At 43.3% G+C, this 144,179-nt stretch overlaps 2 protein-coding genes across 4 annotated transcripts; one reads left to right on the top strand and one right to left on the bottom strand.

The window, feature by feature from the left end:
* Window positions 1-16,194: 16,194 nt before the first annotated feature.
* On the bottom strand, window positions 16,195-44,563 carry tnfrsf21 (tumor necrosis factor receptor superfamily, member 21). Its single transcript, XM_041864789.2, has 6 exons — window positions 44,165-44,563; window positions 37,872-38,535; window positions 35,135-35,716; window positions 26,181-26,446; window positions 18,357-18,570; window positions 16,195-17,909 (listed from the first exon to the last, which is right to left on the bottom strand). The coding sequence occupies exons 1-6, from the start codon at window positions 44,225-44,227 to the stop codon at window positions 17,680-17,682; spliced, it is 2,019 nt and encodes a 672-aa protein (XP_041720723.1). The 5' UTR covers window positions 44,228-44,563; the 3' UTR covers window positions 16,195-17,679.
* An 11,178-nt stretch (window positions 44,564-55,741) lies between these two features.
* Window positions 55,742-130,452, top strand: LOC121552202 (CD2-associated protein). Of its 3 annotated transcripts, none has more exons than XM_041864934.2 (19): window positions 55,742-56,078; window positions 69,727-69,884; window positions 76,972-77,161; window positions 84,328-84,428; window positions 84,856-84,976; window positions 88,212-88,390; window positions 92,722-92,809; window positions 95,236-95,330; window positions 96,372-96,470; window positions 96,610-96,666; window positions 99,335-99,371; window positions 101,603-101,665; window positions 116,298-116,442; window positions 119,020-119,114; window positions 121,564-121,679; window positions 122,719-122,802; window positions 124,309-124,568; window positions 124,946-125,009; window positions 128,143-130,452. In XM_041864934.2, exons 1-19 carry the CDS (start codon window positions 56,075-56,077, stop codon window positions 128,182-128,184), a joined length of 1,998 nt encoding a protein of 665 aa, XP_041720868.1. In that variant the 5' UTR covers window positions 55,742-56,074; the 3' UTR covers window positions 128,185-130,452. The 3 variants fall into 3 exon arrangements, with proteins under 3 accessions (XP_041720868.1, XP_041720867.1, XP_041720869.1); XM_041864933.2 differs by having other exon boundaries at window positions 69,724-69,884; XM_041864935.2 differs by having other exon boundaries at window positions 55,745-56,078; window positions 69,724-69,884; window positions 76,972-77,152.
* The last annotated feature ends 13,727 nt before the right edge of the window (window positions 130,453-144,179 follow it).

Here is a 144,179-nt window from a genome sequence, read left to right as displayed (position 1 = left end):
CACTTCCAATGCTGCATGGGTGTTGTCATAGTGAAACCATTTTAGTGCTACAGTTCTTTCTGTGGTTTTAAATAGTGCTTCCTCATAGATTGAATCTGGACCTGGGTGTTGGTTATACCAGAGAGTACAGTGTAGGTCATCGGGGGACATTTTAGTGGGGCCTGGTACCACATCATCAGCAAGTTCCATTAAGGTTCAGGGAATATCAGTTATTCCCCCCCATAACAAGTCTTGACTATACCAATAACATGGTCCCCCTTTCCCACAGACCACCATATTGTCTCTGACTATGTGTGCTTTCATTCCCCTCTCAGTGGAAATTACGGCCACATTCAATTTAGTCATTACATCACGTCCTAGTAAATTTACCGGACACAGCTTAGATATCAGGACGGGTATAGTTGCCTCTCCTCCTGATTGGTCATGTTTTAGGGTTATTGGGGCTGATAACCTTTCAATAAATTGATGACCAGATCAATCCTCACTCCCTCTGATTTGTCTGCTAAACAGATTGCTGTCCTGCAAGCCCCTGTATCGCATAGGAATTTAATTTTCTTACCCATTACTGTCAATGTCAAATTAGGTTTCTGTTCCTGTTGAAGGTCAATATTAGCCAATTCAAACACCTCACAACTTGGATCAATAGGCTCCTCAGTCTCCTCCTCACTAGAATCTACTTCTACCTGCCATCTCTCCCAGAGCAATTATTATTTTATGAAGTCTCTAGCCTCTTATTCAACACAAATCCCCTTCATCAAATATACTCCCAGCAGAACTGACCAAAAAAAATAATAAACACAGACTGTGATTTCCAGGACACTGTCCCTTTGTTCTGGCCTACTATCTCCCCGAGACTTGGCACTCCCTTAAGGTCTCTCTTACTCCTCTTTTCTCTCCCAATCTGCTCTTGGTAAACTGCATACATTTTAACCTCAATCAGTGTTGCTGAGTTGTTCTCCACCCTATCAAAGTCTTTTTAATGGTCCTGTTTATCTCTGGTCTCATTCCACTGAGGAACGCTATATTTTTTATTGCTGATGGTAGGGCGTATCATTCCCCTGTCTCTGGTCTGGCTCGGGTATGCCACTGTTTGCGTTAAACACATTTTTAACCCTCTCTAAGTACTGTCTGATAGTCTCACTATCCTCTTGTTTACACTCATGTGCTTTAGAGAAGTCTGCGTGACGATGGTAATGTTCTCTGAGGCTATTACACAATTCAGTTATTTTCCCAACATAGTCTCTGTGATCGGCCCATGGCAAAAGTGCCCTCTGGGCATCTCCTGAAACCCACTGCCCTCTAACGGCAGCCCAAACCTTACTATTCCTGTTTTGGGGTGGGTCATTCATTCTACCGCTCGGGCCACGTCCCTCTGTGTTCATGGCCTGTATACATCTAAGGTTGCTGGGGCCCCTTCATTCCCTGCCAATAGATTAGGTAAGGCTATCATTGGGTACTGCCCCCCTCCTACTCTCTCATCTCCTGACTCATACTGACTCCCTCCTAAGCTTAGCTCTGAATCCTCCTGTTCCTCTCTCCTAACTGGACTTTTGTTGTGGGGTTCAAGTCTCCTCAGGGACCTGGGTCTTCCACCCTTCGGTCCCTTGACCCCCCTATTGTACCCTAGTACTCTAGTTACTTTCTTAGCCTTCTCTTTCTGGCTTTCTGCTCTTTAACTTCCTCTTCTCCCTTTCTCTTGGCCTCAGCCATGTACATCTCTAGCTCTCTCCTTGTCTCGTCTTTCTCTCTTTTCAACTCCTGTCTGACTTTCTCTGCCCTTGTCCTGTACTCCTCTACCTTTTGCTCTTCCTCACCTTTGTCTTCCCTTCCTCCTCCAGCCCCTCCTTCCTCATAGGGAGGTGGGGCCGGTGGGGGGGGGCGACGTTGTTCCCCTGCACTCTCCTTTTCCTCACTACGTACTGCATTACCCAAAGTAATACGATCCTTCCATGTAGTATGCGCCTCGCACTTACATATTGCAAGCTTTTTTGGTAATAGTACTGCATCTAGGAGGTCAAGAATCAACTCTGCATGTGTAATTGGTTTACCCGAAGTCGTAACCATTCCTCTATTCTTCCACTGGGCAGCAAAGACATGTACAGTATTAAAGGCGTATGCACTATGGTATAGATAGTTATAACATTCCCTTTACCCAGTTGGCATGCTTTTGTTAATGCCACTATCTCTGCCTGCTGGGCAGAGTAGTTTCTTGGCAAGGGTTCAGCAGCTAGAACCTCGTTCTCTGTCACCACAGCATAACCAGTTGCATTGGTGCCATCAGCATTCTTCCTAGAAGATCCATCAACAAACATTGTTACTTCACAACATGGTATAGCTAAGTCTGTTAAGTCAGGCCTGGGTAGTACTATTTTTTCAGTTTCTTCAATACAGTTATGGGGACTACCATCATTTACAACAGGAACTAATGTTGCAGGATACAACGTTGTACATCGTTCAATAGTTAGATGTGGCATGTTCAGCAATACTATCATACAAGATAGGTGTCGTGCTGGTGACATGTCTTGTGTTCCAATAGCAGAATTGATACTGCATGTGAAACTTTTAAGGTTAGACCATGGTATAGTACAATTGAAGCTGAATCCTGCACTGCATTAGCAGCTGCCACAACTGATTGCAAACAGACAGGCATTGCCTGAGCCACCTCATCAAGTCTTGAAGAAAAATATGCAACCGGTTTATTTTTGTCCCCATGTTTTTGTGTCAGTACTGATGTCATATATCCCTCTCTACAATCCACAGTTTGAGTGAATTGTCTATCATATCTAGGAAACGCCAGCACCGTTGAAGAGGTCAATAATTGCTTAATTTCCTCAAATTGCAAATCAGCCTCGTTATTCAAAATTATTTTATCATGTGCTGCCATAGCTTTTCCACAGATAAGATCACTCAATTTTCCAGTGTGTAATGCATAATGGGGAATCCATGCTCGACAGTAATCATTCCCAAAAAGCTCATCATTTGTTTCTTATTCAGAGGTTTAGGAGCTTCTAATATTGCTGTTTTTCTTGAGGAGTTTAGGCTTCTCCCATCCTGCGTTATCGTGTGACCTAGATATATTACCTCTTTCTGCCAGAGTTGTAGTTTATTTTTACTGACCTTGTGTCCTTGTCCTGCCATAAAGGTTAACAACTGGAGAGTATCCTTTTTACACCCCTCCTCTGAGGGGTTTGCTACCAGTATATCATCGACGTATATCAAAATTTGGCTCCCCTCTTGGGGTTCGAACATTCCCATATTCATACGACTTTCATATCACATTCACACAACACCTGGAATCACCCCTTTCTGTTTATGTAGTCTTGACTAGTCCCCCAGAATTATCTCATACCGTTACAGAGGAATTTATCCCCTCAAATGTAATCTTGACAATTCCTGACAGTCTCATACAACAGAAATGGGTTCTCCCTCTTCTCTACACAACCACCTGGAATCACCCCTTCCTGTATAGGTAGTCTTGACTAGTCCCCCAGAATTATCTCATACCGTTACCGAGGAATTTATCCCCTCAAATGTAATCTTGACAATTCCTGACAGTCTCATACAACTGAAATGGGTTCTCCCTCCTCTAGCCACCTTTTCTATATAACAAGTAATTCAAAACAGTTTCACACAACACCTGGAATTACCCCTTCCTGTATAGGTAGTCTTGACTAGTTCCTCAGAATTATCTCATACTGTTAGAGGAATTTATCCCCTCAAATGTAATCTTGACAATTCCTGACAGTCTCATACAACAGAAATGGGTTCTCCTTCTTCATAGTGATCTTAACCGTCCAAATTTACTCAATTGTATCCTCTCTTTTACTTTTTGTATTTGTTTAACCCAGATTATTTGTTGAACATTACTGTTCTATAATCTACTACAGGTTCATCCCCTTAGGTATGCTTTCAATAGTTCCTTCTATTTCCATACCGTGGTAGTTTCTTTTGGTAATGGCCTATTACCGTGAATCCCACCCCGCTTTAGGCGAGCTGTATATTTCCACTGTACCTGGGTTTAGCTCATGTTTTCCTCTGCTCTCCTAACCATCAGGTCACACCCACATGTTGTTATCATAGGCTGCATTCCTTGTTATCGCCGTCCTCACAATATTTCATACTCTTTAACAAGCCTAACGGTTTCTCTCCTCCCTAAATTGGGAGGCCTCTTTATCTTGTTTTCTCAGTTTTCTGTAGACAGTTCTCCTTGTCCTTTGTTGTCTGGCCTAACTCTTACTCACATTGCTAAATAGTAACACAATGTCATAATCTTTACTGGTCCTACACTTACACATTCTAACACATTTCACACAGTTTCAGGGTGTAATAATTAGTCATTAATAATTATTATATCACATTCATATTCTGACAATCTCTGAAACTCACTTAGATAATACTTTTGATGATACAGTGGTAGCAATACAAGGTTATAGCATTTACAGAAAAGACAGAAATACAAATGGGGTGGTGTTGCGGTCTATATTCAGAACCACATTACTGTAAAGCTTAGAGAGGATCTCATGTTAAATACTGTTGAAGTAATATGGCTACAGGTTCACCTGCCTCACTTAAAGCCCATTCTGGTGGGAAGCTGCTATAGACCACCTTGTGCTGACAGTCAGTATCTGGATAACGTGTATTTCACACGCTTGATAATATATGTGATATCAATAGAGAGGTATACTTTCTGGGTGATTTAAATATTGACTGGCTTTCATCAGGCTGCCCACTCAAGAGAAAGCTTCAAACTGTAACTAGGGCCTGCAACCTGGTTCAGGTTATCAGTCAACCTACCAGGGTAGTTACAAACAGTACAGGAATGAAATCATCAACATGTATTGATCATATTTACTAATGCTGCAGAAATGTGTTTGAAAGCAGGATCCAAATCCATTGGATGTAGTGATCACAATATAGTAGCCATATCTAGGAAAACCAAAGTTCCAAAGGCTGGGCCTAATATTGTGTATAAGAGGTCATACAATAAGTTTTGTAGTGATTCCTATGTTATTGATGTGAATAATATTTGTTGGTCTGTGTTGTGCAATGATGAGCAACCAGACGCTGCACTTGACACATTTATGAAATTGCTTATCCCAGTAACTAATAAGCATGCACCCATTAAGAAGATGACTGTAAATCCCCGTGGATTGATGAGGAATTGAAAAATGGTATGGTTGAGGGATGAGGCAAAAGAGATGGCAAATAGGTCTGGCTGTACAACCATTTTTCAAACGTACTGCAAATTGAGAAATCATGTGACTAAACTGAAGAAAAATAAGAAAAAACTACACTATGAAACAAAGATAAATGACATAAAGATTGATAGTAAAAAGCTTTGGAGCAACTTAAGTGAAATTTTGTGCAAAAAGGTAAACACCGCTCCATCATTCATTGAAACAGATGGCTCATTAATCATAAAACCCACTTATACTGCCAACTACTTTAATGATTTTTTAATCGCAAGAGTAGCAAACTTAGGCATGACATGCCAACAACAAATGCTGACACTACACATCCAAGTATATCTGACCAAATTATGAAAGACAATTTTGAATTCCGTAAAGTAAGTGTGGAAGAGGTGAAAAAATGATTATTGTCGATCAACAATGACAAGCCACCGGGGTCTGACAACTTGGATGGAAAATTACTGAGGATAATAGCAGACGATAGTGCCACTCCTATTTGCCAAATCTTCAATTTAAGCCTACCTAAAAGTTATTCCCCTACCTAAGAATAGTAAAGCCCCCTTAACTGTCTCAAATACCCGACCATTCAGCCTGTTACCAACCCTTAGTAAACTTTTGGAAAAAAATTGTGTTTGACCAGATAAAATGCTTTTTCACAGTAAACAAATTGACAATAGACTTTGAGCACGCTTATAGGGAAGGACATTCAACAAGCACAGCACTTACACAAATGACTGATGATTGGCTGAGAGAAATTGATGATAAAAATATTGTGGGGGCTGTTTTGTTAGACTTCAGTGTGGCTTTTGACATTATCGATCATAGTCTGTTGCTGGAAAAACATATGTGTTATGGCTTTACACCCTCTGCTATATTGTGGATAAATAGTTACCTGTCTAACAGAACACAGAGGGTGTTTTTTAATGGAAACCTCTCCAACAAAATCCAGGTAGAATCAGCAATTCCGCAGGGCAGCTGTCTAGGCCCCTTACTTTTTCATTCTTTACTATCGACATGCCACTGGCTTTGAGTAAAGCCAGTGTGTCTATGTATGCGGATGACTCAACAATATACACGTCAGCTACCACAGCGACTGAAATGACAGCAAAACTTAACCAAGAGCTGCAGTTAGTTTCAGAATGGGTGGCAAGGAATAAGTTAGTCCTAAATATTTCAAAAACTAAAAGCATTGTATTTGGGACCAATCATTTACTAAACCCTAAACCTCAACTAAATCTTGTAATGAATAATGTGGAAATTGAGCAAGTTGAGGAGACTAAATTGCTTGGAGTAAGCCTGGATTGTAAACTGTCATGGTCAAAACATGTTGATACAACAGTAGCTAGGATGGGGAGAAGTCTGTCTATAATAAAGTGCTGCTCTGCATTCTTAACAGCACTATCAACAAGGCAGGTCCTACAGGCCTTAGTTTTGTCGCACCTGGACTACTGTTCAGTCGTGTGGTCAGGTGCCACAAAGAGGGACTTAGGAAAATTGCAATTGGCTCAGAACAGGGCAGCACGGCTGGACCTTGGATGTACACAGAGAGCTAACATTAATAATATGCATGTCAATCTCTCCTGGCTCAAAGTGGACGAGAGATTGACTTCATCACTACTTGTACAGTGGGGAAAAAAGTATTTAGTCAGCCACCAATTGTGCAAGTTCTCCCACTTAAAAAGATGAGAGAGGCCTGTAATTTTTATCATAGGTACACATCAACTATGACAGACAAATTGAGAAAAAGAAATCCAGAAAATCACATTGTAGGATTTTTAATGAATTTATTTGCAAATTATGGTGGAAAATAAGTATTTGGTCACCTACAAACAAGCAAGATTTCTGGCTCTCACAGACCTGTAACTTCTTCTTTAAGAGGCTCCTCTGTCCTCCACTCGTTAGCTGTATTAATGGCACCTGTTTGAACTTGTTATCAGTATAAAAGACACCTGTCCACAACCTCAAACAGTCACACTCCAAACTCCACTATGGCCAAGACCAAAGAGCTGTCAAAGGACACCAGAAACAAAATTGTAGACCTGCACCAGGCTGGGAAGACTGAATCTGCAATAGGTAAGCAGCTTGGTTTGAAGAAGTCAACTGTGGGAGCAATTATTAGGAAATGGAAGACATACAAGACCACTGATAATCTCCCTCGATCTGGGGCTCCACGCAAGATCTCACCCCGTGGGGTCAAAATAATCACAAGAACGGTGAGCAAAAATCCAAGAACTACATGGGGGGACCTAGTGAATGACCTGCAGAGAGCTGGGACCAAAGTAACAAAGCCTACCATCAGTAACACACTACGCCGCCAGGGACTCAAATCCTGCAGTGCCAGACGTGTCCCCCTGCTTAAGCCAGTACATGTTCAGGCCCGTCTGAAGTTTGCTAGAGTGCATTTGGATGAACAAGAAGAGGATTGGGAGAATGTCATATGGTCAGATGAAACCAAAATATAACTTTTTGGTAAAAACTCAACTTGTCGTGTTTGGAGGACAAAGAATGCTGAGTTGCACCCAAAGAACACCATACCTACTGTGAAGCATGGAGGTGGAAACATCATGCTTTGGGGCTGTTTTTCTGCAAAGGGACCAGGACAACTGATCCGTGTAAAGGAAATAATGAATGGGGCCATGTATCGTGAGATTTTGAGTGAAAACCTCCTTCCATCAGCAAGGGCTTTGAAGATGAAACGTGGCTGGGTCTTTCAGCATGACAATGATCCCAAACACACTGCCCGGGCAACGAAGGAGTGGCTTCGTAAGAAGGATTTCAAGGTCCTGGAGTGGCCTAGCCAGTCTCCAGATCTCAACCCCATAGAAAATCTTTGGAGGGAGTTGAAAGTCCGTGGTGCCCAGCGACAGCCCCAAAACATCACTGCTCTAGATGAGATCTGCATGGAGGAATGGGCCAAAATACCAGCAACAGTGTGTGAAAACCTTGTGAAGACTTACAGAAAACGTTTGACCTGTGTCATTGCCAACAAAGGTTATATAACAAAGTATTGAGAAACTTTTGTTATTGACCAAATACTTATTTTCCACCATAATATGCAAATAAATTCATTAAAAATCCTACAATGTGATTTTCTGGATTTTTTTTTCTCATTTTGTCTGTCATAGTTGACGTGTACCTATGATGAAAATTACAGGCCTCTCTCATCTTTTTAAGTGGGAGAACATGCACAATTGGTGGCTGACTAAATACTTTTTTCCCCCACTGTATTTGTGAGAGGTATTGACATATTGAATGAACAGAGCTATCTGTTTGAACTACTGGCACACAGCTTGGACACCCATGCATACCCTGCAGGACATGCCACCAGAGGTCTCTTCACAGTCACCAAGTCAAGAACAGACTATGGGAGGTGCACAGTACTACATAGAGCCATACCTACATTGAACTCTATTCCACATCAAGCAACTTATGCCAGCAGTAAAATTTGATTTAAAAAACAGATAAAAAACACCTTATGGAACAGCGGGGACTATGAAGCAACACAAACATAGACAAATGCATGCAAACACAAGATAACATACGCACTATATACAGTATACATGTACACATGGATTTTGTGTTATAGATATGTGGTAGTAGAGTAGAGTAGAGGCCTGAGGGCACACACTTAATATGTTGTGAAATCTGTTATGAATGTATTGTAATGTTTTTAAAATGCTGGACCCCAGGAAGAGTTGGCTGCCTTGGCACCAACTAATGGGGATCCATAATAAATACAAATACAAATACATCTAGTGAGTGACCTTTTGGGGTACAGTACGTCAGAGTATCACAGGTGTCTGTAATTATCTCTGGCCCTTTGTGTGGCCTTATCACTTTACATTTTACATTTACGTCATTTAGCAGACGCTCTTATCCAGAGCGACTTACAAATAGGTGCATTCACCTTATAGCCAGTGGGATCACCACTTTACAATGTTTTTTTAAGTTTTTTAGTTTTTGGGTTGGGGTTTGGGTTGGGGTAAGGGGGGGTAGAAGGATTACTTTATCCTATCCCAGGTATTCCTTAAAGAGGTGGGGTTTCAAATGTCTCCGGAAGGTGGTGAGTGACTCCGCTGTCCTGGCGTCGTGAGGGAGCTTGTTCCACAATTGGGGTGCCAGAGCAGCGAACAGTTTTGACTGGGCTGAGCAGGAACTATGCTTCCGCAGAGGTAGGGGAGCCAGCAGGCCAGAGGTGGATGAACGCAATGCCCTCGTTTGGGTGTAGGGACTGATCAGAGCCTGAAGGTACGGAGGTGCCGTTCCCCTCACAGCTCCGTAGGCAAGCACCATGGTCTTGTAGCAGATGCAAGCTTCAACTGGAAGCCAGTGGAGTGTGCGGAGGAGCGGGGTGACGTGAGAGAACTTGGGAAGGTTGAACACCAGACGGGCTGCGGCATTCTGGATGAGTTGTAGGGGTTTAATGGTACAGGCAGGGAGCCCAGCCAACAGCGAGTTGCAGTAATCCAGACGGGAGATGACAAGTGCCTGGATTAGGACCTGTGCCGCTTCCTGTGTAAGGCAGGGTCGTACTCTCCGAATGTTGTAGAGCATGAACCTACAGGATCGGGTCACCGCCTTGATGTTAGCGGAGAACGACAGGGTGTTGTCCAGGGTCACGCCAAGGCTCTTCGCACTCTGGGAGGAGGACACAATGGAGTTGTCAACCGTGATGGCGAGATCATGGAACAGGCAGTCCTTCCCGGGAGGAAGAGCAGCTCCGTCTTGCCAAGGTTCAGCTTGAGGTGGTGATCCGTCATCCATACTGATATGTCTGCCAGACATGCAGAGATGTGATTCGCCACCTGGTTATCAGAAGGGGGAAAGGAGAAGATTAGTTGTGTGTCGTCAGCGTAGCAATGATAGGAGAGGCCATGTGAGGATATGACAGAGCCAAGTGACTTGGTGTATAGGGAGAATAGGAGAGGGCCTAGAACTGAGCCCTGGGGGACACCAGTGGTGAGAGCACGTGGTGCGGAGACTCGCCAAGCCACTTGGTAGGAGTGACCGGTCAGGTAGGACGCAATCCAAGAGTGAGCCGCGCCGGAGATGCCCAGCTCGGAGAGGGTGGAGAGGAGGATCTGATGGTTCACAGTATCAAAGGCAGCAGACAGGTCTAGAAGGACAAGAGCAGAGGAGAGAGAGTTAGCTTTAGCAGTGCGGAGAGCCTCCGTGACACAGAGAAGAGCAGTCTCAGTTGAATGACCAGTCTTGAAACCTGACTGGTTTGGATCAAGAAGGTCATTCTGAGAGAGATAGCAAGAGAGTTGGCTAAAGACGGCACGCTCAATAGTTTTGGAGAGAAAAGAAAGAAGGGATACTGGTCTGTAGTTGTTGACATCAGAGGGATCGAGTGTTGGTTTTTTGAGAAGGGGTGCAACTCTCGCTCTCTTGAAGACGGAAGGGACATAGCCAGCGGTCAAGGATGAGTTGATCAGCGAGGTGAGGTAAGGGAGAATGTCACCGGAGATGGTATGGAGAAGAGAGGAGGGGATAGGGTCAAGCGGGCAGGTTGTTGGGCGGCCTGCCATCACAAGTCGCAAGATTTTATCTGGAGAGAGAGGGGAGAAAGAAGTCAAAGCATAGGGTAGGGCAGTGTGAGCAGGACCAGCAGTGTCATTTGACTTAACAAACGAGGATGGGATGTCGTCAACCTTCTTTTCAAAATGGTTGACAAAGTCATCCACAGAGAGGGAGGAGGGGGGGGGGACGATTCAGCAGGGAGGAGAATGTGGCAAAGAGCTTCCTAGGGTTAGAGGCAGATGCTTGGAATTTAGAGTGGTAGAAAGTGGCCTTAGCAGCAGAAACAGATGAAGAAAATGTAGAGAGGAGGGAGTGAAAAGATGCCAGGTCCGCAGGGAGTCTAGTTTTCTTCCATTTCCGCTCAGCTGCCCGGAGCTCTGTTCTGTGAGCTCGCAATGAGTCATCAAGCCACGGAGCTGGAGGGGAGGACCGAGCCGGCCGGGAGGATAGGGGACATAGAGAGTCAAAGGATGCAGAAAGGGAGGAGAGGATGGTTGAGGAGGCAGAATCAGGAGATTGGAGGGAGAAGGATTGAGCAGAGGGAAGAGATGATAGGATGGAAGAGGAGAGAGTAGCGGGAGAGAGAGAGCGAAGGTTGCGACGGCGCATTACCATCTGTGTAGGGACAGAGTGAGTAGTGTTGGAGGAGAGCGAGAGAGAAAAGGATACAAAGTAGTGGTCGGAAACATGGAGGGGAGTTGCAGTGAGATTAGTAGAAGAACAGCATCTAGTAAAGATGAGGTCAAGCGTATTGCCTGCCTTGTGAGTAGGGGGGGGACGGTGAGAGGGTGAGGTCAAAAGAGGAGAGGAGTGGAAAGAAGGAGGCAGAGAGAAATGAGTCAAATGTAGACGTAGGGAGGTTGAAATCCCCCAGAACTGTGAGGGGTGAGCCATCCTCAGGAAAGGAACTTATCAAGGCGTCAAGCTCATTGATGAACTCTCCAAGGGAACCTGGAGGGCGATAGATGACAAGGATATTAAGCTTAAATGGGCTAGTGACTGTGACAGCATGGAATTCAAATGAGGAGATAGACAGATGGGTCAGGGGAAAAATTGAGAATGTCCACTTGGGAGAGATGAGGATTCCTGTGCCACCACCCCGCTGACCAGATGCTCTCGGGGTATGCGAGAACACATGGTCAGATGAGGAGAGAGCAGTAGGAGTAGCAGTGTTTTCAGTGGTAATCCATGTTTCCGTCAGCGCCAAGAAGTTGAGGGACTGGAGGGTAGCATAGGCTGAGATGAACTCTGCCTTGTTGGCAGCAGAACGGCAGTTCCAGAGGCTGCCTGAGACCTTGAACTCCACGTGGGTGGTGCGTGCAGGGACCACCAGGTTAGAGAGGCAGCAGCCACGCGGTGTGAGGCGTTTGTGTAGCCTGTGCGGAGAGGAGAGAACAGGGATAGGCAGAGGCATAGTTGACAGGCTGCAGCAGATGGCTACAATAATGCAGAGGAGATCGGAATGAAATGAACTAAACATCTGGGAAAGGAGAGAGCGGGGCCTCCCTCACCACAACTCCCAAATATAACTCTCCCAACTTCCACCTCAGAAACTATAATTGTTGTAAACTACAGCGGTTCAATGTTTTCTAGGAATAGACTAACTTAGTTTATTCAGCTAGCTAACTAGGTGCAGTATTATTCCGTGAAAATCGTCCAGGCACTTAGTCATAAGACGCCACAGCCAGCTAGCATGCCGGACTCCAACAACACGGTTTAGCGCCAATACTCGGCCACAACAAACCACCAGTGTATCAACACGCAAGCAGATCGTTCGTGTCCGTGTCTAACGTTGTGGGTTAGTCCCGACAGCTTGAGCGAGTCCGTCGTCAACTTATTCAGCCAGTTAGTTAGCTAGAATAGTTAGCAAACTAGCTAGCCATTGCTTTCAGACAAAGAAGAACCCCTCCTTTCACGGCACGAACACACAGAGAGAGCCAAACTAACGTTAACTAGTCACCCATGTCCCGAATTCCTTGAACGACTCGGGCTATCAATATGTAAAAAACAAAACACAAATGTAGGTTATGACTTACCCCTAGCAGCTACTGTTAGCTAGCCAAGTGCAAAGCTAGCCACTGAATTGACTCAGCCAGTTCGCGTCTGTTCGCTCGGTCGTTCCAGCTATTGTTTACTGTATCACATGTAAAGCTGTAAAACATTATCCTAAATAAAACCATCAATTTAGTGAATACCATTGGTGTTCAGCATGAAATCCATGATATATTCTTTTTACACACTTTTATTTATTTTACTATGTCAATATGTATTTTTTGTAAATGGTTTGGCGCCAAATTGATGGCATTTGTGAAAAAAAGTTCAATGTTGGAAGAGTTGCATACAATCAAATCACATTTTATTTGTCATATGCTTTGTAAACAACAGGTGTAGATTAACAGTGAAATGCTTATTGATGGGTCCTTTTCCAACAATGCAGAGTTAAAGGTAAAATACATATAGAAATAGACAAGAGGTAATTGAGGTAGCTATGTACATATACAGTGGCTTCAGGAAGTATTCACACCCCTTGACTTTTCACCCATTTAGTTGTGTTACAACCTGAATTTAAAATTGATTAAATTGAGATTTTGTGTCAGAGGCTGAGGTTTAATATGGAAGATCCCTCCCCTTTCCCCCTATGAGAGCCTTTCTTCACAAACAGGGGCCTGAGTGCGTGACACTTCACCTCTGCACATACATTCCCAGGCTGTTCAATAATTTACAGTGGAAAAGCAGCCAGGAGAACCTCTCAAGATCAATAGCCTAGCATCTATCTGAGTCAGGACTTTTTACAGTGGCTGTCCCAGCAACGCAATGTAGAATGTAGTTCCATTTTGACTTACTGGTCAGGCTGGTTCATTGGGGGGTTGTTTCCTGCACCATGTCAAATGTCAGATAGCAGCTAGGCTATCGATGTAGGAGGGAAGGTCTCCCAGCTACAGAGTAATTGATGTTTGGAATCAAGAAGATTATCCCTGACATCAGGAGACTGTCACAATCTAACCAACATTGGTCGTTTTTAGTAAGTACTAGTTTTGCTCACTTTATGACCACATATAAAAGTAAACCACAGAAACGTCAACTGCTTTTGTTACTGGTGTACTCTATGTTCTGCTATATGCATGAACGCACAACTGTAGACTGCTGAATAACAAGTAGGAGAATTTGAGTATCATGTGAAAGTATACAAGTTAATTGTGCCCAACTGTTCATGAAGGTATTTTCTGGTGACTCATTGACAGCCTAGCTGATCTGGTACTTTTGAATGTTGAAGCGATGCCATTGTCTGCCAAAGGAATGTCGTTCATCAAGTCACATCATTGTTGTCTCAGCTAACAGTGTTATCTAATCCTCTGGCATGTAACATCAGCATCAGGCTCTGTCTGGCAAGAACTATCCTGTTTAAATGTGCCGACTATTATTGAATAAATACAAATACATTATATTGTGTGAAGTAAGAATAACAGGGTTCCTTTATGTGAAGTGTGATGCCGCAGATGCATAACAGAATCAATGGAGATATTGTCCAAGACCGATATGTAGTGGTTATGACTGAACATTAAAATAGTGTGTTGTTACTGAATCTTCTCCTTTTGGACTGTCATACTGTGCACATTTTGAAGCACAGGATCAAATAGAGCAGGGATGTTTTGTCCTCTCTCCAATACCCTAGTGACTGGGTGGAGATGAATGAAGCCTACCCCTCCCCAACCCTAGCCCATCTCCCTTACCTATTATCATAGACACAGACAACAGCAGACAGTCTTTTATGGAGAATAAATACATCTATTAACAGCCGTTGCAGTAAAACGCCATCCCATTGCATCTGTGTCACATTACAGGAAAGACTGTGTGGCTACAGTATCAACATTCACTCCTCACCTCCTTGAATGAGGAAAAGTACCAGCCCCACAATAGAATGAGAATTTCAGAACAGAAGGACTATCTTCTTATCAGAAAGAGAAATTGTAACCAACGCTACCTTCAGAAAAGAGAAATAGTCTTTCATAATGAATATCAAATCACACACTAGGGTTTGTGCTATACAGTGGGGAAAAAAAGTATTTAGTCAGCCACCAATTGTGCAAGTTCTCCCACTTAAAAAGATGAGAGAGGCCTGTAATTTTCATCATAGGTACACGTCAACTATGACAGACAAATTGAGAAAAGAAAATCCAGAAAATCACATTGTAGGATTTTTAATGAATTTATTTGCAAATTATGGTGGAAAATAAGTATTTGGTCACCTACAAACAAGCAAGATTTCTGTCTCTCACAGACCTGTAACTTCTTCTTTAAGAGGCTCCTCTCTCCTCCACTCGTTACCTGTATTAATGGCACCTGTTTGAACTTGTTATCAGTATAAAAGACACCTGTCCACAACCTCAAACAGTCACACTCCAAACTCTACTATGGCCAAGACCAAAGAGCTGTCAAAGGACACCAGAAACAAAATTGTAGACCTGCACCAGGCTGGGAAGACTGAATCTGCAATAGGTAAGCAGCTTGGTTTGAAGAAATCAACTGTGGGAGCAATTATTAGGAAATGGAAGACATACAAGACCACTGATAATCTCCCTCGATCTGGGGCTCCACGCAAGATCTCACCCCGTGGGGTCAAAATGATCACAAGAACGGTGAGCAAAAATCCCAGAACCACACGGGGGGACCTAGTGAATGACCTGCAGAGAGCTGGGACCAAAGTAACAAAGCCTACCATCAGTAACACACTACGCCGCCAGGGACTCAAATCCTGCAGTGCTAGACGTGTCCCCTTGCTTACGCCAGTACATGTCCAGGCCCGTCTGAAGTTTGCTAGAGTGCATCCAGAAGAGGATTGGGAGAATGTCATATGGTCAGATGAAACCAAAATATAACTTTTTGGTAAAAACTCAACTCGTCGTGTTTGGAGGACAAAGAATGCTGAGTTGCATCCAAAGAACACCATACCTACTGTGAAGCATGGGAGTGAAAACATCATACTTTGGGGCTGTTTTTCTGCAAAGGGACCAGGACGACTGATCCGTGTAAAGGAAAGAATGAATGGGGCCATGTATCGTGAGATTTTGAGTGAAAACCTCCTTCCATCAGCAAGGGCATTGAAGATGAAACGTGGCTGGGTCCTTCAGCATGACAATGATCCCAAACACACCGCCTGGGCAACGAAGGAGTGGCTTCGTAAGAAGCATTTCAAGGTCCTGGAGTCTTCAGATCTCAACCCCATAGAAAATCTTTGGAGGGAATTTTCTGGATTTTCTTTTCTCATTTTGTCTGTCATAGTTGACGTGTACCTATGATGAAAATTACAGGCCTCTCTCATCTTTTTAAGTGGGAGAACATGCACAATTGGTGGCTGACTAAATTCTTTTTTTCCCCACTGTATAATGAGCAACAGTATAAAACATCTAAGTTACTTTAACAAATACTTGCTGACAGAGAAATACAGTAAATATGTCATAGAAGTAAGACACACACTCCACAATATGACAAAGTTTTGAACTTTAATTGGTTGATTTAAGAAGTTACATAGTAAACATACTGGTTACATGTGTTAAGTTTCAAAACAGCCACCAGAGTACATGTATTCAAACCTCAGCTCCAACGTTTCAGACTCGTAGTATACGCACACAATCACACTCTTACATTAGACCCAACAGAGATGTGGATAGCTCAAACTGCACTTTTCAATTCAGTTCAGCAAAGTACACAGCAGCTGCATCTTCTTTACCCTCCGCAAAGTCCAGAATACTTTAGTAGCCATTGTCCTGCAAGCCCCCCCCACATCATCCTAGTATTATGCACAATCAGAGAATTTCAAGTCTAGCACCAGAGTAGCTTGATATGACTGGCTTGGCAAAAATACCATCTGTGTTCCTTTCATAGCATCTGTGAGTTGAATACTGACCCTTTTACAGCAACATGTTTTTTGGTGGTGCTTTTTTAAGATGTGGAATTAAGAAGGAACTATAGTTCTACATTATCTTTTTTTATCAAGTACCCCAATCCAGAAGGTGACAGTCAGATTCAAGTAGAATATGGAGTAACTATGCATATCTTACATCCAGTAAGATGGTCTCATTACACAAAGCTGGGAAACATCAGAATGCCCGTATAATCATGACAAACATAGTTGCCAAGAAATCAAAAAGCTAAAAAGCTACAAATGATAATACATTGTGAAATGTTAGTAAACAGCATTTCAAAGAGACATTGAAGCACATGTGGCAGAATGCATACCGATTAAATGGTTCTGTTACTCAAAGAACAAGAATTAGTGCATCAATCATATAACATACTATTAGTGTTAGACATTGTGCATCATGAGTCTGCGTCTTAGTATGTTTGACATTGTTAGACATTGTGCATGAGCGTGTGTTGTTGAAGTTTGCTTGCATGAATGAGTGAATATTGGTTTATAGCACTGGCTGATACACCCACAAGAAGCTCCAAAATGTCAAGAGAACACTGTTTTAACGTCACATTGACACAAGGGCAATAGCCGTGGTTTAATGAGCATAGTGGTGATGGTGGTGGTATCGAGGCGTCTGTCTGTCCAGAACTCCAGGCTGGGGTACAGAGCCTGGCCCCTCTGTCCTGCCCTTCCTCCAGGCAGGCTGGCTTGCCAAGGGAGGCTGTGTGGTGAGAGAGGGGGACAGCCTGGTCCCCTTCCCTCAACATGGCGGGAGTGATGGAAGGAGACTTCAAGAGAGGGGAGGGAGGCTCCCTGATCATTGTAGGAGTGGGGGACTCAGTCAGGCTACTAGGAATGGAGGCGAACCCATTGGACTCGAAGGCGAGTAGGTAACTGTAGCCAGAATCAAGTAGCCTCTCACTACTTGGGGGTGTGGGGGGGTCAAGAGAGGAAGCCACACCCAGGTAGCCACACCCGGGGAGGAGGGGTTGGCAGCAGAAGGAAGTGGGGTGTCCCCTGACCAAAGTAGAGGTCTGTAGCACCACAGCAGCGGGCCTATAGGAGGTCAGGCAGGTGGCTGTAGACCGAGTCCAGCAGGGTCTGGCTGGCCTCCTGGCTCTTGACCCCGGCAATCTCAAAGAGGCGGTCCAGTTTGTCCTCGGCGATGGGGATCTCCTCGATGACGTGCAGCTCATCAGGGTTTAGGATATGCAGCATGTCGTCGAAGACGGGCTGCAGGTCGCACCGATCCAGCCGGACCTGACGTAGCACCGTGTCTTTCTTCTCTGGAAATCACAAGTGAAGAGAGGAGGGGAAAGAAAACAACGTCAGAATGAGGAGGAGGATAGACTGCAACATACTGTTGATGTTAGCTACAACTTATTGTTGTCCATAGAATAGGAAATCATGAATGACTAAATGATCTGTCTTTTTGTGCTTTTGGGAATAAAAGCCCAGTCATCCTTATGATGACTAAGATGATTCTGATTCAGAAGAGTTTGGTTAACTGTGGAAGACATATTTCGGTTGAATACATTCAGTTGCGCAACTGACTAGGTATCCCCCTTTCCCTTCATTTCTCAAAGTTTTCATAGTTGATGACTTCCTATAATGGAATATAAAACCAGGTGCAATTTGTAACCAGAAGGGGGCAGTAAATATAAGTACATCACATCTGTAGGAGACGTTGCCTAGCATAATTACTGAAACAGGACTGTGTCATATGTGCTCACCTTTGGTAATGAACGAGCCGGTCCTGCTGAGGGCGGAGTCTTTGCTGGAGGTGGAGTCACAGCGGAGAAGGGGCTCTGATTCGTCAGGGAAGAAACCCTTGGTCCGGTGCACATGAGACTGTTCCACCAGCACCCTAGGAGACTCCAAAGTCTTGTGGACAGGACTGTGGCTCGGGGTTACATTCACAGCGGTCAACAGCTGGTTCAGATCAAACTGCAGAGAGAGAGAAAGGGGGGAGATATATATATTTGAGAGAGAAAAAAAAAAAAAAAGAGAGGAGATATATAGAGAGAGAGAGAGAGAGAGAGAGAGAGAGAGAGAGAGAGAGAGAGAGAGAGAGAGAGAGAGAGAGAGAGAGAGAGAGAGAGAGAGAGAGAGAGAGAGAGAGAGAGAGTGTCGCGAAACAATGGCTGAGAAAGCAGTGTTCTGAGTCACGCTGGTGTCAGGACAGAGCACAGGAACAGGACAGGGAGCTCCTGTGTGCCAAGCCCCAGCCCCATGCAGCCCGGGTCGGGTGACACAGCGGGGCCAATCTCCCAGCCCCAGACCACCCACACTCCCACCCGCGCCTCTCTCCTCCTTGCCTCAGGGAGCGTACACAACCGGCCAGCCATGAAAGGGATTCTGTGGACATGCACAGAATGTACTGCACAGAGACCACATGTGCCCAGTCACACACTAACAGGCATAGTACACCACTGTGTCTGCCTTGGGGCCCAGGGAAGACATAAATAACAGTCTTATTTGGTATGGTAATGGTGTGAACTGGTAGTGACCGGACCCGATGAGCTCATGTTAGAATAACATTTTGTCTTCGGTACTGTATAAAAAAAGGCTCTGCTGTGTGATGTGAGGCACAAAGGACATGGTAGAGGGCATTTCATACAGGCGATGGAAATGCAATGGAAAACCTTCAGAGTGCTGAAAAGCCAATAACACACGGTTCAATATGGCTTCATAGGAACGCAATGGAAAACTTCTGATGCTGACATAAAATCTGATATAAAACAGCTCGATGTGGCATCAGACAGTTCTCACTTACTGTACATCTGTGTGTGTGTGTATGACCCATATGCAGCCCCTGCTATCTCCCCTATTCAATAACAAGTTATTCTGTGCACTAGGTCAGTTTGGCGGGGGATGACACACATCTACTGTGATAAGAGCACTGCTCCCTCCCATCTCCCACAGAGAACAGATGTAGCCAAATGAACCTACCAACTAACCCTCAAGAGAAACCCCTAGAGGCTACAAAGAAACGACTTGAACTCAGATCCACTCATCATGGAGAGTTAGGAGAAAACAGGGAAAATGGTGTCACAGTTCCAGAAGCTTCTCTGAGTTGTCACTCAGTAGTCAGTGACTGAGTCATTAGAGGAGAGAGCGTGATCTGGCCGAGTCACTGACATAGCCTGTCAACACACACAGGACCACTCAGCCCTGATCAAATCCCAGGGTAAGGACAGTGACATGCATCACACACACATACACGTGCACACGCACACACACGCACACACACACACACGCACACACACACTAAAACACACAATAGACACGCCAGGGGGTCAGGCCCTGTGTAGGGAGGAACTGCTGAAGCATCAGAGACACAGAGAACATCCACCTTTTAATTAGATCAAAAATAACACTGTGATACTTTAGTGAATCTGCTTAATAATAATTCCCTGCAGAGTAGCTGTGAATAATTAAAGTGAGTAATTACTAATTGTGGAGCTTAGGAGAGATGTGTTGCATGTCTATTCATAAACCCTGTTCAGCAGAAAAATACAGTAGGCTCTGAAAAAACTGCAATGTCATATGACATTGTGGGTAAAGAGAGTCTTTACCGTTGAAGTGAATCCTCATATGTTGCTGTTTCAAGACATAAGTGCTAATACTGAGACATCCTAGCCTCACTATGGTTATTTTGGACACTGGGTGTGTTGTTTAATAGGCAGATCTTATCTCTGCCTCTCCCTCATAGACAGTAGCCATGGGACACTGCAACCACTGATGTTACAGCTGATACTAAACATCTCCCCCAGAAGTGATCAATGGGCTTCCTCCTACTCCTCCTCCTCCTCCCCCTCCTCACGTAACAAATTTACTGGCTGTCATGAAACCAATTAGTCAGATAGATGCTATTGAGAGAAACCACTCTGTCTTTCTGGTGTTCAAAGTAGTAGGGACCTTTGGGACGAGGCTTTGTCCCAAGCGGGGATAAACCCAACAACCAATGAAGCACTAAGCCATTTCCATCGCTATTCACACAGCCCTAACACTTCTGGACAAGATGAACCTCTATGTGAGAATGCTGTTCATTGACTACAGTTCAGCATTCAACACTATTGTTCCTTCCAAGCTCGACACCAAGCTCAGGGCCCTGGGTCTGGACATCACCCTCTGCAACTGGATCCTGGACTTCCTGACGGCTAGACCACAGACTCTTAACAAAGAGGCTCCTCAGGGGTGTGTCCTCAGTCCTCTGCTGTACTCCCTGTTCACCCACGACTGTGTGGCTTTGCGCGACACCAACTCCATCATCATGTTTACTGACGACACCACGGTTGTAGGCTTGATAACCAACAACTACGAGTCAGTCTATAAGGGAGGAGGAAAGTGAACTGGCATTGTGGTGCCAGTAAAACCACCTCTCCCTCAATGTCAGCAAAACAAAGGAGTTGATTGTTGACTTCAGGAAGCAGAGGAGGGAACATGCCCCGATCCACATCAACGGGACTGCAGTAGAGAGAGTCAGTAGTTTTAAGTTCCTCAGCATCACTGAGGACTTGACATGGACCAACAACACCACCACTCTTGTCAAGAGGGCGCAACAGCGCCTCTACTTCCTAAGGTGGATGAAGAAATTCAGCATGCTACCCCGGGTCCTCTCCAAATACTACTGCTGCTCCACTGAGAGCCTGGTACAGGACTGCAAGGCCCTCCAGCAGGTGATGAAGACGACCCAGTACATCACTGGGACCGTGCTCCCACCCATCCAGGACATCTACTCAAAACGGTGTCTGAGGAAGCCGCAGCATCATCAAGGACCCCACACACCCCAGCCACAAGCTGTTCTCTCCTTTACCGTCGGGCAGACGTATTGGAGCATGAGGTCTGATACCAACAGGCTCAGAGACAGTTTCTGTCTACAAGCCATCAGACTGCTGAATAATAATATAATAATAATATGCCATTTAGCAGACGCTTTTATCCAAAGCGACTTACAGTCATGTGTGTATACATTTTTTACGTATGCTGAACACTTGAATTGGACTGATCACCTGCACTGACACTCCGCACCTTAGCACACATGCACTCATCCAAACACACACACACACACACACACACACACACACACACACACACACACACACACACACACACACACACACACACACACACACACACACACACACACACACACACACACACACACACACACACACACACACACACTCATCCACACACACACACACACACACACACACACACACACACATACACACCTTTCAAAATCACAACAAGTATATGTACTTTAAGGCAGGTTCCTTGCTGACTGAAGCATCATAACACGTGCCCTAGACTTTATCAGCGGCAATGAAACAGACAGTGGAAAGTAAAAACACATTATTTGGTATTTTGAACATATGCTGGGGCAAAACTGTTTTTACAGTGACATTATTAGTAAAATGATCTCTGTGTCCTGGTGTATACTGCTACATTGTCCCAAGGCCCTTCAGCGTGAGTCGTCTATGGCTAAGCCTAATTTACAGTTTTTTCCAACTGCTTACACACAAAATCTTTTCATGTCACACGATTTTTGAAACCTCTCACTCAAAGTGCAAAACTACACACCAAATCTCCAAAACCATAAGCTATTTCTCAGCCTTTGACTCAGTTGTCAATTGCATAAAACACTTTTTTCAAAACACTACACACAATTCTCTACCTAAAACACAAAAATCTAACAGGAAGTGACTTGCTTTCCTTTTCCAAACACAACCAATCAAAATGCTACACTTATTCACCAGGACACACACACTCTCCTCAAATGTGCAAACACTAATTGCTTAACTGATCACTAACCAATCACTGCTTTACTGTAGTATAGGCCTATAAATAGGTCAAAGGTCAGATTACCTGTTTTGATCAATGGATGCCAACAATGGACAGAGAGCAAGAGGAGTAGGAGGGAGAGGCAGGGGACAACAACCAGGACAAATTCAAAGACGGATAGTTGGAAGAGGAGGAGGAGGAGGAGGAGGAGGAGGAGGAGGAGAGGAAGAGGAAGAGGAAGAGGAAGAGGAAGAGGAAGAGGAAGAGGAAGAGGAAGAGGAAGAGGAAGAGGAAGAGGAAGAGGAAGAGGAAGAAGAGGACGAGGACGAGGGCAAAGAAGAGAAGGAAGGAGAGCCATCTCTGATGAGATTAGGGCAACACTTGTTGATCATGTGATCAACCACGGTTTGACCATGAGAGAGGCTGGACTGAGAGTCCAGCCCAACTTGAGTCGATTTACAGTGGCGTCCATAATTCGAACCTTCAGAAATGAGAACAGGTATGCAACTATCTAATGACTATTTTAGCATTACAGTAATGTACTGTAAAATACGTATGACTGCATAGTATTGCATAAACATTTGTAACTCTAAGCCATCCATTTACTGCACTGCATTGAATGAATGAGGTTGGTTATCATGCTGTACTACATTTTTGTGTACATTGTTTACAGTTCCTATGCTGAACACATACTGTGATTGAATTCTGTACAGAGTGGAAAGGCAAAGACATCATGGAGGACGAGGACGCTTGTTTACAGATGTACAAGAGACTGCAATTATAAATATGGTTTTGGCCAACAATGCAATTAGGATTTGAGAGATAAGAGAACATATCTTGAATAATGACACCATATTTAACAACATCAATGCTGTAAGCCTGTCGACCATACAACGCATCCTCCAACGGCACCAAGTGACGATGAAACAACTTTACAAGGTGCCATTTGAGAGAAACTCTGACAGAGTCAAGAATCTGCGACATGACTTTGTAGAGGTATGTATGCAACACTACTTCCAGTACTTCAGACATACCATATTTACTCATCTGTATATCCTTTTGTCTGTTACAGAGAGTATTGGAGATGGATGCCCATGTAAATGTATTTATGTGGATGAGGTTGGCTTCAACCTCACCAAAACCAGGCGCCGCGGAATAAATGTAATAGGACAGAGGGCAATTACCAATGTCCCTGGACAGCGTGGGGGTAATATAACTATGTGTGCTTCCATCACTCAAAACGGGGTCCTCCATCACAATGCCACACTGGGTCCGTACAACACCGGCCATATGCTCACTTTTCTGGATGCAATTTACACAATGCTTGTCCCTGATCCAGATCAGGAGCCTGCTAGATTTGTGGTTATATGGGACAATGTTAGTTTTTTCACCGGGCTGTTCTGGTCCAAAACTGGTTTGCCACCCATCCACAATTTGTAGTTTTGTACCTACCCCCATATTCACCTTTTCTAAATCCCATAGAGGAATTCTTCTCAGCCTGGCGCTGGAAAGTGTATGATCGCCAACCCTATGCCCGCGTGCCGCTTCTCCAGGCAATGGAGGACGCATGTGGGGACATAGAGGAAAGCCTCTGTCCAAGGTTGGATACGCCATGCTAGGAGACACTTCCCTCGATGTTTGGCAAGAGAAAACGTATCTTGTGATGTGGACGAAGTATTGTGGCCAGACCCAGCCCGGAGAAGAGATGAAGCGTAGCTTAGCACTGGTGACTGCCCCCCCCCCCTACCATTTCCTGGACTGCCCCCCCGGGACCCCCTACACACAATTGTGTTCTTTACTGTATTCTAAAGAATATACTTTTGGTTTACATATGTTTATGGTTTTGTTGTATGCTGCTGTATACAGTAATGTTTGGCCTAATAAATATTTTATGTTTCTACATTGCATTGGTGTTTACAGTGTACTTGTTACCCCTCTCAGCAGATTACATTCACTGTAGAATATTGTATTGAAATGTAGATATAAGCCTATGAAAGACCAAAGAGCTTTAGATTTAGAACAACAGTGTTTACATGGTATATCCAAAAATGTACTATTATGAAAGTGGTGTTTGCCATTTGATGCAAATGCTTCATTCTGACATGTGTTTATGGCATTTTGAATGCAGTGTTACATTTTGAAGGAGATGTGAGGCATTTTGCATTTTGTGTGTGCAGTTTTGGGAATTGTGTGTAGAGTTTTGAAAAAAGGTGACATAGTTTTGAAAACGTGTGTAAGCAGTTGGAAAAAACTGTAACACTAAAAGTGCAGTGACATCAGTCAGGCCTTAACCAGCTGAGACAGAGGGCTGGAGGAGAGACTCACACTGCAGCTATGGCTCACCTCCCCCTGGGACCATGACTTGGAGGAGTGGGTCATCTGCAAAATTAAACATGAGGACATCCTGCTCCACACGCACACCAACACACACGCTGACACATACAGTATTACACGTAAATGCTGACACACACACAACCTGGATCAGCCTCTGTCCTTTCCGCTTCAGTCTCCTTGCCTTAAAGCTATGATGAAATCACACTATTGGAATGAGAGAGTATCAACTGGAGAGGCAGTGAGATTAGCAATGTTTGGGGCTCACCACCTGCGGTTTGTGTAAAAATAACCCAGTCATGGAGCATAGATCCAAACTGTGTCTTAATGAATAAACAAGACTGGGGTGGAGCAGGAAACAGCATCCCCTACCTCCCTCCCTTTACTCCCTCTCTCCCTCCTTCCTTGGCTCCATCCCTCCCACACATAAGACAGCCAGCCCACTCTGGTGGAATCACCACACACAGACCTTATTTATGACTCACACGGATGGGGAAGTCTTATGTCAATGGAACCACGCGGTTGTACTTTATACCTCTCTAAGGAGGAATACCATACGTGTAGACCTACAGTACACTCTGTCTGAAATATTGATGTCTGGTACCAATGAGGCACATGATGGATGTATTTCCTGGTTGTTTACTCTTAAGTCACTTACACCACATGACCCAGTGCTAATTCAATGGAATGAGGAGAAAACCTGTAGAAACAGCCAAGAGTTTACAGAGGGAACATGGGAGAGGGAGGGAGGGAGGAGCCTCCAGCACATTATGTTCCCTACTCATACTGTGTTTCTGCTTCCCTATTCCCTCCCTCACCAAATTATGTATTACCTGCTATCTCATCTACCATGGATTGAGTTAAACCACACCATGTATTACCATCATTATTAAGTCGTGATGACAAGCAAAATTACAAAAGGCTATCTACTGGTCTTAATATATTTTCTAAGAGGACTATGACAAGCCCTTAACTGTAAGAATCTAACCTTGAGCAGACAAGGACACTGTACATGGGGATAATGTGAAATGTATCTGGGAGAAAGGGAAGAAGGGAGGAGAAAAGTGGAGGGCGATGAATGATCCACTGTCCCCTCTGAGCACTCTTTCTCCATTGAACTCTATAGTGCTATGAGGCCAAGCCAGGACAGTCACAAGGGCACTTAAGGCAGGAGGGTTGGCCACCACGCTTGTGACTTGTTTAAACTAACGTTGTCAGCCCATATGTGATTTCTATGTTTGTGTGCACGTGAAGTGACTTGGTGAGTGACTTTGTACACTGGAGATTTAATGAGATAATATGAGAACCTGAAGACTCATAAGAGAGGAGTGCCATTTACTCCAAAGAGCCCACCTGTGATTCAAGATGGGAGAGTACACTGGTAAACATAACAGATTCTTTATGCCAGAGATTCAAGGTACTGTAGTAGGGCATACCTGAGGATTTTCTTCCATGATGCCCCGTATCTTCTCCACCACGTCGATGCGGCGGTGGCGGTGCAGGGCGTTGATGAGCTTGGCCAGGTTAGCGTCCCCGTCGCGGATGGTCCAGTGTTGCAGGGCAGCGTATGCCCGGTCATGGTCCGACTGGTAGCCATTGGAAAAGGCTGCCACCTCACGCTCTGTGGCATTGGCCAGGGACTGGTAAATGTCGATCCACTGGCTGCCAATCTGAGCTGCCACCAACTTCAGGATGTCCACACCTGGGTAAAGAGAGGAGAGGACAGGTTATTGTTATGCCATGTGTGGAATGGACTGGAGCCATGGATTGACAATGGAAGTCACTCTTGACTAATAAGTCACTCACTAATTCACATGGATCCTTTGTTGATCATGAGACATCATATGATAATTTACCCCTTTTGACTTTTGTACCCTTTTTTAATTTCCAGTAATTAAGCCCATTAACTACTTAGAAGTCACATTAAAAGAGCATGCAATTAGATTACTTGATTTCTCCTTAATTGTAAGGTCAGAACAGTTCAACGCAACAGCCAACTAAAAGACTTACACTGTTAATAAGATTCAACAACAAAATAATCTTCAACCACACTAGGCCCTTGTTCCTTTCTTATAAAATGCTATAAAAAAATGTAATCTAACATTTGTGTTGTAGAAATGTTGAGAGTGAGTGTGTATGTGTGTGCACATATATGTGCTTGCTTGCACGTGTGTTCACATGCGAGTGTGTTACATAAGGGGTTATGACCTCTCAGTTACCATAAGCCTAAGGTCTCAGTTAGAACGTAAACAGAACAGAACAGTTTTAGCTGGTTTGCGCTCATTAGGAATGCAGCATCATGAGCTAGTGGAATCCAGGAATCCACTCTGAAAGTGATATCTCACTGAGCGTTGCCTCAGCAGATGCATCTGAAGTTCACCACTACCCTCCACCTCCACACACCCCAGAACTGTCCCCTTTGCGCACCTTGTCCAGACAGACTAAGCGTGACTCCGTCCCAAGACACTAGCAGCTCATAAAGCTGAATTGGTCTCAACCTGAAGGAGGAAGTGTTATTTTCAGGATGTGAAGACAACCTACTGCTGGGTTCAATGACCCTTGAGGAACTGCCGGCCTGTCCTCCTGTCCGGCCTTTTGTGCTTTGAAATGAAGAAACCTTTTTGGTTCCAGGTGCTGAAACAAAGGCCTCTCTCTGCTGTTCATGGCAGCTAGATGACATCCAATGCATTTTTACTGATGATTGTGTTATGTAGGCTATGTGACAGGTTTGAGAAAATGCTGACTCGCTTGTTTTCATGTAGAAATTGTGCTAAGAGGCCTCAACTTGTTTAGTGCAAAACTATGCGAGCGGAAAAAGAGAACATGGGGTTATCCTCCTCACCACAGCCTTGCTGAAGCTGTAGGATCTTATCTGAAGGATATCATACACCACACCCAGCCTGGCTGTCTCCAGTCACACTTCTGAGGGACGCAGCAGAACATGTTGACTTGCATATACAGTGCCTTTGAAAAGTATTCAGACCCCTTGACTTTTTCCACATTTTGTTACATTACAGCCATATTCTAAAATATATATATTTTTTTTATGAATCCTCAGCAATCTACACACAATACGCCATAATGACAAAGCAAAAACAGGTTTTTATAAATTTTTGCAAATGTATTTAAAAAATCAGAAATACCTTATTTACATAAGTATTCAGACCCTTTTCTATGATACTCGAAATTGAGTTCAGGTGCATCCTATTTCCATTGATCATCCTTGAGATGGTTCTACAACTTGATTGGAGTCCACCTGTGGTAAATTAAATTGATTGGACATGATTTGGAAAGGCACACACCTGTCTATATAAGGTCCCACAGTTGACAGTGCATGTCAGAGCAAAAACCAAGCCATGAGGTCAAAGGAATTGTCCGTAGAGCTCAGAGACAGGATTGTGTCGAGGCACAGATCTGGGGAAGGGTACAAAAAATTTTAGCAGCATTGAAGGTCCCCAAGAACACAGTGGCCTCCATCATTCTTAAATTGAAGAAGTTTGGAACCACCAAAACTCTTCCTAGAACTGGCCGCCCGGCCAAACTGAGCAATCAGGGGAGAAGGGCCTTGGTCAGGGAGGTGACCAAGAACACGATGGTCACTCTGACAGAGCTCCAGAGTTCCTCTGTGGAGATGGGAAAACCTTCCAGAAGGACAATCTCTGCAGCACTCCACCAATCAGGCCTTTATGTTGAGTGGCCAGACGGAAGCCACTCCTCAGTAAAAGGTACGACAGCCCGCTTGGAGTTTGCCAAAAGGCACCTAAAGACTCTCAGACCATGAGAAACACGATTCTCTGGTCTGATGAAACCAAGATTGAACTCTTTGGCCTGTATGCCAAAGGACCTCAGACTGGGGTGAAGGTTCACCTCCTAACAGGACAACGACCCTAAGCACACAACCAAGACAACGCAGTAGTGGCTTCGGGACAAGTCTCTGAATGTCCTTCAGTGGCCCAGCCAGAATCCGGACTTGAACCCGATCGAACATCTCTGGATAGCTGTGCAGCAATGCTCCCCATCCAACCTGACAGAGCTTGAGAGGATCTGCAGAGAAGAATGGGAGAAACTCCCCAAATACAGGTGTGCCAAGCTTGTAGCGTCATACCCAAGAAGACTCGAGACTGTAATCGCTGCCAAAGGTGCTGCAACAAAGTACTGAGTAAAGGGTCTGAATACTATGTAAATGTTTTTTTAAAATATATATATACATTTTCAAACATCTCTAGAAACCTGTTTTTGCTTTGTCATAATGGGGTATTGTGGTTTGGATGAGGGGGAAAAAACAACAACAATTTATTCAATTTTAGAATAAGGCTGTAACCTAACTAAATGTGGAAAAAGTACCTGCCAAAGGTGCTTCAACAAAGTACTGAGTAAAGGGTCTGAATACTTATGTAAATGTAATATTTCAGTTGTTTTTTGAAATGATAAATTAGCAAAAACGTAGAAAACCCTGTTTTTGCTTTGTCATTATGGGGTATTGTGTGTAGATTGATGAGGGGAAAAAAACTATTTTATTCATTTTAGAATAAGGCTGTAACCTAACTAAATGTGGAAAAAGTAAAGGGGTCTGAATACTTTCCGAAGGCACTGTACAATAATATAAATATGTCTGGGGGAAAAATTGTCACAACAGGAAATTTTGAATAAGGATCACAGTGATCTCTGATTAATATCAAAGCCCAAACATGCAAAGTGCATAATACGAGGTTGGTTTGTAGCATTTGTAGCTGGGAGATTGACTCGCTGTAAGCCAGCGGTGGTTGGCTTGTGATCTGGACGAGACCAAGGCTACACTACAGTTGTCCTGCCCGGAGGGTCTGAGTAATGCCACAAAATAACTTTGTGTTGAACGATGAGACCGACAGACCCTATACCTAGAAGCCTCGCGTGACAGTCACTTTCAGTTCCTACCAAGCCTGCATACTGTCATCTGCTTTAGGGGAAATGATTTTAAGAATGTACCAGAGCTAGGTTAGGGAGAAATTCCCTCTCTGTTTTAGTGAGATATAATAGATGACATACATAAATCTAATCCTGATGCTTCAGTATGCTAGTGGATGCGTACAGCAGTGCTATGTCAGCTTCCTAAACCCCAAGGCATATGAACGCAGTGGTGGCAGATTGGATATAAACAGACTACAGAATGCCTGACCTAAAATGGCTGCTAATTAGTAAATAAAGGGGCAGGGTTGATTGGGAACGCTCAAAAGTAATAAAGACTCCAAATGTAATCTGTTAGTTAGATGTAAAACATAATTTGAGTTCTCACAGTGATGATGGTGCATAGATATTAAGCAAAAATCTAACGTTGCCTGCAGGGCAGAGAAAGTTAGCTACTGCATGTCAGATGTGTAAGGTAATGCTTCCCAGCCGAAATGGATGAGTTTGTGGATATATTATGATTACATTTTGTGACGTTTTTATTTGTTTTGGACTTCGGTAAGGGTTTTTTCGGCTGCTTCGTCACACAAGCCGAAATCGGTAGCCGAAGTCTACGCCCCTTGGTCGGTGATTGGTCAACAGTAGGCATTCTTCAATAAAGTCTTTGTTGTCGTTCAACGAGAGACGGCTCGTTTTCATGCACATTTATTCATTGAGAAATACTGCACCAAACATATTAGTTAGATGTAAAATTGTGCGACTAAGATCTCTTCGGCAAAAACGTCAAAATTAATGACAGATTTCTTGAGTTATCTAATTCGGACTATTTTGAGGAAGTGTATACTGGCTACGGCGTCTCAAAGTGGAAAGACAGTACTATTGCTGCTTTTTTCTAATTTTTCAAGCGAAGGTCTTTTAAGGGAGTATGCGACCACACTCATTTGGTTCGGCTAGGCGCCAGCTGAACTGAAGCATGCTGACGCCTTTATTCAACGGGTTACTCAGCGAGTCACCCAATACCAGTGGTGTGTATTCATGGTTTCTAAGGAAAACCAGGCTTCACCAAAGAATGTACCCCCAAATAATAATAATTATAACATAAAATACTTTATCTTTCGTCTCTCTGTGTTTCATAATATTCCTTCAATTCACAAGAGGCTGAATGTATCTCACAGGAGAAAGTATCAGAGCGAGCGAAACAGCGCCCCTATGTCTCTTTACGTGTAGGCCATCTATCTGATACTGCCTGGTCCAAATGAGTATGAAATTGTTGCCGTCCGTAGCATTGAATGCAAGGGAAGCCAGCGAGCATTTGGCCTCCCTTAACAAATAAGTATAACAAATTTGCCAATCAGTGTTGAGCTAAACTGAGCGAGCTCAACTGTGAATGGTCCTGGGGAAGAAAAAAATAGTGTCAAGGGAAGCCAGCTTGGATTTGGCGTCTCACCTATCAAATTGCTTTGAGAGCATACGTCATTAACAGAAACAACTTCAATTGTTGCATCTCGTTGTGGCTAGCTAGCTAAAATGGACCCTTTCCTAAATTAGCCATTTGATGGAGTTAGGGATTTACTTAATTCTCCGTACTGGCCAATGCTTATAACGGCGGTTCTGATCCAACCACATTGTTGTAACCCTGGTCTGAGAGAATGGAAGTTCAATATGTACAGTAACTAGATGTAGAAGGCTAATGTTAACTAGCTAACGTTGCCCATGAATGGAAGTTAGGCTAGCGAACAAGAGTTTTAGCCAGCCTAGGACAACAAAAAATGTAAGCGTGTACTGTATGACAGTGTGATAGACCGTTTCGTCAACATGAAAGAGAAGAGGATGGCATTGGCGTTTCTCTACAAGTAGGGTGAGTCAACATGTTTTCTACTTGCACGAAAGCACGCGCATGCACAAACACATGCAAACAGAGATCAGAACCATGGACAGCCACATAATATTTAGCTTATGTTGATTGGACTAAATTGTTTTTGGTATCTTTTAGTTGTCACTGTACTAGACTAAGCAGAGGAGATTTGATGATGTTGAAATGTTGAAGTTAAAATTATGTTGGAATAGTGGAGGCAGCTCCTGTTTTCTTTGCGAGTTGCGGTAACTCTCTGTGGTTCTAAATCAGTAGTTGTTTAGTAGTCCGAAAATGTCGGAAACATTAACTTGCTTGACCATGCTGTAGGTCATGTAACTGTCTGTTACATGCAATATGCGTTGTGGATTTCACCGGACAGATGTTGCTATCCAGTTTTGTGATAAAACAAAGATGTGATTGAATTTATTCTGCCACTGTCTTCTTATTGTCTCTGCCTTTAGGCCTATATATCATGGTCGCAAGGCATATGAATTAACAGCAAACAACGCAATTATGACAACACATACAGTGTAGGTTGTAATATGGCTTGGCTTCCCCAGTGATTTTACCCACGTACCACTACTGCACAATCCAAACATATTGTCACATAGTCTCCATCCATTTCAAGTAGAGGACCTGACGGTTATCCAGTACCACAGACTATTATGGGAAGTGGTGGTGCTGTAATATTTCCATTAGAAAACTCAATTGAGACAGCAAACCAGCCACAGCAGGTCTGAGCTGAGTGGGCTGAATGACAACGAGGCCACAAACAGCCCACAATGGCAGCCATGCAGTTTTTCCCCCTCCAGTCCCGTTTGCTCTGAGCCTCTCTGGGGATTGTCGCTGGTGACAAAGTAAGCTTGTCACATAAGACCAGCTTGCTGCTTAGTCACTTTTATTGTTTCAATCTCTTGACTGCCTAGTGCTGTGATTTCTTGCTCAGTGTTGATCATTTTGTAGAAAATGTAATGTTTGTCAAAGAACATAATTAACGTAAGGTATCATAATCAAATCAGTCTGCATAAAAAAAAGTAATAATACAAAATCCTGTCCAAATCCAGGAAGGAAATGACTTTGTCAGATCACAGAGTACACAGTGATAGGGAAATCTGTAAGATGTCCCTATCAAATTGCCCTGATTTCCGAGGCACGTGAAAGCAATAGAGCCCACACAGCAGGCCCAACCGACTCACCACCACCCAGGTCCTATCCCTGCTGCCTGTCCATGTGGCCCACCCTGGAGCTGAGCAGCACGGCCTCCTGGGTACTTCCCTGCCTGTTTTGCGTTCGTAAACAGCAGGGGGGATTCTTTTCATCTGCACTACGTACACCCTGCTTGCCCTTCACGCCACTTTCTGGACTTGTATGAAATAATGAGCTATTTGTATGATCTTCTTTATATACAGTATGTTTCCCATTCCACTGTTTAGTGTGCCTTTTTAACTACTCTAGTAAATAGACATTAAAGCCTTCAGGGTAGCCAATCACACACCTTGGACGAATTAAGAAACTGTTTTGCTTTGAGAGAGTAAATAGCTGTGTAATCACACACACACATACACGGTCTGAATGTAAAACTCGGCTTCTACTTGATAAACATTCTGTAATCGTTTTTAAAGAACATGCCGTAAATTCACTTGTTGTTTGAAGTTTCAAATACAATTAAATTCTCTTTTTTGGAACTGAATGTAGATAAACAACGCAGTAAAAATGAAGATTATTTGTGTATCTGATCTGGACATCTATATAAAAATATTACTACTCCACCATTTTGAAACAACAGTAAAGAAAAGTATGCGAAGCATTTTTGTGACTGCAAAAGCAGTTGTGAATGCAAAAGCAGTTGTGAATGCAAAAGCAGTTGTGAATGCAAAAGCAGTTGTGAATGCAAAAGCAGTTTATCATTGAGGACTTTCCTTGAGGAATCAATTGTTAAAGAAAAAAGAACAGTCAGATTGCTCTCTCAAATAATTTCAAAAGGGTATTTTCATGAGTAACAAAAAAGGGAAGTTGAATACACAACTGTATGTAGTCAGACTGAATGTGAAGATTAGGCTATTGATTATGTTTCAGTTGTCCCTTTCTATCTTCGTAATGTCTACATCCCTACTATACATTCCTAGAACATTCTCACGTGGTGTGAGCAGACCGGTACAATGTGCTAAGATCTTAATTTCACACGGTGGGAGCCCTGACCACCGACACCCTCAGTGACACATAACTTTGAAAGCTGCGGCCCACCCAGCGTTCCCCAGCCCTCCCTCCATCCTTTCCAGGGGGGCATGTGTCTGTGCAATGATAAAGTTGAGCTTCTCTCCAACCACAGAGAACTGGAATAATCTGGTTTGAACTGAACTGCACTGGGTTGGAGCTCTCCCTCTCTCTCGCTTACTAGCGGATGGATATCTGAGGCTGACATCAGGCTGCGGCTGGCGGCGTTCTTCCTCCTGCCTGCCTGCTGCGGTACTGGGGTTTCACTACTGTAACCTAGCAGCCCCATGCGGCCTCCCTGGCTACAGACAACCAGACACGAGAGAGAGAGAGAGAGAGAGAGAGAGAGAGAGAGAGAGAGAGAGAGAGAGAGAGAGAGAGAGAGAGAGAGAGAGAGAGAGAGAGAGAGAGAGAGAGAGAGAGAGAGAGAGAGAGAGAGAGAGAGAGAGAGAGAGAGAGAGAGAGAGAGAGAGAGAGAGAGAGAGAGAGAGAGAGAGAGAGAGAGAGAGAGAGAGAGAGAGACAGAGAGAGAGAGACAGACAGAGAGAGAGAGATACAGACAGAGAGAGAGAGAGATCAGACGAGAGAGAGAGATACAGACAGAGAGAGAGAGAGAGAGATACAGACAGAGAGAGATACAGCAGAGAGAGACAGAGAGAGAGAGAGATACAGACGAGAGAGAGAGAGAGAGAGAGATACAGACAGAGAGAGAGAGAGAGACATACAGACAGAGAGAGAGATACAGACAGAGAGAGAGAGAGATACAGACAGAGAGAGAGAGAGAGATACAGACAGAGAGAGAGAGAGAGAGATACAGACAGAGAGAGATACAGCAGAGAGAGATACAGAGAGAGAGAGAGATACAGACAGAGAGAGAGAGAGAGAGAGAGAGATACAGACAGAGAGAGATACAGACAGAGAGAGAGATACAGCAGAGAGAGAGAGATACAGACAGAGAGAGAGAATGAAAAGAAGAAGAGAAGGAGGAGGACTGAGTGGTGAGGGATGTAAAGATAGAGTGAGTATGGCATGAGGGAAGGGGCTAAAGAGAGAAGTAGAGAAAGAAAGCGAGACAACAGAGGAAGGGAGAGAGGTAGAGAAAGAGAAAGGGAGATGCGTGTGGGGAGGTGGCAGTTACAGTCTGTTGCAGACCATGCCCTTGCTTGTGTAACAGCCATACTGTTCTGCTATGTGTCATGTTCTGGGGCAGAATGGATTGGATTTAGATTTCCCCACTGGTGCAATAACAGTTAACAAATTGTCGGTCTTCTCGGCTGAGAGTCTCGCCAATATCTCTTTGTACCAAAAATGTATTTGTTTGTATGTTTTCTGTTACCTGTCTATATAAAGTATGCAGCTATATATAAAAAAAGGCTAATTAACAAAGTTGCATTTCTTTCTATAAACCTTGAGAGGTAAAATAAAGCGTCCACTAACCCTGTCCGTTGGAGTAGTAGATCCACTTCTCCTTGGTCTGTGTCGGGGGGCAGGTCTTCTTCTGGATGGCCTTCTCAATGATGCTGCTGGGGTCCTGGACTGGCCCCTTCTTCAGCACTCTGGAGCTCCTCTTCACGCTGCACACCACGATCACCACCAGCACCAGCAGCAGCAGCAGAACGATCATCCAGGGCAGGTGCTCGTTGATGTCAAAATGCGTATGAGTGCTGGGCCTTGGGGAGCCCCTCCGCGTGGGCCTGTACCCTGATCTTTGCACACCCTGACCCACCCCTTCCTCCGCTCCGTCCTCCACGGCGTCCATGGCCCGCTTGTTGGCTGCCGGGTGGGTGCTGTGGTGCTCACTGGGCACAGAGTGCTTGCGCTGTGGTGGAGTCTGTGTGGGGTCCTGGGCTCCAGGTGTAGCGGCCAGGTTCAGGACCTCTCCATCATCTTCGGGGCTGGCCTCGGAGGAGCCTGCTGGGGTGGAGTCCTGGCCGTTGCTGGAGCTGGGTAGAGTCCCCGTGGCACTCAGTAAGAGCTCTAAGACCTCAACACCTGCTGTCAGGCTGAAGGTGTCTAACCCTTCAGAGACACACAACCACAAATAGAAAGGGAAAGCGAGAACGAGGGAGGAGAGAGAGAGAGAGAGGGGGAGAGAGAGGGGGAGGGTGATGCGGAGAAAGATAATCAAATTTAGTCCAAATTGTAAAACTTTAATCCCACAGGCAATCGGCGGGAAGGGCCCCGCCCTGGCCAGACCCCAGCTGTCCTCTCCATTCTAATCTGACACAAGAAGAGCACTAGATTGCTCCTTCTACAGCTACCGCATTCATACAGTACTCTACTAAAGATGGAGTGAATTCCATTACAGCTCCAGTCTCAGCAGGAGATGAATGGGACATTGAATTCGAGTTGAAAAGAGGTCAACAAAATATGCCTGAACACATTCATGTCACTGTTAGTCAATTGAGATTTAACTAGATTTAACTGAAATTGACCCTGATAGATTACTATTGCTCCATAACAAAAGATGCAGGCACAAACGTCAAAGCTACACTGCCTCTATAGGCTAGTGTAAAAACAAAAACAGCCAATAAATAGGGGAGTTATGTTTACCTCCACTGAACCAGAATCAATATACTGTAAAAACTATGTTACCCTGAGCTGGAATATCCCTGTCTACCACTACAGTACCAAACAGATTAGCATTTCATAAATGCATCCTATAGGGGGATGCTTTTGGGATTGGCACCTGGATCATTGGTAATCCCTTGGATCCTTTTAACAGTGCACAGGTAATCCAGAAGCAAGCTCTGTTACCGGCATCTCCATCTCAACTACACTGATTTCAGTTCCTCACTGCATGGGGTCACACTGTCCGGTCTTGGCAGCTTTTGTGCAACAGCCTCCTCCCCCTCCCTTCTCATTGATACAGACTCAGCTGAGAATGAGACTGAGGCATGGGGATCTCTGTAGTATGTGTGGAAGTGGAACACCCTTCAGCCATTCTCACTGAACGAGGGGGCAATTTAACCAAGAGAGAGGCTATTTATCTACACACAAGACAAACAGCAGTGGCATTAATGGTCTGTTACAATAGGTTGACATTGTGAAATACTACTGACTAAACTGTGGACAAAAGCACCAGCAGAAGAAAAAATTAAAGAGAGACTTGTACAGTCCTGTGTCTGGAAATACTGTAGCTGCTTCCTTAAGTTCCAGATGCCATATGTTTATTTTTACAGTCTCAAATGTCCTTCAACTTGTAATCCATCAGAGACAACAACTAAATAGTTAGTTAGTCTCTGAGAACTATGTTGCCATAGTAACATTTTCAGTGAGTAACTACTTGTAGCATTTTGGGAATGAGTAGTATCTTCTATGACCCCCAGAAAATGAGGAAATATTTCCTAAAGAGAAAACTGTTTCAAATTTTTCGCACATAGAAAGCCTAATATTTGTAGAAAAAAGAGGAACGTTTCACTTGAATGCTTTTATGTGTTTCAGATGAGCATCCTTTGTGATCGTTGTCAATATGACCTGTTAGGCTACATAACGCTTGGCTGTTGGGAAGAAAAAACAACAACCACTACAAAGGAAGCTCTCTCTCTGTTGAATGTATAGTCATAATGGCTTCCCCTTGTTTTCGTAAGCGTGAGATGTATCTAAGTAAAAGGGCAACCGTTTACCCAGTTTATTCCACATTCCCCTCTATAAGCAAATACAAAACAAATGTACAGACATTACCTTTTTGGACAAGAGTGAGAACAAGCTAGCGAGTAGTCAAAAAAATACACAAAAAAAAAAAAATTTATGCACGCATGACTGTAAGTCGCTTTGGATAAAAGCGTCTGCTAAATGGCATATTATGTTATATTATTATTAGTCTGGGATTGAATGGAAACAAAAACATGTTTTCCACCAAAGCAGTGTTGTCTGTGACAAGATCAAACATGTCACTTTATCACTGTACAGTATCTGATGGCCAGGCCAATGTTTGATGTGACAGACTAAATCGGGAGAATAACAGCCATGTGGGGACATGTTGTTTAGGAACACAAACCTGTTTTACAGTCTGGGCTTCCCCTAGAGTTTCTACATGAGGATTACAACCCCCTTGAGGTGATGTCTAGGGTGATCCTCAACTGAAACACGTAGCAAAATAGCCTGGGTTGGGTAGCAACAGATGTAAAGTAGTTGAGGGAGTCGGGTCCACTGTCCTAGGGCACTGCCTTACCTTTGTGTACTGGGCCAGCTGAGGAGGAGGAAGAGGAGGTCTCCTGGACGAAGGCAGACTGTGCAGGTCCCAGGAGGGTGGGGGAGGTGGGAGAAGCAGGTCCACAGATGTTGTCTGCCTCTCTGGTGCCCGCTGCCAGTAGGGGCAGACCCTGGGCCTGGCAGTCTGTCTGTGTCCTGCACCTCAATACACTGGAGACCACGTCCGAGAAGCTACCTCGCGCACACACCTTACAGCTTACATCCTCCACCTTGCTGCCCCTTTTCTTCACCCCTGAGCCCACAGGGCACAGGGAGTGGGGAGTGCAGGTGTCCCCCTTGGCGAAGGTGTCCGGGGGGCAGGTGCAGACCCGGTCCAAGGTAGCCGTGCAGGGAACCTTCTCAACGAGGGGGGCGCGGCAGGGCCTCCTGCAGTGGTGGCATTGCTGAACCCCGTTCTCTCCACGTGTAAATGTGCCCTCGCCGCAGCGGCTGCACTCCCTCACGTTGGTCTGGGTGCAGTGCCTGGACACAAAGGTTCCCGCAGGGCACTTGTCACAGACCAGTTGACTGCCCGTGCTGGGGTCTGTGTGGTAGTAGTGGCGGGCAGACAGGGCCACTATCTCAGTGGCAGGAATGGGTGTCAGAGTCTGGATGGAGGCCTCACCAACCACACTGTACAGTAGCTGAGAACAGAAAGAAATGACAACAGAGACAGTGTTGAGCTTGGACAATGTACTGCAGAAAAGATGACAACACATAGAGTTGCAGTTAGAGACCCAGGCTTCAGCTTATTTACCAAATAAATGGATGAGTGAAAACAACCACAGCTAAGGCAAAGTCACCCCTATAAACCCCCAAACTGGCTATAGTTAAAGGACAGTGAGTCAGAAACATTTGCAGTGATTCAACATTACAGAGCACATTCTCAACCCTAATGCTAAGTAACCTACTGGCTTTCCCGCTTACTGTTATTTGACAGAAGCTAGGTCATGGGTCATGCTCTAACAATGACATCACTATGGAATACTCTGAGGCTATATTCACATAATAATAAGGAATTCCCCTCGACTACACCCACAAATTGGGGAAAACAAACATTCTTTCCCATTGACCCCCATTATACAGAAATAACAAAACATGCCGAAAAGCTGCTGTTTTGTTCAATGTACATGTAACCAGGTCAAAAATCCCGACCTACGGTTCGTAATGCTCCCATGTAGGGAAATAGAGACCGCAAGAAGAGCCCTGTGACTTCAGGCTATTTGGCGTGGGAGAGTGGGAAATGTAGGGACCCGGTGTCGAAGTAGGCTACATGTAGCTATGTGTGTGGAAAACATTTAATCACAGGTAAGACATTTAACTTGTTTAGTATAGTCCATTTGTAACTCCATTCACTACTTGTAGCTGTATAGTCGGTTCGTTTGGGTTGTTGGTCTTGGCTAGCTTAATGTTCCGGTTGGTAGCTAGCTAACACTCACTCACGTGGCTGCTAGCACCGCCATGAAAAGGGGCATGAGGGAAGCCCTACAATATTATGTTTTTCTATGCAGTGAGAATGCTCGGGAGCAGGCAATGTTGAAAAGTAATCTTTAAACATGTTGTACTTTCCTTAATGTAGTTTTGTAATTGACTAAAACAAACAGACAACAAGAAAATGTTCACGTTTTTACTGTGAGCCAATGGGGTAACCTAGGTTCTATCTAATACCGACTGGGACTATGGATAAGTATATTATGTCTACAATCTATATAATTCCATTAGTACTAATATAATGTTACGTTTTTCTGTTGTCGTCAATCTTTTGTTGTTGTTGTTACAACCTGTAATAGATCCAATAAACTAATTGAAATAACTTTATAAAGAGACTAAATATATATCAGTCTATTTTTTAACAAGGCGAGCTCAACATGGTTGTATTTCGTTTTTTTCAGAAATGTAAAATATTTATGTTAAGGATATCCATCCAAGGGACATGAAAATAGTAAGCACTTGAAAATCCATTCAAATTACAGGTACCACAACTTGGCTGATGTTCTAAACAGCACATTGAGGAATTTCATCAAGATGAAATCTGGTGAAAAAACAGAGTAGCCAATGTTCTGTTGATGTGTGATGACCTTCTGTTTGACTTTCGCTGACGGGCATCCATTCTGAAGTAATTATGGCTTGAATGTGTTCCATAGCAGTGAAATGTCATCAGCATCCACAACAACCCTCCTCCACTCCTTTCACTGCATTTATAGTACATCCAGTCTAGCCCTAATGCAGATCCTTCATGAAATTCCTTCTAATGGCAGCCTGCATGTTTTATTTCCTCTCTTAAATGTGGAGCTGGCTGGGATGTGGCTCTTTTTTTCTAAATTCTTTGGCAAGGGTGCCAATTTGTCACAGAAATATGATGTTGGAGGCAATAACTGCCGATATGCAGGGAGAGCAAGGTGGCTGCATCATCACTTTCTGTACATGCAAAGCCCTATTAAAAGTTGGGAGGCAAATCCAGAGTGCTTTTAATGGTTTACACACTGCAGTAGACCTCACAGAGAAACGAGAATGTCCTAATTCAGGCGTTTTCAAAGTCTGAGAGAGTGGGCCTCCCTTCAGAAACAACAATCTGTTGCGCAGTTGCGCATAACCATGGGAGCATTCATCTTCCCAGGCGTTGCTGACGCATGCCAGATCTTACAACACCTGGATAGGTAATTTATGTATCAGCTAACCACATCAAGGTTACGTTCCCTTGCTCAGACATTGCATGAATCGACCAATGGTTGCGTTCCACGCCATCGACTGTGCCGTTGAGCACCAGATTGCTATAACATTTGATGTGGTTAGCAGCTAGCTGATACGTAAAATACCTATCCAGGCATTGTAAGATCAGGCATGCGTCAGCAATGCCTGGGCAGAGCAACACACCCCATATGTTATAGCAATCTGCTGCCCGACAGCACAGTCGATGATGTGGCATGCAACCATTGGTTGATGCATGCAACATCTGAGCAGGAGAATGCAACCACCTCTACAAACTCTGGTTGTAATTGCATTTTTTAAACGATGCCATGCGGATTTGAAGTCAGGCACTGGAGGAGACAGTCATCAAATTCTGCTGATGACTGGACAAATTCCCCTCTACAGACCAGGGGCCCTAAGGGGTCAGTCCACTTCCCAGGACTCATTCCTAAACAGTAACACTGGTCCCAGGACTACATTTCTTGTAGAATCCTATGAGTTTCGTTCGGTTATGTAAAATCATCATGTGCAAATTGACCCTTGAGACGGAAAGCACATTTGAAGATAAGGAGTAATTAAGGGCAACATCCTTACTCAAACCACATAATTTTTTGTCAACACACTCTGCCTGTTGATGACACGTCATGAGGAACAAAATGTTCCAGCTCCAGCCACGTCACATATTTACCGAATAAAAAGCAAGTGTGCAACTGGTAATATTCAACATGTGACACACTGCAGGGACATTAGTGGCCTGAACAGCACAGATATTGACGGTTTGTGGTGTGAATGAATGTGTGTGTACGTGTGTGCGAGAGAGAGAGAGAGAGAGAGTGCGAGGAGAGCGAGTGAATGTCCCTCCCTTCTAGCTCAGATAAGAGAGCAGGCTCGTGTCACTGCATCTCCTGTGTGAAAAAACGCACTGCTGGCACCCTGTCAGGAGACTGCTGCTGTCGGAGAGAGACTGCCCATCAACACCACCCCACACAGCCTGTGAGTGGGCATGAATCACTGATAACTACCTCTATTACTCTGAATCTACCTCAACCCTCTTCAGCATTTCATACCTGCCATGCAGGATACAAAGCATTTCGCTAAACTCGCAATAACATCTGATAACCATGTGTATGTGACCAATAAATTTGATTTGATTTGATTTTATAAATAATGTAGTATAATCTGGTTTGTAGATATATATTCAGTAGAATCATCTAAATCTAATACATTTGATACATGGACATGGACATTATTAATAGTGAAGGGAAATACTAAAACCATAGCAGCACTAGTTCTATGACTCATATGTTTAGAGCTGAGCCCCAGGAGGTTAGTGATATAGTGATATCAGGATGCTCCCTCCCTGGCTGGAGGACAGAGGGAAGAGAGGAGAGGAGAGGAAAGGATGGGCCAGCCCGTTTATGCCGTGTCACTGCAGTGCTGCTGCTGCTGCTGGCTGCAGGGCTGGTTCCTGGAGAGACAGCCAGACTCAGCTAAATCTGCACTGCCTGCCTGAACACTCTGTAATTCAACCTCCAACAACAACACGCCCGCCCCAAGACACACACAACCCCTTTGTACAGGGCCTCTTTGCACATCATGCACCTAACGGTAACACAAAGGAAACGCTTAGGCATTTGGGCAATGGTTTTCAATCAGCATGGTTCAGTGACATGTTGAACCAGAACAATCTTTCGGTTTCAACACTTTCTCATCCTTACTGTGAGAGGATGGGGTGATCCATCTCCACCTTTTCTGCATGAGACGTGTGACAAGACGGCACACACAGTTCACTTAGTATACTGTCAGTTATGTGCCTAAGGTCTAGGGGTCGAGTGCACATGATGACAACCCCTATGAGTGTGAGTGTGTGTGTGTGTGCGTGCGTGCATGTCCCTGTCCATGTGTTAGGTAACACCTCAAAGTTAGGCCGACCGCATAGGCAAACACATCTCTGAGCAACACACAAAGGGCAAGTGAAAGCATCCATCAGAAATCTGATACGGGAAATGGACAGACACACTGCCATTTGGCAGGTGTATTTTTCTTTTTTACATTTTTTGACATTATTTTAAAATAACCGCACATACAGTACATACATGTGCCGCAACATGCTGCATTCCATTGTTGTTGTCAGAGCCTCTGGTATCATCCACAACATCCAGCTCACAGCCTAACTGTGCTGTTGTACATGGAAGATATGGCTGTTTGCCACAACAGTGCAAAAGTAACTCTGTGTGTGTCTTGAACAACATTAAGCTTTCCATAAGCCATTACAGTACCAGATAACACACAACCAAACCAGCACCTGTTGCAACATCATCATGCAACTAAGCGGAGAGGAAAATAGAATTTGTTTGGATGCAGTCATGCCTCATTTATCACTGACAAAAGCCAGTGGAGCCTCCTCCTTCATGGGCCAGTGAAGAATATTCTTGCTAATGTCACAATGTACTGCCAACAGCACAAACACAAACAACCAGTGGACTTCACCTCAGAGAAGATACACAGAGGGGCCCAAACACAGAACTGACTGACATACATTTAAATATTTGAATGGAAAATATAATGTTGTTATAATATCTGTTCCATGGTGATGCTAGGGGATAAGGACGACCCATTTACTGCTTAAATGTTAATCATTGATTGTAGTGAATGATGGACTACTGTATCTGTAAAGTAGTTTAGATACCACCCTACTATCAGGATTTGGCCAAATAATACAATTAAATAAATAAAAATGTAAAACTTCTATAAATTGGTAATGAAACATGCAGATTTATATATGGTGTGTTCTCTCTGGCTGATCAGTTGGTATAGCACTCATATAAATATAGCCCTGCGCTGTATGTTCTGAAGAGTCCATTCTGAAGTGTCAATAAGACAAAGATACATGGATCTATGTATAAATGAGAACATTCCTTAAATAGAAGTGTTAAATTAGATGGAGGCAGGGTAGGTCAACATCCACTACAGCAATTCAAATGTAGTCGATGTTTTCCCTATGTTTTCCTCCAGCATGGAGAAAACAAAGCCTGAAGTCTTTGTATGGGAACCTGACGTGTTAGTATAGGATGTTTTCAGTACATATATGACCACATAGGGGTAGAGTCCCATAAAAGCTGTTTGAATACAGGGCTTCTTAAGATTATATTATATATCATTAATATTTTACAGCAAATTAGTGTACAATGAATTCATGTTAGCTAATAACAAGCAATGATTCCCATTTACATGTAGCCTGCAATATGATTAATATTAACGTTAGTGTCATTCTCAATGGGCAAACAATAGAGTCATATATGTGCTATTGTTCTCCATCCTTCCATTCTGTTCTGACAATATATATATATTGTATTATTTAATATATATATAGATGTAGTAGCCTATTATACAAGATTAGCCGTACAATGCATGAATTATAGAATTATCAAAGTTAACAATATATTCACTTGACTAATTGCACATACCGGCAGGTTTAAATCCGGACAACCGCAAAAATAGGCGCTGTCTCTTTAAATCGAGAACCTGCCGGGGAGTACGCCTATAATAAGAATAAAATTATAGACAAAGGTGCCTTGTACTTACCGCCACAGACATACAGAGCACTGACATTTTCCAGTTCTGAGCAAATGTTTGGTTACTTCTCATCGCACAGGGTGGTACATCATTCCTGCATCAGCAGGACACATATTCTAGAAACACTACTGGCTATAAAGCAATAATAACAATCTACTGCTGGTGTTCCTTCAACCGGCAGTTTTTTATAGTCTGTGTGTCGAGGGTGGACTAGCTTCAGATAGTATGTGATGAGAGATTGGTTCTGAAAGAATGGTATAATTCCCATAGCGATAATGGATAAGAAACTGAAATTCTGCCTCCTTTGGTCCAGGTTCCTGTGCGGTCTATGCAGCAAAGCCAGGGCGATGACTGAATGGGGCGGGTACTGGCGACAGACGTCACCGACGAAACTCGGCACTGGCGCTCCGCTCGCCCAAACCAAACGCAGTTGACTCGGTTTCCAGGATGAAATTGAATTTACAGTGGGAGACAGGTGAAAATAGTATGTCGGCTTTATATGTCCGGTGTCCTTTACTTTCAAATACACCAGGATGAAAAATAACTCTGAGGTTCAAACTGAGGTTACATTTCATGTTGATGAAGCTTTATAGATTATAGATAATACAATAGACAAATATTAACTGATCTAGCCTATGCTAACTAGCATTAGCACAATGACTGGATGTCAATGATAACAGCTGTTATACCATAGACTTCCAGTCATTGTGCTAATGAAAGTTAGTAATTGCGCTAACGCTAGTTAGCAACTCCAAACTGCATGCAGAGACATAAAAATAGTATCCACAAGTTTATCTGACTCTGGGGAAGTAAATAAAGGGTTCATAAAGGTTCATTGCCAAAATCCCGAAGTATACCTTTAAACATGTCCAGTGGGCTTTTGTTCATTTTTGACCATTATAATTGAAAACACAGTAAGGTACTTAATTGTTACCATAAATGATTTGAAATTGAGATAAAAACAGCTGCATTGGACCTTTAACTCTGCCATCTGTCACGATCGTCGTATGGAATAGACCAAGGCGCAGCGTGATGAACGAACATGTTTATTTATCTATAGTGATAAATACTGACAATGAACAAAACAACAAACGACTCGTGAAGTCCACGGTACAAAACACAAAACCAACTGGAACAAGAACCCACAAACACAAAGGGAAAAACAGACAGTTTAAATATGGCTCCCAATCAGAGACAACCAGCCACAGCTGACACTCGTTGCCTCTGATTGGGAGTCACTCAGGCCAACATAGAAATAAACAAACTAGAACTCCCAACATAGAAACAGAACACATAGAATGAACACACCCTGGCTCAACATATAGAGTCCCAGAGCCAGGGTGTGACAGTACCCCCCCCTAAAGGCGCGGACTGCGACCGCGCCTCAACTAGAGCAAAACAGGGGAGGGCTGGGTGGGCATTCCTCCTCGGCGGCGGTTCTGGCTCCGGGCTTGCCCACCACCCTCCAATACTCCCCCCATAGCGCCCCTGGTCCGGTCTGGCCCCGCTGGCTGGAGCTGAACTGGACGTAGCAGGAGCGGTTAGCTTCAGCTCCGTTGTGGAGCAGTTGAGCGGTACCTGATTAGGCACCGGTGACCCAGGCACTGGTTGTGCCGGACTGACGACGCGCACCCCTGGCTTGGTGCGTGAGGCAGGAACGGACCGGACCGGGCTGACGATGCGCACCCCTGGCTTGGTGCGTGGAGCAGCAACGGGCCGGACCGGGCTGACGATACGCACCCCTGGCTTGGTGCGTGGAGCAGGAACGGACCGGACCGGGCTGACGATGCGCACCCCTGGCTTGGTGCGTAGAGCCGGAACGGGCCTCACCGTACTGACGACTCGCACCCCTGGCTTGGTGCGTGGAGCAGGAACGGACCGGACCGGGCTGACGATGCGCACCCCTGGCTTGGTGCGTGGAGCCGGAACGGGCCTCACCGGACTGACGACTCGCACCCCTGGCTTGGTGCGTGGAGCAGCAACGGGCCGGACCGGGCTGACGATGCGCACCCCTGGCTTGGTGCGAGTAGCAGGAACGGGCTGGACCAGGCTGACGACTCGCACCCCTGGCTTGGTGCGAGTGGCAGGAACAGGCTGGACCAGGCTGACGACTCGCACCCCTGGCTTGGTGCGAGTGGCAGGAACAGGCCGGGCCGGGCTGGCGACGCGCACCGTAGGCTTGGTGCGAGTGGCAGGAACAGGCCGGGCCGGGCTGGCGACGCGCACCGTAGGCTTGGTGCGAGTGGCAGGAACAGGCCGGGCCGGGCTGGCGACGCGCACCGTAGACTTGGTGCGAGTGGCAGGAACAGGCCGGGCCGGGCTGGCGACGCGCACCGTAGACTTGGTGCGAGTGGCAGGAACAGGCCGGACCGGGCTGGCGACGCACACCGTAGGCTTGGTGCGAGGGGCAGGAACAGGCCGGACCGGGCTGGCGACGCACACCGTAGGCTTGGTGCGAGGGGCAGGAACAGGCCGGGCCGGGCTGGCGACGCGCACCGTAGGCTTGGTGCGAGAGGCAGGAACAGGCCGGGCCGAGCTGGCGACGCACACCGTAGGCTTGGTGCGAGTGGCAGGAACAGGCCGGGCTGGGCTGGCGACGCGCACCGTAGGCTTGGTGCGGGGAGCAGGAACAGGCCGGACTGGGCTGGCGACGCGCACCGTAGGCTTGGTGCGAGGGGCAGGAACAGGCCGGGCCGGGCTGGCGACGCGCACCCTAGGCTTGGTGCGAGGGGCAGGAACAGGTCGGGCCGGACTGGCGACGCGCACCATTAACTTAGTGCGGGGAGCAGGAACGGGCCGGACCGGACTGGTGACGCACACCACTTGCTTGGTGTGAGGAGCGGGACTGGGTTTCGTCATAACCCTCCGCTCCCTCAGCTACCTACCTAGTTCCTCTCGCCGTGCCTCTATTCTCACCTTCTCCCTTATCGCCTCCAGTAACTCTACCCTCTGCACCACTAACTCCTGCTCCCTCTGCGCCAATAGCCCCCTTAACCTGGTGGCCTCCTCACCTAACCTCCTACTACGCCCTGTAGCTGCCTCCTGCTGCCCCGTCGCCCATGCCGTATGCCCCCCCCTAAAAATTGTTTGGGGTTGCCTCTCGTCCGTCCGACGACGACCCTGTTGACGCCGTTGCTCCTCTCTCCGTCGCGCCTCTACCGTCTCCCTCCATGGACGGCGATCCATCCCGGCCTGGATTTCCTCCCAGGTCCAGGACCCCTGCTCCTGGACACGCTGCTTGGTCCTGGTATGGTGGGATCTTCTGTCACGATCGTCGTATGGAATAGACCAAGGCGCAGCGTGATGAACGAACATGTTTATTTATCTATAGTGATAAATACTGACAATGAACAAAACAACAAACGACTCGTGAAGTCCACGGTACAAAACACAAAACCAACTGGAACAAGAACCCACAAACACAAAGGGAAAAAACAGACAGTTTAAATATGGCTCCCAATCAGAGACAACCAGCCACAGCTGACACTCGTTGCCTCTGATTGGGAGTCACTCAGGCCAACATAGATATAAACAAACTAGAACTCCCAACATAGAAACAGAACACATAGAATGAACACACCCTGGCTCAACATATAGAGTCCCAGAGCCAGGGTGTGACACCATCCCAATGCCTATTTAAACTAGGCCAAAGCATATACAATTTCCCTATGTTTTACTCCTCACTCACAATGTCAATTAATGGACAATTAGTCCATTGTCGAGCACCGGGATGGGATGTCACCCCAAATAGAGCATGCTGTTCTGTAATTTAAAAAAAGCTAAAAGATCCACTACCGAATGGTAGCCTTCACCCATGCTTTCTGTTTTGTGATAGGGGATTCGTACATATTTTTGCATGTCACACAAACAGTGGGATTGGGTTCATATTGGCACAGTCATGTGGACTCTGCACATTTTAAGAATGGGAATTATCTGTTTAATCCCCAAACCATTATTACCATGAGACTGCCATGTCTACTACACAGCTGAATGAGCGGTTCAATTCATGTGTGTCAGTGGAAAAGCAATGACCCAGGTCCAGCATCAGTGATGTAGGAGATTGTGCTTTGCCTTCAGACAGTGACTCCAAATAGAGCCAGCTGATAGAGGAGCACAACACTATATCTGATGTGCACGTGGAGGGGGAGATAAACGGATGAATTGGGAAAAAGCCCTCACATGCCACTATGTTTTCTGCTGGGGGGAATCAGTCTAAGTGGGATAGTGACTCAGTAGAGGGAGAGAAAAGGCAGATATAGTGCCATAGACTGTCTGGGGAGTCGCCTGCCAGCCTGCCTGGCCAAGATTCCTGTGCACTCAAGCTGTGATGTGACATTCAACATGGATTTCCTTCCCTTCGCCTTAGTGGCATCTCTGTTGCCCTCAGATTATATGTCACTAGATTGCCTTAAATAGAACCAGATATAGGAAGGTGAGAAATGTCTCCCAAGTTCTGTGCTCAAATCAAATGTTTTAATCCAGTATAAAATAATGCTATGGGGACTGCTGGGTGCACAGTATCTGTTGAAATGTGACCAGGAAGTAGGGCAAATATCCAGCGAAAAATGCAGGTTGGCAGGTTTTAACAGAGTCCACTTAATTCACTCATCTGGTACATGTGGGTTAAAAGGATGTTTGACATACACTGAGGATTTAGGCTACACCAGAAGGGCATGGGATGTGGTTGAATCTACTGGTGGAATCAACGTTGTTTCCACATCATTTCAATGAAATTATGTTGAACCAATGTGGAATAGACTTTGAATTGACGTCTGTGCCCAGTGGGTACTTTATATTAATAATATATTTCAGCCTTTTAAATATATTGTTTTTGATATTTGTTACTAATGTTTTAGAATTAAATGAACATGTGACCTTGAGATGTCTTGGGAGAGAATGCATGTCACTTTTAGTAATTGAAATGATAGGCTGATCTTTATCAACCTTCTTGATATTGATAACATAATATAGCTACAAAACAATTACACATTTTGAAATGCTTTATAGATAGGTAATATAGATTGCCTACTAATCTTAGAGGCAGTTCTATTCAGCATAGGTCTACTCCACAATCAGTTTGTGTCTGTCTTTCTCAGACCCTGTTCCACAAGCCAACTGCTGCAATAGGAACATTAAGTTGGACCTCTGCTGGTCATCTTGGTCTGTTACAACCTGACGAGTGGATGTGTCCTGACTGTCTTCTGAAGTTATTTAGCCTACTGTAACTGCTCTATCATCTATCATCTATATATCAAACTCTGTTTATTCTGTGTTTATTTAAGTAGCCTATTGTAGGCTATTGTATTATCTTGTGTGATATGTTTTTTAAATAAATGGAGTATAGGCCTTTATGAATTTGTGCTAAATAGGCCTACTAAAGGCAAGGGAGAGTAGCCTAAGCTACGTCTACAATTAGTGTAACATTTGCCTCATATAGAGCCAAACTCTAGACTCTAGACGCCGCATTCACGTGCTAATCGGACCTAGGAAACTCGGCAATTTCCAACTTTCTAACTGATTGTAGTTTCATAGTTCTGACTTGGCAATTTAGATTTATATATATATATTTTAGGGGGTAGATCAACTTTAATATTTCAGATAGATTGTAACTTCCATCAATGTAATTGTCTGCATCACTTCCAATCCCCCATATGTTTTTTTTCTCACAAATATATATATATATATATATACATACATACATACATACATACATACACACATACATATACACACACACACACACACACACACACACACACACACACACACACACATATATATATATATATATATATATATATATATATATATATATACAGTGGGGGAAAAAAGTATTTAGTCAGCCACTTAAAAAGATGAGAGAGGCCTGTAATTTTCATCATAGGTACACGTCAACTATGACAGACAAATTGAGGAAAAAAAATCCAGAAAATCACATTGTAGGATTTTTAATGAATTTATTTGCAAATTATGGTGGAAAATAAGTATTTGGTCACCTACAAACAAGCAAGATTTCTGGCTCTCACAGACCTGTAACTTCTTCTTTAAGAGGCTCCTCTGTCCTCCACTCATTAGCTGTATTAATGGCACCTGTTTGAACTTGTTATCAGTATAAAAGACACCTGTCCACAACCTCAAACAGTCACACTCCAAACTCCACTATGGCCAAGACCAAAGAGCTGTCAAAGGACACCAGAAACAAAATTGTAGACCTGCACCAGGCTGGGAAGACTGAATCTGCAATAGGTAAGCAGCTTGGTTTGAAGAAGTCAACTGTGGGAGCAATTATTAGGAAATGGAAGACATACAAGACCACTGATAATCTCCCTCGATCTGGGGCTCCACGCAAGATCTCACCCCGTGGGGTCAAAATGATCACAAGAACGGTGAGCAAAAATCCCAGAACCAATGAATGACCTGCAGAGAGCTGGGACCAAAGTAACAAAGCCTACCATCAGTAACACACTACGCCGCCAGGGACTCAAATCCTGCAGTGCCAGACGTGTCCCCCTGCTTAAGCCAGTACATGTCCAGGCCCGTCTGAAGTTTGCTAGAGTGCATTTTGATGATCCAGAAGAGGATTGGGAGAATGTCATATGGTCAGATGAAACCAAAATATAACTTTTTGGTAAAAACTCAACTCGTCGTGTTTGGTGGACAATGAATGCTGAGTTGCATCCAAAGAACACCATACCTACTGTGAAGCATGGGGGTGGAAACATCATGCTTTGGGGCTGTTTTTCTGCAAAGGGACCAGGACGACTGATCCGTGTAAAGGAAAGAATGAATGGGGCCATGTATCGTGAGATTTTGAGTGAAAACCTCCTTCCATCAGCAAGGGCATTGAAGATGAAACGTGGCTGGGTCTTTCAGCATGACAATGATCCCAAACACACCGCCCGGGCAACGAAGGAGTGGCTTCGTAAGAAGCATTTCAAGGTCCTGGAGTGGCCTAGCCAGTCTCCAGATCTCAACCCCATAGAAAATCTTTGGAGGGAGTTGAAAGTCTGTGTTGCCCAGCGACATCACTGCTCTAGAGGAGATCTGCATGGAGGAATGGGCCAAAATACCAGCAACAGTGTGTGAAAACCTTGTGAAGACTTACAGAAAACGTTTGAGCTGTGTCATTGCCAACAAAGGGTATATAACAAAGTATTGAGAAACTTTTGTTATTGACCAAATACTTATTTTCCACCATAATTTGCAAATAAATTCATTAAAAATCCTACAAAGTGATTTTCTGGATTTTTTTTCTCATTTTGTCTGTCATAGTTGACGTGTACCTATGATGAAAATTACAGGCCTCTCTCATCTTTTTAAGTGGTAGAACTTTCACAATTGGTGGCTGACTAAATACTTTTTTTCCCCACTGTATATATATATATATATATATATATATATATATATATATATATATATATACACAGACACATATACACATACATACATACACACACACACACATATATATATATATATATATATATATACATGCATACATATATACATACATCCATACACACACACATATCCTTTTTTAAATTATATTTCCCTTCATTACTTTCCAACCCCACCACCCCTTCCCCAATTGGAGTAAACTAGTGAACAACAACGCTTAGGCCTCTACTTCCAGCCCATACATACTATATACATTTTATGGACACAGTCAAATTCTACAATAATTATATTTTGTTTGTTTTTACTCCTGAACTTCCTCCGATCATTTTCATGATGTCCATCTGGTTTGCTTCTATATGCCATATTTGTCTAACTGTGCTCTTTCACAAAAGCTCTCAACCTATAACCTATATACTTATTATGGACACAGTATGCTTTACATTAGTTATCTTGTTGTTATTAGTTGTTGTTATTAGTCCCATCCTTAAGCTCCATTCAACACCTCCCATCTATCTCGTAACACCATCCATATTGGATTTCTATTTGCCATATATTTTTCAACTGTACTGTGATGTTTTACAAAAGTTCTGAACCTTTCTATTCTCATTGTTTCTACAAATCGTAAATTGAATATAAACATTTTTGCTAAAAGTATTATTATATTATTGATTGATTGACTATGACTTTTCAGATCACCCAGTAGTGCTATCTGCAGGGTTAGCTCCAGGTAAATATTGCAATCCTTTAGCCATTCCTGGACCTGTGTCCAAAAACAAGCTACAAATGGACAGTACCAAAACAAATGATCTAATGATTCTGTCTCTTCGCAGCAAAATCTGCAGAGCTGGGAAGATTGTATTCCCCATATAAATAACATTCTATTGGTAGCAAGAATTTTATATAATAATTTAAATTGAAAAATTCTAAGTTTTGAATCTGGCGTCGTTTTGCGTATCAATTCATAAACACTATGCCATGGAATCGGTACATCAAAAATCTCTTCCCAACTATTTTGCAATCTATATATAGATTATTGTTTGTTATTTTGTAAGTCTACCTCTATGTCAAAGTTTGGCAACGTCCAATAGTCTATACATTTTTTTATCCAGTTTTATTCACCTTCTCAGTTTTGCTCCTGAATCCTGCCTGACTCCTGACGCTTTGCACCCCCCTGACAAGACAGTAGGGTCCACTATTTTACAATTAGCTTATATACACTGAACAAAAATATAAACGCACATGTAAACATTTCAAAGATTTTACTGAGTTACAGTTCATATAAAGAAATCAGTCATTTGAAATAAATGCAATACTTCCACTAGCCTCTGTGTAAAAACCAAAACCAAAAATCTATGGGTTTCACATGACTAGGAATACAGATATGCATCTGTTGGTCACAGATACCTTAAAAAAAAGGTAGGGGCGTGGATCAGAAAACCCGTCAGTATCTGGTGTGACCACCATTTTCCTCATTCCTTTGCATAGAGTTGATCAGGCTGTTGATTGTGGCCTGTGGAATGTTGTCCCACTCCTCTCCAATGGCTGTGCGAAGTTGCTGGATATTGATGGGAACTGGAACACGCTGTCATACACGTCAATCCAGAGCATCCCAAACATGTTCAATGGGTGACATGTCTGGTGAATATGCAGGCCATGGAAGAACTGGGACAATTTCAGCTTCCAGGAATTGTGTACAGATCCTTGTGACATGGAACCATGCATTATCATGCTGAAACATGAGGTGATGGTGGCGGATGAATGGCATGTCAATGGGCCTCAGGATCTCATCACGGTATCTCTGTGCATTCAAATTGCCATCGATAAAATGCAATTGTGTTCGTTGTCCATAGCTTATGCCTGCCCATACCATAACCCCACCGCCACCATGGGGCACTCTGTTCACAACGTTCGCATCAGCAAACCGCTCGCCGACACAACGCCATACGCCTGTCTGCCATCTGCCTGGTACAGTTGAAACCAGGATTCATCCATGAAGAGCACACTTCTCCAGCATGCCAGGGGCCATCGAAGGTGAGCATTTGAGCTTTCCTGAGATGATTTCTGACAGTTTGTGCAGAAATTATTCGGTTGTGCATACCCACAGTTTCATCAGCTGTCCAGGTGGCTGGTCTCAGACGATCCCGCAGATGAAGAAGCCAGATGTGGAGGTCCTGGGCTGGCGTGGTTACACGTGGTCTCCGGTTGTGAGGCCACTTGGACATACTTCCAAATTAGGAAAAACAACGGAGGCAGCTTATGGTAGAGAAATGAACATTCAATTCTCTGGTAACAACTCTGGTGGACATTCCTGCAGTCAGCATGCCAATTGCACACTCCCTCAAAACTTAAGACATCTGTGGTATTGTGTTGTGTGACAAAACTGCACATTTTAGAATGGCCTTTTATTGTCCCCAGCACAAGGTACACCTGTGTAATGATCATGCTGTTTAATCCGCTTCTTGATATGCCACACCTGTCAGGTGGATGGATTATCTTGGCAAAGGAGAAATGCTCACTTACAGGGATGTAAACAAATTTGTGTACAACATTTGAGAGAAATAAGCTTTTTGTGCGTATGGAACATTTCTGGCATATTTTATTTCAGCTCATGAAACATGGGACCAACACTTTAACTGTTGCGTTTATACTGTATTTTTGTTCAGTATACATACCATAGTTTGCAAAAAGGATTTCAGATTTCCAACAAATGGTGGCAAGCAGCACATTCCACTATGTGGCAATGTTAGGGTTTGCAACACAAGGTGGCAGCACATTGCACTAATTGTCAATGTTCACAGATCAGAGAGATATGCTATAGTATAAAAGCCAGCAACCAGCAAATTAAAGTCCATCGTTTTCTGACAGTGGACTAGGTTGCATTAATAATATAACATATATTCCCAGTATACAGTTTCAATATACAGTAACTGAAAATAGTTGGTACTTTGCTGCCATTGCAGTATTACTGTAAAAAATTAGTGTGTGTATTTATTTGATTGAATTAACCATATTTTAAAAAATCAATAAGAGATGGTACTGAATCTTCATTCTCTACTCTACTATAAAATATATCTCTATTCCCCAGTCTGAGCCGGCCCTGGTGTCCCTCCATGTTTAGCATTTCTGAGTTAGATTCATTTGAATAGATTTTGTGTTTACGCTGTTTTTTATAGGATGTTGATACTCTTCTAAAATGGACCCACTCAAGTGAATTTGCACTCTGCACTTCCTTTTACAGTGACACTGCATGTAGTACAGATAGACCAAACATGGGTGTCTCTGCTAAGAGGGGACAGGGGAGACAGATGGGAGTCACTGGACCAACTCTACATCGGAATTTAAGACCAGGGATTTTTCCTGAGCACATGAACTGACCAGGAGAAACTTGGGCCCTAGTCATAGCCTATAACTTGTGTTATGAGAGTTATATAGTTATTATAACACTTTGCTATACTATAGGTCCCCCCACCTCTCTCTCTCTCTCTCTCTCTCTCTCTCTCTCTCTCTCTCTCTCTCTCTCTCTCTCTCTCTCTCTCTCTCTTTCTCTCTCTCAATTTCAATTCAATTTCAATTTAAGGGCTTTATTGGCATGGGAAACGTGTGTTAACATTGCCAAAGCAAGTGAAGTAGATAGTAAACAAAAGTGAAATAAACAACAAATATTAACAGTAAACATTACACTCAGAAGTTTCAAAAGAATAAAGACATCTCTCTCTCTCTCTCTCTCTCTCTCTCTCTCTCTCTCAAGAAGTGGTATACGCGTATGGGACACTAAATGGATATGTAGGTTTATCACACAGTGTCATTTACAAGGTTAAATATTTATTTATAAGAAAAAATAATAATAAAAGAAGATGTTTTAGTAACCTATTTAATACAATGAAAGCGTGGAATTACCATTATATTCGCTGGACCCGGGTGAGAGTCCCGGTCAGGGCTACCCCCCGAATTCACTACAATATGATCAAGATAGGCTCCATGGTCCCATATTGCCCCCATGGACCGATTGTCGTCTGATGATGCAAATGTCAAAACTAATGTTCACCAGGAAGCTAATGGTCACTGATGACGCTCAACACTGATTCAAGTGATGGACTTATTTGATCCCCACTCCATCATTACACTGTTCATGCTCTCGGCTAATGAACGAATGGCAGTCCAACTTCCTCTCGCGGGACTCTCCTTTTCTAAATATCGCGGAGTTTCCTGCTGTTTTGTATGTGTGTGGCAGGCGTAGTTTCAGGCAAGTCCAAGAAAGGTGGAGACTTTCGGGATAACTTCCTGCACAATAATCTTGATATCATTAGCTACAAAGATAGGTTTGGTCGGCTATTCAAGCAAAGGCGAATGGCTTAACTGTGAGCTAAACTTGATTATTGGTAGTGAATTAGCAAAAACCACCTTGGCTTAGTAAATACACATACAGTAGCTAGCATTCAAGCTGCTATATAACGCAAGCAACCGGATAGCAGATTCCAAACATCTGATAGCGAGACGGTCCTGGCTACATTGAAGGACAGTATGGGTGAGTATTTTCATTGTGTGGTTTTGTTTATCGTTATGCATATCCGATGTTCCCCGCTTCAAATTGCCTTGCTTTAACTATTAAGAGGGATACATCGACATCATCAACCGTGACTGGATTTGGAGTAACGTTATGCTCGTTGTGAGATGGATCAATCCACACACGTTAAATTAGCTAGCTAGTTACAATAAGTTAGCTACCATCAAGGCGTGATAATGTCAGCTAGCTAGCTAGGTACCTGGTTTCCATGCTGTCATTAGCTGCATCTTAACTCAATTATCTAACTAGATAGCTGGCGCTAACTAGGCAATTCCTTGGTCATGTTTTTGCGTCATTGTTATTTTTGTACAGCATTCCAAGCTAGGTTTGCCCTCGGATAACTTTCTTGCAAATATTATTGTGTCAAATTTCCTTGACTTTCGACAGTCTCACAATCAAAGTATGGAGGGTGTGAATCTGCATATCATGAAGCCAGTTAGCTGAAAGTGTAATATTCAGGGTGAAGTTGTTCAACCCTCCGCAATGTTGTGAAGCTGGTTCAGGTTAAGACTTATTTTTAAACATACTGTACACACGGCAAGTTGGTGTCTTCTGTTTGTTATTGGGTTGTCTTTTCTTATAGAGGTTGAGTAACTAACTTGCTTTGCAGCAGCTGATATGTTTCAACATGTCAGAGACAGTTGTGAGCCCCTCCTCACATTCTCTTCTTTCCATCTCATACTTTGCACATTACATTTTTACATTTAGTCATTTTAGCATACGATCTTATCCAGAGCGACTTACAGGAGCAATTAGGGTTAAGTGCCTTGCTCAAGGGCACATCGACAGATTTTTCACCTAGTCGGCTCGGGGATTAGAACCAGTGACCGTTTACTGGCACAACGCTCTTAACCACTAAGCTACCTGCAGCGTGGTTTGTCTTACAGGGTAGTTAGCATAAACGTAACTACATAACATATGGATTTTCATTAGAATAGGCATCAAAAGTCCCAATGCAAAGTTACACCTCACTTTATTTTTTCGAGTTATTACATAAAACTGATCAGAATACCAAAGAATGCTGACGTCATGCCTGAAAACATTTGCAGGGTGTGACGCAATATGGAGGACCTGGAAAGACAGCCTATTCCCTATAATGGAAAATACAACAGAAATAACTTCAAATGTATAACTTCAAATTAAACCAAATCGATTGTACTAATGACTACTATTTCCAATAAAATTTAAAGCCAACTTACAAGCAAATACTTTATGAATTTATAGTTACAAGTCAGCTTGCAAGGTTGCTAGAGTTAGCCCTACTATCCTGTTAATGTTACATTAGCACTGGGTGAGTTAGCCTGTTGCTATCAACACCTAGCTTACAGCTACATTTAAGTAAACCAAAGTTTTGGAAATACATAACGCCATCTAACCAATTTTCTAATAATGTTACCGATAAATTCGTTCATATGGCTGGAGGCTAAAAACAGCCAATATCTAGTTTCTACAATATATTTTAGTTTGAAATAATGTATTTCTGTTTTTATCTAGTTTTTACGCCATCCATTAACACCAACATTCACTATAAAACCTTTATCAACAAAAAAGCTTAGCAAATACCAACAATTATGGGGCAAAAATAAGTAGGCCTAAAACGTTTATTTCAAATAACCAAAAAATAATAGAAATAAGAGTATATAATAATATATATAATATGCCATTTAGCAGACGCTTTTATCCAAAGCGACTTACAGTCATGCGTGCATACATTTTTTTTTTTTTGTGTATGGGTGCAGCGCCATAAAAACAAGTTCCGAACAAATCGTCCAAGAATGTGCTTAATGCTCTGGTCTTATAAGGATTTTGGAGTCATTGAAAGGGTTGAAATTGATAAGTGTCAAGGAGAGAAGTGTCCAAGTAGGCTAGGTGCACATTTTTCTCAGATAGATTTAGGAGTATTCACAACTGCAACTTGAAAGTGTAGGCAACGCTCTTCAGGTAAGACTCCAGCCGTTCAGTCGTGGTGTACTTCTGAAACAGTGACTTCAGATCCTTCTGTTGCTTGCAGTGGAATGCCAGTAAGTTGCTGCTCCATTCTCATTTCACCTCTTTGCTGCTGTCATTGCAATGCCTCGATGAACTTCCAAATGGTGGGGTGGATAGCGGCAAGAAAATGTTATGCCAGCCCTCCACTCCATTGTTGGTCTTCGCCAAGTCTTACATTTACATTTACATTTTAGTCATTTAGCAGACGCTCTTATCCAGAGCGACTTACAGGAGCAATTAGGGTTAAGTGCCTTGCTCAAGGGCACATTTACGTCATTTAGCAGACGCTCTTATCCAGAGCGACTCACCAATTGGTGCGTTCACCCTATAGCCAGTGGGATAACCACTTTACAATGTTTGGGGGGGGGTAGAAGGATTACTTTATCCTATCCCAGGTATTCCTTAAAGAGGTGGGGTTTCAAATGTCTCCGGAAGGTGGTGAGTGACTCCGCTGTCCTGGCGTCGTGAGGGAGCTTGTTCCACCATTGGGGTGCCAGAGCAGCGAACAGTTTTGACTGGGCTGAGCGGGAACTATGCTTCCGCAGAGGAAGGGAGCCAGCAGGCCAGAGGTGGATGAACGCAATGCCCTCGTTTGGGTGTAGGGACTGATCAGAGCCCGAAGGTACAGAGGTGCCGTTCCCCTCACTGCTCCATAGGCAAGCACCATGGTCTTGTAGCGGATGCGAGCTTCAACTGGAAGCCAGTGGAGTGTGCGGAGGAGGGGGGTGACGTGAGAGAACTTGGGAAGGTTGAACACCAGACGGGCTGCGGCATTCTGGATGAGTTGTAGGGGTTTAATGGCAGCAGCATCGTAGCAGTTCCATAATTCTGAAAATATAAAAAAGAGAAGCAGATTAGCAACCATGTTATTGGCCTTGGGCATGCTGTCATTAAGAATAATAAAGCCATTGTTATGGTAAACAAGACATATGGGAAACATTGGCTTTCTTCCAATGCGTCCGACCTTCTCACCAACCCATGTTGCCTGAAAGTATGTCAGGTGCTCCTCCAGTTGATGTTCCGGGTGCTGAAAGATACGGGTATCCAGCATAACTTGGAGATAACCCTGTCAGTGAGCGTTATGCAACCTCTGCATTCGAAAGCATTATATTCGGTGCACTTCCAGATGGAATTATTTGCGGTCTGTTGTTCCCGTCTGTAGGTGTAGCCTTCATGCGGCAGAATATTTTTTTGAAGCATATAGTTTTAAATTCGGGTTCCATTGCTTGTCAGTGACGTCACCAGGACCTTGGATAAGTGAGTGCCACTGGAAATTAGGTGGGCTATAATTTCCTCTTCATGTTGTAGGCCTACACACCGTGTATCCACTGTTTTCTGGCTGAATACTGACTTGTATCGCGGGTGACCTGCCAGCTTTTCATTGGCCTACACTATTGGTTGCATTTAAGACATTGGTCTTTAGTTTTATTTATCTCAGTATGTCAATGTCAGAGTATTGGTATTATAAAATATTATTGTAATTTTACATGACTGGATATAATTTTAGACCCGCAAATAGGATGATTCAGCCCCTGGTCTTCAGTGATGATTTTGTGATGTTCGATATTCAATTGACTTAATAGACTGTTAAAATGTTGGAGGAAAGGCACAAATTTTATATAAACATTGGATTTCTGTGGCACTAATTTCATAATCATTTTCGTTTTCCATTGAAAGGCCTATCCATGTGTCTCTCCTCTCTCGGAAAGCCTGCACACTGATGTCAATACCAAAGCTGATAGTTGTGACTTGATTAAATTGGAATGATGTGAATAATAATGATGACGGTGAGAGCCCAGTATAGCCTAACCCTTTAATCATAGGCTATTGTTACTTTGTGTCTCAAATCACAATGGCTCCATTTCTATAGTCAGGTGACAGAGATTTTTTAAAATTGAAACTTCCAAATGTTGACCTTTTTACCAGATTTCTTTTTTCGTATGAAATGTTCTATTTTCATAACTGATCAAAATTCGGTATGCTATAGATAATATTTTGGCCATATTTTAGGCCATATAAAGAACAGCTATGCATTATTTAATGAAAAGAAGCAAACAGACACATTGTTTCACATTCTTTAATAAAAGACTCATAAACAGAAACAAACAATGGACTATGCAGCTGGCTTCACAGTTTCCCCGGCAAATAGGCCTACAAGGAAAATCGACATATCTCGACGACGTTGAGTGCGCAAGGGGTGTCTGTGCACTGCGTAGTACCTTCCACAAAAACTTTAGCTCGACAAAGACACATAAGTGGAACCCACAGACCACAACAAAAAAGCCAGCCGATTTATAAAGTATAGAGAGCGGAGACTTACCGATTGACGGCTGAGTTAGCTACCAAAGTCAAAGAAGAGCCAAGGAGAGGCATTGAGGGAGAATCAGCTAGCTAATCCAATAGCAATATATCCATATTTAATTAAGCCGGTTTATCTCCATCACTGGTGACACTCACGGTGTACTGGTAGGTCGGTAGGAAATATAGGTTGCAGGGTATTTTTGTTCAGTATAGTTAGGTAGCATCGGTTCTTCATATGACGTTGAGAAATAGTGCATTGTAGGTAGTTCCGAAGATATCCGGAAATCAATGAAAATATATATTTAAAAACACTAAAACATAACTATGTTTGTAGTTATAGGTAACCTGATCGTGACTACAACTAAGTTACTAAGTCTTTGATCACACTGTGTTGTTACTTTAGTGAGTAAAAACGAATCGCTTCCTAACCTTTAAGCCCTTAGGTGTAGTTAACCTCAAACCTAGTGCAAAGTCAAAGTATCAGGCCTCCCTCTTTAACTTTGCCATTTAACTACCACACACACACACACACACACACACACACACACACACACATCAGAAGCTTTTCCGATCAGTGGGAAAGTATGCAGTTATGAGTTTCCTCTCTGCTGATATGGTGGCCAGCAGTTAGTCAGTCAATGTGTGTGTGTGCATACTGTGTGAGTGTGCGTGTGTACTACATTCTAGAGGAGCCTGGGTAGAGCTGCTCAGAATGCGGCTGGCAGGCAGGTCTCTTTTGTGGCCTTGAGTGTTTCTCCCTCTCCGATTTAATACATCACACTGTCACTGGGTTATGTAAGCCACACATTGAAACAGAGCCAGACCAGGAAGTACTGTAGTGAGGGAAACAATCATCTGGATCTGGAGGTCTTTTCTATCTAGCGCTCTCTGGCTCAGCCTTGAGAGAAATGTCCTTCTTGAGTAATTTCACTTCTACACTAGGCCAGGGCAGGCCCTGGGGCAGTTGTACACTCTCTTAAGCAGCATGTAAATGCTAAATTGAAACTCTAATGGAAAAAATATTTACAGTTGAAGTCGGAAGTTTACATACACCTTAGCCAAATACATTTAAACTCAGTTTTTCACAATTCCTGACATTTAATCCTAGTAAAAATTCACTGTCTTAGGTCAGTTAGGATCACCACTTTATTTTAAGAATGTGAAATGTCAGAATAATAGTAGAGAGAATGATTTATTTCAGCTTTTATTTCTTTCATCACATTCCCAGTGGGTCAGAAGTTTACATACATTCAATTAGTATTTGGTAGCATTGCCTTTAAATTGTTTAACTTGGGTCAAATGTTTTGGGTAGCCTTCCACAAGCTTCCCACAATAAGTTGGGTGAATTTTGGCCCATTCCTCCTGAGAGAGCTGGTGTAGCTGAGTCAGGTTTGTAGGCCTCCTTGCTCGCACACGCTTTTTCAGTTCTGCCCACACATTTTCTATAGGATTGAGGTCAGGGCTTAGTGATGGCCACTCCAATACCTTGACTTTGTTGTCCTTCAGCCATTTTGCCTCAACTTTGGAAGTATGCTTGGGGTCATTGTCCATTTGGAAGTCCCATTTGCGACCAAGCTTTAACTTCCTGACTGATGTCTTGAGATGTTGCTTCAATATATCCACATAATTTTCCTTCCTCATGATGCCATCTATTTTGTGAAGTGTACCAGTCCCTCCTGCAGCAAAGCACCCCCACAGCATGATGCTGCCACCCCCGTGCTTCACGGTTGGGATGGTGTTCTTCGACTTGCAAGGACCCCCTTTTTTCCTCCAAACATAACAATGGTCATAATGGCCAAACAATTCTATTTTTGTTTCATAAGACCAAAGGACATTTCTCCAAAAAGTACGATCTTTGTCCCCATGTGCAGTTGCAAACCGTAGTCTGGCTTTTTTATGGCGGTTTTGGAGCAGTGGCTTCTTCCTTGCTGAGCGGCCTTTCAGGTTATGTCGATATAGGACTCGTTTTACTGTGTTTCCTCCAGCATCTTCACAAGGTCCTTAGCTGTTGTTCTGGGATTCATTTGCACTTTTCGCACCAAAGTATGTTCCTTCCTGAGCGGTATGACGGCTGCGTGGTCCCATGGTGTTTATACTTGCATACTATTGTTTGTACAGATGAATGTGGTACCTTCAGGCGTTTGGAAATTGCTCCCAAGGATGAACCAGACTTGTGGTGGTCTACAATTTATTTTCTGAGGTCTTGGCTGATGATGTCAAGCAAAGAGGCACTGAGTTTGAAGGTAGGCCTTGAAATGCATTCACAGGTACACCTCCAATTGACTCAAATGATGTCAATTAGCCTATCAGAAGTTTCTAAAGCCATGACATCATTTTCTGGAATTTTCCAAGCTGTTTAAAGGCACAGGCAACTTAGTGTATTTAAACTTCTGACCCACTGGAATTGTGCTACAGTGAATTATAAGTGAAATAAGCTGTCTGTAAACAATTGTTGGAAAAATTACTTGTGTCATGCACAAAGTAGATGTCCTAACTGACTTGCCAAAACTATAGTTTGTTAAAAAGACATTTGCGGAGTGGTTGAAAAACGAGTTTTAATGACTCCAACCTAAGTGTATGTAAACTTCCGACTTCAACTGTATAGGAAGGATACAGTGTGTCCGACTTGCTGGACTGGACGTGGAGGTATGTGTGCACACCTATTTGTGTAAACACAATGGTCCGACTCAAAATGGGCTGGACGTAACAACTTCTAATACGAGGCTAAAGTAGGTAAAGGTGCCAATGTTTTGGCCTAGGTATTGGCTAGATATTAATGAGACTAGATCGTTGTCTGGCTCTCTACCCTTTTCTTTTATAAGGTGATGATAAAATCAGAAATCCCATTCACAGAAGCTTTATGATCAACTAGGCTACATGTTTAATGCACATCTTATGACAACCTTAGTTGCTAGTTTCATCCCTAATGTATTTTCATAGTGTTCTATAACTGCACCCACTGGTCTTTGATTGAGCACCAGTCTCAGATGGGATAGCTACAGCTTTTACGTCAATATAGGACTAAGGTCGTATTCTACTACACTGGCTCTGACGCTCGTCGGATGTGGCATGGCTTGCAAACAACCTAAATGCCTTGTATGCTCGCTTTGAGGCAAGCAACACTGAACCATCTGTGCGAGCAGAAATGTTTTGGTACCCTTCCCCAGATCTGTGCCTCGACACAATCCTGTCTCTGAGCTCTACGGACAATTACTTCGACCTCATGGCTTGTGTTTTTGCTCTGACATGCACTGTCAACTGTGGGACCTTCATATAGACAGGTGTCTGCCTTTCCAAATCATGTCCAATCAATTGATTTTACCACAGGTGGACTCTAATCAAGTTGTAGAAACATCTCAAGGATGATCAATGGAAACAGGATGCACCTGAGCTCAATTTCGAGTCTCAATGCAAAAGTGTAAAGAAGGATTTTCTGGTTTTTTATTTTTAATACATTTGCAAACATTTCTAAACCTGTTTTCGCTTTGTCATTATGGGGTATTGTGTGTAGATGGATGAGGGGGAAAAAAATATTGAATCCATTTTAGAATAAGGCTGTAACAAAATGTGGAAAAAGTCTTGGTCTGAGTACTTTCCGAATGCGCTATATATAGCCATGTTATTTTTACTCTTTATTTTTATTTGTTATTCACTGTCACTTTCCATGTTTATTTTTTTATCTTATCTTTAACTGCATTGTTGGAGAAGGACGGTAAGTTAGCATTTCACTGTTAGTCTACACCTGTTGTCTACGAAGCATGTGACAGATAAAATTGTATTTAATTTTACCTACTTTTTCCATTACAATGATTTCAGCCGCCTTGGTAAATGCGTTGCTTTGTGCTTCAAAAACGCGCCTCTTGAAATTGAAAGTAAAACGCGGAGTCTTCTAGAACTAGGCCCTATTCTGCTGTGTCGACCACTGGCACACGCATCATAAAAGAGGCATCTCAATCAGTATTACTGGACAGCAGCTCAACATTGGGTTTGTCCCAGGGGCAAAAAACTCTTGTCACTAGCAATCAATTGAATCTGAAATTGCGTGTCATGGCATTTGCCTAGTCTACAGCCTCCATCAATGACCCAGCCTGCCTGGCTGGCTGAGTCCTGGATTATATTTTTCTCCATTGTCTGATAAACATCTCCTTTCTCAAATAGCACTTTTAAAAGCATTTTCACAGGCTAGTTCCCAAGACATGCACAGAGAGAACTGGAGGATATTGAGCAATGGGAGAGAGAGAACCATAGAGGGAGGGGGAGTTAATCTCTAGGTGCCTCCCTGCCTTGCCTCCCTTATGAAACTCTGCTGTGGAACGAATCCTAAAGCTTTTGATCATCTCTATGGCTGACTCTCCCCTAAGTAGTGTTGTGACACAGTGTGTTTCTGTTGCCAAAGGGCCTGAGTGAGTTGCTGATCCCAGTCTCTTCCCCTTGTCTCTACTTCATTTAGCATTAGCATATAGCCTAGCCCTACCCTCCCTATTAATGTTAGTTAGAGCGAGTCCTATACTTGCCAGTAATGGTGACTCACAAGAATGTGTACAATTACTTGGGGTTATTAATAGCGTTGTAGGTGGAGTTGTCTTGGAATGTGCTCTCTGAGTTTAAGGCTTTTTTTCCCCCCTTCTACTTCTAGAGAAACAGACCTGTGTTTATTTGGTGACCTTGTATGGAACAGAACGCTTCAGGCTTGACTTTCAGAATGTGTTGTGTTGGTTTTATAGTGGGGCCCTTGGAATCAACACCCAGTTGTTGCAAATGGTGTAGACTACATTCAGCCTAACTGAAGCCAATCAATGCTTTACATGGCAATCCTTATTATTGTGCTAATGTGTGTGAAAGCAACTGAAGTGTTCAATCAAAAAACCTTTCAGTCATCTTTGTATCCAAATATAGGCTATATGATTCTAGTAGTATTCGAGATTGTTCCTCTTTCACTTCAAGTAGGGCTATTGCTTCACTTTCAACCAGTGTGCTCTTAGGTCAGTTTGTTACAAGGCCACCACCTGTGGGGCGCTGAATGCTCCTGTTTCTGTGTGTGTGTGTGTATGTGTGTACCACTGAGTGTGTTCGGTGTGTGTCGCCTGCCTGTCTCCCCCTGAGCGGGAGAGGAGGCTGATTACAGACTGGAAGCCATGGTCCTGTTCTATTGATACAGTAATCTAGCAGCAGAGAGATGCTCTCATGAACTCAACCCAACATGAAAGCTTTCTCTGCTTTAAGTCTCAGGCCCTCTTCGTTAGAAGACATTTTAACTAGCCTTCAGCAGGACTGGCTTTCCATCAAAGACACAAGTACCATACACTGTAGGATAAAGAGACAGAGAAGAAAAAGCAAAGCCTACCTAACACTTCAGTGACAGAAATACATTTAAGACACGTTTGTGTTGACAACTGTGGGTTACCGAGGCAAGCCAGGCCATGTGACCACAGCCTCAGTCATCTGAATCATGGCGGCTCATCATCCAGTTGACAAAACACAATTTATGTACGGCGATGCTTTCAGCTATTTGTCTCAGTATAATTTATGTCTATAATGATGGCCACTTCAGCAGAAATCCCCATAAGCCTATTGGGAATTGAAGCACAGTCAGAGTCGGGGCCTTTCCCTTGCTGATCCTCACTGAGTGCAGCACAATGGGCATCCCATGGTACCGTATGTGTTCTGACTGTGTAAGGCATTGTCAGCCTGGCAGCCCCGCTGACCTAAATCCTCAATACTATGCCATTAATGCACAGGCACGTCAGGCAGGCAGACAGGCCAGACACAGAAATGCATAGTACAACACTGAATGGATATCTGAATCACAAATTAATCTAAGGGTTGTCATGTGTAGCCTGTGTGTCTGTGAGGGATGCTGGCATGCTCACATGACTTGCGAGTGTTCTTGGAAAATAAGATCACTTTCCAATGTTGCCGTTAGTTTGATGCTTGGTTTGGCTGTTGGCGCTTCATTGGTTTTGTGCTTTGGTAGATCCAGACTGGCGCAGTGGGAGTAGTCGACAGGACATTGGTTGCATGGCCTTAGGCTACACTGGGACTCTACTGAACTGAAGCGCCCCCATCCATGTCTGTCTCAACAACATGGGCTGCTCTCACTACTATTGTGTCTTGGCGTCATAGTATTGATTGGTTTGTGACCTCTCCCTGTATGCATTTGTCTACAGTGTTTCCTCCTGCCTTGGATGTGCCAGTGGTGTTATTTCATTAACCCACTGACCCATTTATCTTGGATGTGCCAGTGGTGTAATTTCATTAACCCACTGAGCCATTTAATCAGCGGACCCACTTTGTTCCAGGGGCACGCAGGGCACAGCTAGTCTGGACCTCTCTCCCACTGTGAGCATATGCTTTGAATCCAGCCGTGTGTGTGCACAGTCCGCGCCCTAGGCCTATAGCAACTAAGATGTTTTGAGCAGGTTGAAATATTCAATTTAGTTTGTAAAGAAGGCCTAAGTGACTGCTATACTCCTGGACCAGTTTTTTCAGCCCAGGTTACTCCTTCAAATCTCATAAAAGAGAACTGGAAGGAAGTTTCACCCACTGGTCAACATTGCACCTGAATGGGAGTATTCAGAAAGCCCCCAGCCTACTGTACTGGAATAGAAGGCCTAGCTGCTGCACTAACAACCTTTTGTGCTATAATGTGTTTAGGAAGGGATTTCATCCTGAGGAAAAACCAAGAGGGCTTTCTTTGTCTCCTTTGCAGCAGCGCTGGTATTTCACGGGCGAACATTACTCTGGCAGAAAAAGAACGAGTCAACCCAGGACAATCTAAAACCAAACGGAGATGATTTAGCCTAGAGCCTTTTTATAGGCCAACAAGGCCACCTTTGGTAAAGGACACTTGGAGGAAAACCACGGTGGTATGAAAGCAGCTTGTGTCCCCGTTCGGTGAATCTCCATCTACCCACCATTACCCACCACTTATTTTTTTAAACATTTTTAGTCATTTAGCAGACGCTCTTATCCAGAGCGACTTAGTTAGTGAGTGCATACATATTTTTTTTTTCTTTCATTTATGCATTATCTACATTAGCAGTGTCGCAGCCTACATTTAGAAGGCTCAGCAGGGTCCTGACCAGACCAGCAGTCTGTCTGCAGGTCATTGTTTACCACTGGCCAGAGTCAGACGGTATCTCATCCTGTTGTTACACGGATAGAAATTAGGGGCTCATCCCTCCCGTCGGGGGCTTCCATAAATTGTGTTGTGGTGAAGCAAAGCGCAGTGCTTACAGAGATTAGCGTAAGGAGAAGTAAATAGCCTTATCTGTGGTGCCTGGGCAAATTATGGACGCTGGGGGAATTGATGGCTGCTCGCCAGTGGGATGGATCATTTAAGGAGCGAGAACTCTCTCTCTCTGTCAATGAAGTGGCAGAGTGTCCTTGCTAGGCCTGAGGGAGGATGAGGATATATCTGAGTGTCTGGTGGCAGCCTAAGGAAAAGAGGCTGTTGCCTGGCTACCCAAACTCCTTGCTCCGGTCAAACGCTACTCCACGCCCACGGATGTTAGTTTCTTCTCCGCAAGGAGTCTGGATCTGAGTACCTCCCTCACGATTTCTAGAATTCAAACACATTCTAACCATTCTGATTGGTCCCAGAAACCTCTGAGTACTTTGTTTTGTAGAACACCCCTCATTTTTATGTCACCACAAACGACTTCAACAATGGCAGTCTCAGACTGAAGTATGTAGCGAACATAGAGCAATGAAAGAATTCAGTTTGAGTCGTCAGGCAAAAGAGGCGGAGGCTGAGGGATCCTTCTGGCAGTCGTTCCCACAGACTGGTCTCAGTCCAGCCTGGTGTTTTCAAGTCGTAATGGTTGAGGGTTTGGATCCGGGTAGGGAAATCTTGGATCTGCGATTAGGGTTAATTTCTCCCTGGCGCAGGCCCAGGCTGCTGAGCCAACACTGATGTCAGAAGAGCAGAGCCACAGAGCAAGGCTGCAGCAGGAAGCTTGGCCGGTGTGTGTGCTGCTGCCCAGTGTGTGTGGTTTAGTGCTAAACTACGCCTCAGCTGGCACCAAGGCTCAGCCAAAGACTTTGCCAGCTACACTGCTGTGTGTGCGCGTGCATAATCGCACAGCCGTTTACAGATCTCGTTTTATGATGGAGAAAGGATAGTTCAGTCCCATTGATCCAGACATGGCGTCCTCTGAGAAGAGGCAATAGTAGGCTATTATGAGATTCTCATCAGTCTCTTACATTTTTTACATTAAAAAAAAAACATTTTAGTCATTTAGCAGACGCTCTTATCCAGAGCGACTTACAGTTAGTGAGTGCATACATTTTCATACTGGTCCCCCGTGGGAAACCAACCCACAACCCTGGCGTGGCAAGCGCCATGCTCTACCAACTGTAAGATTTTCTTCTATTTTCCATTTATAAGATTTAATTTCTGTTTATTGTAGGATTTTAGTCAATGTTTAAAAATCTCTTTCAATTGGCTCTTATCGCCGATAGTTTGAGACTAAGTCTGCAACAATCTACCATAGCCTATTGCCTTTGTTTCCACAAGGAGACTGGCTAGTACACTGTACTGCACTGTACCACTGTGGCTTGCTTATCTCCCACATCACTATGTAAATAACCGTGGTCAACAGAGATTACGTCTGTGTGTGAGCGAACAATCAATCCGATGGCTTTCAGGCGTGTGAATGACTGAGTCGCTAGATACAGCCTATTCCCAGGGCGCTGTAGACAAAATGACATGGCTCCGATCTACAAGTCTGTAATCTAGCAGATGACTGTCTTCTCTTTCCCAAGGCTTGTTTTTGTGTGCTGTGGTCGGCTAACGTTGATAACTGGATAGAGAAGATGGAAAAGTGGCAGACAGTCTAAAGGCCGGTTACTCGTTTTGAGAGCGTGGTCAATGTATTGACTGAGCCTCACTGAGTCACATGGTGGTCTTGTCTAGACTGGATTGGTTTGCCAGAAAGTAGCAGATACCTAAAAATAGTTAATATCATAGTAGGCTATGTGGTGTGATGCATCCCTGTTTTCTTTCAGTTGACCCTCTTGTAGCCTAAATGCAAAAACATTCTTCATCCGCAACATGTTCAAGCATGCAGGGATGATCGACGTCAATATTGAGTGAAGAGCTAGGATGATCAATTGCAATCATGATTTGTGTGCAGTGATGCCTCAGTATAGGCTAGCTGTTGCAAGGCTTCAATCTTAAGAACATACTTCTATTGACATCAGGACTGGCTGGCCTCTACATGTCAAAACAATGTGTCTCTCAATCTCTATTGTTCTAATGAAAAGTCTTTCCATCCCTCTCTCCCTCTATCTCCCCCTCCCTCCATTTCTCCAGTAGAGGTTGTGGTGGAGTATGAGTATGAAGCCCTCCATGAAGATGAGCTGACCCTGAGGCTGGGAGAAGTGATCAGGAATGTCCGCAGGATTGAGGAGGAGGGATGGATGGAGGGAGACCTCAACGGGAAGAGAGGACTCTTCCCTGACAACTTCGTCAAGGTGAGCAGAGCCTCTCCCTATTTAGACAATATTATGAGAATTTAGGAGACACTTTGACCCAAAACAACTTCCGGTTGACAGGTACAGTAACGAAAAGGCCCATATAGGAATCAAGCTGACAACTCTGGCATTGCAACATGAACCATGTTCAGGTTCCAACAAACACTCATGACTGCTGGTTGCAGACTCGGGACTCGTAAACCCTAGTGCACTATGAAATCTCGCTTTTCAGTTGAAGACGTGCACACAATTCTCTTTCTGATGTACCATGAAATGGAGTTGTCATGGTACTCATTGCAACTTTTACGTCAAGCTAGTTTTTAACATCAATGACCACTTTGGAAACAAGTGTTTTAATTAATACCTTTAACCCTTTACGCTCGTGGGATTTGGCCTATATGGATAGGGCTAAATTTAAATGTTTCTTACAGAATAAATATGGTGAGGACACAACAGTTCACCTGACACTGTTGATTTTATGTGCATTTTACATTTACTGTACTTTTCGCCGCATTTGTTGATAATGAAATCTGAAAATAATCTGGATACATTCAGTATCATGATGAGAATATTTGTGAAAAATGTGGGGTAGGTGCAACTTAAGACAAAACAATGACAAAGGTTTGAGTGGGAGGACTAATTAGTGTCTCCATGTGGCTACGCACCTATCCAAAGTGTGCACAGTTCCTAAGTAATTTCAATGCACTTTTATGACTCAAAGAAGAGTCTTCAACTATAAGGTGCTTTTTTTTTTTACTCCTAGCTGTGCTGTTGAGGAATTCGAGCAAGCTCACTTTTAGTTGTTTTGTTTGGAACACAACCCTGCATCCCGGCATCACACAATTACCGTTTACACAATCCAAAAAATTTCAATTTTATAAATCGCTATCTGGGTCAGGTGGGCATCATTTGAAAGCCTGTTCTATTGCCAACATGACTAGCTAGGTTATAAAATACGACATTACAGTGTTAGGCTTTAACAATGCAATTCAGGGAAACTGATCATCATTTTGGTGCACGTAAAAAGGAGTCATGAGTGGATTCAGGTGCGTGACAAACAGGCTCATTCTGTTCAGAACAACTTGTCAGCTTGTAACTGTACATCAAACATAGTGATCAGAAACATGTATGACATAAGTTTTATGATATGGAAATGTGAAGTGCACATTTGGCTTGCTTGTATGACATCAAAGCCGTATTTATTATAATCCTCAATGCCTCATCTTTCAAAATAGATTGAGTCCTCTTAAATTTCAGCATTTCTCTCACTCAGACAAAACATTTGCAAAAGTTGCCCAATTACTGGGAGGAATTGGGGCAATTTCTTGTCGCACACGGTGCTCAAGTTCAGAACGGCTGTCAGACAAAACCCATACAGCGCTGTGAAGCGCGGAGACAGAGCTCTGACGTCATGTATAGTATGTTACTGTACAACCACTGTGTTCCAATTTGGGCGTTTATCAGTGCCTAAATCTGCCATTTTCAACCCATATACGGGTACGAGTGTAAATGGCTACGTATGTTCTCTGTGCTATTCTCTGGGAATAAATTGTACATCTTGTATATCTTGTTGTATGTGTTTTTTTAAAACCCAAATCAATTCTATTTGAGTGTTATGATGAAGTCCCAGAGAGCGGCTGCTCTTCCCTCTTCCCTCCCTCCTGACTAATCCAGAGTAGTAAGATAGGTAATCCTCTAAGGAGTCTGGAAGCTATATTGCTGTACAGAACTTTGCTCCCGGACGCTGTTAGAAAATGTTTATTCCTTTATAAGTGCTTCTGTGTCTGTCTTAAACAAATAGAGTTCTTCCCAGGAAATCATGTCGGAATCAGAGGAGTCGGTAAGGGATTCGTCTCGTCGTCTTTACTCAACGTCAACATGACAGGGTTCTTTGAGGTGTTTCTAACGTGTATTATAATCAACAACTCCGCTCTGTGCCAGCGGAGGTGTTACTGTTTTGGGTGTTGGCAGTGCCGTCACGCGTTTTCACTTTGTTTGCAATTTTGTCACCTCAGAGGCTCAGACCGAAATCAGTTTGTTTGGCCCTCCATGGAGAAAAGGGATGAAACTCCTTTCCTCAATATGTGATTTTTCTCAGTTTGTTGGAAATAGTGGCCAATTATGCAAGAAAAGTTTGGTATTTTCTGTGTCTGCTACATTTGCTGTTTGTTCAGCTTCAACACAGTGAGTTGTACAAGTCAGCAGTAAACTCTATTAGGATGTGTTATTGTTCTAAGACTGGCCGTCAGTTTCTCTTGGGTTAGAGCTTGGAGTCAGCCAGAGGAGGATGTCTCTCCTTCTCTCTTCCCATTCAGCAGTCTGGCTCCTCCCAAGGTCTCAACTCCTTGCCCCCGGCCGTCTCTCTTGGCATGCTTTTCCTTTTATTTTTTTAATGGATTGAATGAATGTATTGAAATAGTTTTATAATTCGGGAGTCGCTTGAGTCAGGAAGCTGGTCTCCAGTTGGCACAGGAATATAGACTGGCTGACCTGTGTGAGAGAAGCAACTTCCTCTGTTGTGGAAATGCCCAGTCAGCATGTGTAAACCAGGAAGTGGAATGAGTGGGGTCAGTCTCAGGCTAGCCCTCTCACCCCTCCTGGTTTATCCCTCCACTGTCAGGACAGGGACAGAGCCAGGGAGTGTAGAGGAGTGGACAGGGACAGAGCCAGGGAGTGTAGAGGAGTGGACAGGGGCAGAGCCAGGGAGTGTAGAGGAGTGGACAGGGACAGAGCCAGGGAGTGTAGAGGAGTGGACAGGGGCAGAGCCAGGGAGTGTAGAGGAGTGGACAGGGACAGAGCCAGGGAGTGGACAGGGACAGGGACAGAGCCAGGGAGTGGACAGGGACAGAGCCAGAGCCAGGGAGTGGACAGGGACAGAGCCAGGGAGTGGACAGGGACAGAGCCAGGGAGTGGACAGGGACAGAGCCAGGGAGTGTAGAGGAGTGGACAGGGACAGAGCCAGGGAGTGTAGAGGAGTGGACGGGGACAGAGCCAGGGAGTGTAGAGGAGTGGACGGGGACAGAGCCAGGGAGTGTAGAGGAGTGGACGGGGACAGGGAGTGTAGAGGAGTGGACAGGGGCAGAGCCAGGGAGTGTAGAGGAGTGGACGGGGACAGAGCCAGGGAGTGTAGAGGAGTGGACGGGGGCAGAGCCAGGGAGTGTAGAGGAGTGGACAGGGGCAGAGCCAGGGAGTGTAGAGGAGTGGACAGGGGCAGAGCCAGGGAGTGTAGAGGAGTGGACAGGGGCAGAGCCAGGGAGTGTAGAGGAGTGGACAGGGACAGAGCCAGGGAGTGGACAGGGACAGAGCCAGGGAGTGTAGAGGAGTGGACGGGGACAGAGCCAGCAGCCTAGCCCTGTAATACTTCACATACCCCAGTTCTATGTGAGTGGGACTTTGCTGACGTTTGCTGCTTCCCCTCTAGACACACAGTTAAACTCTTGATATGGATTGACTTTGTAGGGCCCTCCCTGTAAAATCTGCATTTCAGAGAAAGTGGAAGTCCAGACATCAAAACAGAATTCAACAATATAAAAAAATGTATTGCACTTAGTAGGGAATCAACTAAATGTATTAATTTGCCCAAGTTTATCATAAGACATGAACAGAATGCATCAGTGATTCGTATTTCCTGCAACTTTCTGAAGAGGCAACGAGAATTCCCCCGTCTATATGTGTTGTGCGCGCGTCTACCACTTTGTGTAGCCATTAGCGATGATGCTAATGAAAAGTCTTCTGGTAACATTGTCAATTAAATGTTAACTACAAAGTAGCCTATTCTTACCTGGCATAGGGCTGTAACTTTTTGCCTCTTGAACTCAGGATCTATTCAGGAAATGAATCAGGGGTGCGATATTGCGACCACAACCGTTTGACTTGGCAGTGCGACACACGTTTTTAATTGGTCGCAATGGTGTTTATTATTTTTTTTCTGCCCTGGTCACGTCAGTTTCACGTTTTGTTATCATGAATTTGCCTATTCAAACAGTAATGTGCAATTGACAAAAAATAAACCAACTTTCTGAAAAGGCTACAACGGCACGGGAATGCCCCTGTCTGTGATATAGGGCGGCAGGTAGCCTAGCGGTTAAAGCATTGGCCCAGTAACCGAAAGGTTGTTGGTTCGAATCCCTTGAGCAAGGCACTTAACCCTAATTGCTCCTATAAGTCGCTCTGGATAAGAGCTTCTGCTAAATGACTACATGTAATGTTAACAGGGCTACTCACTGGCCCAGGGAGGTTTTGGAAACACTCCGGGCCAGTCGATCATCCCCGACAGTGGCCCGCTTAGGCCAGTGAAAATAATATTGTAATAATGCTATGGATTCCCGAAGCTGTTCTTAAGTTGTTTTTTTTATCATGCGCGCTGCACATAATCTGTCGGGCAGAGAGAGTATGCAGTTCTCAAACAGCTGGTTGTTGCATCAGATCTTTTTTTCATTTGGACCAGTAGCTTTGTTTCCACTGGCCCGGTGTGCCACTGCCAAATTTACCTGAATGTCAAGCCCTGTGTGTGCGGTGCGCGTAGGCTTATATGTCTACCACTTTGTGTAGCCCTTAGCGATGCTAATGATAGCCTAACCGTCTTCAGGTAATGCAGGCACATTATGGGACACGGGCCAGGTCATTATCAATTCTAGTTTTTTTGCTGGTGCCACCAACTCAAAAAGTTAATAGCACCAGTGCCACCAGTGGAAAAAGTTAGTGTAGAACCCTGATATGGTCATCTCTATATACCCGTCGCAAGACCCACTGGTTGATGCTTATTTATAAAACCCTCTTAGGCCTCACTCCCCCTATCTGAGAAGCCTACTGCAGCCCTCATCCTCCACATACAACACCCGTTCTGCCAGTCACATTCTGTTAAAGGTCCCCAAAGCACACACATCCCTGGGTCGCTCCTCTTTTCAGTTCGCTGCAGCTAGCGACTGGAACGAGCTGCAAAAAAAACTCAAACTGGACAGTTTTATCTCCATCTCTTCAATCAAAGACTCAATCATGGACACTCTTACTGACAGTTGTGGCTGCTTCGCGTGATGTATTGCTATCTCTACCTTCTTGCCTTTGTGCTGTTGTCTGTGCCCAATAATGTTTGTACCAGTATGAAAAATGTATGCACTCACTAACTGTAAGTCACTCTGGATAAGAGCGTCTGCTAAATGACTCAAATGTAAAATGTACCATGTTGTGCTGCTTCCATGTTGCTACCATGTTGTTGTCATGTGGTGTTGCTACCATGCTGTGTTGTCATGTGTTGCTGCCATGCTATGTTGTTGTCTTAGGTCTCTCTTTATGTAGTGTTGTGGTGTCTCTCTTGTCGGTATGTGTGTGTTGTCCTATATTTTTATTTTTAATCTCAGTCCCCGTCCCCGCATGAGGCCTTTTGGTAGGCCGTCATTGTAAATAAGAATTTGTTTTTAACTGACTTGCCTAGTTAAATAAAGGTTAAATGAAATAAATATTGGTCATTTTTTACAACCTTGCAAGTGGAACAGTAGTAGTCTATAATATGATCATTTGCTGTAGAATCAGCATGTGAGGGCTCTGCAAAGCAGGTTCAAAAGCAGGTTGCCATTATCTCTTACTTGTTTAGCGAGGCGGACTCCACTGGAGACAGAGAGAGATTTCAGAGTGCTTTTTCAAGCATTCCTGAGAGATTCCGGCAGAGTGAATGGAGCGGGCTGTGACTGGCTGCTGTCCTAGCCTTGCTCTATGGTCTGAGCTGGAGAGGAGAGGGGGCAGGTCTCAACATGAGCAGACACAGGCCCATAGAGTAGTAAAGTTAACGTTTACACATTCACTCAGGGCCTACTGTATTATATCAGTTATTAGTGGTTAATTCTGTAGAAATATTCAAGCACACAAGGTGAGAGACCTGTGTCAGATGAGAACTTTGAGTACAGTTGCTCAATAGTGTGTGTTTATGAGGAGTCTAAGTGTCTGTTAAAGCACTCTGAGGAGGAATGTCCTGTGTAGTTGCTGCAGCACAGCTCGGTGAATAATGGCATTTCTGAGGAGGGCGTGGACATAGGCCTACAAAATGGTTGATTCCACTTGGGTAGTTAAAGGGAAAGCCTTGCCCTACATGTTAGAGCTAGATAAAGTGAGTGACTACACATGACATGATAGAGGTTTGGCCTGTGAAAGTTACTTTGGAAGTTCAATATGACGGCATCAGGTCTTTAGGCTATATCAGTTCATGATTGTAGGTATTAACTCCTGAGTGGCGCAGTGGTCTAAGGCACTGCATCGCAGTGCTAACTGTGCCACTAGAGATCCTGGTTCGAATCCAGGCTCTGTCGCAGCCGGCCGCGACCGGGAGACTCATGGGCGGCGCACAATTGGCCCAGCGTCGTCTAGGGTAGGGGAGGGAATGGCCGGCAGGGATGTAGCTCAGTTGATAGAGCATGGTGTTTGCAACGCCAGGGTTGTGGGTTCGATTCCCACGGGGGGCCAGTATAAAAAAAATAAAAAAATGTAATCACTAACTGTAAGTCGCTCTGGATAAGAGCGTCTGCTAAATGACTAAAATGTAAAATGTAAATGTAAATGTATTGTGTTCAATTTTTACCATTCAATAAGTGCCCTAAAGTTTCTATTCCCAAATGAAACTATGGAAGTATTGAACATCTCAAGAGAATATCTTCATTTACACACAGTCACATGGAATCACCCGAACTGATCTCCATACGGTAGGCCTATCTCTCGTGCCCACAGCCTCATATTCTCATTGAGCCAGCTAAGTGAAGACTCCACTGAAACTGCAGCCTCAATAACATTATCTAAAAGCAGCCCGGGAGGAGTTGGCTAGCTAGCTAGCTCACCGCATACATAAAATCAACAGACATCATCATATGATTGGGGAATTTCATTATGTGATTGATACTACATTCACATTTTAGTCAATTAAGCTACAATAAGTGCATTTTACTAAATTTTAAGACACAGATCACAATCATTGCTAGAAAAGCCTTCTTCGAAACAGCCACTATCAGCAAGATCAGTGTAACCTACATGTAAGTGATCCTTTTTTAATGTAGACTAAATTAATCATTGTCCTCTCCACTGTGTGTGGTGTCTCTGGTGGCAGGAGGTGAAGAAGGAGCCCAAGGAGGTGAACGTGACCAAAGAGGAGGCCAAGGAGGAGGCGCAGCCCCAGCGGAGAGAGAAGAGTGCGGGGAACGTGGCCAACCTGGTCCAGAGGATGAGCACCTATGGCATTCCAGCTGGGGGCTTCCAGCCACACTCAATGCCCCGCGGACTCAAGAAGAGTAAGTCAGGTGTGTGTGTGTGTGTTTGTCTGCATGTTTGTGTTAACAATTGGCTGTGCTTTCATGTTTAGGAACACATGTGGATGTCTCTACTCAAGCACTACCTAAAACACTTGGAGGAATGCCCAGGGGTCTTCCCCATTCATTTCTGTGGACTTAAAGAGATACTTCTGGATTTAATCAGTGAAGCCCTTTATCTTATTCCCTAGAGTCGGATTACCTCGCGGATACATTTTTGTCTCTGCGTGCAGTTTGAAGGAAGCTGCTAACTAGCGTTAGCGCAATTGCTAACTAGCGTTAGCGCAATTGCTAACTAGCGTTAGCGCATTAATTGGAAGTCTATGGGAACGGCTAGCATGCTTATTCCTGGACTAAAAAGCACTTTCAATGAAGATTCTCTCATTGGGCCCTTGTAGCAGGACTTTAAGATATTGAAGTATCTTAGTTATTCCTTTTTCCTTTACTACCCGCAACAAGCAAGAGAAGGTATCAATATTGTAAACCAACAGAGTTTAAAAGTGAAAGTTATGTTCCTCTCTTGAGTATCGCTACTTTAATATAACTCCCAGAATAAACTGCTTTCATTTCATGTTTTCCATCTCACTGTGGGAGGAAATAAATCAGTTCTCTCTCCTCTGAAATGTGTCAGATGTATTAAAAGGATTGTAGGTGGGTACTGGATATAGCCTATTTATTTTTATTTTATTTAACCTTTATTTAACCAGGTAAGCCAGTTGAGAACAAGTTCTCATTTACAACTGTGACCTTGCCAAGATAAAGCAAAGCAGTGCGATAAAAACAACAACACAGAGTTACATATGGGGTGAACAAAACATAAAGTCAAAAATACAACAGAAAATATATATACAGTGCGTGTGAATGTAGTAAATTATGGAGGTAAGGCAATAGATAGGCCATAGTGCAAAATAGTTACAATTTCGTATTAACACTGGAATGATAGATGTGCAAAAGATGACGTGCAAATAGAGATACTGGGGTGCAAATGAGCAAAAATAAATAACAATATGGGGATGAAGTAGTTGGGTGGGCTAATTACAGATGGGCTGTGTACAGGTGCAGTGATCGGTAAGCTGCTCTGACAACTGACGCCTAAAGTTAGTGAGGGAGATAAGTGTCTCCAGCTTCAGAGATTTTTGCAGTTCGTTCCAGTCATTGGCAGCAGAGAACTGGAAGGAATGGCGGCCAAAGGAGGTGTTGGCTTTGGGGATGACCAGTGAGATATACCTGCTGGAGCGCAGACTACGGGTGGGTGTTGCTATGGTGACCAGTGAGCTAAGATAAGACAGGGATTTGCCTAGCAGTGATTTATAGATGACCTGGAGCCAGTGGGTTTGGCGACGAATATGTAGTGAGGGCCAGCCAACGAGAGCGTACAGGTCACAGAGGTGGGTAGTATATGGGGCTTTGGTGACAAAACATAGGATAAAGTAATCCTTCTACCCCCCCCCCCTTAAAAAAAATTATAAATAAAAAAATAAATTGTAAAGTGGTTATCCCACTGGCTATAGGGTGAATGCACCAATTTGTAAGTCGCTCTGGATAAGAGCGTCTGCTAAATGCTGTAAATGTAATGTAAATGTAAAACGGATGGCACTGTGATAGACTACATCCAATTTGCTGAGTAGAGTGTTGGAGGCTATTTTGTAAATGACATCGCCGAAGTCAAGGATCGGTAGGATAGTCAGTTTTACGAGGGCATGTTTGGCAGCATGAGTGAAGGAGGCTTTGTTGCGAAATAGGAAGCCGATTCTAGATATAACTTTTGATTGGAGATGCTTAATGTGAGCCTGGAAGGAGAGTTGACAGTCTAACCAGACACCTAGGTATTTGTAGTTGTCCACATACTCTAGGTCAGACCCGCCGAGAGTAGTGATTCTAGTCGGGTGGGCGGGTGCAAGCAGCGTTCGGTTGAAGAGCATGCATTTCGTTTTACTAGTGTTTAAGAGCAGTTGGAGGCTACGGAAGGAGTGTTTTATGGCATTGAAGCTCGTTTGGAGGTTTGTTAACACCGTGTCCAATGAAGGGCCAGATGTATACAAAATAGTGTCGTTCGCATAGAGGTGGATCCGAGCGTCAGCAGCAGCAAGAGCAACATCATTGATATACACAGAGAATAGAGTCGGCCCGAGAATTGAACCCTGTGGCACCCCCATAGAGACTGCCAGAGGTCCAGACAACAGGCCCTCCGATTGACACATTGAACTCTATCTGAGAAGTAGTTGGTGAACCAGGCGAGGCAGTCATTTGAGAAACCAAGGCTATTTAGTCTGCCAATAAGAATGCGGTGGTTGACAGAGTCGAAAGCCTTGGCCAGGTCGATGAAGACGGCTGCGCAGTACTGTCTTTTATCGATCGCGGTTATAATATTGTTTAGGACCTTGAGCGTGGCTGAGGTGCACCCGTGACCAACTCGGAAACCGGATTGCATAGCGGAGAAGGTACGGTGGGATTCGAAATGGTCAGTGATCTGTTTGTTAACTTGGCTTTCAAAAACTTTCGAAAGGCAGGGCAGGATGGATATAGGTCTGTAACAGTTTGGATCTAGAGTGTCACCCCCTTTGGAGAGGGGGATGACCGCGGCAGCTTTCCAATCTCTGGGGATCTCAGACGTTACGAAAGAGAGGTTGAACAGGCTAGTAATAGGGGTTGCGACAATTTCGGCAGCAAATTTGAGAAAGAAAGGGTCCAGATTGTCTAGCCCAGCTGATTTGTAGGGGTCCAGATTCTTCAGCTCTTTCAGAACATCAGCTGTCTGAATTTGTGTAAAGGAGAAGCGTGGGGGGCATGGGTAAGTTGCAGCGGAGGGTGCAGAGCTGGTGGCCGGGGTAGTGGTAGCCAGGTGGAAAGCATGGCCAGCCGTAGAAAAATGCTTGTTGAAATTCTCGATTATTGTAGATTTATCGGTGGTGACAGTGTTTCCTAGCCTCAGTGCAGTGGGCAGTTGGGAGGAGGTGCTCTTATTCTCCAGGGACTTTACAGTGTCCCAAAACTTTTTGGAGTTAGTGCTACAGGATGCAAATTTCTGTTTGAAAAAGCTAGCCTTTGCTTTCCTAACTGATTGTGTATATTGGTTCCTGACTTCCCTGAAAAGTTGCATATCGCGGGGGCTGTTCGATGCTAATGCAGTACGCCACAGAATGTTTTTGTGCTGGTCAAATCTGAGGAGAACCAGGGGCTATATCCGTTCTTAGTTCTGAATTTTTTGAATGGTGCATGCTTATTTAAGATTGAGTGGAAAACACTTTTAAAGAACAACCAGGCATCCTCTACTGACGGAATGAGGTCAATATCCATCCAGGATACCCGGGCCAGGTCAATTAGAAAGGCCTGCTTGCTGAAGTGTTTTAGGGAGCGTTTGACAGTGATGAGGGGTGGTCGTTTGACCGCGGACCCATTACGGACGCAGGCAATAAGGCAGTGATCGCTGAGATCCAGGTTGAAGACAACGGAGGTGTATTTAGAGGGTAAATTTGTCAGGATGATATCTATGAGGGTGCCCATGTTTACAGATTTTGGGTTGTACCTGGTAGGTTCGTTGATAATTTGTGTGAGATTGAGGGCATCTAGTTTAGATTGTAGGTTGGCCGGGGTGTTAAGCATATCCTAATTTAGGTCACCAAGCAGGACGAACTCTGAGGATAGATGGGGGGCAATCAGTTCACATATGGTGTCCAGGGCACAGCTCGGGGCTGAGGGGGGGCTGTAGCAACCGGCAACAGTGAGAGACTTATTTCTTGAAAGGTGGATTTTTAGAAGTAGCTCAAACTGTTTGGGCACAGACCTGGATAGGATGATAGAGCTCTGCAGGCTATCTCTACAGTAGATTGCAACCCCACCCCCTTTGGCAGTTCTATCAAGACGGAAAATGTTGTAGTTGGGGATGGACATTTCTGAATTTTTGGTGGCCTTCCTAAGCCAGGATTCAGACACTGCTAGAACATCAGGGTTGGCGGAGTGTGCTAACGCAGTGAATAACTCAAACTTAGGGAGGAGGCTTCGGATGTTAACATGCAAGAAACCAAGGCTTTTGCGGTTACAGAAGTCAACAAATGATAACGCCTGGGGAGTAGGAGTCATACTGTGGGCTATAGGGCCTGGGTTAACCTCTACATCACCAGAGGAACAGAGGAGGAGTAGAATAAGGATATGGCTAAAGGCTTTAAGAACTGGTCTTCTAGTGCGTTGGGTACAGAGAAAAAAAGGGGCAGGTTTCCGGGCATTGTAGAATAGATTCAGGGCATTATGTACAGACAAGGATATGGAAGGATATGAGTACAGTGGAGGTAAACCTAAGCGTTGTGTAACGATGAAAGAGAGAGCATCACTGGAGGCACCGATTGAGTCAGTCTCCGCGTGTATGGGGAGTGGTACAAAGGAGCTGTCTAAGGCAGGTTGAGCTGGGCTGGGGGCTCTACAGTGAAATAGTACAATAAGGAATAACCGAAACAGCAATAAGCAAGGCATATTGACATGGGAGAGAGGCATAAAGCAATCACAGGTGTTATTCGAGAGAGCTAAGACAACAGCTGGTAATGGCGACAAAGTTTGGGCTGAGGCTAAACATAAACAGGATGCGGTACCGTATAAAGGAACAGTCCAGCAGGCATCAGCTGTATAGCTGAGTTATCATAAGGTCCGGTGAACAGCAATAGGAGGTAGTTTGGGGGCTGCTACAGCACTGGCGAGCAAGAGGCCCGGCTTGCGTGATTAGCCAACGACAACAGCCATTTGGTTGCAGCTAGCTGGTTGCGATAATCTGGCGCTAGGGTCCAGTGATTCCGGCAGGAAATCCGATATGCTCTGGGTCGATAGCACGCTGTGCAGACTGGCCGACAAATTATCCAGGCTAGAGCTAGAGCAGGCTGGTGGGTAGTGCAGGCCACGGACAATGGTGAAGACGCTAACGGTGGCTAATAGCAAGTAGCCATTTGGTTGCAGCTAGACTAGTTTCAGCTTAACGTTCTTGATAAAAGTTATAAAGAAATACTAGAATCCTTTCCACTTTGGGTGAGGCGGGTTGCAGGAAGGTATATTTAGTTAAAGAATGAAAAGTAAAAATTGAGAAATATACAAAATAGACAAAAATAATAATAAATGGCTAATTACACATGGACACAGAAAAAAACACGTCCGCACTGCTACGCCATCTTGGGTTATATTATATATCACCTGCTACTGTATTTGCTAGTCATGGAGGCTCTTCTTCCACCTTGAGTCTTTGTATAGCCTACACACCCATTATCTTGTGACATTTGTGAATAGAACTTGATTTAATTGAAGTGTCAACAGCAGGGTTGCGTGAAGGTCAAGTAGTCCCTATTGAAATGTAGCATTAAAGTGGAGATGATAATGGTCTGTTTGTCTCTGCAGAGGCGTGTGTGATGGTATTAACAACAGCACTTGGTCCGACAGTGATGTGCACTGACTGTAGTGGAGCTCTTGACACCTGTTGTTAAAAGTTATCAGAGTACAGTATATTGGAATGAACAAGATCATTCCAGAGCCTGAAATTAGGACTCGACCACTAGTCAAATGCTGGTAAAAATGTCTGAGGGGAGGGTGAATTTTATCATGTGGTCCTCTGTAGCTCAGCTGGTAGAGCACGGCGCTTGTAACGCCGAGGTAGTGGGTTCGATCCCCGGGACCACCCATACACAAAAAAAAATGTATGCACGCATGACTGTAAGTCGCTTTGGATAAAAGCGTCTGCTAAATGGCATTATTATTATTATTATTATTATTATTATTATTATTATTATTATCATCGGCTGGTGGTTGACCAAAAAGTTAGTTTTAGGCCCTATACACATGGTTCCTAGTGTTAGTTCAGTTCTAGTGAGCAGCCATTGAGTCCCCTCTGTGAGGTGACTTCTTGCAGTGTAGTTTACTCTGGCTACGTCCCAATTATCTCTCCTTCTTCACAAAATGTGCACTTGTTCACTTCCCTTCACTGATTTGAAAGGAGCTGACTGGTATATGAAATATGATGGATACTCCCACTAGACCATGCTTCCACCAATCCAATGCTAGATTTGTGGGAAGTGGTGAACGAGTGTACACTTCAGGAGAAAGGATATATTATTGGGACACATCCCCTGTGTGCAGCTGTGCTTGTTCAGAGAGCTTAGAACTGCCACCTTGCCGAAACGTCGCATAGTGCCCCTAGCAGGAGGGGAGTGTTCTCCTCCACTTTCTAGATCCAGACACCCTTCCCACACTGCCCTGTAGGGCTGGGAATTGCCAGGGATCTCGCGATACGATATCATAATACTTACATTTACATTTACATTTTTAGTCATTTAGCAGACACTCTTATCCAGAGCGACTTACAGTTAGCGCATACATTATTTTATCGAACCCACAACCCTGGCGTTGCAAACGCCATGCTCTACCAACTGAGCTACATCCCCTGCCGGCCATTCCCTCCCCTACCCTGGACGACGCTGGGCCAATTGTGCGACTTAGGTGCCGATTCTATATCACTAAGCTAAGGACCCTGGGACTAAATACTTCCCTTTGTAACTGGATCCTGGACTTCCTGACTAGTCGCCCCCAGGTGGTAAGGGTAGGTAACAACGCATTTTTTTTTTTACTGCATTGTTGGTTAAGGGCTTGTAAGTAAGCATTTCACTGTAAGGTCTACACCTGTTGTAGTCGGTGCATGTGGCAAATACGATTTGATTTGATTTGAAATATGTATTGCAATTCAATACTGTGATTTTATTGCAATTCCATGGTCCAAAAATATTGCTCAACATATGTCTGCTGCAGAGGGATAAGAGAGCCATGAGAAAAACAAACAAGTTTTGATCAGTCATGGAAATAAAAGTGCTGAAAACGAATTGGCTCCCCATTTCAAAAGAAGATGGAGAACAAGCTATGAAGGAAAATACTGGAGTTTTTGTGCAGGTACAGCCAACTATCACAAAAATAATATTGTGATATTTTCAAAACGATACGATATGTTGTCAAAAATAATATCCCGATATGTTACTTTATAGATGTTTTCCCACATCACTACTGCCCTCAGGCACGCCAGGGTACACACACAAACACACTTGTGTCCAGGAAGTTGAAGCCATTAGGTATCAGTGAGCAGACTGGTGTAACTGGTGTTCCCAGCCTTCTCAGGCTCCTGTCTTTTGTGGTTGCAGAGCCTAAGAAACGGCAGTGCAGGGCTCTGTTTGAGTATGTGCCCCAGAACGAGGATGAGCTGGAGCTGAAGATAGGGGATATCATCGACATCAATGAGGAGGTAAGGCTTCGTTATGCTGCGCTGCAATGAGCTATTTACGCTGCTCGTAATGACTTTCCTGCATTGGCTTTCCTTACCTGTGCTTTATTGAATGTCTCCTTGTTAGACTCATTGTTCTGTTGAGAGTTGATTTGTAGTCTGTTGAAGTAGTATTTTTTTTAAATGTATTTTTTTAAATTAGTTTTTTAAGAGGTTAAGTTTTGCATGGGAGAATAAAATAGAATTGCCATGATCTCTCTAACTTTCTGATAACTTAATACTGTTTACATATTACCATATTTACTTTGGATGCAAATTGTGACAGCTAATAGTACCTTATATTATATTATCATAAGGTGATTACAGATAAGGTGATTATGAGGCATTTATTCTAAGGTGATTAGATGTTTACATCAGAAATTCAGAGGCTTCTGGTTGGTTGTTCCAGGTAGAGGAAGGCTGGTGGAGTGGAACCATGAACGGCAAATCAGGACTGTTCCCCTCTAACTTCGTCAAAGAGATCGAGACAAACGCAGATGGACAGACGAACGACTTAACAGATGAAGGAGGTAATTATGGCGCCAGCAGAGCTTCACAAATAAAGGCGTGAATCATGTTCAAGCAGAGCATGTCATAACAAGTTAGAGCTGCTTAAGAATGTAGGTTCTTGGCTGAATCTCCGGGATTTTGTGTTTCAATTATTGTGTCTACATGAGAGACGTCTATAGCCTACCTGTTGTGACGAGTACATACAGTGCATTCAGAAAGTATTCAGACCCCTTGACTTTTTCCAAATGTTGTTACGTTACAGCCTTTTTCTAAAATGGATTCAATTGTTTTTTCCCCTCATCCATGTACACAATAACCCATAATGACGAAGCAAAAACAGGTTTTTAGGCATTTTTACAAATTTATATTTAAAAACAAATGCTGAAATATTACATTTATATAAGTATTCAGACCCTTTACTCAATACTTTGTTGAAGCACTTTTTGCAGCGATTACAGCCTTGAGTCTTCTTGGGTATGACGCTACAAGCTTGGCACACCTGTATTTGGGGAGTTTCTCCCATTCTTCTCTGCAGATCCTCTCAAGCTCTGTCAGGTTGGATGGGGAGCATTGCAGCACAGCTATTTTCAGGTCTCTGCAGAGATATTAGATCGGGTTCAAGTCCGGCCACTCAAGGACATTCAGAGACTTGTCCCGAAGCCACTCCTGAGTTGAGGCTGTGTGCTTAGGGTTGTTGTCCTGTTGGAAGGTGAACCTTTGCCCCAGTCTGAGGTCCTGAGCGCTCTGGAGCAGGTTTTCATCAAGGATCTCTCTGTACTTTGCTCTGTTCATATTTGCCTCGATCCTGAATAGTCTCACAGTCCCTGCCGCTGAAAAACATCCCCACAGCATGATGCTGCCACCACCATGCTTCACCGTAGGGATGGTGCCAGGTTTCCTCCAGAAGTGATGCTTGGCATTCAGGCGTTCAGAGTTCAATCTTGGTTTCATCAGACCAGGGAATGTTGTTTCTCATGATCTGAGTGTCCTTTATGTGTCTTTTGGCAAACTCCAAGTGGGCTGTCATGTGCCTTTTTACTGAGGAGTGGCTTCCGTCTGGCCACTCTACCATAAAGACCTGATTAGTGGAGTGCCGCAGAGATGGTTATCCTTCTGGAAGGTTCTCCCATCTCCACAGAGGAACTCTGGAGCTCTGTCAGAGTGACCATCGGGTTCTTGGTCACATCCCTGACCAAGGCCCTTCTCCCCCGATTGCTCAGTTTGGCCTGGGTGGCCAGCTCTAGGAAGAGCCTTGGTGGTTCCAAACTTCTTCCATTTAAGAATGATGGAGGCATCTGTGTTCTTGGACCTTCAATGCTGCAGAAATGTGTTGATACCCTTCCCCAGATCTGTGCCTCGGCACAATCCTGTCTCTGAGCTCTACGGACAATTCCTTTGACCTCATGGCTTGGTATTTGCTCTGACATGCACTGTCAACTGTGGGATCTTATATAGACCGGTGGGTGCCTTTCCAAATCATGTCCAATCAATTGAATTTACCACAGGTGGACTCCAATCAAGTTGTACAAACATCTCAAGGATGATCAATGGAAACGGGATGCACCTGAGCTCAATTTCGAGTCTCATAGCAAAAGGGTCTGAACACTTATGTAAATAAGGTATTTCAGTTTTTTATTTTGTATAAATTTGCACACATGTCTAAACCTGTTTTCACTTTGTCATTATGAGGTATTGTGTGTAGATTGATGAGGGAAAAATACAATTTAATCAATTTTAGAATAAGGCTGTAAGGAACAAAATGTGGAAAAAGTCAAGGGGTCTGAATACTTTCCGAAAGGACTGTATGTACAGACTATAGTGTGTGTGTGTGTGTGTTAGTGATACGCAGGTTGACTCCTAATCTGCAGTTATATCCGCGGGTTGAATAAAGAGAAAACAATACCTTAAATCCATAAATGTATTGTTCTTGTGCAATTTATATCTATAGGCTACATTGAGGTTTTTCTTTCATTATTTTAGGCTATCTGGTATTAGTCCATAAGCCTAAGCGTCAGGGTTTAACTGTACGAGCCAAATAGCCTATACAGCCAATCGCCAAATAATGCTTTTGGGAACGGGCAGAAAAAGTTGTTGAAGTTTAATTCAATAAGACAAAAGCCTCTAAAGATGAGTTTAAGATTAAGAGACGGGAGGGCAAGAATATTAGGTGAAGTGGTAAAAGAGGATGATCGCAGTGCCAGCTATGTTATGTGTGATGATTGTGAGTCGCAATGCAAATTCGACAGTCACAAGACGGAACTTCAAATAGGCTTATGGCATGTCAAGGGAACTGTAGCCTACTGTTTAGTTGCGTCATGGAAACTGAAATCTGGACACTGACTGTAGGTCTATAACCTCTCACATAGCCTTAATATTAACAAAATTTGGACATGGGAACTGGAGTGGAGAAATATGATTTATTTATTTCTGCATCTTGAGAGAATGCAATGCTCAGTTAGATACCATCTGTAGAGGTGTTGTCTTCATAAAAGCTGATTAGTATTTCAACCACATAAAATATGCATCAAAGCCAAACTTAAATCTTAGCAGAAACACGTTGGGTAATTTTCACAATTGTCTTTTTTCTTAAAAACCGTCAAACTGATGTCATTTGGACATTTTGCACAGAAAATCTCGTTGTTTTTTTTCTTCGTTATTGTATTTTCTCCCCAGTCCCTAAACAACTTTGCTCCACGAAAGATGACAGAGAACTTTACTGACGTCAACTAGATTGAAGCATTAATTCTATCGATCTATTACATCATTCTATTGAGCAAGGGTTTATTGAGTCTTCTAGAGCAACATATAATGACAGAAGAGAAGCTACATGTATCTAATTATAGACAAGTTGACTACCAAAATGTCAGAAATTATAAGCAGAAACGTATCTAAATCAGGCGGGAAAATATCCTGCACCGCCTGTCAAATTTTTTTCTGCCGTCATTTTCTATATTTGCGGTTTAGGGTTGGGTGCGGGGGGGGCTACAAAGCAAGTAGTCTGGGTAGCCATTTGATTAGCTGTTCAGGAGTCCTATGGCTTGGGGGTAGAAGCTGTTAAGAAGCCTTTTGATCCTAGACTTGGCGCTCCGGTAATGCTTGCCGTGTGGTAGCAGAGAGAACAGTCTATGACTAGGGTGGCTGTAGTCTCTGGACATTTTTAGCTAGTGTGGGTATTCTTCTCATGCACAAATGTCTACATTTTTCTGTCCGTTTTGTTTTGTTCCATTCGCCTCATGCATTTTGTCCTTCCCACAGATGGCAGCGGTAAAGAAGCTCTGCTCCCCCCCTCTCCCACCCACCCCTCTCCAGGCAATGGAGTGATCACCCAGCCAAAGAAGATTCGGGGGGTGGGCTTTGGGGACATTTTCAGGGAAGGCTCAGTCAAGCTAAAGGTCCGCCTGCCCAGCACAGATGGAGAGGAGAAGAAAGACAAAGTAAGTGAGCTGAGCTGGGACTGAGAGATGTCTGAGAACTCACTCACAAGGTGTCATGCACCTCAACAGGTCCCAATAAGGCTCAAATACGTACTTCCCCTTAAAATAGACTGAAGTCCTCTGAGAACCAATTCACAATTGAGAGGAAGACGGGCATGCTTTTTAAGTGTCCAAAGTTCCAACTGTCTGTTACATAACAGTATAACAATAGTAAGAATGTTTATGGTCAGAATGTGTCATATCACTAAAGTCAGACATTTCCAACTGGAATGCATTGGGACCAATGCTGAAAGAGTGTGGTTTTACATAGGATATTATTGGTTTATGAGCTTGTTTTACATTAACTAACATTCTGAGTTCAGCCTAAAGCTGGGTGACGTGGACAAAAATACATTTCATGATAAACTGACTGAATTATCACAATTACGATAAATTGAACGATAAGTTTATATCATTGTGCACCAGTATATTTTTTTTATATTACTCTTGAATGTTGTAGTTATCAATTGTCCCATTAACTATCACCCATCTTAGCAAACTTACTTCATTTCAAACTTCACATTTCTCTAGTAGCACCCTATAAGTTATTTATTGTAATGAACGATATCAGCAAAATGTCCACGATAAGTGGTCGGTGTCGATATGGTTTAACGTCCCAGCTGGTTTATCGATATGGTTTATCCTTTACGAGGACCACCAGTCAGTATTATTTAGTTTTGTGGTTAGTGTTTGTTTAAGTCCTGGGAGAGGCGTAGCGTGGGTTGGGTTTCGTTGTCAACCCTTCCTCCTCCTCAGCTGATAGCCTTTATTTTGGTCGCAAATTGTTTGGATGGCAGGCAAGCAGTTTCCCTGCTCCCTCTAACTGACCTAGTTTCCTGGCGTCATTTCTGAGGGTGATATTTCAGTGTTTCTGAGGGTGATATTTCAGTGTTTCTGAGGGCGATATTTCAGTGTTTCTGAGGGCGATATTTCAGTGTTTCTGAGGGCGATATTTCAGTGTTTCTGAGGGCGATATTTCAGTGTTTCTGAGGGTGATATTTCAGTGTTTCTGAGGGTGATATTTCAGTGTTTCTGTGGGTGATATTTCAGTGTTTCTGAGGGTGATATTTCAGGGTTTCTGTGGGTGATATTTCAGTGTTTCTGAGGGTGATATTTCAGTGTTTCTGAGGTCGATATTTCAGTGTTTCTGAAGGCGATATTTCAGTGTTTCTGAGGGCGATATTTCAGTGTGTTTCTGAGGTTTTCTTCAGTGTTTCTGAGGGAGACAAACTACAGCAGAAAATTGGTGACATCTTAATTTGCATGAATAGTGATAACTTAATAATCACGCAACTAGCACACTGTAGGTTTCAGTTGATGATTTCTAGCTTCCATTTAACCCCCGTAACTCTTCTCTCTCCCCCCTTCTCCCCGTTGTCTCTGTCATGGCAGCGTTGGTTCAGTCTTTGTCCCACAGCTTACAACATGGCATATTCCATTACGCTGTCGTTCACACAGTCAATCCATCAGTAGCAGCAACTCTGGCACTTTCCACTCCCCACTTTCCACTCTCGCTCTGCTCTTTCTCTCTCATTTACATTTACGTCATTTAGCAGATGCTCTTATCCAGAGCGACTTACAGTTAGTGAGTGCATACATTGTTGTTATTATTATTATTTATTTTTTCATACTGGCCCCCCGTGGGAATCAAACCCACAACCCTGGCGTTGCAAACGCCATGCTCTACCAACTGAGGAGTTGCTCTGCTCTTCCTCTCTCTCTCTCCTCTTTCTCTGTCCTGTCTCTCTCTCCTCTTTCTCTCTCCTGTCTCTCTCTCCTCTCTCCTGTCTCTCTCTCCTCTCTCTCTCTCCTGTCTCTCTCTCCTCTCTCTCTCTCCTGTCTCTCTCTCCTCTCTCTTTCTCCTGTCCCTCTCTCTCTTCTTTCTCTCTCTCTCCTGTCTCTGTCTCCTGTCTCTCTCTCCTGTCTCCTGTCTCTTCTCCTGTCTCTCGCTCTCCTGTCTCTCTCCTCTCTCTCTCTCTCCTGTCTCTCTCCGCTCTCTCCTGTCTCTCTCTCCTGTCTCTCTCTCCTGTCTCTCTCTCCTGTCTCTCTCTCCTGTCTCTCTTCTGTCTCTCCTCTCGCTCTCCGCTCTCTCCTGTCTCTCTCCTCGCTCTCTCCTGTCTCTCTCTCCTGTCTCTCTCTCCTCTCGCTCTCTCCTCTATCTCCTGTCTCTCTCATGTCTCTCTCCTGTCTCTCTCCTCTCTCTCTCCTGTCTCTCTCCTCTCTCTCCTGTCTCTCTCCTCTCTCTCTCCTGTCTCTCTCCTCTCTCTGCTCTTTCTCCTCGTGACTCAACAGCTTGTTACCCACAATCTAGAGGACATTCACCTTAGCTGAGAAAAACACAGAATATACTTAGGCCTGCCTGGCTCTACCACTTGTCTGTCTGCTCACTCAGTATCTAAGAAAGGCTTGTTGTTCCATGTCAACACTTTCTCATCCCAAGCTTTCTGATGTTGGTCTATGTTTTAGCCTAACTCTAACCCATATGACATACAGTGGGGAAAAAAAGTATTTAGTCAGCCACCAATTGTGCAAGTTCTCCCACTTAAAAAGATGAGAGAGGCCTGTAATTTTCATCATAGGTACACGTCAACTATGACAGACAAATTGAGAATAAAAAATCCAGAAAATCACATTGTAGGATTTTTTATGAATTTATTAGCAAATTATGGTGGAAAATATGTATTTGGTCACCTACAAACAAGCAAGATTTCTGGCTCTCACAGACCTGTAACTTCTTCTTTAAGAGGCTCCTCTGTCCTCCACTCGTTACCTGTATTAATGGCACCTGTTTGAACTTGTTATCAGTATAAAAGACACCTGTCCACAACCTCAAACAGTCACACTCCAAACTCCACTATGGCCAAGACCAAAGAGCTGTCAAAGGACACCAGAAACAAAATTGTAGACCTGCACCAGGCTGGGAAGACTGAATCTGCAATAGGTAAGCAGCTTGGTTTGAAGAAATCAACTGTGGGAGCAATTATCAGGAAATGGAAGACATACAAGACCAGTGATAATCTCCCTCGATCTGGGGCTCCACGCAAGATCTCACCCCGTGGGGTCAAAATGATCACAAGAACGGTGAGCAAAAATCCCAGAACCACACGGGGGGACCTAGTGAATGACCTGCAGAGAGCTGGGACCAAAGTAACAAAGCCTACCATCAGTAACACACTACGCCGCCAGGGACTCAAATCCTGCAGTGCCAGACGTGTCCCCCTGCTTAAGCCAGTACATGTCCAGGCCTGTCTGAAGTTTGCTAGAGTGCATTTGGATGATCCAGAAGAGGATTGGGAGAATGTCATATGGTCAAATGAAACCAAAATATAAATTTTTGGTAAAAACTCAACTCGTCGTGTTTGGAGGACAAAGAATGCTGAGTTGCATCCAAAGAACACCATACCTACTGTGAAGCATGGGGATGGAAACATCATGCTTTGGGGCTGTTTTTCTGCAAAGGGACCAGGACGACTGATCCGTGTAAAGGAAAGAATGAATGGGGCCATGTATCGTGAGATTTTGAGTGAAAACCTACTTCCATCAGCAAGGGCATTGAAGATGAAACGTGGCTGGGTCTTTCAGCATGACAATGATCCCAAACACACCGCCCGGGCAACGAAGGAGTGGCTTGGTAAGAAGCATTTCAAGGTCCTGGAGTGGCCTAGCCAGTCTCCAGATCTCAACCCCATAGAAAATCTTTGGAGGGAGTTGAAAGTCTGTGTTGCCCAGCGACAGCCCCAAAACATCACTGCTCTAGAGGAGATCTGCATGGAGGAATGGGCTAAAATACCAGCAACAGTGTGTGAAAACCTTGTGAAGACTTACAGAAAACGTTTGACCTGTGTCATTGCCAACAAAGGGTATATAACAAAGTATTGAGAAACTTTTGTTATTGACCATATACTTATTTTCCACCATAATTTGCAAATAAATTCATAAAAAATCCTACAATGTGATTTTCTGGATATTTTTTTCTCATTTTGTCTGTCATAGCTGACGTGTACCTATGATGAAAATTACAGGCCTCTCTCATTTTTTTAAGTGGGAGAACTTGCACAATTGGTGGCTGACTAAATACTTTTTTTTCCCACTGTACTCTGTAGTAGACTGCCATACTTTTCACATACACTGACCTGCACGCTGTTGACCAATCAGTGAGTCCGCTGATGACCCTGTGCTCTGTGTTCATTCCGGTCAGGCATGGCTAGTCTCTCATTGGTGGAGACCATCTGGGCATTGTACTGTGCATACAATCATGTCAGTAAATCCATCTGTGGTTTGCTTCATTTTAGCCAATCCCATTATTACCATCTGCCGCAAAGCCCGCCCATTCCAACGCGACAGACTCACAGAAAGCAGAGGGGGACAGCAAAGCAAAAGGTAAGGGAGAGGGTAAAGGTCCCAGTGTTTATGATTAGAAGTGACTGTTAAATACAAAATGGCATCTAGTGTTGTGTTCTCAGACAGTACAATATGTGTGTTTTGTCATGCCCATAAAGACCATTGTCCAACACCTGTTGTCCAACGCTTGATAATCATAGCACAACATTTATGGTGTTTTTATTGTGATTCTAACAATTTGTTCTTACATTGAGGGTAGGTTCAAGGGGGATATATTGTTATGTTGTTGGGGAATGTGTAACTACATTCACACAGTTGCTTCCTAAGTGTTAAACTTTTAAAGCCAATGGCAGGGTTAGGGTTAGCCAATTGTAATGGTATCACTAGGAACAAACTTACCACATCTAGGGTTGTTGCGGTGACCGTATTACCGCCACACCGGCGGTCACGAGTCATGAAGGCAGTCAAATTCCACGTGACCATTTAGTCACGGTAATTAGGCTTCTCCAAGCTCTGATGCTGCTGATGGCCATTAGTAGCTTGCCAAACGTGCTAACTGACTGGTACTCAGCATTCTATTGTCCCTCTAATCACTCTGACATCAATGCAAATGCCATCGAAAATCTAATCAAACACTTCATGAGAGCTCATGTTGCGCAACATTTCTATTGTCTATGCAATTGCGCGAGAACAGAGTGATGGCCTCTATTAAAAAGAGGAGGATCCCATCAGCTTTCTATAGGCTAAGCCTACTATATTTATTTCTCAACTTTCCTAATATTAAGCACATTGCTTATCTTTACAACAGGAGTATAGCCTACCTGGCTGGCATGAAAATGAACCACGGGAAGAGCGTCTTCCATTTGCTATTTAAGAGCATAGATGACAGGTTTTTTTCCCCGCTGCCCCTGTTTAGAGACAGGTGCATAATAATGGTCCATTCTAAATCAAAGCAAATTTCACACAAATATTATTTAGTATATGTCAAGACAAGATTAAATCAAGAATAGTCTGATGAGTCACAATTTTAGCCTATCAATTGTGAATTATATATTATAACCTGTGAATGATGCCCAGCTTGTGTGCAGTAAGACAAGAAACAATGCCTTTTTTTTGCGACTTTTTCAAATCATAGTCGCACACCTCATGTAGCCTAGCCCATAGGCCTATATGTTTTGATAAGGTTTGTATCACAATTAAAGTGGCCAAATAACTTCTTAAAATTAAGATCATTAATCTGCTTTACAAGGGGTGTAGAGCCAAACTGGCATACATAAGCAGTGTGTGAGTTTCAAGTTTGGGGAAGATAATTTTCACCATAAAAATGCACCTTTTTATAATAAAATCATTACATGCATAATTGCATAATTCCAATATCTTCAATATGCACCTCGGAATTGGATAAGGACACGCGCAGTTGCATCCCCGATGCGTCTGTCTTCACTTGTAGCCTGTGAGAAAGATCCGATGACGTGTGAGCCATGTGAGTGAGAGGTGCTTCGGAGCGCGCAGCACTCAGGGAGAAGGGCACAACACAGCACTCCGGGCCAAGGGCACAACGGCCACTGGCCGCAGAAGGCATGGATATTTTTAGGGTGCATTACGGCCCCACAAAGGGGATGCCGCCGTAAACTTCGAGGCATTATCAAGTGCTTGTCAAATTGTGAATGAGAGACTGATGAAGTGTGTACAGCCTGCACAAAAAAAGCTAAGTAGAGCTCATGCCTTTTGAAGCGACTATTTTCAAATCATCATTAATGGCATCATGCAGCCTTACAATGTATTGAAAATCAAAACATATAGCCCAATGTTTGTAGAACAACTAAAGTTACATTAATAACTAAATTAAGCATATAGGAGTACCTATTTCTTTGTTAACCGCTCAACACAGAATAGCCGCATGTGCACACTCCCTCAAATCGTTTGGAGAAAATATCCTTTCTATTTTATTCAGCTTTGTTCAATTGTATTCTTCACACTATAAAATAATATAAAATAGTGCCACGGAATTCTAAGCAAATCATGTTAAATGAACTAGTGTAGCCCACAGCCGTATGGCATAGCCAGATCAGGACCTAACATAAGGACAACTCAGAGTATGCTATTCTGTTGTTCTGAAATAGACTACATTTTCTTCATCTCATGCTTCTTTAGACCTGTCTAAAATAAATAATGAATTTATTGTGAAAGTGTAGGCTATATTACATGGATTTATTATACTTATTAAAATGTAATGTTCCAAAGGTTTGCATCATTGGCTTGTATGCTATATGTGGAAGCCAGGAGATGCTACCGTGAGACCGACAGTTATTTGCTTGACAATCACCGGCTGCTGAAATTTCGGGACTGCCACAGCCCTAACCACATCCATCACTTGACTCTTATTGTATGTGTTAATTTACTCTGTGTGTTTTGTTGGTCAATGACTGCGTTTCTCAAGAACGGTGTTGTTCCTCTTCCTCCAGTAAAAGAATACTGCAAGGCCACCTTTGCTTTTGAAGCCACAAACGAAGACGAGCTGACACTAAAAGAGGGTGACGTCATACAGATCTTGAGTAAGGTAAGTATTGCCACCCTGACCAGCACCAGCTATAAGCCTGTGGCCCTAACCAATATTCAGTGGAAAAGCTTAAAGCTACTACTACTCCTACTACGTTACCAGTCTTCATTTGCTAGTCAAAAAAGGTTTTAAAAGCAGTCTACATAACTGTCCCTCTTGTAAGGGAGAGAGGTTACTAGAGGATGTATAGGCTTGTTCCCAGCCACGTGTTTACACCTGGTCAACATGGTCCATCCCGGTCCGTGATCCTCAGTGTGTTCATCTCACTCACCCTAGGGATGGATTTAAGTATTTAGTCCTAATGATTCGTATTAGGATTTAGGTAGACCTGGGTAGTTTACAGTAGGCACAACAACATTTTGTAACAGGAAATGGGTGATCTTCTTATTGGACCAGTTCAGGTAGTACCTCTTCCATTTCAAAATGGCCTCTAAACACGACCCTGATCACCAACGAGCACCCTGCTGTGTTTTGGAAGCAGCGTGATGAGAGGAAGCTGTCGTCATAGCAAGTAAGTGCTCTATGGCAGTTAGCTTCCCTTGACATTGGCCAGAGACTTGGGACTTGGGTCCCTGTTGAATTTCACACCCTGAAGAAAAGCATTAGTGCCCTGACTGGGAACGTGGCCAAGACGGTGCTAGGCCATATGGAGAGGTTGAGTTACCATTTAAGAGGTTATGTGGCTCTTGAGTCATGGTTTGTTATTTAAGGCAGACACATTATGACAGATCATGTTTCGCTGTGGATAAATCATGTTTAAGTGCCATCTAGTGTCCATTAAGCAGACTTACATGTGATGTCTAACATGAAGTGAGGTTGTGGGCTTTGAAGCTGATTCAAGCTGATTATATTGAATCAAAGGCATAATTGTTTATTCAGAGAATAATTTGTTTTGATTACAAAATGGCCTGATGCAGACATTTAGAAAGTTTCTCAGACTCCTGTCCCTCAGGAGTCTCTAGTATGTTCTTTTATCTTAGCCTTTTCATCGTAATGTTTAAAAAATGCTTTACCAGTTAAGTTCTTGTTGTTATGTTTCAGGACACAGGGGAGCCGGGGTGGTGGAGAGGGGAGGTCGGAGGTAAAGAGGGGGTTTTTCCTGACAACTTTGTGGCTGTGATGTCAGACGCAGACAAAGAGGTAAAATGAAAGAAATAGTGAACACCAGATAACATACAGTATGTGTTCCCTAGTGGTCTTGTCCTTTAGTAACCTATGTTTAATGATCATACATGTTTCATTATAAAAACTTTCAAAACTAAATCCTTTTATGTTGCAGCCGGCTCCCACATCAAGAGGATCAGTCAAACTGTCTCCCAAGCAGGAACCGGAAGAGGTAGGCTGGGATTTCTACATGCTTGTGTTAGAGTACATGGTCTTGGTGTATGCTCACATAATTCATATGGGACTCTTCCTTTTGATATGGAGAGCAGTTATAATGAGAGTGATAGCCTCATTAAATGTTCTGCTGACTGGTCATATTGGGGTCTCTGTAAGGGGTCTCCTATAAGTCATCACACACCTCAGACTGAAAATTATGCTTTCTCTAAATATTTTTATACACATTATAGTCCCTGTTTATTAGCTCTGTTGCCATTGCAAAGTGTCCTGGCACCTGTTGCCTCCCTGGCCCACACAGTGGCTGCTGTTGTTGTGTTGTGTCGTGTCACGGCCCGGTGGAGAGACCATGCTGCTCTGCATCACCATACGTAGGTCAATGGGTCAAGCAGTGGTGGTGAACAGCCTTCTGACCCAGAGCATTAGGGGAGTTTTTACGCCATAATGGAGCTCAATGTTGCCCTTTGTTTAAGGCCCTGGCCGATGGGATGGAAGTTTATGTTCTCAGTTCTGCTAGATGCTCAGTAGAGGGCAGACATGAACAGTTCTCCATTAAGAGAGGCAGTCAGGCCAGTCTCTCTCGCTCTCTCTTCCTCTGATTTCATTCATATTCTCTCTTTCTCTGAACCTCTCTCTTTCTTTATTTCTAAGTTGTTATTGTGAGCATGGTATATAGAAGTCTCAGTTTGGGTTGTTACAGGATACATATTAGTAGCATATACATTTACATTTTATCAATCTTATTATCAATTAGGAATTGCCAGGGACCTCACGATGCAATATTATCATGAAACTTAGGCGCCAATATGATATGTATTGCGATTCAATATGTGTTACGATTGATCACAATTCTATATGTATTGCGATTCGATATTGCGATTCGATGTTCCAAACATATTTATCTCTCTGTCTCTGTCTCTGTCTCTGTCTCTGTGTATGTCTGCTGCAGTGGGACAAGAGACGTGGAAATAAAAGTGCTGAAAACATTTTGGCTCACTATTTAAAAGGAAAATTGAGGCCAATCTATAGGAGGAGAAATACCGAAGTTTTTGCGCATGTACAGCCGACTAGCACTAGCTAACGTTAACGACCTAGCAAAAAATGTTACTCATAGAATCAATATAATATTGTGATACTCTGCTGTATTGATTTCCCCCCCATCCCTATGGTCAATGCATAAAGTTTAATTACAGGAGAACGACTGAGCTTTTGACCTCCTAACAACTGAGCTTTTAACACCCCATATAGGTGTTCCACTGATGCTGTTGATATAGTGAAGATTGTTTGTTTATTTCAATATTTTCCCGGTTTCGTTCTCTTTAATGTGGTTAAGAGAATGTAAAGTCCCACATTCCCTGTGATTCTTCATGCTGCGGGCCCTCATGACTACAGCATGTAAGACACATGAATTGTCAAGTGGCTGCTTATAGCTCTCAGATTAGATACTGGTGGTATCACAGTTTGGCTGCAATTCATTCTCAGATATAGCCTTAACAAGGAAAGTTGCCATGGAAATTGTCATCAAATACTATTTTTTTCTACATTGGACATCATTGCAAGAGCAAATAGAACAGCACAGTATGTGCTACAATTATTTTATTCTTCTTTGCTGGACACTCATCTCCTCCTTTTCAAAAACAAAACAAAAACATATGCTTGCGCCTGGGGAGAGCAGTAGCACTGTTTCAACTTTCACGGATCTCGGCTTTAAGATCATGGTGGAACGGAAAATAATTGCTTGATGTATTCATTTGGTGCATGTGCTTCTCTTTTGAGTAATGCTCTGGCCTCAGCATGAAATACCTGGCGTCACTCCTCAGCCCTCCATACTCTGACACACTGATGGGCCTGAGCAAGGCATTGTGCAGATTCTTTCATCTTTCTATCTAAGGATAAAAAGTGCAAGTTGATTTGTAGATCAGTGATTCGGCACAGTGGATTGCTCAGGCTGACTACCTTGAACAGCTGTCATGTTATCTGCATCTGTGAAGCCTTGTGTTTATATTGATAAACAGTTTAAATTGGAAATGTATCATATAAGAATAAAGCCTAAGCATGTTCGAATTTATTACAGAAGCCAGGCAGAAAAGAACACCGTGAATTAGGAAGAATTTTAAGAAACTGATGACGACCAAGGAGCAACAAACAATGATTGAACAGACCCTGACTTTCTTCTTTGTTAAACGCAATCACCCAAAAGTAATGAAATTTAGTTGTGCATTGAAAAACATTGCCCCCTTGAACAAACCATTAACCCCAGGGCCACTGTCTTAGTTGCAATAGCGCCTATTGAAGTAGCTAGATGGAGAGAGACACTCCCACGCCATAATAAAAAATCATTTTCTTTGCCTGTATAGGACAATTGGCTGTCCTTATAATTGTCCCGTCAGTGCATTATGACTTGTGTCAGCCTGTGTAACGCCAGGTATTTTGGGTTGCTTTTCTTTAGAAAAAGGCTTGACTTGTTACCTTACTACGTACTGTAATTATTAACGTATTCCCTGAATGTTAAACCTAATTCAGTGGAGCAATAAAGTGCTCTTTCGTTCTCTACTTGTTGGCCATCATGGTGCATCTGCTGGGAGTCTGATGATATTTAAACTGAGGGCTACTGTAACTGAATGAGAAGTCCTCTTTGTCACGTTGACCTACTTTCTGTTTTTCAGAGACCCAAGAAGCCACCGCCACCATCAAAAAGCATAGGTAAGGCCTGTTTCATAATCAACGTGACCATCGTCAACCTCCTTTAGATGATCATGTCAACGATTGTTAAAGTCAGGGGCGCAACTTTCACTGGGGATGGACATGTCCCCCCCCTCATTCTGAAATGGAATTGTTGTCCCCCACAGTTTTATCATTGGAGTGTGATACAAAACGAGGCACAGGTGTGCTTTAGGACCATGCGGACGCCTCCGAGCGGTCGGGTAGGCTGTTTTGGAGTGTTTATCCGACTGGATTAAAAATAAAGAATAGAATGTCCCCCCCACTTCTAAAACCAAAGTTGCGCCCCTGGTAAAAGTAGATCACTATCCTTTAATGGAGAGGCTGGCGGTGGATGACTTCTTGTCTCTCTCAGCGTTAGTTTCCAAGAAGCAGGAACTCTTCACTCCGTTTTCAAATTTCTCCACTGGTGTCGTCTCTTGCCGAGTGTTTGTACAGTATCAATCAATATGGGCAGACGAACACAAACATGTACCTCTGCTCGTGTCTATTAGCGCACCCTGTCAACTAATATAATCTCTAGTTATGTATGCTCCAGAGGTGATCATGATTGTTATTAGTCGTTCACGTCTCCATCGGTTTGGTTGACAAGGCAACAGGTCTTGGGGGTAATGGCCAGGAAGAATCAGATGGAGAGGTGGAGGAGGGTTCTAATCGCTTCCTCAGAATGATTTATAGATTTGAACGCTGCTCTTCTCTGGAACGATTTTCTCAGAAGTGCTGTGAAGCTCCGGGGAGGGGGCCTAAATTGGCGCGTTATTAATTAATGCACAGATGATGACTGTGTTGCAATACGACCCTGAGGGGTTTAGGATTCAGGGAAAATAAACTAACATCTATGAATTTCCCAACTTTGTTTTGTACCATGTTGTAAATTCAGAATCCTTGATTGTCTGCAAAGGCGAACAGAGACGTGATGCATGTAGATATTTAGGATCCTTTGACTCCTGTCTAATGGCACACTGAAGTCTCACGTAGCAGACTTCTAGGCTCTCATCCCGGCTGTTGAGAGAGATAAAACCCACTGTACCCGGAGGTCTTTTAACTTCGCTATAGATCTGGATCTAATTTAGATCTCTAGAGCAATGGTTTTCAACCGGTGTGCTGTGACACACTGGTGTGCGTTGAGGAACTCTCAGGTGTGCCGCAAAACTTTTCCTCATCTTGATTTTAACAAATGTAACACTCACTTTAGAACGTGACCTGTGGAATTAACATGGCATTTTGATTTGGGAGCATGGTAACATCTGTATCGTTGTTTCAAGTCCGGTACGCTCAGGCTGATGTAAAAAAGGTATTGTTTAAAGGGGCGAGCATCACCCATTAGCACAGGCAAGTCTGATTTAGGCTTAGCTCTAACACAGCCTCTGCTATAGAAACAAACGGAGCATGGCTTTGTGTCCGTGGTTGCACTTTTACAATGCAGAAAACCGCTTGTCTCTAGCCCAAACCGTTCAAAAGTAAAGACCCATTTCATGGGAGCTACATTTGTTTTCTTTCAACCGATCATGGGATGCTCTTAAAGGGGTACACACAAATTAATCATCATGAGTAAGGAACTATGAAAATTACTTTTTTTTAAACAATTCACAGAAAATATATTATTTGCTGTATATATCACTATCAGACGAGACATAAGGACATTTGAGGTGTGCCTCAGAATTCTTTGTACCATCAAGGTGTGCCACAGTTCTTAAAAGGTTGGGAATCACTGCTCTAGAGGCATGGAGACTTCCCTAACACCTTCAAGGTGTAGGCTTTTGGAGATGATGGATCTATTCATTCTATCATTATTTCTATCACGATTCATTCGTTCTAAGTGCTCACATTTGTCATTTATTTTCAGGGGTTTCGTCAATTCCAATTCAGTTCAATTGAAAAGCACATTTCACCTAGATATCTGTCTTGAGTGGGAAAAAAACGGACCTTTTTCTGTTCTTTTAGGTTTTTGTTTCCAAAGGGTGTTAAGACTGATTGCAAGAAAGCCTCCTATCTAGTAAACCCACATCTGAAGTTACAGGCGCTTGCAGAGCACTGCAAAGATTTCTGTACTCTCCCTTAAGTCTGCACAGGAAACACTTGAGTGTCTCACATCCTCCTGCTTGTAGAATGTCTGTTCAGTTTGTTCTGTGTTCGAGTGGCTGCCCTCATAGACTCGTAGAGCGACGGTAAAGAGAGGAGGACGTTACTAACCAACATGTTTTGCTTTTCAGCTCGCAAACCCGAGGTCCCGTTGGCTGACAAGAAGCCCCTGCATCCGCCTCCTGAGGACAGAGGTAAGGATCGCCCTCTTCCCATCGTTCCACCTACCTGCCCTTTCCCATTAAGGGGTGAGAAACCTTTCCCCTCTCCTCTCTGCGTGCTAGCAACACTTCCCACCTCCCAATCAGCTCTAAGGGACATGGCTCTCCGGATGAGGCCACTAGGCTCACACCAATCACATTCTCTCATATATCACATAGATTTTGTATTAGTGTTACTACCCCTGTTTGGGTTGTGTGTGTGGAGTTAGGAAAAACGACATTGCGACACTGCTACGCTCCGAACCTTGCGTCTCCGTGAAATCTAAATTAGCCTTAAGTCTCACACCAATGAAGAGTTTGCTCTGGCTTGATTTACTAAGTGTTTGCACCTGGAAGATGTAAGCTGTCATTTAGACATTTGCCTTTGTGTTTGGGCCCCTCTTAAAATCACATGAATAACTAACTGTAAATGCTCAGTAAAGCTGACCCCAAGAGTCTAGACTCTAGACAGACACCTGTCATACAGATACAGAGAAACGTAGGGGTCGACTTCCCTGTAGTGTTTGTGTTGACAGTTGATCCATGTGTAGGCAAATTATGATGCTAATGTCCTTTTGGTCCCCTCACTTAATCAGTGGGAGTTAAGCAGCAGCTATACCAGTCTTGCTTTACCTACCTAACCATAGCATATCCTACCACAGGCTATGATTAAAGGAGAGCAGCCTCTCATCTTTTCATTTCACATGTTGGGCGATGTGTCCTGGATAAACACAGCACTTGTGTCCTCTTCAGCCTTCTCTTTATTAACAAATGGTTTTACACAATTATTGGACAATCAGATGTGCAATCAGATATTTGAGATTACTTTGGCCACCACTTCACATATAATATGGATGGTTTAATAATTTATCCTGTAGAAATTCTATGATAGGAGACATTATGTATCTCTTTGGAAGTGTGTGTTTGTGAGAGAGAGAGAGAGCATCCCTGGTAGGGCTGGGCGATATATTAATTTCAATTTATTTTAGTGCGATGTTCCAAATGCCTGTATCGTAACAATCGACGTTTCAATTTCTTTCCGTTTTAATTATTCTTTGTCTTTTTGGTCTCGTCTCCTTCACTCCTTCTGTGCTGTGTGCACTGCACACCTTCCCACTCGCACACAGACACCAAGCCCCTGCCACTCACAACAAAGACGAAAGATCATCTAGATTTGGTCCAACATAATCCGTCATTATTTTACTGTCAATGAGGAGAACTTAACCTTTGTAATGATACCCTTTTTATGTCTGAACTCCCAAAATTTAGAACAGAGCAGACCCTACTATGACAGGAGTATCAATGAACATGATTGTGGAAAATTAATGCTCAGTTTCTGTCGCGCAGGGCATTGCGGTTCCATGTACCGCTAGCAGCATTTTAGCCACACACTAATCTGCTATCTGTCTAGTCTGTGTTTTATAAATGTGCAATTACCATATAAAGACGCATTTACATGTATATAAGGAATTGGCAACGCGTTCTCATTCTGAGAAATAAGCATCTTCTTATCCAGGTAGGCCACTTGATTTCAACAGCTAAACAAAGTGAACAGGCTATGTTGTTCAAACATTTGGAGACGGACAGGAGGGTGTATTCATAACAGTTCAACTGTTCTACCTTGTTCGCAAGCAAATAGATCAAAATAGGCTACTCACTAGCACGTGGGCTTGCGCTTGAGAGATTGTTTATGAGACCTGTGTTAATTTTCTATATTGCCTGCTACCAGAAGTTGGTCATTTAGTGGATGTGCATTGTGCATGGTTCTGGTTAAATTTGTAACAAAACATGATTTATTTGTTGACCTTTAATTGTGCAACAGAGCTTGTTTAGAGAGAACGTAATAATAATACAAAATATCTAGATATATACAGTGGGGGAAAAAAGTATTTAGTCAGCCACCAATTGTGCAAGTTCTCCCACTTAAAAAGATGAGAGGCCTGTAATTTTCATCATAGGTACACGTCAACTATGACAGACAAATTGAGATTTTTTTTCTCCAGAAAATCACATTGTAGGATTTGTTATGAATTTATTTGCAAATTATGGTGGAAAATAAGTATTTGGTCACCTACAAACAAGCAAGATTTCTGGCTCTCATAGACCTGTAACTTCTTCTTTAAGAGGCTCCTCTGTCCTCCACTCGTTACCTGTATTAATGGCACCTGTTTGAACTTGTTATCAGTATAAAAGACACCTGTCCACAACCTCAAACAGTCACACTCCAAACTCCACTATGACCAAGACCAAAGAGCTGTCAAAGGACACCAGAAACAAAATTGTAGACCTGCACCAGGCTGGGAAGACTGAGTCTGCAATAGGTAAGCAGCTTGGTTTGAAGAAATCAACTGTGGGAGCAATTATTAGGAAATGGAAGACATACAAGACCACTGATAATCTCCCTCGATCTGGGGCTCCACGCAAGATCTCACCCCGTGGGGTCAAAATGATCACAAGAACGGTGAGCAAAAATCCCAGAACCACACGGGGTGAATGACCTGCAGAGAGCTGGGACCAAAGTAACAAAGCCTACCATCAGTAACACACTACACCGCCAGGGACTCAAATCCTGCAGTGCCAGACGTGTCCCACTGCTTAAGCCAGTACATGTCCAGGCCCGTCTGAAGTTTGCTAGAGTGCATTTGGATGATCCAGAAGAGGATTGGGAGAATGTCAGATGGTCAGATGAAACCAAAATAGAACTTTTTGGTAAAAACTCAACTCGTCGTGTTTGGAGGACAAAGAATGCTGAGTTGCATCCAAAGAACACCATACCTACTGTGAAGCATGGGGGTGGAAACATCATGCTTTGGGGCTGTTTTTTCTGCAAAGGGACCAGGACGACTGATCCGTAAAGGAAAGAATGAATGGGGCCATGTATCGTGAGATTTTGAGTGAAAACCTCCTTCCATCAGCAAGGGCATTGAAGATGAAACGTGGCTGGGTCTTTCAGCATGACAATGATCCCAAACACACCACCCGGGCAACGAAGGAGTGGCTTCGTAAGAAGCATTTCAAGGTCCTGGAGTGGCCTAGCCAGTCTCCAGATCTCAACCCCATAGAAAATCTTTGGAGGGAGTTGAAAGTCTGTGTTGCCCAGCGACAGCCCCAAAACATCACTGCTCTAGAGGAGATCTGCATGGAGGAATGGGCCAAAATACAAGCAACAGTGTGTGAAAACCTTGTGAAGACTTACAGAAAACGTTTGACCTGTGTCATTGCCAACAAAGGGTATATAACAAAGTATTGAGAAACTTTTGTTATTGACCAAATACTTATTTTCCACCATAATTTGCAAATAAATTCATTAAAAATCCTACAATGTGATTTTCCTGAAAAAAAAATGTATTCTCATTTTGTCTGTCATAGTTGACGTGTACCTATGATGAAAATTACAGGCCTCTCATCTTTTTAAGTGCGAGAACTTGCACAATTGGTGGCTGACTAAATACTTTTTCCCCCACTGTATCTTGAATCTCCCATAAGTTTGAAAAAATTATGTTATATGATTTTTAGGCCATATCGCCCAGCCATAATCCTTGGTGGTTTCAGAACAGTCAGCTGCAGCCCATTGTCTGTCCTTTTGATGTGCATTGTGCACTGAGACAGTGTTGCTCTACAGCAATGTGCTGCTTTTTCAGCATGTTTTATCAACAGGCAATCAGCTTCCTGACCAACGTATCTTCTCTGGTATGTTCATGTTTACAACTAACACACTCTTCTTCCAGAGTACTAATCAAATATGTCAACTCGACTGGGCCTAATCTATGATTTGAGAGAGAGGATACGAAGGGGAACACTCATTTGCGTAAGAAGGCTGGAGAGGCTGTTTACTATCAGTTGTCAGACGTAATGTAGGACGAAGTGTTTGTTGCGCTGTAAACACTGTGATTAAGTTGCCACTGTAATTAGTCACTTACATTTTAGTCATTAAGCGCTCTTATCCAGAGCGACTTAGTGAGTGCATAATTTTTTTTTTTACATACTGGCCCCCCGTGGGAATCGAACCCACAACCCTGGCGTTGCAAGCGCCATGCTCTACCAACTGAGCTACACAGGACGAAACAAGGAGGTGGATCTACGGTGTCTTCGTAAATTATTCAGACCCCTTGACTTTTTCCACATTTTGATAGGTTACAGCCTTATTCTAAAATTGATTAAATCGTTTTTTTTCCCTCATCAATCTACACACAATACCCCATAATGACAAAGCAAAAACTGTTTTTAAAAGACATTTAGCTAATTGATATTACAAAATAAATACACATTACATTTACATAAGTATTCAGACCCTTTACTCAGTACTTTGCTTTGTTGAAGCATCGATATCCAAAATGGCATAGTAGTGCGGTCGTGTATTCTGTTGTGTCCTCGTGTAAATAGCCTGTTTTTTTGTCTTTTTTTTTCCATATATTTCTCTCTCTCACTTTCCATCCTTTAACTAAATATACGGATTATATTATTTCTTTATTTTTATCAATAACCTACGGCTGAACGTAGCCAGCTAACTAGCTACTTGCTATTAGCCACCGTTAGCGGTCATCACCACTGTCCGTGACCTGCACTAGCTACCAGCCAGCTCTAACCTGGACAATTATTTGCCAGTCTACACAGCGTGCTATCGACCCAGAGCATATCGGATTTTCTGCCGGAATCACTGAATCACTGGACCTTAACACTGGACCATCGCAACTAGCTAGCTGCAACCGAATGGCTGTTGTTGGCTAATCACCACTGTCCCGACGTACCAGTTAGCCTTGAGCTAGCCTCGAGCCAGGCCCATCTCCTGGCTATCTACCTCTCTGTCAACCGGACGGGACCTCCTAGTGTCGACATGGAGCCCCGCCGATCCATCACGACTGGTCTGCCGACGTAATCGTCTGATGTGGTTTCAACAGGCTTCCCATTGCGACAACCACAAAGATCCATCTGCTAGCCCCGGCCTGCTAGCATGTGCAATCAACAGCCGTACCCCCTGCTCGCCTGTGCTGTAGCAGCCTACAAACTGCTCCCGGACTTACTTATGCTGTTCACTGGACTTTATGATCACTCAGCTACACAGCTAATGCCTGCTGGACTGTTCCTTTACACGGTACCCCATCCTGTTGATCTGTTTAGCCTCAGCCCAAACTTTCGTGGCCATTACCAGTTATTGTCTTAGCCCTCTCGAATAACACCTGTGATTGCGTTATGCCTCTCTCCCATGTCAATATGCCTAGCCTATTGCTGTTTGGGTTAGTTCTTATTATACAATTTCACTGTAGACCCCCCAGTCCCGCTCAACCAGCCTCAGAGAGCTCCTTTGTCCCTCCCCACATACACTTCAATAAGCATTTGCTACGGCTGGCCATGCTTTCCACCTGGCTACCCCTACCCCGGCCACCACCTCTGCACCCTCCGCTGCAACTTTCCCATGCTTGACATCATGGGAACATCAAAAGAAATCAGCCACAAAATTGTAGACCGCCACAAGTCTGGTTCATCCTTGGGAGCAATTTCCAAACGCCTGAAGGTACAACGTTCGTCGGTACAAACAATAGTATGCAAGTGTAAACACCATGGGACCACGCAGCCGTCATACCGCTCAGGAAGGAGACGCGTTCTGTATTCTAGAGATGAACGTACTTTGGTGCGAAAAGCGCAAATCAATCCCAGAACAACAGCAAAGGACCTTGTGAAGATGCTGGTGGAAACAGGTACAAAAGTATCTATATCCACAGTAAAACATTTGTCATTTAGCAGACGCTCTTATCCAGAGCGACTTTGAGTGCATACATTTTTCATACTGGCCCCCCGTGGGAATCGAACCCACAACCCTGGCGTTGCAAGCGCCATGCTCTACCAACTGAGCTACACAGGACCATAAAACGAGTCCTATATCGACATAACCTGAAAGGCCGCTCAGCAAGGAAGAAGGCACTGCTCCAAAACCGCCATAAAAAAGCCAGACTATGGTTTGCAACTGCACATGGGGACAAAGATCGTACCTTTCTGGTCTGATGAAACAAAAATAGAACTGTTTGGCCATAATGACCTTCGTTATGTTTGGAGGAAAAAGGGGGTAGCTTGCAAGCTGAAGAACACCTACCCAGCCGTGAAGCACGGGGGTGGCAGCATCATGCTGTGGAGGTGCTTTGCTGCAGGAGGGACTGGTGCACTTCACAAAATAGATGGCATCATGAGGAAGGAAAATGATGTGGATATATTGAAGAAACAACTCAAGACATCAGTCAGGAAGTTAAAGCGTGGTCACAAATGGGTCTTCCAAATGGACAATGACCCCAAGCATACTTCCAAAGTTGAGGCAAAATGGCTTAAGGACAACAAAGTCAAGGTATTGGGGGCGGTAGGTAGCTTAGTGGTTAAGAGCGTTTTGCCAGTAACCGAAAGGTCGCTGGTTCTAATCCCCGAGCCGACTAGGTGAAAAATCTGTCGATGTGCCCTTGAGCAAGGCACTTAACCCTAATTGCTCCTGTAAGTCGCTCTGGATAAGAGCGTCTGCTAAATGACTCAAATGTAAATGTAAATGTATTGGAGTGGCCATCACAAAGCCCTGACCTCAATCTATAGAAAATGTGTGGGCAGAACTGAAAAAGCGTGTGCGAGCAAGGAGGCCTACAAACCTGACTCAGTTACACCAGCTCTGTCATGTGGAACGGGCCAAAATTCACCCAACTTATTGTGGGAAGCTTGTGGAAGGCTACCCGAAACGTTTGATCCAAGTTAAACAATTTAAAGGCAATGCTACCAAATACTAATTGAGTGTATGTAAACTTCTGACCCACTGGGAATGTGATGAAAGAAATAAAAGCTGAAATTAATAATTCTCTCTATTATTCTGACATTTCACATTCTTATAATAAAGTGGTGATCCTAACTGACCTAAGACAGGGAATTTGTACTAGGATTAAATGTCAGGAATTGTGAAAAACTGAGTTTAAATGTATTTGCCTAAGGTGTATGTAAACTTCCGACTTCAACTGTAGGTGTCTGGTTAGACCGTAAACTCTCCTTCCAGACTCACATGAAGCATCTCCAATCAAAAGTTAGATCTAGAATCGGCTTCCTATTTCGCAACAAAGCCTCCTTCACTCATGCTGCTTAACATGCCCTCGTAAAACTGACTATCCTACCGATCCTTGACTTTGGCGATGTCATTTATAAAATAGCTTCCAACACTCTACTCAGCAAATTGGATGTAGTCTATCACAGTGCCATCCGTTTTGTCACCAAAGCCCCATATTCTACCCACCATTGTGACCTGTACGCTCTCGTTGGCTGGCCCTCACTACATATTCATCGCCAAACTCACTGGCTCCAGGTCATCTATAAATCGCTTCTAGGCAAATCCCCGCCTTATCTTAGATCATTGGTCCAACACCCACCCATAGTTTTCCAGCAGGTATATCTCATTGGTCATCCCCAAAGCCAACACCTCCTTTGGCCGCCATTCCTTCCAGTTCTCTGCTGCAAATGACTGGAACGAACTGCAAAAATCTCTGAAGCTGGAGACACTTATCTCCCTCACTAACTTTAAGCATCAGTTGTCAGAGCAGCTTACCGATCACTGCACCTGTACACAGCCCATCTGTAATTAGCCCACCCAACTACCTCATCCCCATATTGTTATTTATTTTGCTAATTTGAACCCCAGTATCTCTATTTGCACATCATCTTCTGCACATCTATCACTCCAGTGTTAATACTAATTTGTAATCATTTTGCACTATGGCCTATTTATTGCCTTACCTCCATAACTTACTACATTTGCACACACTGTATATAGATTTTCTATTGTGTTTTTGACTGTACGTTTTGTTTATTCCATATGTAACTCTGTTGTTTTTATCGCACTTCTTTGCTTTATCTTCGCCAGGTCGCAGTTGTAAATGAGAACTTGTTCTCAACTGGCTTACCTGGTTAAATAAAGGTCAAAAAAAAAAAAAAAAACCTTTTGGCAGCAATTACATCCTCGAGTCTTCTTGGGTATGACGCTACAAGCTTGGCACACCTGTATTTGGGGAGTTTCTCCCATTATTCTCTGCAGATCCTCTCAAGCGCTTTCAGGTTGGATGATGTCCGATCGTGTTCAAGTCCGGGCTCTGGCTGGGCCACTCAAGGACATTCAGAGATTTGTCCCGAAGCCACTCCTGCGTTGTCTTGGCTGTGTGCTTAGGTTCGTTGTCCTGTTGGAAGGTGAAACTTTTTCCCAGTCTGAGGTCCTGAGCACTCTGGAGCAGGTTTTTATCAAGGATCTCTCTGTACTTTGCTCCGTTTATCTTTCCCTCGATCCTGACTAGTCTCCCAGTCCCTGCCGCTGAAAGGTTTCCTCCAGACGAGACGCTTGGCATTCAGGCCAAAGAGTTCAATCTTGCTTTCTTCAGACCAGAGAATCTTGTTTCTCATGGTCTGAGAGTCTTTAGGTGCCTTTTGGCAAATTCAAGCGGGCTGTGCCTTTTACTGAGGAGTGGCTTCCATCTGGCCACTCTACCATAAAGGCCTGATTGGTGGAGTGCTGCAGAGATGGTTGACCTTCTGGAAGGTTCTCCCATCTCCACAGAGGAACTCTAGAGCTCTGTCAGAGTAACATTGGGTTCTTGGTCACCTCCCTGACCAAGGCACTTCTCCCCCGATTGTTCAGTTTGTCTTGGTGGTTCCAAACTTCTTCCATTTAAGAATGGTGGAGGCCACTGTGTTCTTGGGGACATTCAATGCTGCAGAAATGTATTGGTACCCTTCCCCAGATCTGTGCCTCGACACAATCCTGTCTTGGAGCTCTACGGACAATTCCTTCGATCTCATGGCTTGGTTTTTGCTCTGACTAATATCTTGCAGTCGATGTCTTAGCATTCAATTATTGAGATATATATATATATATATATATATATTTTGTACGTTTTCCCACTGACAAAGACATGATCAGTCTATAATTTTAATGGTAGGTTTATTTGAACAGTGAGAGACAGAATAACAACAAAAAAATCAAGAAAAACGCATGTCAAAAATGTTATAAATTGATTTGCATTTTAATGAGGGAAATAAGTATTTGACCCCTCTGCAAAACATGACTTAGTACTTGGTGGCAAAACCCTTGTTGGCAATCAGAGGTCAGACGTTTCTTGTAGTTGGCCACCAGGTTTGCACACATCTCAAGAGGGATGTACACACTGTGTATATATATTTTCTGTTGTATTTTTGACTTTATGTTTTGTTTTATCCCATATGTAACTCTGTTGTTGTTTTTAATCGCACTGCTTTGCTTTATCTTGGCCAGGTCGCAGTTGTAAATGAGAACTTGTTCTCAACTGGCTTACCTGGTTAAATAAAGGTGAAATAAAAAATAAAAGATCTTGCATATGGAGCCCCAGGCCGAGGGAGATTGACAGTTATTTTGTGTTTCTTCCATTTGCGAATAACCGCACCAACTGTTGTCACCTTCTCACCAAGCTGCTTGGCGATGGTCTTGTAGCCCATTCCAGCCTTGTGTAGGTCTACAATCTTGTCCCTGACATCCTTGGAGAGCTCTTTGGTCTTGGCCATGGTGGAGAGTTTGGAATCTGATGGATTGATTGCTTCTGTGGACAGGTGTCTTTTATACAGGTAACAAGCTGAGATTAGGAGCACTCCCTTTAAGAGTGTGCTCCTAATCTCAGCTCGTTACCTGTATAAAAGACACCTGGGAGCCAGATATCTTTCTGATCGACAGGGGGTCAAATACTTATTTCCCTCATTTAAAATACAAATCAATTTTATAACATTTTTGACATGTGTTTTTCTGGATTTTTTTGTTGTTATTCTGTCTCTCACTGTTCAAATAAACCTACCATTAAAATTATAGACTGATCAATTGTACATACCAGAAATCTTCACGATAAAAATAATACAACATAGAACATTCACCACTATGACATACAAACGTACATCAGGAGATCGGTTTACCAATGACTCCATGATCAACCCAGCTTTAGTCTTCCAATAGCACCAAATTCCACTATCCCCCATCGTCTAATTAACATCACTTTGCATGGCCCAAAACATTAAAACAAAAGGCATAAAACTTTACATGCATTCCCTTATCTAATCACCACACCTCAACACTGTCTGATGCAGTAAGAGCACACCCCTGTATCGCTCCTCTTTGAATGATCCGCCGTCCGATGAACAAAATAACACAGTTTCTCTGTAACAATAAATCCAGGCTCTGTCCGTGACCGCGAGACCCATGGGGCGGCGCACAATTGGCCCAGCGTCGTCCAGGGTAGGGGAGGGAATGGCCGGCAGGGATGTAGCGCAGTTGGTAGAGCATGGCGTTTGCAACGCCAGGGTTGTGGGTTCGTTTCCCACGGGGGGCCAGTATGAAAAAAATAAAAATAATGTATGCACTCACTAACTGTAAGTCGCTCTGGATAAGAGCGTCTGCTAAATGACGTAAATGTAAATAAATCCATAGCACTTACAGTACCATGAAACATATCAAAATTCATAGCTCTTTATGAACTCTTGAAACAATCCAAACATGGCAGTTTAATTCACACAGTAACATTCATTTTGCCAATTTAAAGTTTTCATCAGTCATCACACCTCTCCTGGCGTCAGTGACTCCTTGACTTCCGTGAGAATGTCTCTTCATCGAGATTGCCACAGATAAGGTGTGTTTGACCACTGTCCTTAAACAATGCCATAAATCGTGATTGAGTCATCACACTGGGCCTAGGCGCCAGCCAGTCAGTAGGCGCTAGTATCACCTTCTCTCATTCTTCTACTACATTACCAAGAGAGTTTTCATCTATATTTTTCATAGCTGTCTATTTACCACCACTGTATGTGCTCTCTGTCACCTGGAGCTGCATGGCAAATGGCCCAGGAACACAAGGAAAGCACAAAGGACAATGCCCAAGGACTAGTCAGCCCTAACATTCACAAGGCCTAACATTCAAACATTCACAAGGCCTAACATTCCCAACATTCACAAGGCCACAGGGCTAGACGGATTACCAGGTCGTGTACTCAGAGCATGCGCTGACCAGCTGGCAAGTGTCTTCACTGACATTTTCAACTTCTCCCTGACCCAGTCTGTAATACCTATGTTTCAAGCCGACCACGATAGTCCATGTGCCCAAGAACGCCCAAATAACCTGTCTAAATGACTATCGCCCCGTAGCATTCTCATCTGTAACCATTAAATGCTTTGAAAGGCTGTTCATGGCTCACATCAACACCATCATCCCAGATACCCTGGACCCACTCCAATTCGCATACCACCCCAACAGATCCACAGATGACGCAATCTCTATTGCACTCCACACTGCCCTTTCCCACCTGGACAAAAGGAACACCTACGTGAGAATACTGTTCATTGACTACCACTCAGCGTTCAACACCATTGTGCCCTCCAAGCTCATCACTAAGCTAAGGACCCTGGGATTAACCTCCCTCTGCAACTGGATCCTGGACTTCCTGATGGGCCGCCCCCATGTGGTGAGGTAAGGCAACAACACATCTGCAACGCTGATCCTCAACACGGGGGCCCCTCGGGTGTGTGTTTAGTCCCCTCCTGTACTCCCTGTTCACCTTCGACTGCGTGGCCGCGCACGACTCCAACACCATAATTAAGTGTGCCGAAAACACGACGGTGGTAGGCCTGATCACTGACGACAATGAGACAACCTACAGGGAGGAGGTCAGAGACCTGGTAGTGTGGTGCCAGAACAACAACCTCTCCCTCAACATGAGCAAGACAAAGGAGCTGATCGTGGACTACAGGAAACAGAGTATGCCCCAATCCACATCGACGGGGCTGTGATCGAGCAGATCGAGAGCTTCAAGTTCCTCGGTGTCAACATCACTAAGGAATTATCATGGTCCACACACACCAACACAGCCCTCAAGAGGCCCAAAAGATTTTGCATGGGCCCTCTCATCCTCAAAAAGTTCTACAGCTTCACCATTGAGAGCATCTTGACTGGCTGCATCACCGCTTGGTATCTGCTTGGCATCCGACCGCAAGGCGCTACAGAGGGTAGTGTGTACCGCTCAGTACATCACTGGGGCCGAGCTCCCTGCCATCCAGGACCTCTATACCAGCCGGTGTCAGAGTAAGGCCCTAAAAATGTTCTGACTCCAGCTCTTTTGACTCATCGCATACCCTGTTTATTATCTATCCTGTTGCCTAGTCACTTTATCCCTACCTATAATGTACATATCTACCTCAATTACCTCGTACCCCTGCACATCGACTCAGTACTGGTACCCCGTGTATATAGCCAAGTTATCGTTACTTATTGTGTATTTATTCCTTGTGGTTATATTTTTCAAAAAAAAAATCAATTTTTCTCTCTCTGCATAGTTGGGAAGTAAGCATTTCACTGTTAGTCTACACCCGTTGTTTACGAAGCATGTGACAAATACAATTTTATTTTATGTAACTTGTATTTGAGTACTTTATGTTATAATCACTCATGCAGTGTGTAAGTACCCATCAATAGGAACATTTCATAGCTCAGGGGGTTAAGGTGCTATCAATTAATTTACTCTGGAACTATCAGCTTTTGTTTGCTGATGTCTCTCAACCTCCAGACAGGCTTGATAATGTTGGACCGCCGTGCCTTCAGCAGATTATGTGAGTCCGGAAAACCATAGGCCTAATTTACAATGAACAAAAATATAAACGCAACATGTAACGTTTTGGTCCCGTGTTTCATGAGCTGAAATAAAATATCCCAAAAATGTTCCATGTGCAAAAAGTTAATTTCTCTCAAACTTTGTGCACAAATTTGTTTACGTCCCTCTTAGTGAGCATTTCTTCTTTGCCAAGATAATCCATCCACCTGACAGGTGTGGCATATCAAGAAACTGATTAAACAGCATGATCATTACACACGTGCACCTTGTGCTGGGGACAATAAAAAGGCCACTCTAAAATGTGCAGTTTTGTCACACAACAGCAGAGTGCCCCATGGTGGCGGTGGGGTTAAGGTATTGGCAGGCATAAGCTACGGACAACGAACACAATTGCATTTTATTGATGGCAATTTGAATGCACAGAGATACCGTGACGAAATCCTGAGGCCCATTGTTGTGCCATTCATCTGCCACCATCACCTCATGTTTCAGCATGATAATGCACGGCCCAATGTCGCAAGGATCTGTACACAATTCCTGGAAGCTGAAAATGTCCCAGTTCTTCCATGGCCTGTACACTCACCAGACATGTCACCCATTGAGCATCTTTGGGATGCTCTGGATCGACGTGTACGACAGCGTGTTCCAGTTCCCGCCAATATCCAGCAACTTCGCACAGCCATTGAAGAGCAGTGGGACAACATTCCACAGGCCACAATCAACAGCCTGATCAACTCTGTGATGGAGATGTGTCGCGCTGCAGGAAGCAAATGGTGTTCACACCAGATACTGCCTGGTTTTCAGTTCCTTGCCCCTACAGTATCTGTGACCAACAGATGCATTTCTGTATTCCCAGTCATGTGAAATCCATAGATTAGGGCATAATGAATTTATTTCAATTGATTGATTTCCTTATATGAACTGTAACTCAGTAAAATCTTTGAAATTGTTGCATGTTGCATTTATTTTTGCTTAGTATATATTTAACAATTAACTTCTAATTTAAATGTCCTGTACTTTGGGCTAGGTTTTGAATATCATTTTCAGATTTGCATCTTTATTTTTAAATATATTTTCTTAGTAAATCTGAATAAAAGTGTCTGGTAATTAACAGAAATATACATTTAGCCTAAATGTTTTGCTTTTTAATGAGTTTAATGCGTGGAAGTTTTATTTTGGTTTCATCTTCAAAGTTCACTTTGCTTTTATATCTATTGTAGCTCCAAGGTTTTAGTCTGATATTGGAAGATTTAACGGATGTTGAGAGTCATGTACCATTTGCATGTAGCATTATGACATCATCAGGGTAAATGGAGCAACAATGTGACAGTGAGCGGACGGCTACTGCATGTTGTTTCTTCCAGGCAATCCATTGTGACAGGCCCTTTTTAGCATGTGTCTGTTTTTGGCTCACCTCTGGGCTTCTTGCACATTTGACCATTTCATGCACCAAGGCGCCTTGGCATTAACGTGAAGTGTTGCACTTACACACATTCACTGTACGGTACAGAAGTGATGTCACTGGCGGTCCTCAGGGTGGCTGAAAAGCTTTCCTTCGCCGTGGCGTGAACCCCTTTCAAAGGATGACCTCAGGGACACCGTGACACTCCCCTCCTCTCTAGGGCTCAGTTAGCTAAAGGAAACACCTTGCTGTTTTACCTTTTTCAAATTAAAAGAATTACACTTATTCCTGCTTTGCGTATCTTATCGGCCTCTATGCATATTAATAATTTGTCACAGCGTTGATCGTTTATTTCTCTGTCAGGAATGAAGAATTTCCCTAATGAGATTAGGGGTTGGCTATTTTAATTTTTCAGTGGAGTAGCCCTGGGGATAGTTGATGCTTACACGTCCTGGCAGCCGAGAATGAAGAATGAATGCCCCTAAAACAACCAGGACCTCGTGCAACCTCCATGATCTTGAAATGTATAAAGCACAGTGCATAGTGTTAAGAAATATTTGATCACAATGATAATTCTGACTCAAATTCTCTCTCGCTCTGAAGGTGACAAGACAGATCACAAACTGTCAAAGCCTACTGCCCCCCTGGTCCCTCCCAAGAAACCTGTACCTCCGCCAGGCAAGGGCAGACCAGGCATCCTCCCCCCAAAACGACCAGACAAGCCTCTCGCTCCCTCCCTAGGGGCCAAGTAAGTCTCCCATCCTTCTGCCCGTCCCCCTTTTCTTCCACCCCTCCCTCTGTTCATATTGGGTATTCACTTGAATAAGGACAACGTTGCGTAGTAGTAGGTTTTATTGGCAAATTCGAGGTCATAGACTAAATGGTACACCAATTTACAGTCATAGTAATCCAATAGTAAAATCCTAAACTTGCACAAACTTGTAATATGATACCATTTAAAATATACAATGTATACAAAGCAACAATACCATAATAACAAGGTTTGGGGTGGCAGCTTTAGAAAATACAACCGTTTTTATGTAGGCATTTCTTAGGCCTCTGGGCTATATGGTGTGTGTGCGTTGTTCAGTTTGTGGCTGTTATGGGTTACATCCAGTGACCTGCTGTCTGGGTCGGGGGAGCCAGTCTGCAAACTGGGAGCTCTGCCAGGAATTAGCAAATGTCAGGCAGATCTGCTTCCATCAGTTCTCTATGGACATGATTCCTAAGGTTTCGTGGGCTTCCCCATAGCTGGTGTACGAGCCGCCCAGAATTATTCTGCAGGCTCTCTTCTGGACCAGCTCTATTTGAGCAATAAGGGTTTGAGTGAGGCCAGGGTGCCAGGCAGGGACAGTGTACTCCAGAACTAGTCTAACGTACAGTGGGGAAAAAAAGTATTTAGTCAGCCACCAATTGTGCAAGTTCTCCCACTTAAAAAGATGAGAGAGGCCTGTAATTTTCATCACAGGTACACGTCAACTATGACAGACAAAATTAGAAAAAAAATTCCAGAAAATCACATTGTAGGATTTTTAATGAATTTATTGGCATATGATGGTGGAAAATAAGTATTTGGTCAATAACAAAAGTTTCTCAATACTTTGTTATATACCCTTTGTTGGCAATGACACAGGTCAAACGTTTTCTGTAAGTCTTCACAAGGTTTTCACACACTGTTGCTGGTATTTTGGCCCATTCCTCCATGCAGATCTCCTCTAGAGCAGTGATGTTTTGGGGCTGTCGCTGGGCAACACAGACTTTCAACTCCCTCCAAAGATTTTCTATGGGGGTTGAGATCTGGAGACTGGCTAGGCCACTCCAGGACCTTGAAATGCTTCTTACGAAGCCACTCCTCGTTGCCCGGGCGGTGTGTTTGGGATCATTGTCATGCTGAAAGACCCAGCCACGTTTCATCTTCAATGCCCTTGCTGATGGAAGGAGGGTTTCACTCAAAATCTCACGATACATGGCCCCATTCATTCTTTCCTTTACACGGATCAGTCGTCCTGGTCCCTTTGCAGAAAAAACAGCCCCAAAGCATGATGTTTCCAACCCCATGCTTCACAGTAGGTATGGTGTTCTTTGGCTGCAACTCAGCATTCTTTGTCCTCCAAACATGACGAGTTGAGTTTTTACCAAAAAGTTATATTTTGGTTTCATCTGACCATATGACATTCTCCCAATCCTCTTCTGGATCATCCAAATGCACTTCAGACGGGCCTGGACATGTACTGGCTTAAGCAGGGGGACACGTCTCGCACTGCAGGATTTGAGTCCCTGGCGGCGTAGTGTGTTACTGATGGTTGGCTTTGTTACTTTGGTCCCAGCTCTCAGCAGGTCATTCACTAGGTCCCCCGTGTGGTTCTGGGATTTTTGCTCACCGTTCTTGTGATCATTTTGACCCCACGGGGTGAGATCTTGCATGGAGCCCCAGATCGAGGGAGATTATCAGTGGTCTTGTATGTCTTCCATTTCCTAATAATTGCTCCCACAGTTGATTTCTTCAAACCAAGCTGCTTACCTGTTGCAGATTCAGTCTTCCCAGCCTGGTGCAGGTCTACAATTTTGTTTTTGGTGTCCTTTGACAGCTCTTTGGTCTTGGCCATTGTGAAGTTTGGAGTGTGACTGTTTGAGGTTGTGGACAGGTGTCTTTTATACTGATAACAAGTTCAAACAGGTGCCATTAATACAGGTAACGAGTGGAGGACAGAGGAGCCTCTTAAAGAAGAAGTTACAGGTCTGTGAGAGCCAGAAATCTTGCTTGTTTGTAGGTGACCAAATACTTATTTTCCACCATAATTTGCAAATAAATTCATTAAAAATCCTACAATGGGATTTTCTGGATTTTTTTTTCTCAATTTGTCTGTCATAGTTGACGTGTACCTATGATGAAAATTACAGGCCTCTCTCATCTTTTTAAGTGGGAGAACTTGCACAATTGGTGGCTGACTAAATACTTTTTTGCCCCACTGTATATGATGTAGATGGACAGTAGGTCTGCTGTGATAGCATAGATGCGCTTGAAGAGGAACAGCTTCAAATCTGTGTATTTTACTACAAATAATATATTAACAAACCACTGTATTTAGTTTGTTTGTCAGGCATTTGTTATGGCTTCTGAATGATTGCATTCACGCAGAAAATATATTTGCTATTTTGCTATTTAAGTCTCTGAATGTGTAGCACAAAGGCCTATGAAATCCAGTTGCATTCCTGACATATTGTACCCTTAACTCCAGCCATCAGGATTGTATTACTAGTACTACTGTTTACAACTGTAGTAGTGTATTGCTACTGTTATTGTTGTTATCCCCCTCCTCTACAGGCACAATGGAGAGGTGCCTTCCATACTCCCAAAGTCAGACTTTGAGACAACGTTACCCAGCAAACCAAAAACGCTGTCGAATGACCTTGACATGGGTATGTATGGCTCCACGAAAATTAACTTTTTAGTTTCAGGAAATTCTGAGCAGTAAAACCTTTAACAAGGCATGCAATGAAACGTTCATTGGGGGTCCGAATATATACACTTCACTTGCACAATTATACGGCTCCATGACATCATTATTAGTTATGATCCGCTTGCTCCAAACACAGGATCAAATTGAATCTATAAAACCATTATACTCTCCCAGCTTCATAGGTTGAATGTTTCTTTATGTGTAAAAACCAGTTAGTCCATATAGATGGGGTAAAAAAAAGTTCCTCAACCCTTTACACTCGTGGGATTTGGCCTATATGGATAGGGCTACATTTAAATGTTTCTTACAGAATAAATATGAAAATGGTCATAAGGTGCTTCTTTGAGCTCTCCTAGCTGTGCCGTTGAGGAATACAGCAAGCACACTTGTAGTTTTGTTTGGAACACAAGCCTGCATCTCCGCCATCACACAATTACTGTTGTTGTTTACGCAATCCAAGAACAGTCCATTTTAAATAGTAATCTGGGTCAGGTGGGCATCATTTGAAAGCTTGTCACAATAGGCACACAGGCTCACACAATAGACACACACAGGCTCATTCTGTTCAAAACAACTAGCTGATGGGGTTCTATCTAAATTGAGGATTAGTGCAGTAGATCCATATTTGAGTTGTGGATTACTCCTCCTGCCGCAGCAGGCTGTTGGAGTAATGTCCCCAAGAACAGGAAACACGGACCTAAAAAGAGGGGGATGAGCTGAAACCCCTTTTTAATCATTTGGTTTTCATCATTCGTGGGTGACAACATGTTTACTGTTGCCTTGTTTTCTTTTCTTTTAAGGGTGATTCAGGGACATTGACAATTTGACCTTCCAACATTTAAAAACATTATGCATATTTCATGTGATTGGTTTGCCTTTTGTAACATACCAGTAGATTCACAATGGTACTGCATCACAGATGCAAAAGGAGACATCTGTAAACTCTGAAACGCGTTCAAAGTCGACTGGTTTAATTTCAGCATCACGATTTACCCTCTGAACCAATTCAGGCCTACTATAACACATTATCAAATGCGATAAGATATATTGACAGCTTTGTGCGTAAAATCCCAAATTACTAAAATACTTTGTTTTTATTTTTAGAGTTTTTGTCGCTATGTTGATTTAATCCTCTAAGCCCATGGGTGAATAGGTTTTCAGCTGGTGTCCTGAGGTCAGAAGAATGCAGGGATAGAGGATGATGGGTGGAGGGATAGAAGAGGATGAGAAAGAGGGAGGGAGGTTGGCTTTGTTTACATCACCTCTTGTTTAATGCCAAGGACAATCACAAACAGGAAAAACAAGAGCAAAGCTTTTAGGAAGAGATAAAGGGATGGAGATCGAGGTGAGGGAGGACAAGGGAGTTTAGGCTGGGTGAGTTCTCAGAATCATGACATCATGGAGGTAGAAGTTAACTGGGGAGTCGTGTCTGTGACCCACACCGCTAAAAGCGTGAAAAGAGCTGCTAAAACCATAGGTCATTAGCCCCGTGGGAGCAGGGCGTGAAGACAAACACGGAAACACACTCCTCCTCATTCTCCTTTATGTCAACTTCACTCCCCTGGGAGTTCTGCAATGTTAATAAAGGTCCTGCCTATAGTCTTTATATAGGACGGTAACACTTTATTTTAAGGGTACTTAAAAAACGATTTTATATGTTTGCCATTTTATGAATCATTACTCCCACATTTGTAAGTGTTACTAAGCTAGTTATTCTTACATTTGTATATATTTCCTTAAACATTCTGCTTGTTCTTTTACCGGGTATTGCTGCAATGTCTACCAATGGCATGCCCATTTTTGTGAGAAATTACAGGTCACTCAAAACATTAAGTATTTATATAGTATAAACAGTGCTCACTTTAGATTAGGGACTGCAAAAATACTTTACTAATGATTAGTAAATGGTTTATAAGTGTGGGAGTAATGATTAATAAATGTTGATCACACAATTTTATAAATGCCTTATAAATGGTTTATTAGGTACCCTTTAAAATAAAGGTTTACCCATAGGACTATATAGTGCTTAAATGTTTTTCTCAAAGATTGTCATACTGTGTGGCAGTTTCAGTGTATACAATTCTCAGGGCTATCTTAACAATGAAATGTGATTGTTTGAATGGTTTTGTGTGACCTAACCCTTACAGCCCCATTCCTTAGTTAGTCTTCCCAGAACTGTCTCTTTAGATGAAAAACCTGTGTGTCATTCTATTTCTCATAGAAAGGAAAACACAAGGTGATAGAATGTCAACTATTGTTCAGTGGTTTTGGCTGCAATGTCTTATTTCTATCCAATTCTCAGTTCCATCTGATGAAAAGCCTATGATCTTTCTGCTGTCTGCATTTGTAAAGCAAAGTGCTATTATTTACTTTGCTCTTTACTTCTCTCCCTCTGTCTGTCTCTAAAGACCTGATGAGCTTTGATGATCTGTCGTCTACCTCTGATAAGCTGTCTCACCCCACCACTAACAGACCAAAGATGCCTGGCAGGAGGCTGCCCGCTCAGTTTGGAGGAGGCCACTCTGTGAGTCCACAGACGTACCAACACGCTACTGAGGACATACAACTGCACAACACAAAAACCACATATGTTACGTTTACACATCATCAAATTCCTCTCAAAAACACATTTGACATGCAGGCCCTATCTGGGGAGTACATGTACACTACCATTAAAAAGTTTGGGGTCACTTAGAAATGTCCTTGTTTTTGAAAGAAAAGCAATTTTCTTGTCCATTTAAAATAACATCAAATTGATCAGAAATACAGTGTCGACATTGATAATGTTGAAAATGGCTATTGTAGCTGGAAACGGCTGATTTTTTTTAAATGGAATATCTACAGAGGCCCATTATCAGCAACCATCAGTCCTGTGTTCCAATGGCATGTTGTGTTTGCTAATTCAAGTTTATCATTTTAAAAGGCTAATTGATCATTAGAAAACCCTTTTGCAATTACGTTAGTACAGCTGAAAACTGATTAAAGAAGCAATAAAACTGGCCTTGAGACTAGTTGAGTATCTGGAGCGTCAGCAATTGTGGGTTCGATTACAGGCTCAAAATGGCCAGACACAAAGAACATTCTTCTGAAACTCGTCCGTCTATTCTTGTTCTGAGAAATTAAGGCTATTCCATGCGAGAAATTGCCAAGAAACTGAAGATCTCATACAACGCAAAAAAAAATGCTTTTCTTTCGAAAAAACAAGGAAATTTCGAAGTGACCCCAAACTTTTGAACGGTAGTGTACATCACCGCATTCCATACATAGATATCGCACCTTATCTGCACCTCATGATGTGTCGGGGGAGTTGATGAGAGATTGGGAAGAGGGTGCTACACGTCCACTTGAAAATACATCAAATAGCAGACATTTGAGTTACATGAAGGGCTGAGAGGAGAGCTGTCGGGTCGGTCCGATTATCTGAGATTTACTGAGTTCCCTGAAGAGTAATGTGAATGCCTTCCATTAGAAACAGATGGACATGTCAAGCCAGAGTGTCTGTGAGTCTCTGGCAAGGTGTGTCAAAAACTGAGCAGACCTGTTTTGTATTTTTGTCTTCGCAGCCAAACAAGGACATCAGCGTGGAGAAAACCTTCAAGTTTGACGAGGAGGATCGCCCCAAGCCAAAGTTGATAGACACAAGAAAGGTAACAATGACATTGACGTGTCTAATTGCATTAGTTCGTGTCTGACCTGTATTGAACTTGTATGTGTGGTACACCAAGACCCATCCCAGAACAACAATTTTATATGTATGGCAATAAAGTTTTCTGAGTCTGAATCAATGGCCCAAATGCACATTAGATCTATCTCTGTTCAGATACTTGTGATTCATCCCAAATGGATGCTATTGCTGCAAATTAGTCACCTCAGCCAATATTTGCACTCAGCAGGGAATTAACATATGTCTCAGTTCAGAAAAGGAGTCAGGTTTGTCTATAGATATTAACTAATACATCCTCGGAAAACTGCAACCATCTTGTGATCTTCAGTTAAGTCATAGAGACCTCTCTCAGTGACTCTGGATAATGCCTCACTAATAGGCGCCATCCTCCTGCCAGGTTGTTTTCCTCCTGTCATCCCCCTTCGCCGTCTCTCCCCTCCCTCCCTCCCCTCCCCTCCCTCCCTCTGTATGAAAGTCACCCTGTTGCTGTATGAATGCCCTCTTATCTTGATGAACCCTGATCCCACCGGCTCCAGTACAGCACAGTCACAAGCCTCTGGCATTAAGCTCCCTGGGGTCACATACGATGTACGCACACATACGTCCAGTTAATAATTTACATGCAGTCACACGCACTAACGCAGATATTCACATGCATTCACAAAATAATGCTCTCTTGCAATCCGGCAAATCCACTCAGGCCCAGTGTAAGGCCGGTTTTAGTCACACTGGGAGACGGTGCTAGTCATCCTGCGGAGGCCAGACGGAGGGCATCCTCATGTTTCTAATGAAAACGTAATGTCCGTCCTCGTGTTTGTCTTGTTAGTGTTTCCTCAGATGCCCAGTGGGGGACTGATGGGACTAAAGGGACTTACACCTCACGCTGACTCTGTGTGGGCAGGCCAGCGCCACTGGAGGCCCTCTCAAAGGACCCACTAGATTCTGGGGTCACCCGCTGTTTACCTGTACCACTCAAATCGAGTGAATAATCCCTGCGCATCAAGCCACATAACTGTGGGCTCAGAACTTCTATAGGTTGAATTAAAGATACCCTTTGGCCCCTCTGACATTTAAATCCTTTTAAATTAGATTTTGACCCTCTGAACCTCTCGGCAGAGGAAAATAAATAAATGAATGAAAACTATATCCCGAGGCGATGGGATGCTGGAGAACACAATATTAAAGCAACCCTGACATAACTTCAGAGGAAGAAACAGGGGATCAGTTGTGTTCAATCCAAATGAAATAGACTTCCGCAGCTACAGTACGAACTGAATGCTCTACAACAGTGTTTCAAATGGCTACTGTAGCTCCCTCATAGCAATCATGGCTGGTCGCTAAAGACTACTGTATGTTACGACCAGAAAAATGTACTTGATTAAATTTGAGCATAGAAACACTGACTTCATTCATTAGTCAAAAATATTCAGAAAGGAGGTCACAGCCAGGACAAAAATATTTATTAACCACCTCTCGTCTTCTTCCACAGCCATCCATGCCCAGCTCACTCTCCCAGTCTCCTGTCCTCAAGCCCAGCCCATCCCTGTCGGAGGGGCTCAAAGCCAGCCCGGCTTTGGCCCCTGACCGCAGAAGCCCCAGCCCTAGCTCCAGCCGAAGCCGCAGCCCAGGCCCTAGCACGGAGACCAAGCCCAAGGCAGAGTCAGAGGAGCAGAAGTCTGAGCTGCAGGACCTCAGAGCCCAAATGAAAGATCTGCTGCTGTCTGTGGAGCTCCTCAAGACCCAGCAAATGTAACTAACTACCACTTTCCTTAGATCTGGTTTTGTTCAGTTCCTACTACTCTTTACTCTGTACTCTTCAAATGAAGCATTATGTCTTTGTTAACATGTTTAAATGATAAAGCTTCATCATTATAAAGCTGGCTACATGCATCAGTCAAACATTTTTATTTGTGTACCTTTTTCAGAGCAGTATTTTAGCTACTGTCCTGTTTTTAGTGCCCTACGGCTTGTTTCTAGGCAGGTATATAGGCGAGTCACTGTTGGAACTTGAGTGGCGCCTGTTCAGGCAGAGTAATGGTGATGTGATCTTATTGTTGATCAGATGCTAGCCAGTCATGTGTTCAAGCACTGAGGAGCCTTGTGAACATCTGGGCTTTACTTTGCAGGAGAGAGATGGCAGAGCTGAGGAGCGAGCTGGACGAGGAGAGGTTGAAACGAGTGGCCCTGCAGGTAAATTGATGACGGTATCCGTCTTTACATCGCAGCTTGTCAGAGCGTGTAAGCTTGACAGGTCCAGTCAGAGGGTGCGAGATGGACTGGAAAGAGTGAGAGGTTCATTCGCACATTAATATTGGACACAAGCTGTGAAATGCTTTATGTCCCTACTCAGCACTACTAGGACAGAATAGCATACTCTGAGTTGTCCTTATGTTAGGCCCTGGTCTGGCTATGCCATACAGCTGTGGACTACACTCATTCATTTAGTAGACAACATTTGCTTAGAATTCCTTGTTATTTTATATTATTTTATAGTATGAAGAATACAATTTAACATAACTGAATAAAATATAAATTATATTTTCTCCAAACGATTTCTGAGGGAGTGCGCACATGCGGCTACTCTGTGTTGAGCGGTTAACAAAGAAACAGGTCCTCCTATATTCTTAATTTGGAGTTATTTATGCAACTTTAGTTGTGATACAAACATTGGGCTATATGTTTAGATGTTGCATGATGGGACTCGAATGATGATTTGAAAAAAGTTGCATGAAAGGCATGAGCTCTGATTTGTTTCTTGCACAGGCTGCACACACTTCATCAGTCTCTCATTCACAATTTGACAAGCACTTGATAATGCCTCGAAAAAATGCACACTAAAAAAATCCATGCCTTTTGCGGCCAGTGGCCATTGTGACCTTGGGCTAAATATAATAATTATAATTCCCTTCTCCCGGCTGCCAATCGCCATGCTCCGAAGTGCCTCTCACTCACATGGCTCTCTCAGAAATCTCAATTCTTATTAGCCAATGCCCCTCACGTGATCGGGTTCTTCTCACAGGCATCACCGCTCTTAAGTAGGCTACAACTGCATGCGTCCTTCTTATCGAATTCCGAGGCGCATGTTAAAGATGTTAGAAGAACTGTCTACATTTATTTTTTATCAGCCAACAAGATGAGTGAGTAGGCCTAACGAACAGAAAAAGCATTAGCCTGTGTCAATGTACTATCCCCATAGTACACAAGTTGACCTATTCTATTGGTCAGCTTGTCCTGTGCGAGAAATAAATATTCCCAAAATAGTCTGGGACAGTTGTGGGATGCGAGAGATCCCAAATTAACACTTGCATATTTTTATTTTTTTAAAGCAACGAAGCTGCTCCAACAGATCAGAACGTTTAGCTTAAAATGTTGGTAAACTATTAGGCTATTTCTTCACATTATAAACGCAGCAGTGCGCACACGGCAGTAGGCTATAAGCAGGCTGTTCCAAAATGCAATTAGTGGGAAAACACCATTCTCAAAAGTGACCGCAAATGCGATTATGCATGTAATTATTTATTATAAAGGTGCATTTTTATGGTGAAAATGATCTTCCCCAAACAGTTAGGCTCTACACCAGTTGTAAATCAGATTAATCTGCTTAATTTTAAGAAGTTATTTGACCACTTTAGTGGCTCAAACCTTCTCAAAACATATAGGTCTATGGGCTAGGCTATATGATATAGGTCTAGGGGCTAGGCTATATGATATAGGTCTATGGGCTAGGCTATATGATATAGGTCTATGGGCTAGGCTATATGATATAGGTCTATGGGCTAGGCTATATGATATAGGTCTATGGGCTAGGCTATATGATATAGGTCTATGGGCTAGGCTATATGATATAGGTCTATGGGCTAGGCTATATGATATAGGTCTATGGGCTAGGCTATATGATTTTGCGACTATGATTTAAAAAAGATATTCGCTGTTTCTTGCCTTACTACACACAAGCTGGACATCATTCAAGTGGTAATATATCATTCACAAGTGATAGGCTAATATTGTCCCCCACCAGACTATTCTTCATTTAATCTTGCCTTTACATATACTAAATAATATATGTGTGAAATTAGTTTTGATTTAGAATGAACCATTATCATGCACCTGTCTCAGAACAGGTGGGGGCAGTGGGGAAAAATACATGTAATCTATGCACTTAAATAGCAAATTGAGGAGCTTTTTCCGTGGTTCATTTTCATGCCAGCCAGGTAGGCTATACTCCTGTTCTAAAGCGAAGCAATGTGCTTAATATTAGGAAAGTTGAGAAATAAATATAGTAAGCCTAGCATATAGAAAGTTGATGGGATCCTCCTCTTTTTAATAGAGGCCATCAAAACTCTGTTTTCTCACACAATTGCATAGCCTATAGAAATGTTGCGTAACATGAGCTCATGGGCTGTCATGAATTGTTTTATTTAATTTTCAATTAGATTTACATTGTCAGTGATTAGATTGACAATAGAGTGCTGAGTACCAGGCAGTTAGCAAGTTTGGTAGGCTACTAATGACCATCAGCAGCATCAGAGCTTGGAGAAGCCTAGTTACCGTGACTAAACGGTCATGACTCATGACCGCCGGTTTGACGGTAATACGGTCAATGCAACAGCCCTAAGCGCTACTCACGGAGTCGGACCCAGTATACCCCAACCTTGTCCATCCTTCTCCCCAGGAACAGTGAGGGGAGGAAGGCCTGTGTAGACCCCCTCCTGGGCCCCAGGCATTCACACATCCACCCCGCTAAAGATCATCTTTGCTCTCCCCACCTCAATCCCCAGTTGCTGTACTCACATGTCAATGTACAAAAGCACTGCAGAGATCTAATTTAAGAATGAACTGTGGCAATAATCTATAACACAAGACACTTTTTTTCTATATATTCTTTCACATTGTTTTATCCTCTGTTTTTCCCATCATTTTCCCTGTTCTCCTTCCTTCCCTTTCCATTTGTCTGTCTCTGTCTCTTTCTTTCTCTCTCTTTCTCTCTTATCTTTGTATTCCATTTATGTCTGAGAGCTTTTCTCTGATGAATGCAACAGATTTTCATATGATGGCTAATTTCTGCCGTTGTCAGTCAACCTGCCTATTAGTATTCAAGTGACATTGAGCATGTAATTGCAGTGTTTTGTACTAATATTGTAAATGCTATGGTATAGATGGGTTAAGTTGGACCGCAAGTGGAAATAAGACTTTCATTTCATTCATGATCTGATACCCAAATGTATCTCCCTGTGAGGCTGTTAGCTATGATGTTATCATCAGAATTGCATCCGGTGCTGGTTTCTCATGAGAAATTAGTTAAAATGATGTGTGTGTCTTTCAGATGGAGATAGAGAAATTAAAGAAGATGGTTCATTCAACGTGAAGTCTGACCCAATCAGCCTGGAACATCAGTCACCTATCGGTCTGTCGCTGAGTACAAAGAGGAGGGGGACGATGACATTCCTATAATACTTTGAGTTATCATCAACCTATTCCGCATTTGTAAGATTTACATTTTTGCACATATTAAGGTTTTTTAGTTATAGAAAGGTGTAATTAAATACAGATGTATATGTTTTTTGTTACTTTTTTTCTCTATTTTTTTGCCAACACAAACAATCGAGGCCTTACTAACTACTGTGCTGGACTGGCAGTCTCTGCATTCTCTATGGGAATGTGTCAGGGTTGCTCTCAATACTACTGATTCTGTATAAAGCGATAGGGGATTCTTTTTGTTTAATTTTTTTACGACTTGCAGGTAGTTGATTTTAAAGATGATTCTGATTTCAGTTAAAGTATCCATATTAGCCTCTTTATATCATAATGAATGATATTGTGATGTGCCCCTGTTGCTACAGCAGTGTTGTACTCCATTGCTATGGCATAAGGGATCCTTTTCTTTGTTGTTATTTTTCTTCTTACATTCCTATCCAGGGTAACACTATTGTGCCTGTTAAACAAATATTCAAGTGTTAATATTGGGAGATTACATTTATCAAACTGTTTAGACTTGCTGATTATATATTTTTTAAAGTACTGACAATGTGCTTAGACATATATTAGAGAGGGTCCTTTTTTTTTCTTCATTTTGTCTTGTTCTTCTTGTAAAGGACAAGTCATGTGGAATGGTTATCTCAGAAAGAGAGCGACAGGTGTGTTAGAGATCATATATTTAGTACCATCAAATACAGCCAATAATAGAGCACCAGTGGTTTATGAGATAAATCTCCATTTTATTTCACGCCACGGTCAAAATTGTGGCTTATTCATCGATTTGTTATTAGCTTGCACAACTCCTGTACGCCAAATGCTCTGACCCCTCTTTTATGAACCATATACAGCTCTCTCTCTAACTCTCTCTGTAAAAGAAAATCATGTGTGCTTTGAAGAGTGAGCAATCTCTTTCTAACCTCCCAGATGAGACCGGAAGTCCTGTATAGCAGTGACCTTTGTGTGTTTCCATGTTACCCTGAATGTGTCTGGTTCACACGTCTTTATACTTGGACCAAGTAGAAACGTGGAGCATGGAGGCTAACTGGACATATAGCCCAGTACACAGTATATCTGCCATTTCTCATTACTGTAAGCGAGAGGCTGAATGGAAAGGTATTGGGGGAAGAGATCTACTTGATACAGAAGGGTTAAGCTCTGTACTGTACCTATGCATAGCCAGCACCACTTTGTAATTGAAACGTCTGTTGTGACTGTCTGTTGAATGCTCAACATGTGTAAAGGTATTGGAGGACCCAGACCCTGCTTGAGTTGAAAGCTGTAAAGATGGCCTCCACATCACATTAGCGTGGGCAGGCGTGAACTCAAGGAAGGACAAGATATTTTTGTTGGGATGCATTCAGTGTACCGCTCAGACAAAAGCATCTGTTGGAGGTTGTCGCTAGATTATGCAGCAATTTGATGATTCCTAACTTACCCATCATGATCAGAAGGATGTTTGCCTCGACTTCAGATCATCCTGAACGCTGTGGATGGCCTTTCTCTGCATCCTTCTTCATATTCTATTTTAGCAAGCTAAATATTGCTTTACATTTTAAATATATATACTGATCACACAAAATGTCTTATCCAGGAAATTATAGTTTTTCCTTCACACGAGTACACCAAGCCGTGTACCAACCTCAGGCTTAGAATCTTATCCATTAAAAGAAAGCATTCCTGATCAGGGACTGTGCTCGCACGCGTTTGTGTGTATGCATGAAAGGAAGCCTGAAAGCCTGTGTATGTGTCTGTGATGTTGAGGTTGGGTTTTAGGTTTGTCCTAAGCGTGTTTGGCCTTGTTGACTGGTCCGGGTAAAATAAAGGGCAAGATTACACGTTGATCCCTAAAGCAATAAGAATCTGTAATGTCTTACTTTTTTACATCCCTCAATGTTTCTCATGGCTACATTCTAAGTTGAGCTTGAGCAAAGAGATAATCACACAAATATATATATATATATATATATATATACACACAAAGACAAAGCTATCCATGTAACTGTCATTCAGCTTAATACTGTACATTCCATTATTTGATGCAAAGAAAATAGGAAATATGTGCACATTTAACATCTTTTCAAGTGATCTTGTTTACATGTGCTGTGAAATTGCATGAACTGAGATTCTTTCCAAAATGAATAAATATAATCTTAATTTACGCTCATGAGTACTAGGTTATTTTATGTGATATTGTCCACAATTTGGGCTCCATCTTGTCTTTTCTCTCCATCACTATAGATGGGTACACTATACCCTCATGGAGAGTCCTTTTCATGGCTTGGTAAGCTAGAGAACATATTTACTCATCAGTAAATGGAGGCAGAGTAAGAAGACTGACACCGCTGAATTGATCGGTCCACATCTTATTATAGCGAGGGAGTCTATCCTGGAGGCATACAGTACAGTGGGGAAAAAAAGTATTTAGTCAGCCACCAATTGTGCAAGTTCTCCCACTTAAAAAGATGAGAGAGGCCTGTAATTTTCATCATAGGTACACGTCAACTATGACAGACAAAATGAGAAACAAAATTCCAGAAAATCACATTGTAGGATTTTTAATGAATTTATTTGCAAATTATGGTGGAAAATAAGTATTTGGTCAATAACAAAAGTTTCTCAAGTTACTTTGTTATATACCCTTTGTTGGCAATGACACAGCTCAAACGTTTTCTGTAAGTCTTCACAAGGTTTTCACACACTGTTGCTGGTATTTTGGCCCATTCCTCCATGCAGATCTCCTCTAGAGCAGTGATGTTTTGGAGCTGTCGCTGGGCAACACGGACTTTCAACTCCCTCCAAAGATTTTCTATGGGGTTGAGATCTGGAGACTGGCTAGGCCACTCCAGGACCTTGAAATGCTTCTTACGAAGCCACTCCTTCGTTGCCCGGGCGGTGTGTTTGGGATCATTGTCATGCTGGAAAGACCCAGCCACGTTTCATCTTCAATGCCCTTGCTGATGGAAGGAGGTTTTCACTCAAAATCTCACGATACATGGCCCCATTCATTCTTTCCTTTACACGGATCAGTCGTCCTGGTCCCTTTGCAGAAAAACAGCCCCAAAGCATGATGTTTCCACCCCCATGCTTCACAGTAGGTATGGTGTTCTTTGGATGCAACTCAGCATTCTTTGTCCTCCAAACACGACGAGTTGAGTTTTTACCAAAAAGTTCTATTTTGGTTTCATCTGACCATATGACATTCTCCCAATCCTCTTCTGGATCATCAAAATGCACTCTAGCAAACTTCAGACGGGCCTGGACATGTACTGGCTTAAGCAGGGGGACACGTCTGGCACTGCAGGATTTGAGTCCCTGGCGGCGTAGTGTGTTACTGATGGTAGGCTTTGTTACTTTGGTCCCAGCTCTCTGCAGGTCATTCATTGGTTCTGGGATTTTTGCTCACCGTTCTTGTGATCATTTTGACCCCACGGGTATGAGATCTTGCGTGGAGCCCCAGATCGAGGGAGATTATCAGTGGTCTTGTATGTCTTCCATTTCCTAATAATTGCTCCCACAGTTGATTTCTTCAAACCAAGCTGCTTACCTATTGCAGATTCAGTCTTCCCAGCCTGGTGCAGGTCTACAATTTTGTTTCTGGTGTCCTTTGACAGCTCTTTGGTCTTGGCCATAGTGGAGTTTGGAGTGTGACTGTTTGAGGTTGTGGACAGGTGTCTTTTATACTGATAACAAGTTCAAACAGGTGCCATTAATACAGGTAACAAGTGGAGGACAGAGGAGCCTCTTAAAGAAGAAGTTACAGGTTTGTGAGAGCCAGAAATCTTGATTGTTTGTAGGTGACCAAATACTTATTTTCCACCATAATTTGCAAATAAATTAATTAAAAATCCTACAATGTGATTTTCTGGATTTTTTTTCATCAATTTGTCTGTCATAGTTGACGTGTACCTATGATGAAAATTACAGGCCTCTCTCATCTTTTTAAGTGGGAGAACTTGCACAATTGGTGGCTGACTAAATAATTTTTTTCCCCACTGTATTTAGTCTATAGGATGAATCAGGGCTGACTGATAAATGTGATTTGATTTGAACACCTGATGGGGAACATGGATAGGAAACTGAGTTCTGCAATGAGCTGTGACAGGAAACGTATTTTACGCATGTGCATTCTCTACAGATTGTTAAGCATGAGCCTGACAGAACCACAGGCTACATGCATATATGACATCATTGGACAGATCGAACCTAATCAGACGTCAGTGTTGACCCTTGAAGCACTGCTGTTCTGCAGAGAGAGAGAGAGACTGTGAGGGACTTAGTCTGTCAGAGGCTACAGTCAATTCACTGACACGGTAACACAATAACAATAACATCCAATGTCCTAGCACTGTCACAATGATGATTTCCAACACCTTTTTGCCCACTGTTCTCCTCTCCCATCTGAACTTTGACCACTCGGTCTCTTATGAAAGCATTCTCTGCTCTCCCATCACTCAAGGAAACGGGGAACGGACAGTCTCCCAGAGATAAAGACTGGTGTCCTCCTTCCTCACGTGACTTTATCAGCTTGACAATAGCAGCTGTGAGCACTTAGGATTGACTAGCATTATGGTAAAGTGCTTTCTCCTGCATTAATTTGGTAACACTGTCCTGTGAATAACAAAAGGTTAATTACAGTGGCTTGCGAAAGTATTCACCCCCCTTGGCATTTTTCCTATTTTGTTGCCTTACAACCTGGAATTAAAATGGATTTTTGGAGTGTTTGTATCATTTGATTTACACAACATGCCTACCACTTTGAAGATGCAAAATATTTTTTGGGGTGAAACAAACAAGAAATAAGACAAAAAAACTGAGACCTTGAGCATGCATAACTATTCACCCCCCCAAAGTCAATACTTTGTAGAGCCACCTTTTGCAGCAATTACAGCTGCAAGTCTCTTGGGGTATGTCTCTATACGCGTGGCACATCTAGCCACTGGGATATTTGCCCATTCTTCAAGGCAAAACTGCTCCAGCTCCTTCAAGTTGGATGGGTTCCGCTGGTGTACAGCAATCTTTAAGTAATACCACAGATTATCAATTGGATTGAGGTCTGGGCTTTGACTAGGCCATTCCAAGACATTTAAATGTTTCCCCTTAAACCACTCAAGTGTTGCTTTAGCAGTATGCTTAGGGTCATTGTCCTGCTGGAAGGTGAACCTCTCAAATCTCTGGAAGACTGAAACCGGTTTCCCTCAAGAATTTCCCTGTATTTAGCACCATCCATCATTCCTTCAATTCTGACCAGTTTCCCAGTCCCTGACGATGAAAAACATCCCCACAGGGATGGTGTTCTCGGGGTGATGAGAGGTGTTGGGTTTGCGCCAGAAATAGCGTTTTCCTTGATGGCCAAAAAGCTCAATTTTAGTCTCATCTGACCAGAGTACCTTCTTCCATATGTTTGGGTAGTCTCCCACATGCCTTTTGGCGAACACCAAACATGTTTGCTTATTTTTTTCTTTAAGCAATGGCTTTTTTCTGGCCACTCTTCCGTAAAGCCCAGCACTGTGGAGTGTACGGCTTAAAGTGGTCCTATGGACAAATCCTCCAATCTCCGCTGTGGAGCTTTGCAGCTCCTTCAGGGTTATCTTTGGTCTCTTTGTTGCCTCTCTGATTAATGCCCTCCTTGCCTGGTCCGTGAGTTTTGGTGGGCGGCCCTCTCTTGACAGGTTTGTTGTGGTGCCATATTCTTTCCATTTTTTAATAATGGATTTAATGGTGCTCCGTGGGATGTTCAAAGTTGTTCAAAAATATTTGATCCTCTGCTGATTTTGTACGTTTGCCCACTGACAAAGAAATGATCAGTCTATAATTTTAATGGTAGGTTTATTTGAACAGTGAGACAGAATAACAACAAAAAAATCCAGAAAAACATATGTCAAAATTGTTATGAATTGATTTGCATTTTAATGAGGGAAATAAGTATTTGACCCCTCTGCAAAACATGACTTAGTACTTGCTGGCAAAACCCTTGTTGGCAATTACAGAGGTCAGACGTTTCTAGTAGTTGGCCACCAGGTTTGCACACATCTCAGGAGGGATTTTGTCCCACTCCTCTTTGCAGATCTTCTCCAAGTCATTATGGTTTCGTGGCTGACGTTTCGCAACTCAAACCTTCAGCTCCCAATGGGATTAAGGTCTGGAGACTGGTTAGGCCACTCCAGGACCTTAATGTGCTTCTTCTTGAGCCACTCCTTTGTTGCCTTGGCCATGTGTTTTGGGTCATTGTCATGCTGGAATACCCATCCACGACCCATTTTCAATGCCCTGGCTGAGGGAAGGAGGTTCTGACCCAAGATTTGACAGTACATGGCCCCGTCCATCGTCCCGTTGATGCGGTGAAGTTGTCCTGCCCCTTAACAGAAAAATACCCCCAAAGCATAATGTTTCCACCTTCATGTTTGACGGTGGGGATGGTGTTCTTGGGGTCATAGGCAGCATTCCTCCTCCTCCAAACACGGCGAGTTGAGTTGATGCCAAAGAGCTACCTTTTGGTCTTATTTACATTTACATTATTTTAATAATTTTTTCATACTGGCCCCCCGTGGGAATCGAACCCACAACCCTGGCGTTGCAAACGCCATGCTCTACCAACTCCCGGTCGTCTTATCTGACCACAACACTTTCACCCAGTTCTCCTCTGAATCATTCAGATGTTCATTGGCAAACTTCAGGTGGCCATGTATATGTGCTTTCTTGAGCAGGGGAACCTTGCGGGCGCTGCAGGATTTCAGTCCTTCACGGCGTAGTGTGTTACCAATTGTTTTCTTGGTGACTACTGTCCCAGCTGCCTTGAGATCATTGACAAGATCCTCCCATGTAGTACTGGGCTGATTCCTCACCGTTCTCATGATCTTGCATGGAGCTGTAGGCCGAGGGAGATTGACAGTTATTTTGTGTTTCTTCCATTTGTGAATAATCGCACCAACTGTTGTCACCTTCTCACCAAGCTGCTTGGCGATGGTCTTGTAGCCCATTCCAGCCTTGTGTAGGTCTACAATCTTGTCCCTGACATACTTGGAGAGCTCTTTGGTCTTGGCCATGGTGGAGAGTTTGGAATCTGATTGATTGATTGCTTCTGTGGACAGATGTATTTTATACAGGTAACAAGCTGAGATTAGGAGCACTCCCTTTAAGAGTGTGCTCCTAATCTCAGCTCGTTACCTGTATAAAAGACACCTGGGAGCCAGAAATCTTTCTGATTGAGAGGGGGTCAAATACTTATTTTCCTCATTCAAATGCAAATCAATTTATAACATTTTTGACATGCGTTTTTCTGGATTTTTTTTGTTGTTATTCTGTCTCTCACTGTTCAAATAAACCTACCATTAAAATTATAGACTGATAATTTCTTTGTCAGTGAGCAAACGTACAAAATCAGCAGGGGATCAAATACTTTTTTCCCTCACTGTATATACTGAGATCATGTGACAGATCATTTGACACTTAGATTGCACACAGGTGGACTTTATTTAACTAATTATGTGACTTCTGAAGGTAATTGGTTCCACCAGATCTTATTTAGGGGCTTCATGGCAAAGGGGGTGAATACATATGAACGCAACACTTTTCCGTTATTTTTTAGAAATTTTAGAAATACGTAATTTTTTTCATTTCACTTCACCAATTTGGACTATTTTGTGTATGTACATTACATTAAATCCAAATAAAATTCCATTTAAATTACAGGTTGTAAATCAACAGAATAGGAAAAACGGCAAGGGGGATGAATACTTTTGCAAGGCACTGTATCTCCTACTATGACTGGTATTGTGATACCACAAAAGTTAAATGTGTACTCAGTGTAAAGGATTATCTAAATATGGTGTTCAGTGTAAGGAAGGTCAGTGAGGGTAACGCCTAATTTGTATTTATCTTGTAAAATAGTTGTATTTAGGCAGATCACAGCATGAATGGTTATAGTAGTAGCTAATTAGACAGCCTGAGAATAACTAATTGATGCAGTAGAGTGGGTACTAATAGTAGCTTCACTTCCAATTGGCTTGTTGACCATGAAAGAGACATGGGGGGTTTTGCCATAGTGATTCACGAGCATCAATATGTGGTTTTACAGTGTGGTTGTCAACGGCCCTCTAAGCTTTGTTGATATTCCAGTATATTGCGATATATTACTCAGATATTTTAATGAAAAACACGGCCAAAGGTCAAGGAAAGCAATATCTGCCGGAAAACTTTAACATCCTAAGATATTTGCAATTGACTGTGACATTTACAGGTGACTGTATGGGATATTTGTCATTTGTACAGGTATTTCAACAAATACAATAATACTCTGTTTGGTTGCTCTCCCCACTCAATAGATTTACATGCTAGTTAATTGAACAGACTTTTTTAATTTTCTAAGGTGCCCATAAAGGTGTTGCCCTCCTGAACCATCTGTGTTATCGATATTTCATAACAAGCAGCCTGTTTCATAACAGGTAGCTAATGCTCTATGGAAGAGGAGGCTATTATGATAATTGCCAGCCAGGATTACGCTGGGTGCAATTCCTTTCATTCTGAACATGGTTGTGGGGATTCATTTAGAGAAAGAGGGTCTAAACGGGTATGACAGTGTGCAAGATGTAACATGATGTAATGTACTTGTTAGGTTGAATAACTAAGAAAAACTTTGAATAAGTCATTGCAAATAATAAGCATCTTCTCATCAGGTTTTGTTTTGAGTTGTTTCTCCTTTCTAGCTTATAAACAGATTTCATTTTCTTTTTGATGTTACAGTAGAAGCTGAGCCAAATGCTTTCCACGTGTTATGTGTTGTTCCTGTGGGAATCAGCTGACATTACATTTGATAGACCCTCTGGTTCAAAGCGTGTCACTCCACTGTTCTTAACAGCATGGTTGCTGCACACACTGACTCAGAGCACCACCCCGCTGCTTGAAGATTGCATGCTGCTACCTCTCAGGATTGAATTATTGGATTTTGTAGCTTTTGTCCATCAGCAGAATTCCTCTTTATTCCGCCAGGACTGAAGTTCACTGAATCTCAGCGGGTCATCCGGAACAGCTATGGAGGAGTTTTTATTATGTTCATGTCAACTGTTGGTCACTCAGTTTGACAGTTTCTGATAAAGTGTTTGGGTGTACAGGGTTCACAAACAGAGGGCTGATTGGTCTCTAGCCACGGGGCACCATTGCCTTTCAAGGCCAACACATTCTGTTATGAAATATTTGGATTGCCTGTCACACCTCATTAGTTCAGGTTCATGCAAACAGACATAAAATATTAAATTATACTTTTAGCTCTCACAAAGAATGTAATGTTTCTGAATAACTGTAATGATGGAGTAGCTTAATGTTACAGTGATGTATGTGTGTAATCTGTTCACTACCATACTGTCTCATTATAGTTCTCCTTTGCAATAATTTGTCCCTCTGGCCTGGTGTGTGGCCAACATGTTTTCTTATCTGGGCAATCATACAAATTCAGCAAATTCAACTTTTAACATTCACAAAGGATATCATGTTTCTCTCAAACTGTAATGTTGAGTAATGTTGAAGTGATGTATGTAAGTAGTGTGTTTATCTCATGTATGTAATATGTTTACTAACATACAGTCTCACATTATAGTTCTCCCTTGAAAGCTTTTGCTCTAATTACCCCTCTGGCCTAGTGTGAGTCTGGCCATCATGGTTTCCTATCTGGACAGACTAAATATGTCATCCCCTTGGGGCCATTTCAGTCAACCCCCTTTTCTACAGTCTTTTAAACCCAGTTCCAGCATTTCAAAAAGGATGACAAGAAGATTGAGGATATTCATACAGTATATTTATTTCCAGCATCCTTTGCTAAGCCATATATTCATAGCTGCATGAAGAGCTTAAAGGTTAGTTAGATTGAGCAGAGTTGACCAGAGGCATATTAATTGTAGCAGGCAGTTTACAAGTGCATATGATGGATGTTGTCCAAACCATATGTTCAAGGGAATAGAAAAATGTTTGACTTATGTTTTACTTACAGTTGAAGTCGGAAGTTTACATACACTTAGGTTGGAGTCATTAAAACTCTTTTTTTCAACCACTCCACAAATTTCTTTTTAACAAACTATCGTTTTGGCAAGTCGGTTAAGAAATCTACTTTGTGCATGACACAATATATTTTTTCCAAAAATCATTTACAGACAGATTATTTCACTTATAATTCACTGTATCACAATTCCAGTGGGTCAGAAGTTTACATACACTAAGTTGACTCTGCCTTTAAACAGCTTGGAAAATTCCAGAAAATGATGTCATGGCTTTAGAAGCTTCTGATAGGCTAATTGACATCATTTGAGTCAATTGGAGGTGTACCTGTGGATGTATTTCAAGGCCTACCTTCAAACTCAGTGCCTCTTTGCTTGACATCATGGGAAAATCAAAAGAAATCAGCCAAGATGTGTAGACCTCCACAAGTCTGGTTCATCCTTGGGAGCAATTTGCAAACACCTAAAGGTACCACGTTCATCTGTACAAACAATAGTATGCAAGTATAAACAACATGGGACCACGCAGCCGTCATACCGCTCAGGAAGGAGACGCGTTCTGTTGTTGAAACTGAGTTTAAATGTATTTGGCTAAGGTGTATGTAAACTTCAGACTTCAACTGTATGTATGTTTGACTTACAGTTGAAGTCGGAAGTTTACATACACCTTAGCCAAATACATTTAAACTCAGTTTTTCACAATTCCTGACATTTCATCCTAGTAAAAATTCAGTATCAACAGAAGTGTACGACAGGGATGTCCAATTTTGCCTTTTTTAAATTAATTTTGGTAGTGGAACTTCTATCTCTAGATATTCTGAGACTCAAGCCACCCTAGTCATAGACTGTTCTCTCTGCTACCGCACAGCAAGCGGTACCGGAGCGCCAAGTCTAGGTCCAAAAGGCTTTTCAACAGCTTCTACCCCAAGCCATAAGACTCCTGAACAGTTAATCATGGCTACCCGGACTATTTGCACTGCCCCCACTTTTACGCTGCTGCTACTCTGTTTACTATTTATGCATAGTCACTTTAACTCTACCCACATGTAGATATGACCTCAATTACCTCGACTAGCCGGTGCCCCCGCACATTGACTCTGTAACGGTACCCCCCTATATATAGCCTCCCTACTGCTATTTTATTTTACTGCTGCTCTTTAGCTATTTGCTTTTATTTTAAATTTTTCTTAATTAACACTTTTTTTTTTCTTTAAAAAACTGCATTGTTGGTTAAGGGCTTGTAAGTAAGCATTTCACTGTAATGTCTACACCTGTTGTATTCGGCGAATGTGGCAAATAACATTTGATTTGATTAGATTTGGAAAGGCACACGCCGGTGTATATAAGGTCCCACAGTTGACAGTGCATGTCAGAGCAAGAACTAAGCCATGAGGTCAAAGGAATTGCTCATAGACCTCTGAGAAAGGATTGTGTCGAGGCACAGATCTGGGGAAGGGTACCAAAAAAATTCTGCAGCATTGAAGGTCCTCAAGAACACAGTGGCCTCCATCATTCTTAAATGGAAGAAGTTTGGAACCACCAAGACTCTTCCTAGAGCTGGCCGCCCAGCCAAACTGAGCAATCGAGGGAGAAGGGCCTTGGTCAGGAAGGTGACCAAGAACCCGATGGTCACTGACAGAGCTCCAGAGTTCATCTGTGGAGATGGGAGAACCTTCTAGAAGGACAACCATCTCTGCAGCACTCCACCAATCAGGCCTTTATGGTAGAGTGGCCAGACGGAAGCCACTCCTCAGTAAAAGGCACATGAAAGCCCGTTTGGAGTTTGCCAAAAGGCACCTAAAGGACTCTTAGACCATGAGAAACAAGATTCTCTGGTCTGATGAAACCAAGATTGAACTCTGAACGCCTGAATGCCAAGCGTCACATCTGGAGGAAACCTGGCACCTTCCCTACGGTGAAGCATGGTGGTGGCAGCATCATGCTGTGGGGATGTTTTTCAGTGGCAGGGACTGGGAGACTAGTCAGGATGGAGGGAAAGATGAATGGAGCAAAGTACAGAGAGATCCTTGATGAAAACCTGCTCCAGAGTGCTCAGGACCTCAGACTGGGCGAAGGTTCACCTTCCATCAGGACAACGACCCTAATCACACAGCCAAGACAACACAGGAGTGGCTTCGGGACAAGTCTCTGAATGTCCTTGAGTGGCCCAGCCAGAGCCCGGACTTGAACCCGATCGAACATCTCTGGAGAGAGCTGAAAATAGCTGTGCACCGACACTCCCCATCCAACCTGACAGAACTTGAGAGGATCTGCAGAGAATGGGAGAAACTCCCCAAATATAGGTGTGCCAAGCTTGTAGCGCCATACCTAAGAATACTCAAGACTGTAATCGCTGCCAAAGGTGCTGCAACAAAGTACTGAGTAAAGGGTCTGAATACTATGTAAATGTTTTTTTATATATACAGTGAGGGAAAAAAGTATTTGATCCCCTGCTGATTTTGTACGTTTGCCCACTGACAAAGAAATGATTAGGCTATAATTTTAATGGTAGGTTTATTTGAACAGTGAGAGACAGAATAACAACAAAAAAATCCAGAAAAACGCATGTCAAAAATGTTATAACTTGATTTGCATTTTAATGAGGGAAATAAGTATTTGACCCCCTCTCAATCAGAAAGATTTCTAGCTCCCAGGTGTCTTTTATACAAGTAACGAGCTTAGATTAGGAGCACACTCTTAAAGGGAGTGCTCCTAATCTCAGCTTGTTACCTGTATAAAAGACACCTATCCACAGAAGCAATCAATCAATCAGATTCCAAACTCTCCACCATGGCCAAGACCAAACAGCTCTCCAAGGATGTCAGGGACAAGATTGTAGACCTACACAAGGCTGGAATGGGCTACAAGACCATCGCCAAGCAGCTTGGTGAGAAGGTGACAACAGTTGGTGCGATTATTCGCAAATGGAAGAAACACAAAATAACTGTCAATCTCCCTCGGCCTGGGGCTCCATGCAAGTTCTTACCTCGTGGAGTTGCAATGATCATGAGAACGGTGAGGAATCAGCCCAGAACTACACGGGAGGATATTGTCAATGATCTCAAGGTAGCTGGGACCATAGTCACCAAGAAAACAATTGGTAACACACTATGCCGTGAAGGACTGAAATCCTGCAGCGCCCGCAAGGTCCCCCTGCTCAAGAAAGCACATATACAGGCCCATCTGAAGTTTGCCAAAGAACATCTGAATGATTCAGAGGAGAACTGGGTGAAAGTGTTGTGGTCAGATGAGACCAAAATGAGCTCTTTGGCATCAACTCAACTCGCCGTGTTTGGAGGAGGAGGAATGCTGCCTATGACCCCAAGAACACCATCCCCACCGTCAAACATGGAGGTGGAAATATTATGCTTTGAGGGTGTTTTTCTGCTAAGGGGACAGGACAACTTCACCGCATCAAAGGGACGATGGACGGGGCCATGTACTGTCAAATCTTGGGTTAGAACCTCCTTCCCTCAGCCAGGGCATTTAAAATGAGTCGTGGATGGGTATTCCAGCATGGCAATGACCCAAAACACACAGCCAAGGCAACAAAGGAGTGGCTCAAGAAGAAGCACATTAAGGTCCTGGAGTGGCTTAGCCAGTCTCCAGACCTTAATCCCATAGAAAATCTGTGGAGGGAGCTGAAGGTTCGAGTTGCCAAACGTCAGGCTCGAAACCTTAATGACTTGGGACATAATCCCTCCTGAGATGTGTGCAAACCTGGTGGCCAACTACAAGAAACGTCTGACCTCTGTGATTGCCAAGAAGGGTTCTGCCACCAAGTACTAAGTCATGTTTTGCAGAGGGGTCAAATACTTATTTCCCTCATTAAAATGCAAATCAATTTATAACATTTTTGACATGCGTTCTTCTGGATTTTTTTGTTGTTATTCTGTCTCTCACTGTTCAAATAAACCTACCATTAAAATTGTAGACTGATCATGTCTTTGTCAGTGGGCAAACATACAAAATCAGCAGGGGATCAAATACTTTTTTCCCTCACTGTATATACATTTTCAAACATCTCTAAAAACCTGTTTTTGCTTTGTCATAACTATTTATCAAACTATTTATTCCATTTTAGAATAAGGCAGTAACGTAACAAAATGTGGAAAGAGTCAAGGGGTCTGAATACTTTCCGAATGCAATGTATATACGTATGTAGCGAATGAGGAGGAATATCCAGGAATGGAGTCTGTAACCAGTGACACTATGTGGTTACAGGTCAAGCCCACCATGCACCACAAAGGTGAAGATCCCTTGGTAAAGGTGATGTTTATTATTCCCATGGTTCACTGCCATCCCTTAACCTTTGCTATGGAAACACATGAAAATAAGATACGGTTGGTGGGTGAATAAGACCCACAGTCAGTGTCCCACTCTCAGGAAAAGCATGTACCGCTCTAATGTCTTCAGACTCCTGTGGTCTCCTAGAGGGATTGGAAGTGGGCGGCAGGTACCCAAGCGGTTAGAGCATTGGGCCAGTAACCATAAAGTTGCTAGTTTGAATCCCTAAGGCAACCAGGTGAAAAATCTGTCGATCTGCCCTTGAGCAAGGCACTTAACCTGAATTGCTCCAGGGTCGCCGTCAATAATGGCGGATCCCTGGCTGTGACCCCACTCTCCGAGGGTGCCTTAGGGGGAATTGGAATATGCAAAAAACATACTTCCATTTCACACTTGCCCAGGTTACACACTTGTACATGCAGTAAAACGGGACAAAAATAAGCATCCCCTATCTCAGTTAAGGAGCAAGATGTCAGAGCATTATGTTTAGGAAATACCTTTTTGTGTAACAAAGCTATGAATAATAGCCAATTTATTCTGTTTTTGTGTTCATCTTGTCTTTTGTAAGGAAATATAGCACCTTATTTTTCTTTGTTATGTTTTTGCACAGCGATTAACTGTTATTTTTTAAGCAAGACACGTCCTATGGTACTGAGAGAGGAGAGTGATGTTGGAAAACTATCCCTGTGGTATGAATACTATTCTGCACCGTCAGGTGTTGTTTTCTAAAGGAAATTGGTCCTCACAGGTCTATAAATTATTTTTGAAGTACCCTTATTTTATGGTCGACCTCTGACAGTGTGTTGCTGGAACAGTTTGACTTGTTATTATCTAATACACTGTTATTAGTTAATACATTATTATTATTATTATTACACTGGGTGCATTAAGTAAAAGAGATTAATCTTTAATTGTGATTTAATTTAACTCAACATCTGCCTCTCGTGTGTGTGTGTGTGTGTGTGTGTGTGTGTGTTTGCGTGCGTGCGTATGTATATGTGTGTGCATGTGCACATTTGTGTGACTAATGAATCCTTCGTGTGTGAAGCTGCTAATGCATTTCTGATTTTGAAGGCCAACACTTTGGATATGCTCTCAACAAACACCCATTAAAAATGAAAATGCAGCTGGCACCACATATGTTCGCTTTGTCTCTTTCCTTAGTGTAATTATCATTTCAGAATAGTTTGTATCTTATCTGGCCAAATGTTTTCAACTGTAACGCTGCCAAGGTTGGACTTAAGGGGATTGTGTTCAGCTACTGCGAACATATCAGTCAGTCAGTATTCATAAGCCTGAATAAAAGGCATGTAACTGAATTCCTCCATTGGTATACACTGCAGTCAGATCCCCTTGAATGCTTTATTTTCATGTCCAGTGTTTTGGCATCTAATGTATTTTACAAGTGCCTCCAGTCAGCTCACCTTAACAAATGAAGAAAATAAAATGGAAAAATCAAAGACGTTTTCCAAGGTGTCACTTATCCCTCTAGCTTTGATGTTGAGGAAATGTAGGTAATATGTAAATTCCCTTTAGCCAATTACAGGGTAGATATGGACAGTGGAAACCATGCACCACTGTGACAAAAAAACAACTCTGGCATTCTAGCATGACG

The sequence above is a fragment of the Coregonus clupeaformis genome, chromosome 36 (genome assembly GCF_020615455.1).
Source record: "Coregonus clupeaformis isolate EN_2021a chromosome 36, ASM2061545v1, whole genome shotgun sequence".
Classification (NCBI taxonomy): Eukaryota; Metazoa; Chordata; class Actinopteri; order Salmoniformes; family Salmonidae; genus Coregonus; species Coregonus clupeaformis.
This window is presented reverse-complemented; position numbering and strand designations above follow the sequence as displayed.

Coding starts and splice junctions, on each gene's coding strand:
- tnfrsf21 (XM_041864789.2), bottom strand. CDS start 44,227: ATGAGAAGTAACCAAACATTTGCTCAGAACTGGAAAATGTCAGTGCTC. Junction 38,536..44,164: donor TGCTCTGTATGTCTGTGGCG/GTAAGTACAAGG, acceptor TTCTGTTCTCAG/CTACTGTACAGTGTGGTTGG. Junction 17,910..18,356: donor CGGCTCGTTCATTACCAAAG/GTGAGCACATAT, acceptor TGTGATTTCCAG/AGAAGAAAGACACGGTGCTA.
- LOC121552202 (XM_041864933.2), top strand. Junction 69,885..76,971: donor TCCCTGACAACTTCGTCAAG/GTGAGCAGAGCC, acceptor CTCTGGTGGCAG/GAGGTGAAGAAGGAGCCCAA. Junction 116,443..119,019: donor GCTCCCTCCCTAGGGGCCAA/GTAAGTCTCCCA, acceptor CCTCCTCTACAG/GCACAATGGAGAGGTGCCTT.